The 125,541-nt window shown below is 46.7% G+C and overlaps 1 protein-coding gene and 1 pseudogene across 1 annotated transcript; both read left to right on the forward strand.

Annotated features, from left to right (window-relative positions):
- The first annotated feature begins 36,034 nt into the window (after positions 1–36,034).
- On the forward strand, positions 36,035–90,510 carry LOC123455975 (annotated as a pseudogene).
- A 17,793-nt stretch (positions 90,511–108,303) lies between these two features.
- Positions 108,304–109,650, forward strand: Gja8 (gap junction protein alpha 8). Its single transcript, XM_004659091.2, has one exon. It carries the CDS (start codon positions 108,304–108,306, stop codon positions 109,648–109,650), a length of 1,347 nt encoding a protein of 448 aa, XP_004659148.1.
- Positions 109,651–125,541: the final 15,891 nt, after the last annotated feature.

Below are 125,541 nucleotides of genomic sequence, written 5' to 3' on the forward strand. Positions count from 1 at the left end.
CCCTGGTGCACCCATTCCTTCCCCAACCTCAGCACCCCCTCTCTGTGTCTCTTACTTCTCTCTATTATACATTATTTCAAAAAGACATGAAAGCCGGGCGTGATGGCTCACACCTTTAATCCCAGCAGTAGGGAGGCAGAGGTAGAAGGATCACCATGAGTTTGAGGTCACACTGAGACTACATAGCAAATTGTAGGTCAGCCTGGGCTAGACTGAGACCTTACCTTGAAAAACCAAAAAAAAAAAAAAAAGAAAAAAGAAAAGAAAGGAGAGATGAGTGAAGAGGCCGTAGCAGACACCAGGCTTAGAAGAAATCCACGTGCATGAAGAGATCGAGGGTGCAGTATGTGCCCCTCAAACTAGATAAACATTGCATGCTTGTCCTGAAAATGTAGCCTAACCGTGTATCTCCTTCTCCTCCCAACCTTTCTAACAGAAATCACTTTTTCCTGCCCACTCTCCCTGTGACCTTTTGTTCAACTATTCCCCTCCTAGGAGGGTGCTTTTGACCACTTTGCTTAAAACTATGAAGCTCAAAAACCTTTCTCCCAGCTGCCACTAGTGGACATACCTTTGACCTATTGCGACCAATTTATTGTCATCTGTCTCTCCCCATGAGGAGGTAGACTCATAGGGCAAAGGGTGGTGGCACATGCCTTTAGTCCCAGCACTCTGAGGTGGCAGGATCACCATGAGTTTGAGGCCAGTCTGGGGCTATGGAGAGAGTTCTGGGTCAGCTTGGGCTACAGTGAGACCCTGCCTTGCAAAATCCCAAAAAAGAGGGGGTCTGGGGAGAGTTTTATGGTCTCTGTTCGCTGCTAGCTAAGAACAGCAGCTGGTATGTTCCAAGCATTTGAATACTCGCTGAATGGATTAATCGGCTTCCTTCTGTTTTCTGGAGTGAAATCTGTCAGCTCTGTTGCTTTTGGAAGCTTTTCTTTTTTCCTGACTTACTCTGGTTTGCCCAAGATCTTGCCCCCCCCCCCAATCCCCATCAGCATGTCTCTCCTGCAGGAAGATGTGGGCCGTTACAATGTCTTTGGAGGAGGACAGTATGTTTACGTCAAGTCCATTATCACTACCTTAGAGCCAAGGGCTCTGTAAGATTTCCATGGTGATATGATTTAGTGAGCACACATTATAATTCCTCATTACACAGAGGAGGGAAGATAAGTATCGCTCGGAAACATTAAGGCACATTCCCAAGGTTATAGAATCTGGAGTCAAGATTCAAATCCAAAACCATCCAAGCCCAAAGCTTACAGTCACTAGCCGGGTAGCTGTTGGCAACAGGCGCTGCCAACTGAGCGGTCCCTGGTTGCCCCACACCCATCCGCAGACAACATGAGCCAAGAGGGCCTGGGCTTTCTCTGTGTGTGCTACACAGTTTCAGTGACAACTCATTTTCATCAAGGCAGATGGCTTCCTCCTTGGAGAATCACAAACAGGGACACTGAAACAGAATCTGTCACTATTTAATCTGTCATTGAACTTGAGGGGAAACTGGCCAGAAGAAACTTCAGTCATTCAAAGGCTCCTTGGAGTAAGTCTGTTTTGCTCTCTTCAGGAAATGACTTCAGAGAGTGATTACAAATTGCATTTTCTTAATATTTAGTCATTTGTTAACTGTTCAAAAAAAAAAAAAAAAAACAGCCCAAGTGTGTTCATGGTAGAGGGCACTAGCTCTGAAGAGATGATCCTGCTGGGGCATCGTGCTCAGGGGCAGCACCGGACCCTCTGGGCCACTGAACAATGGCAGAATACCTAGACAGATCCAGGTTCAAGAAGAGTACCCACATGCAGGAAAACACCTCCGAAAGAACCAAGGCCTATGCAAACTCAACTCCAGAATCGGGACTGGAATCGCTGTAGGCTCCGTGGAATCCAGATGCAACGCCTGGAAAGTTAGGGAAACTGTTCTCGCTGGGAGAGAACCACGCGGGCCTTACCGCCCAGGAAGCTCCGCGCGTACTTAAGCGCACGCACAAGCGTCACGGTGATGACTCCCGAGCCCCCCGCAGAGAGGAGACCATGTCAGCTCTTGGTCATTAAGATCCAAAGGACCATCTCTGTCTCGGCGAATATAGACTCCCTTTTGATTTCCCTTCTCCATATTCTGCTGATCTTCCCTAGGTTTCATTCCATCTTTGTCTCAGTACTACTTTGGAGAGACGTCACTTCCTTGGTTCAGGGCTTCAATGCAAGTTTAACGAAAATCTCAACCCCTTTTATTTTTTTTCCCAGGGAGGGTCTCGTTGTCTAGCCCAGGCTGACCTGGAATTCACTATGGAGTCTCAGGGTGGCCTCGAACTCATGGTCAAGATCCCCCTACCTCTGCCTCCCGAACGTTGGGATTAAAAGCGTGCGCTACCACGCCGGGCTAAATCTCAGCATTTTTTCACCTACAGTTTGGTTTATTAGCAGCACCCTGAGTGCAAGAATAGATCATCATCAATGGTTTTGATTCCTTTCAATCCAAGTGGCAAGCCATTCTCCAGAACCTCCAGTCACCTCAGCTATCAACCATCTTCTCCCACGCCTTGCATTATCCTACCTGTAACACAGTGGGTAGGTAGGTTATAAGTCTATTATCTTAGAGGAAAAGGGGTAAGTGAAAGGCTGGAGATGTGAAAAAGAAAAAAAAATAAAGTCCCCTAGTTGTAACAGAAACGATGTGATCATTTCCGTTTGACTGAGGTCTCACGGAATTTTGCTTCTTTAACCACATGATGCCCGTTCTTGTGTAGCCCAAATGGACCTTGCACTGAACTCTCTGGAACAAAAACCAATAAGACCCGCGCTGACGCCTGAGGAGCCCACACTTTAGGTGGGGAAAGACGGAATCAGCAGCTGATGATAACCCAAGGTGATGCGTGCTGAGCTAGGGCCAGGGAGATGGCTTACTGCCTAGCTCAGATAACTAAGAAAGAAGAAATGCAGGGGGCAGGGGAGGCTCAGTGATGAAAGGCGCTGGCTTGCAAAGGCTGGAAGCCCGGGGTTCAAGTCCCCAGGACCCACATAAAGCCAGATGCACAAAATGGCACATGCGTCTGGAGTTCATTTGCAGTGGCAGGAGGCCCTGGCATGCCCATTCTCTCTCTCTCTCTCTCTCTCTCTCCTTTCTCTGCTTGCAAATAAATAACACATAAAAATATTTAGCCGGGCATGGCAGCGCAAGTCTTTAATCCCAGCACTTGGGAGGCAGAAGTAGGAGGATCGCTGTGAGTTCAAGGCCAGCCTGAGACTACAGAGTGAATTCCAGGTCGGCCTGGGCTAAAGAGAGACCCTACCTCGAAAAAAAAAAAAAAAAGAGTTTATAAAACAAAGAAGGGAGGGAAGAAAGGAGGGCAGGAAGGAAGAAAGACCTTTTAAAACTAGAAAGACATTTAAGATTAGCTTCCTGGAACGCTGCAGTTCTAAAACCTAGCTGGTCAGTTGCTGCATTTCCTGGGCAGTCCATTGGCTGTTTGTTGGGTTGGTCTTGAACTTATGGCCCTGCCTCAGGCTCCCTGTGATTATGATTGTAAGTCATGATAACTGGCGTTCCACTACTGTTTGAGCAATTTTAGCTTCATCTTCTCCAAGCTTTCCATGTTCCTAGCATTCAGGAACAACATAAACTCTGCCTGGGGCCCATCTCCTGATTCCCTGACACTCTCCTTCAGTGACTCTTGGCTGGTTAGATCAGGCAAAGCCAGGAACATGGGTGTATGAACAAACCAACTGAGCTTCCCAGGGTGGGAACGTCTCCATGGGCTGGGAAGTCAGGGGGATTGAGTGTCAGGGCAGCTTAGTTGCCCGTGCACACTTGGAAAGTTGGCAGAGGTGACTTTGATCCTCTGAGCACGGCTCGGACCAGGGTGAGGAGCAGCAGCGACTGCGCATGGCCACCCTCCACCCAAACTGTGTCATGAAACCGTGTGAAGCAGGGGCTTTACTTCTTTTTATCTTTTTATCATGATAGGGTTTCACTCTAACTCAGGCTGACCTGGAATTCACTATATAGTCTCAGGGTGGCCTCGAACTCTCAGCGATCCTCCTGCCTCTGCCTCCCGAGTGCTGGGATTACAGGTGTGCGCCACCATGCGGGGCAGGAGCTCGCCTTCTGACTTAACATTTTCTCTTTGAGAAGGTCAGCTGACCCACGAGATGCCCTTTCATCTGGAAGAGCGACGCTCTCTCTTGCCTCCCTCAGAGCATCTACGTGATGCTCCTCGACTATGCAGTGGTTGACATGAGCCGCTTCCAGACTAAGGCAGCGCGGTGGACATCTGCAGCTTGTCCCCCACCTCTGTCTACAGCGTGAGGGCTGGAGAACGAAGCAGCATGCTGAGATCAGATCTGTCACCATACCAGTGTGAGCAAGTCTCTTAACATCTTTGTCCCTCATTTTCCTCTGTAACTAGCAGTAACATTTATTATTTGCGGAGCAGTTGTTTTGGGAGTTTATTCATGTATTCATTCCATGAACATTCACTGTGCTCCTACTAAGTACCATGCAGTTAGAGACAGTTAGGATTTAAGTAAAAATGAACTCCAAGGTCAGAATACTTGGGTCCATGCCAGGCATGGTAGCACACATCTTTAATCCCAGCACTTGGGAGGCAGAGGTAGGAGGATCACCGTGAGTTCAAGGCCACCCTGAGGCTACATAGTGAGTTCTAGGTCAGCCTGGGCTACAGTGAGATTCTACCTTGAAAAATCAAAGAATCAAAATAAAAATAATATGGGCTGGGGAAATGGCTTAGCGGTTAAGGCATTTGCCTGCAAAGCATAAGGACCCCAGTTTGATTTCCCAGGACCCACGTAAGCCAGATGCACAAGGGGGCACATGCATCTGGAGTTTGTTTGCAGTGGCTGGAGGCCCTGACGAGCCCATTCTCTCTTCCTCTCTCAATCTCTGTCTCTCTCTCTCTCTCTCTCAAATAGATACATAAATAAATAATGAAGTCAGTCTATGTCACCACTACTTCCTTATAAAATAAAATAAAGAATACCTGGGTATGGGATTCACCTTTGCTAAACATGTGGCTCGGGTAATTCATGTCTACATTCTAGGGTTGAAGCCAGAATTGTTTATTAATATTACCTAGAACCCAGCAGTGCCTAAACATTGGCTATTTCTCTAGGCACTAAGCTGGTTGGAACTTATACTTTAGGGGAGTCACAAATCAGTCAGTCATTTAATATGTGAGAAGATGTAAATGCTACCAGAGGGAAGTAGACTACAGGAAGCACAGGTGAAGGTGTTGGGGACAAACGTCTTTGACATGGTGTTGGCGTAGAGCTCACTGAGAAGACATCAGAGCAGAGACAGGGATGTGAGGGCCTGAGTCAGGTTCTAGCTGAGGAAGGGCAAAGAAGGAAGTGGGACTGGTGCCTTCTAACAAAGAAGAGGAGGAGGAAGAGATGTGGTCAGGACATGGGCCCAACAGTGACCCACGGTGACCTGCCACTGTGAGGACCTCAGCTTTCGTGCTATGAGAAGTAGAGAGCTGTGACAGGTCTCTGTGCAGAAAAATGGCGCAGTTTGAATTTTTATTTTTATTTTTTTTATTATTTTTTTTTAATTTTTTATTTATTTATTTGAGAGCGACAGACAGAGAGAGAAAGACAGATAGAGGGAGAGAGAGAATGGGCGCGCCAGGGCTTCCAGCCTCTGCAAACGAACTCCAGACGCGTGCGCCCCCTTGTGCATCCGGCTAACGTGGGACCTGGGGAAACGAGCCTCGAACTGGGGTCCTTAGGCTTCACAGGCAAGCGCTTAACCGCTAAGCCATCTCTCCAGCCCCAGTTTGAATTTTTAGAGAAAAACTGTTTATTTGACAGAGAGAGAGGAAGAGAGGGAGAATAGGCACAACAGGGCCTCTAGCCACTGCAAACAAACTCTAGATGTATGGGCCACCTTGCGCATCTGGCTCACAGGGATACTGGGGAATCAAACCTGGGTCTTTAGGCTTCATAGGCAAATGCCTTAACCTTTGAGCCATCCCTCCAGCCCTTGACTGTTTTTTAACAACCAGTGTATCTGTTATAATAAAAAAGTTGAAGGGGGCAGGAGTGGAAGCAGAAAGAATTGTCAGATTCTAGATGAATGGTCAGATGCTAGATGAGTGCAGGATTAAAAGGAAGGTGTGTGGGTATATGACTCCTCACAGAGATTAGTTGCCATCACTTAAAATGGGGGTGTCCAGGGGCGGAGTAGGGTTACGATAAAGGACACACAACCAGTAACATCATTGGATGTGGATGTCCAATAGGTAGATGGATATGTAGGTTCAGGAGACAGGTTTGGAAGTCATGAGAGTGAATAAGAAATGAGTGTAAGGGCTAGAGAGATGGCTTAGGGGTTAAGACGCTTTCCTGTGAAGCCAAAAGACCCAGGTTTGATTCCCTAGTACCCACATAAGTCAGATGCACAAGGTGGCGCATGAGTCTGAAGTTTGTTTCCAGCAGCTGAAAGCCCTGGAGTACCCATTCCCTCTTTCTCTCCCCTCCCTCCCTCTCTCGTTATCTAGCTATCTCCCTCTTTCTCTGTCTCTAAAATAAAGAAATGAGTGTAAATAGAAAAGAGGATCAAGGATGGGCCTTCCCCCTTGTCCCAGACCACACTGATACTACAAGATCACACACACAGGAGAGAAGAGAGGTTTGAAAGTCAGGAGAGTGAATGACAAATGATTGCTCAGCCTGAGCTAGAGTGAGACCCTACTTTGAACCCCCCCCAAAAAAAGAAATGAATGTAAGCAGAAAAGAGGGAAAAGGATGGATCCCCCTCAGCCGAGATCACACTGATACTAAGGGATCAGGAGGTAGAAGAGGGCTTCTCAAGGGAACCTGGAGAGGAGAAAGACCCAGGGAGCATGGAAGGCACGTACAGAGTCACTCATGGCCTTGAGGTCATCTTTACTGAGGTGCCCACTGAAAACTAAGCAGGGGCTCAGCAATGTGGCAACCTTGTAGGTCAGTTATGACCTCATCAGCAGGCTCTACTGGATGGCCACCTGTGTCCTTATCCACACTCCCATCTCCCTGACCCCAGGCAGTGAGAAGTCTGCGTGTGCACCAGGTGGCTGGCCCCAGCAGGCATTCTGCACAGGGACACCAAGCTGAACTTGCCCGGGCCAAGGTGGAAGACTGAACCCAAAGAACCAGAGAGGAATCTCAGTAAGTCAAGTTCAGGGTCAGGGGAGATAGGGTCAGATCAAGGACAAGCTGGGATGTGAGCAACGGTGGCCCTGGATGACCTCGGTAAATGCCCAGTTTGGCTGTGTGGTCCTAAGTGGGCAGGGTTCCCAAAGGGCTGGGCAGCTGTAAAGGACCAGAAGTGGGCAGATGTTATCAACAGTTCTCCTTGTCTTAAGACGAAACAGAAGTCAATCTGAGTCCCATTAGATGTCTCATCGTGTACGACCTGGGTGTCATTGGCCAAATTATCTGCCTGAAAGTAACAATTACAAGCTGAAAGGCAACCAGCTCACAAGTCTCCTCTTAGTCTTTTTCCCTACACTGCAAACTGAAATCTTAAAAGGCTGCTAGCCTCGAGGACATACGTCAACAGTACGACGGCATGGCCCGGTGGCGCATCAGAACAAATCTTATGCTTCCTCATTGCAATTGTTTTCCTGCGCTTTTATCTAAAATTTGGCCCCCTCTTTGTGACAAGGAGCGGAACCCTAGCACCTTTCTTGAAGGGATCAGATGGCATAGCGTACACAAGTATGGTGCCAAGCATCATGCCTGGCAGACAAGAGTGGCAAGTAGAGGGCTGGAGAGATGGCTTAGTGGTTCAGGCACTTGCCAACAAAGCCAAAGGTCCCAGGTTCGATTCCCTGGGACCCATGTCAAGCTGGATGCACAAGGTGGAGCATGCATTTGCAGTGGCTGGAGGCCCTGGCGTGCCCACTTTCCATCTGTCTCTATCTCTCTCTCTTTCCAATAAATAAATAAAATATATTTTTTAAAGCTGGGTGTGGTGCCTCATAATCCCAGTATTTGGGAGGCAGAGGCAGGAAGATTGGCATGAGTTTGAGGCCACCCTGAGACTACATAGTGAATTCCAGGTCAGCCTGGGCTACAGTGAGAGCCTACCTTGAAAAAGAAGAAGAGGAGGATGAGGAAGAGGAGGAGGAAGAAGAATGGCAAGAAGTGGCTGGAGAGATGGCTTAGTGGTTAAGCACTTGCCTGTGAAGCCGAAGGACACCGGTTCAAGGCTCAATTTCCCCAGGACCCACGTTAGACAGATGCACAAGGGGGCGCACACATCTGGAGTTCGTTTGCAGTGGCTGGAGGCCCTGGCGCGCCCATTCTCTCCCTCTCTCTCTCTGTCTCTCTCTCTGCCTCTCTCTGTGTGTGTTCAAAATAAATAAAAATAAAAAAAATTTTAAAAATATAAGAATGGCAGGAAGCATCTGCTCGTGCTCCGTATTAACCTGTGAAGGTGCAGGGGTGCCTGGGAAGGTGATACACTTGTCCCCAGGTGAAGGCAGGTCAAGGCAGGAGTACACAGGAAACTGGGGTTCGAGGAAAGGGGGGACATAGACATGATAAGAAAGGGTGCCAAGGGACTTTCAAAGCAGTCACTGTGCCTTGGCCCAGGGTGGCCCAAGTGAAGCAGGGAGCGCTTGACCCTTTCATCTCCCGTGGTGGTTTGTCGTCACCATTGTCAACGTGACGGGGTGTGGTACCGACTGAGGGACGTCTCTGGGCGTGGCTGTGAGGGCATTTCCAGAGAGGTCCAGCTGAGGGAGAATACCTGCTGTCGATCTGCCACACCATCCCATGGCCTGGAGTCTGGCACTGAATTAAAAGCTCTTTCTTCTTCCTGACTGCAGAGGCCTCATGCCCCCACTGCCTCGCCTCTCCCCAGTACGACTGAGCCAAGGGCCGGAGAGGTGGCTTAGGGGTTAACTCCCCAGGACCCACATAAGGAGGATGCACGAGGTGGCACGTGAGTCTTGAGTTTGTTTGCAGTGCCCATTCTGTTTCTCTCTAATAAATAAATAACTTTTTTTCATTTTTTTTTTATTTGACAGATCGAGAGAGAGAAAATTGGTGCCCCAGGGCCTCAGCCACTGAAATCAAACTCCAGACGCTTGCGCCACCTAGTGGGCATGTGCAACCTTGCACTTGCCTCGCCTTTGTGTGTCTGGCTAACATGGGATCTGGAGAGTCGAATATGGATCCTGAGGCTTCCCAGGTAAGCACCTTAACGGCTATGCCATCTCTCTAGCCCAATAATTTTTTTTTTAATTTAAAGATAATTGTGAGCCAAAATAAACCCTTCTTTCTTCAAGTCATTTCCTCAAGGTATGTTGTCGCAGCAACAAGGAATTCCCTTAGCTCTAACTGCGTTGACACCAGGCCCTCAGGTATCATGGCTGTTCCGTCTGTCCAGACTGTCTCCAGCTATTACCCTCCACCTGACCAAACCCCATTGACAATTCAACTCAAACCAGCTGCCTATGGCTCTGGGGGAAAGCCTTGCAACTCCTACCTCCACGATACGGCTCAGTCACTCCTTCCTTGATTTTTCATTGGCTGGTCCCGCTGTCTTTCAAGACTCAGCACATACATCTAAAAACCATCTTTTTTAAATATATATATATATATATATATATATTTTTTTTTTTTTTTTTTTTTTATTTATGAGAGAGAATGAGAATGGGCGCTCCAGGGCCTCCAGCCACTGCAAATGAACTCCAGATGTATGCACAACCATGTGCATGTTACGTGGGCACTGGGGAATTGAACCTGGCTTCTTAGGCTTCACAGGCAAGCGCCTTAACCGCTAAGCCATCTCTCCAGGCCTGGAAACCTTCTTAATTGTTCCTCCCAGTCTGACCATTGAGCTCTCCTCTGTGCAACCACAGCCCTGCATTCACATATTTTCTGGCACTTAGTGTTTTCACTAACATGATCTGCTCTCATGCTTCTTCCGCTGGATGGCAAGGGCCTCTAGCAATGCATTTACCCATCACTCCTTAGCCTGGTACAGCAGCTGGCATGCAGCAGACATTCATAACTGTGGCAGTGTATACATATATAGTGTAAAGGTAAACATTAATGCCCTTTTTTCTTTGGTTTTTCGAGGTAGGGTCTCACTCTAGCCCAGGCTGACCTGGAATTTACTATGGAGTCTCAGGGTGGCCTCAAACTCATGGCAATCCTCCTACCTCTGCCTCCCAAGTGCTGGGATTAAAGGTGTGCACCACTAAATTTTTTCTGTTTTTATTTACTTATTTGAGAGAGAGAAAGAGGCAGAGAGAGAGAGAGAATGGGCACACCAGGGCCTCCAGCCACTGCAAACTAACTCCAGATGTGTGCGCCCCCTTATGCATCTGGTTTACGTGGGTCCTGGGGAATCGAACTGAGGTCCTTTGACTTTGCAGGCAAATGCTTTAACCGATAAGCCATCCCTCCAACCCCATTAGTTCCCTTTGAATGAAGATGAGGGGGAAAAAACAGCCAAGAGATTTTCTTACATGTTTGGAAACAGCAAAGACAAGGGAAGACTAACCTCCTCCTCCTATTTTATTGTGGAAACATTTCACCAAAATGGTAATTTAAAAATCTAGGGGCTGTAGGGATGGCTTAGCAATTAAGGCATTTGCCTGCAAAGCCTAAGGACCCAGGTTCGATTCCCCAGGACCCAAATGAGCCAGATGCACAAAGGGGCACAAACATTTGGAGTTCATCTGCAGTGGCTGGAGGCCCTAGTGCACCCATTCTCTCTCTCTCTCTCTCTCTCTCTCTCTCTCTCTCTCTCTCTCAAATAAATAAATAAATAAAAATATTTTTTTTTTAATTGGGGGACTGGAGATGTGGCTCAGCAATTAAGGAGCTTGCCTGGGAAGCCTAAGGACACAGGTTCGATTCCCCAGTATCCACGTAAGCCATATGCACATGGTGGCACATACAACTGGAGTTGGTTTGCAGTGGCTGGAAGCCCTGGCACCACCATCTCTATCTCTCTAGCTGCCTCTCTCTCTCTCTCTCTCTTTCAAAAAAAAATAGGTGTGTTTTTTTTTTTATATTTGAGAGAAAATGAGAGAGTAGTTTCTGCATTGGAGTTGCGCTGGAGGAAGAACGAAGCAAAGCCGTTGACTGGCTTACGGGGCCTCGGCGGAAGACCCTTCCGTTGTTGCACGCGGGCATCTGGCTCCTCACGGGGCCCCGGGTACCCACTGCTCTTCGCCCGGGGCCCCTGCAGAAGACGCGGCCCACGGCCCGCTAGTTAGGCAGTTGCATGGATCCACGTTTTTTTCCGTGGGGGGGTTCATGATGAACAGCTCCCTCGCTTCTCGCTTTTCTTCCTATCGCTCCACGTTAGCCATCCAGCTGACTCCGAGGGTCTTTGGACCCCTAAGCATCTTGCCCCCTGAGAACACACGCACTTCTGTCCTGTCTGCTGGAAGAGCCTCCCCGGCAACTTGGGCCCCTGCGCCTTAGGTCCTCTGGCAACTGCCGCCTTGTCCGCTCCGTGACCAGTAAATCAACCTGGAAGACAAGTCCCCGCCCAATATCCTCTGTCGCCTGCAACCTCACGCACTGTTCTCCGTACCGCGTATCACAGTGTGCTGTGCTCTGTGTCCGCCTGTGTTTCGTTGTTATTTATGATCTACTTCTCTCATTTTTTTAAATTAATTTTTATTTTTATTTATTTGAGAGTGACAGACACAGACACATAGAGGGAGAGAGAGAGGATGGGCGCGCCTCCAGCCTCTGCAAACGAACTCCAGATGCGTGCGCCCCCTTGTGCATCTGGCTAACGTGGGACCTGGGGAACCGAGCCTCGAACCGGGGTCCTTAGGCTTCACAGGCAAGCGCTTAACCGCTAAGCCATCTCTCCAGCCCAATGATCTACTTCCCATCTAGGATACAAACTCATGACAGCAGGGACTTGTGCCCCCCTGAGGACCCCTCCTCCCCACTGCCTCCCACCTGCAAGGTGAGTGCTAGAAGTCACTGAATATTTGTTGAACGAATTTAGCTCCCAGGAACTGTGCTACGTCTATCCTATGGTATTTTCAAGTCCCGTGTAATGAATGGGAGGACTTAACGTGAGAATCTGAAGGTGACTCACTCAGGGTTGAGCAGCTCAGGGCTGCCCACGCTGGTGCAGAGTCCAGGAAGAGCTGGCCAGGCTGGCCCTCTAGCTTCAGAATGTGGGTGAGACAGGGCGCTCACGCCAGCGGCTTCCCAGCATAGGGGCAACAGCATAAGAAGACGCCTTGTGCCCTGCAGGGCCGGCAAGGCCTCACGACCTGACCACTTGGCTATGCCGGTTGGAAAACAGGAGCTTGGCGTGGTGGCGTACGCCTTTAATCCCAACACTCGGGAGGCAGAGGGAGGAGGATCGTCGTGAGTCGGAGGCCACCCTGAGACGACAGAGTGAATTTCAGGTCAGCCTGGGCTAGAGTGAGACCCTATTTCAAAAAAAAAATAAAAAGAAAACAGGAGATCTTCCACCTGGGTGTGGGGAGGCTGGAGTTGGGAGAGGGTTAAAGGAGCAATGCTGGTCTGTTCCCCTGGATGGGCGAGAAGAGAATGAGCCAAGCCAAGACACATCAACAGCCTCTTATTGACTTTTTAAAGACTATATTTATTTATTTAAGAGCCAGAGAGGGAGAGGAAGAGGCAGATAGAGAGGGAGAAAGAATGAGTGTGCCAGGGCCTCCAGCCTCTGCAAATGAACTCCAGACACATGCACCACCTTGTGCATCTTGGCTTATGTGGGTTCTGGGGAATCAAACCTGAGTCCTTTGGCTTTGCAGGCAAACACCATAACCGCTAAGCCATCTCTCCAGCCCCCTTATTGACTTTTAACACTTCCTGGTCACCTCTGCTCTGTACAGGTTCTCTGATAAAATGTCTCAGCCAGGGCTGGAGAGATGGCTTAGCGGTTAAGCGCTTGCCTGTGAAGCCTAAGGACCCCGGTTCGAGGCTCGGTTCCCCAGGTCCCACGTTAGCCAGATGCACAAGGGGGCGCACGCGTCTGGAGTTCGTTTGCAATGGCTGGAGGCCCTGGCACACCCATTCTCTTTCTCTCTCTCTCTGTCTGCCTCTTTATCTCTCTCAAATAAATAAAGCATATTTTTAAACATCCATACAAGCCAGGTGTGGTGGCAGGCACACGCCTTTAATCCCAGCATTCAGTAGACAGAGAGGTAGGAGGATTGCTGTGAATTCAAGGCCACCCTGAGAATACAAAGTGAATTCTAGGCCTGGGCTAGAAAAGTAATACCCGACCTCAGAAAATAAAATGAAATAAAAGAATCACTACAGAAACAGGAGGCCACCACTCAACACATACCACCATGATAATGACCGCTGGGCAATGGGTCACCCAGTGTCGTCTCCCTAGAGAAGCCCAGGCCCTGCCTCAGCTCGGGGCCAGGGACAGAGGCGAGCCAAGCGTAAATGGAAGATCATTTGACTTTTTCTCGTGGCAACAGCTTGTGTTTTGTTTTGAACACAGTAGCCCAGGCTGGCCTCAAACTCGCCATCCTCCTGCCTCCACCTCACCCACTTGAATGGTGAGCATTCATGATCGACTGGGGTCAGCCTGGTGTGGTGACACACTCCTATGATCCCATCAGCTGAGGCAGGAAAATCACGAGTTCAAAGCCAGCCGAGGCTACGTAGCAAGACCACGTTTCTCCCCTTCTCCCATAACGACCAAGTCTAATGACATCAAGGCTGGGGCTGGAGGCATTGACTAGAATCTACTGACGTGAGTCCAGCTGAAGGGGAGGGACTTTGCGTGGACCCTGGCTTCCCAAGGTGAAGGCAGGAGTGTGGAGGGTCAAGGAAAGGGGTTTTGATACTATAAATAAAATAAGTTCTGACATAACCCCAAAGGTCAGCGGGCAGAGACCCTGCTACTTGAGATTCAGATTAGATTGGTTTGAATCTCCAGCCCACATCCTGTGGAAAGTTCGGTGCCCTCTGCAGGCTGTCTGCCCTTTCTCAGAGCAGTCACTTGTTTATGCTCCCCGGTTTTGGAATTAGTACAGTGCAGCAGCATCTCACCTTTCGGGGTACAGGGCCCCTTTTGCTTACCCCGGGCTCTTGGGTTAAGAAAGCCCATGAAAATTCAGTTCTCTGCCCCCCCTCACCCCTACCCCTGTGCGCACCCACTCACAGACCTTACAAGGCTTTCGCTGACATTTTGAGGAAAATGCAAAGAGGATTTATCTTGCACCAATGGAGTCAAGTGAATTGAATACTAGTCTGTGCTTTGGGGCCGGAGAGGTGGCTCAATGGTTCAAGGCACTTTCATGCAAAAGCCTGATCATAAGAGGAGGAAAAGATCATGACATCAAAATAAAAGAGAGACTGATTGCGATGGGGAGGGGATATGATGGAGAATGGAATTTCAAAGGGGAAAGTGGGAGGGGGCGAGGGAATTACCATGGGATATTTTTTATAACCATGGAAAATGTTAAAAATTGAGAAAAAGGGCTGGAGAGATGGCTTAGCGGTTAAGCGCTTGCCTGTGAAGCCTAAGGACCCCGGTTCTGGAGTTCGTTTGCAGAGGCTGGAAGCCCTGGCGTGCCCATTCTCTCTCTCTCCCTCTATCTGTCTTTCTATCTGTGTCTGTCACTCTCAAATAAATAAATAAATAAAATTTAAAAAAAATTGAGAAAAAAATAACAAAAAAAATTTTTTTAAGATTCCAAAAAAAATTATTTATTAAGCCAGGGGTGGTGGTGCACACCTTTAATCCCAGCACTCGGGAGGCAGAGGTAGGAGGATTGCTGTGAGTTTGAGGCCACCCCGAGACTACGTAGTGAATTCCAGGTCATCCTGAGCTAGAGTGAGACCCTGCCTCAAAAAACAGGGGGGGGGGGGCTGAAGAGATGGGCTAGCAGTTAAGGCACTTGCCTGCAAAGACTAAGGACCCAGTTTCAACTACCCAGAACCCACCTAAGCCAGATGTACAAGGTGGCTTATGCATCTGGAGGAAGTTCTTTTGCAGTGGCTGGAGGCCCTGGCATGCCCATTCTCTCTCTCATAAAGAAAAGAAAGAGGGCTGGAGAGATGGCTTAGCGGTTAAGCGCTTGCCTGTGAAGCCTAAGGACCCCGGTTCGAGGCTCGGTTCCCCAGGTCCCACGTTAGCCAGATGCACAAGGGGGCGCACACGTCTGGAGTTCGTTTGCAGAGGCTGGAAGCCCTGGCGCGCCCATTCTCTCTCTCTCCCTCTATCTGTCTTTCTCTCTGTCTGTCACTCTCAAAATAAATAAAAAATGAACAAAATATTTAAAAAAAAAAAGAAAAGAAAAGAAAGAAAAAGAGAGAGAGAGGAAGAAAGAAAGAAAGAAAGAAGGGAAGGAGGGAGGGAGAAGAGAGAGGGAGGGAAGAAGAAAGATTGCAAGAAAGAAAGAAAGAAGGAAGGAAGGAAGGAAGAAAGAAAGAAAGAAAGAAAGGAAGGAAGGAAGGAAGGAAGGAAGAAAGGAAAGAAGGAAGGAAGAGGGCTGAAGGGATAGTTTAGTGGCTAAAGCACTTGCCTGCAAAGCCAAAGGACCCAGGTTCAATTCCTCAGGACCCACAAGGGGGTGCAGATATCTGGAGTTCGTATGCAGTGGCTAGAGGCCCTGGGGCACCTATTCTCTCTTTCTCTCAAATAAATAAAGAAAAAGAAAAAATAAAGAAGGAAGGAAGGAGGGAGAGAAAGATCTTTAAAAATTACTGAGACACTTGCCTGCGAAGCCTAAGGATCCAGGTTCAACTCCCCAGAACCCACGTAAGCCGGATGCACAAGATGACAAAGGAGCACAAAGCACGCGTCTGGAGCTCTCCCGCAGTGGCAGGAAGCCCTGGAGGGCCAATCAGCTCCCTCCCCTCCCCTCTCTCTCTCATAAAGAAAGTTACTAAGAGCCAGGCAGGTGACACACACGTTTAATCCCAGCACTTTGGGAGGCAGAGGTAGGGAAATTACCACGAGTGTGAGGTCACCCTGAGACTATAGGTCAGCCTGGGCTAGTGTGAGACCCTATCTCAAAAAAAAAAAAGGGGCTGGAGAGATGGCTTAGTGGTTAAGCACTTGCCTGTGAAGCCTAAGGACCCCGGTTCGAGGCTCGGTTCCCCAGGTCCCACGTTAGCCAGATGCACAAGGGGGCGCACGCATCTGGAGTTCGTTTGCAGAGGCTGGAAGCCCTGGCGCGCCCATTCTCTCTCTCTCCCTCTATCTTTCTCCCTGTGTCTGTCGCTCTCAAATAAATAAATAAAAAATGAACAAAAAATATTTAAAAAAAAAAAAAGCTTAAGACTGCCAAGATGGTAGCCAAAGGTGCAATTCATAACATATAATACTACAGCCAGGGCTCCTCTGCACTCAGGCCCTAGGAGGCTGCACAGGGTTTGGGATGCCCATGAAGCCGAGCCGGGCAGGGAGCCCCTTGGGAAAAGCTTAGTGCCTCTGTAAAAGCATCTCTGTGCTATGTCTGGAAGGCATGGCATCCATCTTTTTTCTGTGTGTGTGTGGTTTTCTTCTGTGTGTGTCTCACTCTAGCCCAGGCTGACCTAGAATTCACTATGGAGTCTCAGGGTGGCCTTGAACTCACAGCAATCCTCCCACCTCTGCCTCCCAAGTGCTGGGATTAAAGGCATGCGCCACCACACCCAGCTCATGGCATCCATCTTCCAACATGAGGGGAGCAATCTTGAGGACAAGGTGGCATAAGAGAAGAAAACTAAGTTAAAAAAAAATTTTTTTTTTAAAGTAAACTCTTGGAAGAGGTCATTGAGTCTCTGGTAACTGATGGATTCATGGCCATGTGGAGTGGGGTTCTCTGTTATTTATAGGTGAGTGCAACCTCACTTGGCCCAAACTCGGGAGTATATTTAGGTTTTTCAAGGTGGGGTCTCACTCTAGCCCAGGCTGACCTGGAATTCACTATGTAGTCTCAGGGTGGCCTCAAACTCATGGTGATCCTCCTACCTCCGCCTCCCAAGTGCTGGGATTAAAGGCATGTGCCACCACACCCAGCTCATGGGAGTCTATATTTTTGTCTAGTTCCAAGATGACACTAATGTAGTTGGTCTAAGAACCGTGTTTTCAGAAAACCAGTCCTGAACTAATGACGAACATCCTAGCTATGCCAGGAAGACTGTGCTTCTATGAAATGGACCGCCGTCGCTGATTCAGGTGCGTGGTTCTGCAGGTGTGGCCTTCTTATTGCTTGCTTTGCCTGTCAGTACTGCCGTCCTACGAAGTTTAACATTATACTCTGCAGCTAATGTCTCCTTAAAGGGTCTTTGTGATTGCTTAGTATCCTGGGAACTGAGTAGCTAGAAATCCTGGTTGCATACATTCTGATTCACAGGTTGTTTTTGTTTTTGTTGTTTTGTTTTGTTTTTTGAGGTAGGTTCTACTCTGGCCCAGGCTGACCTGGAATTCACTATGGAGTCTCAGGGTGGCCTCGAACTCACGGCGATCCTCCTACCTCTGCCTCCCGAGTGCTGGGATTAAAGGCGTGCGCCACCACGCCCAACAGTTGCATACGCTCTGGTTTTCATTTTCTCCCTGCCAGACCACGTGGGAGCGTGCCTTTGCTTCAGTATTACTAAAAGAGAAACTACCCAGTTTGGAAGGTTTTGGCTCCCAGGACCTCAGGGCGGCGGGGGGCGGTGGGAGGGGAGGCTCCCACTCACTCCGCGTCCATCAGTTTATCTAAATGACCTCAGGAGGTGGCGGTTACAGCTGCTGCTGTTCTTGCAGGTGGGGTTACAGCGCCTCACCTGCTCCCCTGAGACAGTGAGGTCCCTGTGTTCTGACTGCACTGGGGTGCCAAGGCACAGAGCAGGTGCAGCTGCGGGTTATGGGATTATGGAGTAAATGGGGAAGGGAAATTATCATTCAGAGGGCAAAGGAGGGCCTAAATCGCATAAAAGTGTCTAATCCAAGCCGGGCGTGGTGGCGCACGCCTTTAAACCCCAGCACTCGGGAGGCAGAGGTAGGAGGATCGCCGTGAGTTCGAGGCCACCTTGAGACGACATAGTGAATTCCAGGTCAGCCTCGTCGTCGGCTAGAGTGAGACCCTACCTCAAAAAATAAATAAATAAATAAAAATAAAAACAAAAAAAAAAAGTGTCTAATCCACTTCTACTAGACCAGGCTATAATCTGAGTCAGTAGAAGAGAGAAGAGGAAGAGGAGGAGGAGGAGGAGGAGGAGAGGAGTGAGATGAAGTAGAAGTAGAAGGAAACACAGCCAGGTTGCTCTCTGAGGGAGTCCTGTGGAGGAAGATTACGATTCGACATTCCGATGACTAATCTCAGGTGTCAGTGGGACAGGATTTAGATAGAATCGTCATGGAAACAAATCTCTGGGCATGTCTATATGGGATTTTCTAGATTAGGTTAATTGGGGTGTGAAGACGTACCCTAACTGTGGGTGACACCATTTCAGAGGCTGGGGTCCCGGGTGGCACAGGAAGGAGAGAACTAGCTGAGCGCCAGGATTCACCCCTTTCTGGGTTCTTACAGCACATGCAACAGGACCAGCGGCCTTGAGCCCTGCTGCCCTGACTTCACGACAGGGATGGACTGGGCCCGCGCACTGGGAGCCAGAATAAACCCTTCTCTCTTTAATAAAAAATTATTATTATTATGTGCAAGCAGAGAAAGACCCGGAGAAGAGAGACAGGGAGAGAGAACGGGCACTCCAGGTCATTGCAAACAAACTCCACATGCGTGCCCGCCTTTGTGTGTCTGGCTTTGCGTGGGTACCGGGGGATGGAACCCAGGTCACTGGGCATTGCAGGCAAGCGCCTTAACTGCCAAGCCATCTCTCCAGCCCCCGACCTTTCCTTCTTTAAGTCGCTTTTAATCAGGGAGTTGTCATAGCAACAAGCATAACTGATACAGCTGGTTCTAACAAAGGAAGGGGCGCTACAAAGTCATAGTAAATGGCGCTCATCTCCCAAGTGCTCCAGATGGCACATCTGAGGTGAGGGGTGCAACTTGTCCCCTCTCCCACCGTGCCCCCTCTCTCAGATCCTCAGCGGAGGAGGGTCATCTCCGCCTCCCAGAGGGGTTCGTCTCCCTGAAAGCAATGACCACATTTGAACTCCTCTGCGGCGCCTCGTCATTGCGCATCTCCATCCTCACCAGTTGAAGTGACGTCTTTCAACCACACGCATGGTGTAGAGGAATGGGAAGGTAATCTCTCCCTACCCAGATGCCCTATCTGAGACCTTTAACAGAGGGAAGTCAGCAAGGGGGGCTTGATGTCCGCCCTCTTACCCACTTAGTGCCCCCTCCTACGACCTCGTGAAATGCTTCCATAAGGCTCGCAATTCCACCACAGGAGGCCCGTTCCTTCCGGATTAAATGTTGCCCTCTCTGGACCAAAGCTTCAAAATGTAAATACCTCGGGGAGAAATAACACATCACGTCTCTATTAGTTTTGTGTGCAAATGCATCTAACCCAGGCTTCCCTCCTTGCAGAGGGGATGAGGCTCCTCCAGGAGGTGAAATTATGAAAAGGAAAGAAACAAAAACCAGAGAAGAATGCATGGGGCAGGGAAGAATGGAGTTAAAATAAAAACTGGCCTCCGTCCCAATCTCACTGAGGTCTGGCCTGAATAAAAGCAACAATAGTCATTGTAACGGCTTTTATTGCTTATTATGTAAAACTCATTTCTTCATGGTAAAACTCCTTTATTTTAGGCTATTATCCTTGTGTAATTAAAACAATAGATTGCGTCCTCCACTTGGGATTCTTCCGAAGCGGCGTAGGTAATATCCACTGATACTCTGAAAGCTTTCATTTCGTTTCTCTTGAGTCAAAGCAGAAGCTTCTAGAAAAGCTTTCACATACTGACTCCAGAGAGTTAACTGAATAACTCACATGCCAGATACAGAGGGACCCAAGGCTCACTTTCTGGTGGGTGAAAAAGGTGCAGATAAAAGCTCACCTCTAAAGCTATCATCAAGCCCAATGACACATTCCCTGTGGGCTTACTGAGAGTGAGGGCTATGACACACACAGAGAAGGAGGGCTCCTCCCTTCTAGCCCAAATTCACATTTCCCTCACTTTCTCCTTCAACTAAAATGTAGTTCTAGGCTGGAGAGCTGGCTCCGCAGTTAAAGGCTCTTGCTTGCAAAAGCCTGATGACTCAGGTTCAATTCCCAGTAACCACATAAAGTCAGACGCACAAAGTGGTGCATTAATCTGGAGTTCAGTTGTAATGGTGGGAGGCCCTTGCCCACCCAATGCCCCCCCCCCGCTTACAAATAAATAAATATTTGAAAAGACAAACCATTAAAAATATTAAAAAGTGCCGGGCATGGTAGCACACACCTTTAATCCCAGCACTCGGGAGGCAGGGGTAGGAAGATCACCATGAGTTCGAGGCCACCCTGAGACTACATAGTGAATTCCAGGTCAGCCTGGGCTACTGCGTGAGACTCTACCTCAAAAAAAAAAAAAAAAAAAATAGGGCTGGAGAGATGGCTTAGCGGTTAAGCGCTTGCCTGTGAAGCCTAAGGACCTCAGTTCAAGGTTCAGTTCCCCAGGACCCACATTAGCCAGATGCACAAGGGGCGCACCCGTCTGGAGTTGGTTTGCAGTGGCTGGAGGCCCTGGCACGCCCATTCTCTCTCTCTCCCTCTGTCTTTCTCTCTGTGTCTGTTGCTCTCAAATAAATAAATAATTTTAAAAAAAAATTGGATTCTTACAAAAAAAAAAAAATAGGGCTGGAGAGATGGCTTAGCAGTTAAGCGCTTGCCTATGAAGCCTAAGGACCTCAGTTCAAGGTTCAATTCCCCAGGACCCACGTTAGCCAGATGCACAAGGGGGCGCACGCATCTGGAGTTGGTTTGCAGTGGCTGGAGGCCCTGGCACGCCCATTCTCCCTCTCTCTCTCTCTCTCTCTCTGCCTCTTTCTCTGTCTCTTTCAAATAAACAAATAAAAATAGACAAAAACTAAAAAAATTTTAAAATAAATATATATATGAAAAATATATAGTTCCTGTGTAAGTGTGCCTTATAAAATATTTTTGAACTTAAGGAGGTCACTATTTCGTGTTTTCAAGAGCGCATGCAGCAGCCCTCAGCATCCTGATCTATAAACTGGTGAACGAGGATTGAAGGAAATGTGTGCAGCACTGAGCCAGACACAAAGGGGAAGCTTCGTGCGTATCAGGTCCTCTCCCAAATCCTCTCAAGCTGCTGTAACTCTAAAGCTTACCCTTAGAGCTGGCATGCCCAGACTCCTTGGTGACATTTTGGCATCTCTAAGCCTGTTCTCAGCTGCATTCTGACAAGGTACTGCCTCTTATAGATGCAACATTCCTTGAAATTCCCTGTCTTATGACCATGTTTTCTAAAACCAAAAATGGGAATCCATGGCCTCACCACCTGGATGGTTGGTTGGATTTATTTCTTTTTGTTGCTGTGGGTTTTTTGTTGTTATGTTGTTGTTTTGCTTGGTTTTTGAGGGAGGGTTTCACTCTAGTCCAGAATAACCTAGAATTCACTCTGTAGCCCAGGCTGGCCTTGAACTCAGAGTGATCCTTCTACCTCAGCCTCCTTAGTGCTGGGATTAAAGGCAAGAGTCATCATGCCCAGTAGTTGGTTGAGTTTTTGTCACATATATTAATATATGTTGCAAATTATTTCAAAGGCCAACTAATTAAGCTATATTCATTTATACCAGAAAGAACCTCTTTTTAAATATTTTATTTTTTATTTATTTATTTATTTGAGAGAGAGAGAGAAAGAGGCAGATAGAAAACGGGTGTGTCAGGGCCTCCAGCCCCTACAAACAAACTTGACGGGTGTGCCACCTTGTATGTCTGGCTTACGTGGGTACTGAGGAATCGAACCTGCGTCCTCAGGCTCCGCAGGCAAGTGCCTTGACCACTAAGCCATCTCTCCAGTCCTAAAGAACTTTTTGAACAATGAAACTATGCCAAAAAGAGAGCAAGCTAGCCAAAAATAAAATAAAATAAAATCTTGATTACTTGACTTTGGGACTGTGGGAAACGGCACAGTCACGAGACGTTTTCTTCGCCAGTGCAGCACTGAGGGACGGGGAGGGCCACGGCCAGCAGGGCGTCCCGGTCAGCCGTGGACTGGCCATTATTTGCCACGCAAACTGGGACATTTTGGTCCTCTGACACGTGTGCTGCCGTTTCCTCGGCACCACAGATCTTGTGACATACGCTCCGGGTGTCGTTGAGCTGAAAGGCCTGGAAAATGGTCAGCGTGATCAAGTGATGGGAACGAAGGGGGATGATCCTCCAAAAATAGAAACACGAGCAGATGGTGAGGCTAAGAAACAAGTCAAACTGCTTATTTATTTATTTATTTATTTATGCGATGCTTGTAATGGTTTAATGCTGTGGCTCATTTTTCTCTCACTTCTTTTTTTTTTTAAATTTATTTATTTATTTATTTGAGAGCGACAGACACAGAGAGAAAGACAGATAGAGGGAGAGAGAGAGAATGGGCGCGCCAGGGCTTCCAGCCTCTGCAAACGAACTCCAGACGCGTGCGCCCCCTTGTGCATCTGGCTAACGTGGGACCTGGGGAACCGAGCCTCGAACCGGGGTCCTTAGGCTTCACAGGCAAGCGCTTAACCACTAAGCCATCTCTCCAGCCCTTCTCTCACTTCTTGCATCCCACTAGCCGAAGCAAAAAGGACTGGCTACTCCCGTTCTCCCCACCACCGCCCTCAACCATCTCAACACAGCTTGGGGGGGGGGGTCCTTATCCCCTCAGGTGTCAGTTCTTATCTTCCACCTTGTTTGAGGTGGGGTCTCTCACTGTTTGCCTCTGCATTAATCCTGGAGTCTCCTGTCTCTGCCTTCCTTCTCACCACAGTGCTGTCAGATTTACAGATTCTAAGACTGTTGCATCCGGCTTGATGTGAGTCCTGAGAGCCGTCTCCCCAGCCCTCCACACACAAGCTTCTTTTTTTGTGGGGGTGGGTTTCCAGATAGGGTCTCACTCTAGTCCAGGCTGACCTGGAATTCACTATGTAGTCTCAGGGTGGCCTCGAACTCACGGCGATCCTCCTACCTCTGCCTCCCGAGTGCTGGGATTAAAGGCGTGCGCCACCATGCCCGGCTCACACAAGCAAGGATTATGTCTTTTGTTGTTGTTCTTCCTTGTTTGGGACAAGGACTGTGTCTCTTAATAAGCATCTTAACTAAAAGAGGCTCACAGAGCCGGGCAGGGTGGCGTATGCCTTTAATCCCAGCACTCGGGAGGCAGAGGTAGGAGGATCGCCATGAGTTCGAGGCCACCCTGAGACTCCATAGTGAATTCCAGATCTGCCTGGGCTAGAGTGAGACCCTACCTCAGAAAAAAAAAAGAGGCTCACAGAACGAAAGACATAGGTATTTGACATTGAAATCCAGACTCAGTGACCCGTCATGGTTCCTTTCCTTTCATTAACACGGTCCTTCATAGAGTTGGTGCCACGATGCACGCTCAGTTGCTCTCACTCCCTTGGGTGGGAAGGACGCAGCTAGACTAAGCTGAGAAGCACGGCTATGCCGTCCCGGCCAGCTCCACTCACAAAGGCTCTCCTACTGCTGGATAAGCCAAGGCCAACCCTTGACAAAACAGTTGAGTTTAAATACAAGAGAGGCTGATTGAGATGGGGAGGGGATATGATGGAGAATGGAATTTCAAAGGGGAAAGTGGGGGGGGGGGGAGGGTATTACCATGAGATATTTTTTTATAATCATGGAAGATGATAATAAAAATTGAGAAAAAATAATTAAAAAAGCAAAAAAAAAAAAAAACCCTGAGTTTAACAAACTACGGCTCAAACTTATCTTTGTTTTTGCTTATATCTCCTCACCGTCACTGGCTGCTCTCCTCTCTCACTTCTTACCAGAGTACAGTGCCTAAGCTCTTGCCATTTTTATATTATAATTAACTCATGGAGTAAAAGAATTATATAAGAGAGCCGGGCGTGGTGGCTCACGCCTTTAATCCCAGCACTCAGGAGGCAGAAGTAGGAGGATCGTCGTGAGTTCAAGGCCACCCTGAGACTACATGGTGAATTCCAGGTCAGCCTGAGCTAGAGTGAGACCCTACCTCAGGGAGAAAAAAAAAAAAAAAAAACAAAGGATATAAAGCAGTTAGCTTCTGTGTAGTATACTCCAACCCTCAATTAGCCATGTTCTCTCCACTATCACCCTGCTCCATTTCTTAATTGACCCTGAGAGGCTAGAAGTAGGGTTATGTAAGCTTTTTCAGTTTAGCCAGGTGACCTTGAACAAGTCACATATATGGTCAATGAAATGAATTAATTAGTACCTACCTCTTGCGGTTATTGAAAGGAACGAGATAATATACACAAAGATTTAGTAAGTGTCCGGTAAACATGGTAACTATTGTTATTACCTCCTTTGGGGGCTGGAGAGTGCCTGAGTTGTTAAGGTACTTGCCCACAAAGCCAAAGGACCCAGGTTTGATTCCCCAGGACCCACGTGAGCCAGATGCACAAGGTGGCACATGCATCTGGAGTTTGTTTGCAGTGGCTGGAGGCCCTGGTGTGCCTATTCTGTCACACACACACACACATACTCTCTCTGTGTCTGTCTGTCTCTCTCTCCCTCTCTCTCTCTCTATCACACTCAAATAAATAAATAATAATAAAAACAAAGAAAAGGAGGCTGGAGAGATGACTTAGCGGTTAAGGCATCTGCTTGCAAAGCCAAAGGATCCTGGTTTGACTCTCCAGGACCCACATAAGCCAGATGCACAAGGGGGCAAATGCATCTAGAGTTCGTGGGCAGTGGCTGGATGCCCTGGAGCGCCCATACTCTTTCTCCTTCTCCCTCTCTCTCTCTCTCTCTCTCTCTCTGTGTGCCTCTTTCTTTCTCTCTCTCAAATAAATAAATAAAATATATTTTAAAAAATTGAAAAAAAATAAAGAATGAGATAGCATATACAGAGGGTTTAGTAAGTACCCAGTAAACAAGGTGATTATTATCATTACCTCCTTTGGGCAGTACCGGGAATTGAACCTATGTCCTTGCACATGCTAGCCAAGTGCTCTACGACTGCATTAAACCCCCAGCCCAACTCTTGATGAAAGCAATCTCGCCATCTTACCCGGCCCAGCCCAATTTGACACTCAGCCCTGATCACTGTCAACGGACGACTGCAGCTCTTTGAGGCCAGGATCCCGCTGGCTCCTTGTGCCCCTAGTAGGCCTGGCAATCGTCGTCCTAGATGCTCAGTAACCGCTGAGTGGAAGAGAGCAGTCAACACGGACAGGAGAGGGGTCGCGGGCGGATTCCTGGGCTCCCAACCTGCTCCTTGAATTTCAGCTCCTAGTGACCTGGGCTTCTCCGTGGGCTCCTTTCCGGGTCCCAAGGTCTCCAGAGAGCACCCAGCATGCTGTCTCTGGGAAGACACTGGGTCCCCGTGCTGGTGCTAGCTAGAGCTGGGGGGAAGGCCCAGGAATAACCTTTGGCATCAGTTCTGTGCCTCAAATTCTGCCTGGCTAAGGAGTGGCTCAAAGTTTTCTTTCATCTCCATCTATATACCTCTCTCATTGACATGGACAGCTGCCATTTCTAAATCTGATATAAAATGTAAATCAAATGTATTTTCTTTTGTTTTTAATACTTTTATTTATTATGAGAGAGAACGGGTACACACCAAGGCATCCAGCCACTGCCAATGAATTCCAGATGCATGCATCACCATGTGCATCTGGCTTACATGAGTCCTGGAGAATCACACCTGGGTCCTTAGCCAAGGCAAGTACCTTAACCCCTTAGCCATCTTTCCAGCCCCCAAATATATTTTATTTATTATTTCTTTTTTTTTTTTTTTTTTTGGAAGCAAGCCCAACAGACTGGCCTTTTTTTTATGCGAGAGAGCAAGAGTAAGAGAGAAAAAGAATTGATGCGCCAAGGCCTCCAGCCACTGCAACCAAACTCCAGATTCTTGGACCACCTTGTGCATTTGCGTGTCATTTTGTGCATCTGGCTTACATGGGTGCTGGGGAATTTAACCTGGGTCCTTAGGCTTTGTAGGCAAGCACCTTAACCACTAAGCCATCTCTCCAGCCCCGCAAATGCATTTTAAATGAATTGCTGTTCTTATTGATCTAGGCACTACAATCTGAGCAAAGCAACGCTCAACAGGCAAAAGTGGCTTTAAGACAAGCCTCCCAACAGCCCCTCGGTCTGCCTCCTTTTGGGCTGCTATAACAAAATGCCACGGTCTAGGCAGCTTGTAACAGGACATTTACTTCTCCAAATCTTAGAGCTGAAAAGTGCAGGGTCAAGGCAGTATGTGATTAAGGGTGCAGTGCAGGCTGCCTCGGGGCTGCATAGACGGAGCCTGTGTCTTCACACTTTGCAGCTCTCGGGTGCCTCTGTTGACGTGGGTTTATATCCCACTCGTGGGAGCTCCTCCGTCACGATTGAATCACTTCCCAGAGATCTCGGGTCCTACAGTCATCCCACTGGTGATTAGGTTTCAGCATTCCAATGCAGAGGGGCACACTCATTCAGACCACGGCGCCCTCTAACCAGATTCTTGTCTATAAATACATTCAACATGTAAATTCTGGGCCCACCAGTAACCTTACCCTTGGTCACTCGTAGGCAAGATGTGGCTCGGTTTAGGCTTAGAGCAGCTCCCCAAGTGTTGCCCTGCCCCGAGGTAATCTGGAACCGAACAGACTGGGATGAGTGAACGTGTGTATGTTTTCTCATCCATCCTTGGAAAAGAGCCCTGCAAGGCGTGGGTCTTCCTCCTTGGATGACTTGCCTTTTCACCTTCCCCACAACACCCCCGAACCCCCTCTAATCATTGTCAGCCTCTGTAGATGGACTGAGTGAAAACAGTCCAGGGTCTATGGTCACACCACCTTGAACATGCCTGATCTTGGGAAATACCCAGGCCTTGGGTGTCAATGAACTCCCCTCCTCGGACCCTTTCCAGCTAGTGGACTTAATCCAGCTACAAATGGGAAGCCCATAAACCCACTCCCATGGCGTAGGGAAGACCTGCTTCCTTGTGATCATAGACCTCCTGTGTCCCCAAGCCCTCACTGACCGACACCCTGTCCCTGCATCGTCCAGATCGCCTGCCTTAGCGCACACAGAGTAGGCATTTCATCACTTTGAATGCTGAACGACCAAATAAGCTTAGCAAGGGACCACGGCAGCAAGTCACGAAGAGTGTCCCCTGCAATTTCACACTGACACGCGTCTCAGCAGCAGCAACTACAACAGTGGAGGCGCCCGTAAGAGAAAGGGCAGAGTCAGCCCTGGGAAGATGTTCATTATCTCTGCTAATTACTTCTGCACCTCTGTTTAAGCCATTCCCCAGGCTGGAAGGCCTTGCCCTCACCCCACTCCCATCAATTAACGTCTCCCCTGTTCTTTAAGGCCCAGCTCAAATGCCACTTTCTCCAAAAGGCCTCTTGCAATCTTCCAGTTAGAAATGATTGTGCCTACTCAATATTCCCGGGGTATTATTCATTAGATAATAGTCTCATGCCAGGGCTGGAGAGATGGCTTAGCAGTTCAGGCATTTGCCTGCAAAGCCAAAGGATCCTGGTTCGATGCTCCAGGACCCACGTAAGCCAGATGCACAAGGGAGCGCACGCGTCTGGAGTTCATTTGCAGTGGCTGGAGACCCTGGCATGCCCATTCTCTCTCTCTCTTTCTCTCTCTGCCTCTTTCTCTCTCTCTCAAATAAATAAATAAAATATTTTAAAAATAGTCTCATGTCAATACATTAAAACATCATCTGATGCTTATTATATAATATTTCTGTCATGTTAACTTGTGCTCATAAAAATATGTGGATTACCTCATGTCCTGTCCTGGCCTAGAACCTAGGCTCAATAAGAAAAAACTATCTTTCCTTAAAATACTTATTTATGTATTTGAGAAATAGGCAGATAGAGACAGAATGGTCACATCTGAATATCTAGCCACTGCAAACACACTCCAGACACATGGGCCACCTTGTGCATCTGGCTTCACATGGGTTACTAGGGAATCGAATCTGGGTCCTTTTGGCTTCACAGGCAAGAGCCTTTAACCACTAAACCATCTCTCCAGCCCCGCCCCCCTCCGAGAAAACGATCACTAACCTTGTGGATTACTTCATATGTGGCCCACACGTCAAGCTCGTTTTCATTTGCTCAATTCTTGAACAGCTACAGCAACAACCGTTATAAAAATAGCTGTCACCTGTTGAGTCCTCATATGCAGCACACCCTAGGGGAGGTGCCTTAGTAGGGCAGGCTTCAGGCAAACGGAAAGACGTACCTACCCAAAGGTGCGGTTACTACGTGGTATTTGTGAGAATGGAACCAGCACCGAATTTCCAGGTCTACATTCTCACCACTGTGCATTTCTGCTCCCTTAGTCATCCGTTATGCACAACTTACGTGGAAGCTGCAACTGCCACCCAGCCATGGTTTTGAGCTTTACCCACTGAGGCCGTTATCTATTTCTAAATCACCTTTCACTCTATTAGCCTGGAAATCATAATAATTAAAAAAAAAAATAGCCTGACCTCAAGGCCTCTGGGCTCCAGGCTGGATATCTTTCTGCTGTTATTCTTTCTTTTTAAAATTTTTTTTATTTTAGTTTTGGTTTTTCCAGGTAGGGTCTCGCTCTAGCTCAGGCTGACCTGGAATTCACTATGTGGTCTCAAGGTGGCCTCGAACTCACGACAATCCTCCTACCTCTGCCTCCTAAGTGCCAGGATTAAAGGCGTGCGCCAACACGCCCAGCTATTTATTTATTTGAGAGAGAGAAGGATAGAAAGGAGGAAGGAAGAAGGAGAGGGATAGAGAGAAAGAGAGACAATGGGCACAACAGGGCCTCCAGCCACTGCAAACCAACTCCAGATGCGTGTGCCACCTTGTGCAGCTGGCTAACATGCATCCTGGGGAATTGAACCTGGGTCCTTTGGCTTCACAGGCAAGCGCCCTAGCTTCTAAGCCATTTCTCCTGCCCCAGCTGTTATTCTTTCTACTAAAAGGCTTCAGAGCACCCCACCCCATGGCCTGACCTGCACCACGAGCATGTTCTACTTTGTCCCCGGTGGGCTTTTCAGGGACAGAGCTGGGAGGAGCCCCCTCCGTAAGGTGTGGTCCTGGCCGCTGAGAGATCCACAGAGGTCCTGGGCTCACCCAGGCACAGCATGCCTCTGCCTCAGATTAAGTCTTTCTTGTGTATTCGTTCATGTGATGCCAAGCCACCTCCAGCCTCTGCACATACAGTTGGTGTTTTGGGGGCTACATACAAGACATCACATTTGTCCCTACTAAATACCATCTTGTTATATCTGGGACATCCCTTCTGTCTACTGAGATCTTGCTTAATTCTGGTCTTGCCACCCAGCATAGCCACTAGCCCTTTCAGCAAATTTGAGCAGCGGGCTTCATCCAAGTCATTAATAAAAACGTTGTCTGGGACCCACAGCAAATGCCGAGAGACCTCCCTTGGAGTTGACACAGATTCATTAATCATTAGTCCTTGCATGGGCTTGTTCAACCGATTACAAATCTGCTTAAGTGTACTGAGCTCAGGAGCCTATGCCCTGCGGACACCCTCCAGCCGAGTTACCTCGCCCACAAAGGGAATGAATTGAGTCTGTAACTGACTCTGAGTGACTCCTGTTGTTTTATGGAGATCAGTCCGGCAGGGTGGATCCTGAGCCCCCGCTGCTTCTCCTGACGGTGTCAGTGACATAAACAGAGTTGCAACAACAGGATAAATCACCTGTAATCACTCCCAGAGCCCTAAGAGGACAAGGGCTCCCAATCACCCACGCTAACAGAAAAACAAAAATACGAATTCAAAAAAAAAAAAAACAAAAAAAACACAGGGCTGAAGAGATGGGTTAGCAGTTAAGGTGCTTGCCTACAAAGCCAAAGGACCTAGGTTTGATTCCCCAAGACCCACATAAGCCAAATGTACAAGGTGGCACATGCATCTGGAGTTTGTTTGCAGTGGCTGTATGCCCTGATGTGCCCATTGTCTCTGTCTCTCTCTCTCTCTCTCTCTCTCTCTCTCTCTGCCTCTTTCTCTCTCTCAAATAAATAAATAAATACAAATTTTAAAAAATTTAAAATCTCAGAAAGATATAATGAAAAAAAGCAACTGGATTGAAATAATTCACAAAGAAGTATGAATAATTAATTGTCCTACAAGAATGGGGCCGGAGGGATGGCTTAGCGGTTAAGGCATTTGCCTGCGAAGCCAAAGGACCTAGGTTTGATTCCCCAGGACCCACGTAAGCCAGATGCACAAGGTGGCACATACGTATGGAGTCCATTTGCGGTGGCTAGATAGGCCTTGGGGTGCCCATTCTCTCTCTGTCTGTCTCTCTTCCTTTCCTCTGTTTGCAAATAAATAGAAATGTTCATAATAATATGTAAAAATATATTTTATTTTCACTTACTTATTTATGAGAGAGAGAATGGGCACAGCAGGGCCTCTAGCCACTGAAAACAAACTCCAGATGCATGCACCACCATGTACATGTGGTTTATGTGGGTTCTGGGGAGTTGAATCGGGGTCCTTAGGCTTTGCAGGCAAGTGCCTTAACTGCAAAGCCACCTCTCCAGCCCATATTCAAAGGCTTGAGGACCATCTAGTGTAATGCCTAGAACTCCCGAAGTTCTGCGTCCACTTGCGCTGACTGCCGGGTTCTAGACTTTTCTCCTGTGTGTAGCCGTTTGTTGGGACTACGAGGAACCTGTACCTTCAGTTACTGACATAGATACTTACCTCCACGTGGACCCAATTATGTGGGTTTAGTTCCTCTGCTCCCACATAAAGCCAGGTGTTCGAAGTGGCGCATGTGCCTGGAGTTTGTTCAGTGGCAAGAGAGCCTGGCACATCCACCACCTCTCTCCCTTATTTTTTCTTTCTCTCCACTTGCAAATAAATAAATAAAATGTTTTTTTTTTTTAATTTTTTTTTTGTTCATTATTTATTTATTTATTTGAGAGTGACAGACATAGAGAGAAAGACAGATAGAGGGAGAGAGAGAATGGGCGCGCCAGGGCTTCCAGCCTCTGCAAACGAACTCCAGACGCGTGCGCCCCCTTGTGCATCTGGCTAACGTGGGACCTGGGGAACCGAGCCTCGAACTGGGGTCCTTAGGCTTCACAGGCAAGCGCTTAACCGCTAAGCCATCTCTCCAGCCCAAAATGTTTTTTTTTAATTAAAAAAAAAAAGAGTTTAAAATGCTCTAAAAAGTATCCTATTTAGTCCTGAAAGTCTCATACCAGAAACAATTCATCTTCACTAGTAGTTAGAGAACTTTGTTGTTTAAGAGTATTGGAGGGCTTAGCAGTTAAAGCGTCTGCTTGCAAAGCCAAAGGACCCACCCAGGTTCTATTTCTCCAGGACCCACGTTAGCCAGATGCACAAGGGGGCGCATGCGTCTGGAGTTCATTTGCAGTGGCTGGAGGCCTTGGTGCACCCAGTCTCTCTCTCTCTCTCTCTCTCTCTCTCTCTCCCTCCCTCCCTCTTTCTCTGTCAAATAAATAAATAATAGTAAAAAAGAAAGAAAAGAGTATTGGAGTTGCAGGAACACTGGGTTTGTGATGGACAAGAACTGGATATGTACCTGCCACCCAGCTCTGTGCCAAGGGCTGGGGTTTCTAAACACAGAGATGGCTTGGGGTAAACTGAGCATGGGGAACCATGGTAACGAGAGGGGAAATTATGGTGTAACCAGAGGTAGCAACACAGATAGGTGAGCCAGGAGTGGTTAAAGTGCTGCAGCGGTTTCTGTGGGCATGTCGGTTGGTTTTGTTCGGTGGCCTTGTGTCTCCCGCTGAGCCACTTCCTGTCTCTGCGTCCGCACTATCAGGGGTGCGATGTTCTCACCTCGCGCCCCTCTGTATTGCAGCGGCCAGGATCTCCATAAAGCGCTGACGGTGAGTTGTGCTTGAATACAACACACGTGCAGAAAAGCACACAGGTCTTTGCGCAGCTCCACCGTGAGAATACGCTCGTGGGAGGAAAGCGCCCAGCGGCCCCCCGCCTCCTGTGTTGCTGACCATCTCTCCAAAGTGACCATCTCTCCAAAGTGACCATCTCTCCAAAGTGACCACTGCCCTGCCATCTAGCATACTGGATCTCTTTTCTTTGGTTTTTTTTTGTTGTTGTTGTTGTTCATTTTTTATTTATTTATTTGAGAGCGACAGACACAGGGAGAAAGACAGATAGAGGGAGAGAGAGAGAATGGGCGCGCCAGGGCTTCCAGCCACTGCAAATGAACTCCAGACGCGTGCGCCCCCTTGTGCATCTGGCTAACGTGGGACCTGGGGAATCGAGCCTCGAACCGGTGTCCTTAGGCTTCACAGGCAAGCGCTTAACTGCTAAGCCATCTCTCCAGCCCTTTTCTTTGGTTTTGAGTTTGCTTTTTTTTTTTTTTTTTTTTTGGTTTTTTGAGGAAGGGTTTCAGTCTGGCTCAGGCTGACCTGGGATTCACTCTGTCATCTCAGGGTGGCCTCCAACTCACGGCGATCCTCCTACGTCTGCCTCCCAAGTGCTGGGATTAAAGGCGTGCGCCACCATGCCCGGCTTGAGTTTTCTTTTCTTTTCTTTCTTTTTTTTTTTTCTTAAGATTAAAGAGGAATTCTATGATACCTTCTTTTAGGGCAATGTTTTTCTGTGAGGTTCCTCCACACTGGGAAGGGTGTGTTGTCTATGTTTGGAAGATTGCCATGACACTAGCTGGCTGTCCCCAGGGCCTTGAACGTAACTGAACTGTGCACTGAGGTCAGCTCAGAAAGCCTGACTTCTGGCCATTTTAAATTCACAAGAAATCTAAACCAGCCATGACTGGTTCTCAAGAATTGGAGTCCCACCCTTTCGTCAGGCTGGGCTAAAAACCTGGTTGATCTGGGTAATAACATGTTTGAGAAACATATAGAGCACACCTGAGAACTGGAGCAATGGCTTAGTGGTTAAGGCGCTTGCCTGTGAAGCCTAAGGACCCAGGTTCGATTCTCCAGGTCCCACGTAAGCCAAATGCACATGGTGGCACACACAATCTGGAGTTCATTTGCAGTGGCTGGAGGCCCTGGCGTGCCCATTTTCACTCACTCAATCTCTCTTCCTCTCTGTGTCTCTAAGAAATAAATAAAAAATTTAAAAATCTTAAAAAAACAAAGAACACCTGAAATTTACTAATGTAGCTAGTTGAGTTTAAAATGTTCAGGCTAGCTGGGTTGGGTAGTGTACACCTTTAATCCCAGGCAGAGGTAGGAGGAGCACTGTGAGTTCGAGGCCAGCCTGAGACTACGTAGTGAATTCCAGGTCAGCCTGGGCTAGAGTGAGAACCTACCTCAAAATAATAATAATGATGATGATTTAAAATGTTCAAGCTAGAGAGATAGCTCAGTGGTTAAAGGCATGTAAGCCCACCATCCTGAGTTCTATTCCCCAGGACCCACATAAACCAAATGTGCAAAGTGGCACATGTGCCAGGCATGGTGGCACACGCCTTTAATCTCAGCACTCGGGAGGCAGTGGTAGGAGGATCGTCGTGAGTTCAAGGCCAGCCTGAGACTACGTAGTGAATTCCAGGTCAGCCTGGGCTAGAACGAGACCCTACCTTGAAAAAAAGGGGGGGACACATGTGTCTGGAGTTTGTCTGCAGTGGCAAGAGAATATATCATATCCATTACTTCTCTCTCTCTCTCTCTCTCATTCTCTCCTTTTCTCTCTACTTGCAAATAAATAAATACAATGTTCAGAAAAATAAAAATGCTCTTTTAAAGTATCCTATTAAGTCCTGAAGATGCTCATACCAGAAACAATTTATCTTCACTAGTAGTTAGAGGACTTTGTTGTTTAAGAGTATTGGAGTTGCAGGAACACTGGGTTTGTGATGGACAAGAACTGGCTATGTACCTGCCACCCAGCTCTGTGCCAAGGGCTGGGGTTTCTAAACACAGAGATGGCTTGGGGTAAACTGAGCATGAGAAATCATGGTAATGAGAGAGAAAATTATGCTGTAACCAGAAGTAACAACAACAACAACAAAAAGATTTATAAACCAGGAGTGTTAGCACATGCCTTTAATCCCAGCAGTGGGATTAAAGGCTGAGGTGAGAGAATCACCATGAAGTCGAGGCCAGCCTGGGCTACAGAGTGAGTTCCAGGCCAGCCTCCCGGGAAAGAGCGAGACCCTTGCTTCCGAACACCAAAACCAGAAGCAAAGCAGCACAGATTTACGAAGAGACCGGAAGTGCCAAATACAAGGGGCTCCTGAGGGGCAGGACAAGGAACGCCGCGTGGGCAAACCTAAAACATTTACGCGCTCCCAAAAATGTGCTCGGGAAAAGCAATCTCTTCAGAGAAACAGGTTGCAGATATAAATCGCACCTCCCTAAGGGTGCCCACAGTCATATGATAGTGTGCTATCTGGTGCACTTGTGGGACAGAGAGATCTGGAGGTGAGAAGACAGAGTGGGGGAGGCAGAATTCCTGGCCCTCAGCTGTTGGTTCTGTAAGTGGAGAAAGAAGGCACTTGGCATTCCAGAAGTCTCTGTGGGTAAAGTCCCCATATGCATGAGACCAAGAGGGGTGACCACATACCTGTAAGCCGCTCAGAACCAGTGAGGAAGGCAATGGGATGGCAGCATGCTCAGAAGTCAGCAGCTTGGCCCCGCTGGGGGAAGAGGAAGCCATCAGGGGGTCCATGACTTGGCCCAGCTCTCTCCGCGGCCAGCCTGGCCCAGTGCTCTGCCTCCGAATGCTCCGCCCTGCCCCAAACTCAAAATCTTTTATAGCACTAGATGGTGATGGGGAGGGTTAGGCAAAGAGCAAAGGGGCAGATGGAAAAGAAGCAGAAAGAAGAATCTTAGCAGGAAAGAAAAGTTGAAAGATTGCCAGGACTGGGGAGAAAAAGGGACTGTGAAAAGGAGGGAGGGAGAGAGGAGAGAGGTCCCAAACCCACGAGCGGCCCTCAGCGTAGGGAGCAGGTGGGGAGAAACCATGAAAAGTGCCTGAGGCAGGGGCAAGCCAAGGGAGTCCTAGCAGACTGGGCGAGAAAGCTTTGCCTTCCGGCCGCACGGCAACCATGGCACATCCACGTTGCCCTGCCATGCCCAGCCTGTTGAGGTCGACTTCGCAAGAGAAACTCGCGCCAGGCGCACGCCTTTAATCCCAACATTCCGGAGGCAGAGGTAGGAGGATGGCCGTGAGTTCGAGGCCACCCTATGACTACATAGTTAATTCCAGCTCAGACTGAGCTAGAGTGAGACCCGACCTTGGAAAAACCAAAATGAAAAAGAAAGAAAGAAACTCGGTGTGCAAAACTTGAGTGCTCCAGAACAGGTTGACAGCCTGGACAATTACTCATACGTACATATGAAAATAAAACAAGAAGGGGTTGGAGAGATGGCTTAGTGGTTAAGCGCTTGCCTGTGAAGCCTAAGGACCCCGGTTCGAGGCTCGGTTCCCCAAGACCCACATTAGCCAGATGCACAAGGGGGCACACGAGTCTGGAATTCATCTACAGTGGCTGGAAGCCCTGGCACGCCCATTTTCTCACTCTGCCTCTTTCTCAGTCGCTCTCAAATAAATAAATAAATAAAAATAAACCAGAAAAAAAAAATTTTAAATAAATAAATAAAAATAAAACAAGAAGACTGCCTGTACTAAAGGATACAAGACAGCAGGGTTACAGGAAGAATGTCTGCTAAGTAAGACACTGGAGCCACTGGAAGGAGAGAACTCACCCTGCTAAAGGGCTCAGAGGAACCCTACCACGAGAGAAGCGCATTTAAGCAGAGCATTGAAATACAGTGAGTAAGATAACATATTTCAACGAGAAGGAAACACTTCAAACCAAGACCCACAAGCAAAAACACACTAGGCATGTTTGACACACGGTGAGGGTTGTCATAAACACCTTGACACACAGTGGGGGCTGTGTACAGTGAAAAACTTAAAAGGACTACAAGAACACCCAGCCAGTCCCCAGGAGCTGGGGTGATTTCTGTTGCTTCTCTTGTGAATTTCTAGCTTTAACAGATCGTGGTCTGACATGACGAAGGTATGTCAGTTCTCCTGAATTTATGGAGACATGCTTTATGCCCTAATATATGATCTATTTTGGAGAAGGTTCCGTGGGCGGCCGAGAAGAACGTGTATTCTGTAGAATTAGGTGGAATGTTCTGTAGATGTTCGTTAGGTCTAGTTGGTGCATGGTGTTGCTAAGCTCTATTATTTCCCTGTTGGTTTTCTGTTTGGGATGATCTATTCATGATAGCGGGGTACTGACGTCCCCTGCTATGATGATGTTGGGGTTTATTTCTGGCTTGTTATCAAGTAGGTTTTGTTTTATAAAATGTGGTGCATCTGTGTTTGGTGCGTATAGATTTATGATTGTGATATCCTCCTGTTGATCATTTGCTTGATGAGTAAAACATGACCTTATTGTCCTTTATGATTATTTTTGGTTTGAAGTTTTGTCAGATATCAGATAGCCACACCCACTTGTTTATTTCCATTCGCTTAGAAAATCATTTCCCATCCTTTTTCACCCTGGGCAGGTGTCTATCCTTAGTGGTGAGGTGGGTTTCTTGAAGACAGCAGATAGAGAGAGGCTGTCTTTTTTGTTCTGCTTTGTTTTTCAAGGTAGGGTCTCACTCTAGCTCAGGCTGACCAGGAATTCACTATGTAGTCTCAGGGTGGCCTCGTTCTCATGACAATCCTCCTACCTCCACCTCCTGAGTTCTGGGATTAAAGTTGTGCGCCACCACACCCAACTCTTCCTTACCTTTATAGATAGCATTTATTTCCTTACTTCCCACCTATGTTGTTTTCAAGATTAGATATAATAGTCATGTCACCTGTAAATGTCATGTGACATACAAGAAAATTCATTATAGCTATATAGAAACCAGATTATAATGGCTAATAGAATTTTTGTTTGTTTGCTTGTTTTTTAATATTTATTTATTTATTAGAGACAGAGGGGGAGAGAGAGAGAGAGAGAGAGAATGGGCACGCCAGGGTCTCCAGCCACTGCAAACGAACTCCAGATTCATGCGCCACCATATGCATCTGGCTTACGTGGGACCTGGAGAATTGAACGTGGGTCCTTAGGCTTCACAGGCATGAACCTTAACCACTAAGCCATCTCTCCAGCCCTGTTTGTTTGTTTTTTGAGATAGGGTCTCACTCTAGCCCAGGCTAACCTGGAATTCACTATGTAGTCTTACGGTGGCCTCAAGCTCACAACAATCCTCCTGCCTCTGCCTCCCAAGTGCTGGGATTAAAGGCGTCTTAAGAAAGACATTTGAGGGCCAGAGCATGGGCTGTGTGAGAAAATCCCATGGTCAGGTTGAAGCTTAAGAAGAATTTATTTGAGGCTGGAGAGTTGGCTTAGCAGGTAAGGCACTTTCCTGCAAAGCCAAAGGACCTTGGTTCGATTCCCCAGAACCCACATAAACCAAGGGGGCGCATGCATCTGGAGTTAGTTTACAGTGGCTGGAGGCCCTGGTGCGCCCATTCTCTCTCTCTCTTTCACTCACGTGCTTTCTATGTCTCTCTCTGTCTCTTTCTCTCATATAAATAAACAAAAAAATAAAACTATAAAAAAGAAGAATTTATTGGTAGCAGTGTGTGTGAGTAATCATCTTGGCAAGGGACAAGAGTCCAGTTAGAAAACTACTGGAAGAGTCTAGGGCAAAAGTAACTGCCTGAACTAGGCTTGCAACAATGGGAAGGGGAAGGAGAGATAAAGCAACATAACTTTTTAATATGTCATTGATTAAAAAGAAATTACAGGATTTAGCAATTCATTGGCTATATTACCTATGCTAAGGTAGTACATTCACTACTTCATCTAGTCCTGAAAATTAAATCCATAAGGCAGTATCTTAATTCCTTTTCTTTTTATTTATTTATTTATTTGAGAGCGACAGACACCGAGAGAAAGACAGAGAGAGAGAGAGAGAATGGGCGCGCCAGGGCTTCCAACCTCTGCAAACGAACTCCAGACGCGTGTGCCCCCTTGTACATCTGGCTAACGTGGGACCTGGGGAACTGAGCCTCGAACCGGGGTCCTTAGGCTTCACAGGCAAGCGCTTAACCGCTAAGCCATCTCTCCAGCCCAATTCCTTTTCTTTTTTTAATTTTTTTTTTCTTATTTATGTATTTGAGAGAGAAAGGGAGAGGCATATGAGAGAGAGAGAGAAATGGATGTGCCAGGGCCTCCAGTCACTGAAAATGAGATCCAGACACATGTGCCCCCTTGTGCATCTGGCTTACGTGGGTCCTAGGGAATGAAATCTGGGTCCTTAGGCTGTACAGGCAAACGCCTTAACCTCTAAGCCATCTCTCCAGCCCTTAATTCCTTTTATATTGGTTGAACTGAATAGGTGAGACCAAAAGAGTTTATAAAGAAGTTTGTTTGGCTCACAGTGCTGGAGGCTCAAAAGTCCAGGAACACGATGCCTGCATCAGCTCAGGATTTAGAGATACCAGGCGCACGCCTTTAATCCCAGCACTCAGGAGACAGAGGTAGGAAGATCACCATGAGTTCGAGGCCACCCTGAGACTACATAGTGAATTCTAGGTCAGCCTGGGCTAGAGGGAGACCTTACCTAGAAACACCAAAAAAAAAAAAAAAAAAAAAAAAGCAGAAACGGAAACACTGACTCAGAGGCACAAGGAGAAGGCCACGTGGATAGGAAGGCCTATACTATCTGCAAGCCATCTTGGTGGCTTGTGAGTCTGTTGTTCTCAAAACTCTGTCAGTCAGAGACCATGCCATTTTGTTTGTTTGTTTTTTCTGGGCCAGAGCGAAAACCTATCTCAGAAAAACCAAAAACCTCCTTACAACGTGCTCCCCACAGACACAAAATGGCCTGGATATCCATGACCTCACAGTGCCTGACACTACCTACACAAGACCATCATAAGAGGAGGAAAAGATCATGACATCAAAATAAAAGAGAGACTGATTGAGAGGGGGAGGGGATATGATGGAGAGTGGAGTTTCAAAGGGGAAAGTGGGGGAAGGGAGGGTATTACCATAGGATATTTTTTATAATCATGGAAATTATTAATAAAAATTTAATAAAAAAGAAAGAAAAACCAAAAACCAAGGAAAAAAAAATATATAGTGCCAGAGAGGTGGCTCAGTGGTTTAAGGTGCCTCTTGCAAGACGTGTCAGTGCAGGTTCAATACCCCAGCACCTACATAAAGCCAAAAGCCAAGCACACAAATGACACATGTGTCTGGAGTTTGTTTACCATGGCAGAAGGCCCTGACATGCCCATTGGTGTGTGTGTGTGTGTGTTTGTAATAAATAAATAATATCATATGTATAAATGAAATGCCCATTGGTGTGTGTGTGTGTGTATAATAAATAAATATATAAATGAAATGCCCACTGGTGTGTGTGTGTGTGTGTAATAAATAAGTAATATCATATGTATAAATGAAATGCCCATTGGTGTGTGTGTGTGTGTGTGTGTGTGTGTGTAATAAATAAATAATATATGTATAAATGAAATGCCCATTGGTGGGTGTGTGGGTGTGTGTGTGTGTGTAATAAATAAATAATATCATATGTATAAATGAAATGCCTTGGGAGGTACTACTCAACCAACCAGATTCATGGAAGAGAGGACACTGTCTAGGCCACTGTGAGGACCATTAACAGCCATGATACTTGAGGTACAACACTTTGCAAAGCACCTGTAGCAACCTAGAGAAGAGAACACTGACATTCAAACAGGGTGTGCAGTTAAGTCACCTGGCTGGCAAAGGGGCCTGGAGCCAGAGAGTAATTCCAGTCTAACCTGGGTCAGAGTGAGACCCTGTCTCAACCCCCAGCAAAAAAATATATAATTAATAATAACTATAATAGGGCTGGAGAGATGGCATAGCAGTTAAGGTGTTTGCCTGCGAGGCCTAAGGCCCCATGTTCGACTCTCCAGATCCCACGTAAGCCAAACACACAAAGGTAAGACAAGTGCAAGGTTACACACAGCCACTAGGTGGCGCAAGTGTCTGGAAGTTTGATTGCAGTGGCTGACGCCCTGGAGCGCCAATTCATTTTCTTTTTCTCTCTCTGTCTCTAAAATAAAAACAACTATAGTGAAGGACATGTTCTTCCTACCTTCCAGCTGCAGCACCTGGTGGTTGACCACCGTTTTGGGAATCAAACAGATCTAGCTTGCAACCATCGCTCCTTTACAGATTAACAAGCGACCTTGATCTATGAGCACAACTTCCATAACGTTGTGGGAATAACAGAGAGGGAAAGTGTGATTATGGTGACAATAAAATGACTAATGCCTCCAGTGTTTTAGCTTTTGAATATTCCCCATGGGAGAATGAAATCCATCTCCCACAGTCTACAGTACCCCCATGAGGGAGCCACTGTCTTGGTCCCTCATCAGAGGAGAAAACTGAGATCAGCCACCCCCGAGCCGCTATCCCAAGGTCAAGGCAAATCTGATGGTGGTCTGACTTCAATGTGCTGCGCACACACACATGGATTTCATTAATTTTTTTTTTTTTTGGTTCTTGAGGTAGGGTCTCACACTAGCTCAGGCTGACCTGGAATTCACTCTGTAGTATCAGGCTGGCTTTGAACTCATGGCAATCCTCCTACCTCTGCCTCCCGAGCACTGGGATTAAAGGCGTGCGCCACCACACCTGGCTAACCAGTGTGTTTTTTTTTGTAAATTTAGAAATGTATATATGGTTGCCATTATTGTGACAGGCTATTAATATTAATTTTATACTTATATATTTAATATTAACTATTTTATATATAAATTGGTGTATCAATATTTTATATTTTAATATTAAATATTTTCTACTTAATATTAATTTCTGAGCTAGAGAGATGACTCAGCCATTAAGGCGCTTACCTGCAAAGCCTAACAACTCTGCTTTGATTCCCCAGTACCCACATAATGCTAGATACACAATGTGCACAAATCTGGAGTTTGCTTGCAGCAGCTAGAGACCCTGGCATGCCCATTGTCTCTCTCTCTCTCTCTCTCTCTCTCTCTCTCTCTCTCTCTCCCCCTCTCTCTCTTCCACACACTCTCTCTCTGCTTGCAAATGAATAAATAAAAATATAAAAAAGAATATAATTTCTAAGTTTCTAAAAGTTACCTCCTATCAGTCACAAACATTTACTCAATAAATGTTCACTGATGTCTATGATGTTCCAGGAACTGTCCAGGTATTGGGAACACAATAGTGAACAAACTAATTCTCTTCCTTTTGTCTTATCACTTACTATGTTAAATACCAAAAAGAGTTGTAGAAAAGCATTATTATAAAAAATATAGGAAATAGTAATCATGCCTAGAAACTACTTTTAAACATAGAATAATAACCTAAAATGTAAGAAGGACTGGCAATAATAAGGCCAACTACAGGCAAAAATACTAAATATGAAATAAAACATAAGAACAAATGATGTTTCAAAAGATAAAAATCTCAAAATAGAAGAAAGCTCCTCCCATAAAAAGTTATTTAGAAGGCCGGGCGTGGTGGCTCACACCTTTAATCCCAGAACTTGGGAAGCAGAGGTAGGAGGATCTCTTGAGAGTTTGAGGGCCACCCTGAGATTACATAGTAAATTCCAGGTCAATCTGAGCTACAGTGAGACTCTACCTTGAAAAACCAAAATAAAGTTATTTAGAGCTGGGTGTAGTGACACACACCTTTAATTGACACAAAGTTAGGAGGATCAACATGAGTTTGAGGCCACCCTGAGACTACACAGTGAGTTCCAGGTCGGCCTGGGCTACAGCAAGACCCTACCTTGAAATAACAAAAATAAATAAAATTTTTTTAAAAAGTTGGGCTGGAAGGATGGTTTAGTGGTTAGGGTGTTTGCCTGCAAAGCCAAAGGACCCAGGTTTGATTCCCCAGGACCCACGTTAGCCATATGCACAAAGGGGCGCACACATCTAGAGTTCGTTTGCAGTGGCTGGAGGCCCTGGCGCGCCCATTCTCTCTCCCTCTCTCTCTCTCTCTCTCCTTTCCCTTTTTCTCTGTCAAATAAATAAATAAATTTTTTTAGTATTTGAAAAAACAAAATTATTTAGGTCCTTATACTGGTAAGATGGAAAAGATATATGATCAGTTTATTTTTTTTAGAGAGAGTGAGAGATGGAAAGAGAGACAGAGAGAGAGAGAGAAAATTGGCATGCCAGGGCCTCAGCCACTGCAATTGAACTCCAGATGCTTGTGCCACCTAGTGGGCATGTGCACCCTTGCACTTGCCTCACCTTTGTGTGTCTGGCTTATGTGGGATCTGGAGAGTCAAACATGGCTCCTTAGGCTTCACAGGCAAGTGCCTTGACTGCTAGGCCAGTCTTCATTTTATAATACTAAATTGAATGTTTTCTTTTCTTGGAGATTAATATTCAACAGACTAAGAAGTGGCATTAATAGCCTGACTTATTTGATTTATTTATTTGCGAGAGAAAGAGGTGCAGAAATAGGCAAGTAGAGAGAGAGAGAGTATGGGCACGCCAAGGCTTCCAGCCACTACAGATGAACTCCAGATGCATGTGCCCCCTGGTGCATCTGGCTTACGTGGGTCCCGGGGAGTCGAACCTGGGTCCTTTGACTTTGCAGGCAAGCACCTTAACCGCTAAGCCATCTCTCCAGCCCCACCTGACTTATTTTATTAGCTCATTTTTCTATCAATGTTTGTAGGAAATTATTTCTTATACACCTGCGTGTTGACTGGGAAATAATGCCGTATGTCCTAGTTTGGGGTGAAACTGACATTCCCCCCACTTCCCATCCTTAGCATCCTCCCTGACCATCTTTTTTTTTTTTTTTAATTTATTTGAGAGCAACAGACACAGAGAGAAAGACAGACAGAGGGAGAGAGAGAGAATGGGCGCACCAGGGCTTCCAGCCTCTGCAAACGAACTCCAGACGCGTGCGCCCCCTTGTGCATCTGGCTAACGTGGGACCTGGGGAACCGAGCCTCGAACCGGGGTTCTTAGGCTTCACAGGCAAGCGCTTAACCGCTAAGCCATCTCTCCAGCCCACTCCCTGACCATCTTGCAGAGAAACCAGAAAGGAGAGAAGGTGACAGAGAGAAGCCAGGCCAGTTGGGTCGGTGCTGACCTAACCAGCACCCTGGTAGGAGTCAGCTTGTATCTCAAGGGACGTTGTAGGTGGATGACAGGTATGACTCTGCAGAGGCTGGCACAGTCTAAGCCTATGCCAGGGCACTCTGTCCACCAAATCTCAGTCCTCCAAAGCCAGCCTACCCTGTGACTTCTTTCTTGAAAGCACAATAAGCTCCTACTTAGATGCAAATGTTCTCTGCATCAGCTAACACCTTTCTTATCAGCCCAGCACCTTTGTTATCCACAAACACCTTGGCTTAAACTATTTGACAACTTTATGAGTGGGGGGGGGGCGGGGGGGTGAAGAAACCCTGCTTTGCCCCTCGTAGAGGAAGGTGAAGGGTGTAGATAAGGGTTTGAGGAATGGAAGGTGGGAGGAGAGAAGTGTTAGGGGAGTCCAGTGGCAAGTCTCCCCTAACCTGATAACCCTTTACTCTCTCTCGCTCCCTCTCTTTTTCGCTGTGTAAACCATGTGACACTCCTAGGAAGTGGCCAGCAAGTTCTGAAGGCTGCAGGTTCAGGGTAGTTTGCATGGCCTGAATAGAAAGGAGAGGTCCTCCGGCTGGAGAAATGGCTCAGCGGTGAATGTGGCTTGCTTGCAAAGCCTGATGGCCCAGGTTCGATTCCCCAGTACCCACATAAAGCCAGATGTGCAAAGTAGAGGATGCATCTGGAATTTTGTTGCTGTGGCAAGAGGCCCTGGCATGCCCATTCATTCTCTCTTCTCTCTCCTTGCAAATAAATAGTACATCATTTTTTTAAGTATAGGTACTCAAGAAATGTTATGTTATCTTAATAAAAATCTTTTTTTTTTGGTTTTTCAAGGTAAGGTCTCATTCTAGCTCAAGCTGACCTGTAATTCACTATGTAGTCTCAAAGTGGCCTCAAACTCATAGCAATCCTCCTACCTCTGCCTCCCAAGTGCCTAACTAATAAAATCATGTGGTTTTTTTTTTTAAGTACTTACCAACTTTGTCTGTTTCACATTAGTTGTTTGTTTTTTTTTCCTAGTTTTTCAAGGTAGGGTCTCTCTGTAGCCCAGGCTGACCTGGAATTCACTATGTAGTCTCAGGGTGGCCTCGAACTCATGGCGATCCTCCTACCTCTGCCTCCCGAGTGCTGGGATTAAAGGCGTGCACCACCATGCCCGGCCTTTTTGTTTTTTTATTGACAGCTTCTATAATTTCCACCCCACCTCATTTTCCCCTTTATAACTCCACTGTCCATCGTATCCCCTGCCCCCTCTCAATCAGTCTCTCTTTTTTTATTTTTATTATTATTATTATTTTGGTTTTTCAAGGTAGGGTCTCACTCTGGTCCAGGCTAACCTGGAATTCACCATGTAGTCTCAGGGTGGCCTCGAACTCATGGAGATCCTCCTACCTCTGCCTGCCGAGTGCTGGGATTAAAGGCGTGCGCCACCATGCCCAGCTTGTCTCTCTTTTATTTTGATGTCATCATCTTTTCCTCCTACTAGGAGGGTCTTGTGTAGGTAGTGCCAGGCATGGATATATCCAGGCCATTTTGTGCCTGGAAGAGGGTACTGTTAAGGAGTCCTACCCTTCCCTTGGCTCTTACATTCTTTCCAAGTATTTTCTTTTTTTTTTTTTGGTTTTTCAAGATGGGGTCTCACTCTAGCCCAGGCTGACCTGGAATTCACTATGGAGTCTCAGGGTGGCCTCGAACTCATGGCAGCCTCCCGAGTGCTGGGATTAAAGACGTGCGCCACCACGCCCGGCTCCAAGTATTTTCTATTAATGTGTTCTTTTGAATCTTTGTGCGTGCGCTTGTGCGGGTGTGTGTGTGTTTGTGTGTGTGGTTAGAAGACAACCTCAAGAGTCACCTTCCACCTGCTCTGAGGTAGAGTTTCTTGGTTGCTGCTGGATACTCGCCAGGCGAACCGGCTGAGGGCCTCTCGGGAGTCCCCTGGGTCGTCTCACCACAGTGGCGCGCTGGCCACACAGACAGCCACGACCGTACTCAACTTCTTATGGATTCTGGGGATCTGAACTCAGGGACTCAGGCCTGCACAACAGGAACCTTCACCCACCGAGCTTTCTCCATAGGCTTTTTCAAGGTAGGGTCTCACTCCAGCCCTGGCTGACCTGGAATTCATTGCGTAGTCTCAGGGTGGCCTCGAACTCATGAAGATCCACCTACCTCTGCCTGCCGAGTGCGGGAATTAAGGCGTGCACCACCACACCCGACTCAAAACTGTAATTGTTTTTAAATTTTTCATTTATTTATGATGGGAGGAGAGTGGGCACGCCAGGGCCTCTAGCCACTGCAAATGAGCTCCAGATGCATGTGCCACCATGTGCATCTGGCTTATGTGGATTCTGGGAAATTGAACTTGGGTCCTTATGCCTCACAGGCAAACACCTTAACCACTAAACCATCTATATAGCCTAAAACTATATATAACTATATAACCATATATATATTTAAGAAAGAGAGTTTGAGCAGTATTCTGCTTGGGAATATAATGTTGCTCCCAGAAGCTATAGGTTGCTATGGGAAGTCCCAGTACTGGGAATGGGATACACCCCAGTGACTTGTTGGTCAAGGGTGTCTCAAAACAATTCAAGCTATGGCCAATACTCTTGGTTACCCACCAGAACTAGATAGTAAGACCCTTTTTCTAAAGATGAAGGACTCAGGAAGGAACCAGATGGACACCATGACAGGCTTCAGAGTCCTCAGTAAGCCTAAGTTTCTGTTTCCCCGGAAAGATCTAAGGGTGGGTTTAACAGTTACTGGAAACTGATTATGCCATAAGATAAGTTCAATTCCCCTAGCTCCAGCCCGCCGACCTTGCCGTAAGGGTAGGCTTAACAGTTAAACTGATTACCCCATACATTCCTGAAGTCACGAGACATTCCCGTAGTCATAGATGGGCTCAATTCCCCTAGCTCCAGCCCGCCAACTTTGCCCACCAAAATCCTAAACCAACCAGGAGAGTACAGTTTAAATCAACCAATCATGCACCCGTCCCCTTCTTCTATGTCCAGATCCCTACAAAAACCCTGCCCTCCTACTACTCGGGGCTCTTGCACGGATCCACTGCGTTGGTGAAGTCAAGAGACCGAGCTTAAGCCCGAACTAAAGCTCCTTGCCCTTGCATACAGGTTTGGTTCTCCTTGGTGGTCACTGGGGGCGCCGAGAACTGGGCACAACAAAAGACTCCCCACGCTTCAGTTGCAGGACACTGAGAAATTAAGCTGGAATTGAGCTGTTAGCAGTCATAGTACTAGAAAGTGCACTGCAGACTGTTGGGGAAGAAAGATCACCAATGGTCTTACCCAGCAATGGACGCTGCAAGCTCTACAGCCAACCAGGCAGGCACGATGTGCCCACTAATGCAATAGTGGCACATCTGATATGGGAAGTAACCAACTGTTCTTTGACTGGATTTGAGAAGTGTTCCATATGAGGGAATTCATACCAGGTTCTGAAAACCTAGTCAAAAGCTTGTGACTACAGCTGGGCGTGGTGGCACATGCCTTTAATCCCAGCACTCTGGAGACAGAGGTAGGAGGATCGCCATGAGTTCGAGGCCACCCTGAGACGACATAGTGAATTCCAGGTCAGCCTGAGCTAGAGTGAGACCCTGCCTTGAAAAAAGCAAACAAACAAAAAAGCCTGCGGCTACAAAGATCACAGGCCTTAGGAGGGAAGTAGCCACTGTTATTTGGGTAAATGGACACATTATACCCCTCAAAGTGTTATGTGAATTTTGGAGAGTTGTTGAGAGCATCAGAACCTTTCTTAGATCTTGGGTGAACGACAACACAGGAGTTATGGTGCCAGATACTCAATGGTCACATAAAGTTTCCCCTGATTCGGTGGTCTTCCAGGTTCTTGCTTTATGATTTTTTTTTTTTTTTTTTGAGGTAGGGTTTCAATCTAGCCCAGGCTGACCTGGAATTCACTTGTAGTCTCAGGCTGGCCTTGAACTCACAGCAATCCTCTTACCTGTGCCTCCCGAGTGGTGGTATTAAAGGCGTGCGCCACCACACCCAGTTTGTCTTAGGAATTTTGATGAATGAAACCCACAGACCAGAGTATAAATCTGAGAGAGATTTTATTACAGAGCTCAGCATATATAATGCTTTTGTGATCCGAAGTGGAGAGAATACAGAGCTCCTGTACAACAGCAGTTCCCAGAAATGGGAAAGTCCGTGTAGAAAACTAGATTGGGATCTTTTCAGGAAGTTTACTACTAGATGGATGACTGAACCAGTCAGTTCAGTCCTTAAGCCAGGTGTCTGGGTGGCTCCATATCCTCAGGAAGGGAGTAATCTCCTTACATTCCTTTCTCCTCTAAGAAGGAAGAGATAAGATCAGAGGTGTTTATTGACCTGTCTTGTGAGGTTTTAGGGGAAAAAAGATAAGAAAAAAAAAAGCCAGGTGTAGTAACAAATGCCTTTGATCCCAGCACTCTGGGAGGCAGAGATATGAGCATCACCATGAGTTCAAGGCAAGCCTGAGACTACATAGTGAATTTCGGGTCAGCCTGAGCTAGAAAGCAAGACCCTACCCCTCAAAAAAAAAAAAATCATAAAAGTACTGAGTATAAGTGACTCTGGCATGCTCAGCACTAAATGAGGTATTTATACCACATCCTCCAAGGCTCAGAAAACATTACCAAAAAGGGGCAGAAAGAATATAAGAGGGCTGGAGAGATGGCTCGGCAGTTAAGGCACTTGCTTGCGAAGTCTAAGAACCCATGTTCGATCACTCTCCAGATCCCACATAAGCCAGACACACAAAGGTGAGGCAAGTGCAAGGTCGTACATGCACACTAGATGGCGCAAGTGTCTGGAGTTCAAGTGCAGTGGCTGAGGCCCTGGCACACCAATTCCAATTCGCTCTCACACTTGCTCGCTCCCTCACTTTTTCTAAAAAATAATAACAATAATTTTTTTTAAAAGAACATAAGATCCGGGGGATGGGGAGGAATGCAACAGAACACTGTCTTCTAGGTATGAAATGGCCATCGCACTCATGACCTCACAGCAATTGTCATTACCGGCGCAATACTGGGCCCATCAACATTCCCTTGAGGATGGTGTTGCAGTCAGGTTCACATTGCTGTCAGAAAACACCACCTGGGAGAAAAAGGTTTATTTTGGCTTACAGACTCAAGAGGAATCTCCATGGTGGCAGGGGGAAGCGATGGTATGAGCAGAGTGTGGACATCTCCTCCTGACCAACATGGGATGGTCAACAGCAACAGGAGAGTAATCCCGCCTCCAAACACTGCCTCCAGGAGGCTTCAATTTTCCAAATTGCCACCAGCTGGGGACCTAAGCATGCAGACCGCCTAAGTTTATGGGAGACACCTGAATCAAACTACCACAGATGGTGAAGGAGGACATCAAAGTAGGAGAGGGACTTAGTTGGAAAAGAAGGGGTTCAGAGAAAGGGGTGTGGAGGAAGGCTCACAAAAGAAAGTCAAAGAGGTTAGGGAGATGGCTCAGTTAACAATTAAATGGTTAAAAGTACTTGCTTGCACCGGGCGTGGTGGGGCACGCCTTTAATCCCAGCACTTGGGAGGCAGAGGTAGGAGGATCGCCGTGAGTTCGAGGCCACCCTGGGACCCCATAGTGAATTCCAGGTCAGACTGGGCTAGAGTGAGAGACACACCGTGGTGCACACCTCTGTAATTCCAATGTGTCTATAGCAATGGGAGGTGGGGCTAGGAATAACCCCAAACCTTGTGGGCCAACTAGACTGACCTATTCAGTGGCATAAACAATCAGGAAAGCCATGTGGCACAAAAAATACCAGTCCTCATACATGTGCCATGGCATGCACACACCCATTCACGTATGCACATACATACGTACACACGCATATACAAAAACAAATTAAAAATAAAAAAGAAAGTAACAGGAGGGGTTTGTGATCAAGATACACTATGTGCAAGTATAAAGCTTCTCAATAAGATTTTTTTTTTTTTTTTAAGGCAATCAGGGCTGGACTGGTGGTTCAGAGGTTAGAGGCACTTGCCTGAAAAGCCTGTCTGCCTGGCTTCAATTCCCCAGCACTCGGGTGAAGCTGGCCCAGATTGACACCTGCATTTTCCGTCATCCCAATGTTCCCATAGCAATGGAAGATGGAGCCAGGAGAATGGGAAGCTCACGGGCTGGTTAGTCTCACACTTGCAGTCTGCTGTTTTTCTGCAACAGCAAGAAACCCTGTCTCAAAGAAGGTGGAGTAAAGACACTTAGAAGTTGTCCTCTGAGGGCTGCAGAGATGGCTTATTGGTTAAGGCATTTGCCTGTGAAGCTAAGGACCCAGGTTTGATTCCCCAGGACCCATGAAAGCCTGATGCGTATGGTGGCGCGTGAGTCTGGAGTTCGTTTGCAGTGGCTAGAAGCCCTGGTGCACCCATTCTCTCTCTCTCTCAAATAAATAAATAAATAACATATAAAAATAATTTAGCTGGGCGTGGTGGCGCACGCCTTTAATCCCAGCACTCGGGAGGCAGAGGTGGGAGGATCGCTGTGAGTTCGAGGCCACCCTGAGACTCCGTAGTGAATTCCAGGTCAGCCTGGACCAGAGTGAGACCCTACCTTGAAAAACAAAACAAAACAAAATAATAATAATAATAACTATTATTATTATTATTATTATTATTATTTAAACAATACTGAAAACAAAAAAGTGAAGTTGTCTTCTGAACTCCACGTGTGTGCTGTGGCATGTGCACCCATACACACACAAAGAAATAAATAATATATTTTTTAATTTTTTTGTTCATTTATTATTTATTTATTTGAGAGTGACAGACACAGAGAGAAAGACAGATAGAGGGAGAGAGAGAGAATGGGTGCACCAGGGCCTCCAGCCACTGCAAACGAACTCCAGACACGTGCGCCCCTTTGTGCATCTGGCTAACGTGGGTCCTGGGGAATTGAGCCTTGAACCGGGGTCCTTAGGCTTCACAGGCAAGCGCTTAACCGCTAAGCCATCTCTGCAGCCCTAAGTAAATAATATTTTTAAGAGGCAATGACTTGTTCAAAAAATATTGTTTTAAGTGATAGTTAATACTTCAGACAGTTGATCACACAAAAAAAAATAAGGTAACTAAAGGTCAACATACAAAATTAAAAACAAAGAGAAAATAGAGATAGTCTAGAAGGCCCAGGGGAAAGGACTACGGGCAGAGGCTCAGTTAATTTAATAGCTTCACCCCTGGGGGACAATGTGTTTCCCCAGACAGCTAACAGCCTGCTGTCTCAGCCACAGACCCCAGGCTTGAAGAGAGGGTGATACAGGAGGCACTGCTATGGAGAACCAGGACACTGAAAAAGAACTGCCCTTGGTGAGGTTCTAAGAAACAAAGCTTTTGCCACTTGGGGTGGTTTGATTCAGGGGCCCCCCATAAACTTATGTGTTCTGAATGCTAAGTCCCCAGCCGGCGGTGATTTGGAAATTGGAGCCTCCTGGATGTGATGTATTGTTGGGGGTGGGCTTATGGGTGTTATAGCCAGCTTCCCCTTGCCAGTGTTTGGCACACTCTCCTGTTGCTGTGGTCCACCTTATGTAGGCCAGGGAGTGATGTCCACCCTCTGCTCATGTCGTCATTTTCCCTGCTGTCTTGGAGCTTCCCCTCAGGTTTGTAAGCCAAAATAAACCCTTATATATATATATATATATATATATATATTTTTTAATTTTATTTATTTATTTATTTATTTGAGAGTGACAGACACAGAGAGAAAGACAGATAGAGGGAGAGAGAGGGAATGGGTGCACCAGGGCTTCCAGCCTCTGCAAACGAACTCCAGACGCGTGCGCCCCCTTGTGCATCTGGCTAACGTGGGACCTGGGGAACCGAGCCTCGAACCGGGGGTCCTTAGGCTTCACAGGCAAGCGCTTAACTGCTAAGCCATCTCTCCAGCCCAACCCTTTTTTTTTTAAACACACACACACACACAGGACCTTCAACTATGGGGGTGCTGGAACATCACTGGGACTGATGAAATCTATGGGGACTTCTCAAGTTGGACTTAATGCATTCCATTTTACCTCATGCCTGGTTATCAGTTTATGGGGGCCAGGGATGGAATGTGGTGGTTTGATTCAGGGGTCCCCCATAAACTTATGTGTTCTGAATGCTAGGTCCCCAGCTAGTGGTAATTTGGGAATCAGAGCCTCCTGGCAGTGATGTATTGTTGGGGGCGGCCTCATGGGCATTGTAACCAGCTTCCCCTTGCCAGTGTTTGGCACGCTCTCCTGCTGCTGCTGTCCACCGGAAGTTGGCCAGGAGGTCATGTCCACCCTATGATCGTGCCATCATTTCTCCATGCCATCATGAGCTTCCCCTCGAGTCTGTACAATAAACCTTTTCCTCCCACAAGCTGCTCTTGGCCAGGTGCTTTTTACCAGCAATGAGAAGGTGACCGCAGCATCCCTTCTACAGGAAACGATGTCCTGCCTTCCAAAAGGAGGGTGGGCCTGCAGTTTCAATGATGAATGATGGTTGCCTTAAAGATGCTACCCAAAGGCCGGAGAGATGGGTCCACAATTAAAATGCTTACCTGCAAAGCCTAAGGACCCAGGTTTGATTCCCCAGTACCCATGTGAAACCAGATGCACAGGGTGGCACATGCGTCTGGAGTTCATTGCAGTGGCTAGAAGCTCTGGCGTGCCCAATCTCTCTCAATCTGCACCCCCCCCCCTTTCTCTCTCTCACAACTAAATAAATAAAATGTGTTTGTTTTTTAAGATGTTGCCCAAGGGGCCCTGAGGAAAACCCTACTGGAGCCGTGAGTTCGAGATAACTGGCAGATGCCTTAGGTAATTCTGACATGACAGGCGAAAATGTTGCCTTTTCAATACCAAGCCTTTGCGCTCTTACCTTAGTTAAGAGAGCCCAAAAGCCAAAATAATAATATAGTAATAACATCATCTGAACGCTGTAAAAGTACACTATGGCATATATACAGGAGGTGAATGCACCATTAGCCTGTGGATGCCCCCACATTTCCTGCGCCTCAGGAATGGAGATCACACTTGCTTGTTGATCCCGGGCAAGGGGGAAAAATTGACATCACACAGCAGCAGTCTCCTGAGTATGACTCGAGGCTTCCTGACTGTCCAAACTTGTTCAGATGCATTGACAACTCATTCCACGGTTGCTGTTGGCCATCCATCTGTCACATCTGTAACACAGCCACCAATCAAAGACCCAGGATGGGCTCTAAAACCTCTCACTTTTTTTTTTTTTTTTTTGAGGTGGGGTCACTCTAGCCCAGGCTGACCTGGAATTCACTAGGGAGTCTCAGGGTGGCCTCGAACTCACGGCGATCCTCCTACCTCTGCCTCCCGAGTGCTGGGATTAAAGGCATGCGCCACCACGCCTGGTTCCTCTCACATTTCTTGAGGACACATCTCTGTCTCCCCGATGAATCTTCCTAAACAACCAGGCTCCTGGGTGTCCCCAGGACAGATCAACTTGCTCTTATGTATGGAGAATGCAGCTGGATTTTGTGAGAGATTTCCTACCTCCTTTGAGCAAGTGACTAAACTGGCTACAGCTAATTCTGTTGGGAAGTACCCAGCTGCTTTTGCACAATCCTGCAGCCATTTCTATGAATTAATTTGGAAGCATTGTAGACCCTTGAAAAGCAGCATAAGGCTCTGGTGCCTGATAGCTTTAGTGGGATTTAGCACCTCAGCAATGGACTGAATATAAAGAAACAAAATCTATTAACAGCTGCTCCCAAAAATGCCTGTGCAGTCTTGGATGAGATAAGAAATCCCTCTATCCTCGTGGGTGATAAGATAACACCGTCAAGCCATGCCTATTGTCAAGGTACATATGAGGATAAACAGGGGGTGATTAGCGTCCTCAGTTCTGTGTTAAGAGAATACAGCATATGTACCTAATTGTTGTGTTTATTCAGTGGTTAGTGGCAGGGAGCAATGTAATACCCTAGCCTGGTTAAAAAAAAAAGTAGGAATTATTGCTATCAACAACTGCATCTAGGTCATAGCTCATACTTAGCCATTTGTTTATTTACTTACTTGGCACATGTCCATTGAGCAGAGTTTTTTTTAATTATTTTTTACTGATTTGTGTATTTATTTATTAGTTTCCCAAGGTAGGGTCTTGGCACTAGCCCAGGCTGACCTGGAATTCACTATGTGGTCTCAGGGTGGTCTCGAACTCCAGCGATCCGCCTGCCTCTGCCTCCCGAGCGCTAGGATTAAAGGCGCGTACGCACCCGGCCTGGTTGAGCAGATACCGATACCGCACTCGGTATAGACACGAAGTTCACATCTGTGATCGGACCAGCACTCGGCCAGCTCTTATCAAGATTGAGCATATTGGAGAAATATCTAAGCAAGCAGTCCTCATGAGCATACAGAATGACAAAAAAAGAAAACTTCAGTTTCCCTTGAAACTGGCGATCATTATTGAGCAAGTAAAACAAACGCAGGTCCGGAAGTCAGCAGATGACCTGAGGCCCAGCTCCCCTGCTTCCTGTCATGCAAGCCTCCCGAAGCTACTTGATTTCTGACATCTCTGATTACATCCGCATTTTCTGAGAGCCAAAATAGTGATAGCTCTCCCATATTGGTGGTGAACCCCTCACGGGGGCAATCGGCGTAAGCAAAACTCGAAAATGTAAGCCGGGCGTGGTGGCGCACGCCTTTAATCCCAGCACTCGGGAGGCAGAGGTAGGAGGATCGCCATGAGTTCGAGGCCACCCTGAGAGTCCACAGTGAATTCCAGGTCAGCCTGGACCAGAGTGAGACCTTACAAAAAAAAAAAAAAACTCGTAGATGTGACTCTTGATTGTAGCAGCGTTGGTTTGCCCCGACCACAATCGATACAAGACAAACGCATCCCATGTCTGTCACTGTGTGTTGTACTTCCGTCTTGCAGGGCAGCTTCATCATGGCAGAGAACAGATGGCAGAGGCTGGGCATCGCATCTTGCTACAGCAACTTGGCGTAAACCGCAAGCATGAGCTAACTGGCTCTGACACTCCTGAGCCTGCCCCCAGCAACACCCCTCCTCCAGCAAGGCTCCTCAGTATGCCACCAGCTGCGAACCAAAGCATTCAGATCACCTGAGGACCTGAGGCGACTGGGGGGGGGGCACATTGATTCACACCACTGCACTGTGCTCCCCAGAGGTGTTCCCACCAAGCTCGACTGAGCACGGTGAGATGTTTCTGTCCCCCATGTCACTATCTGTCACTGTGTGCCTCTGCTTGTAGGCCTCAGGCTGATCCTATTATGTGTGTGTGCGTGTGTGTGTGTGTATGTGTGTGTGTGTATATATATATATATATATATATATACATATATATATATACATATATATATATAAATGTATATATATGCACATTACTATATTAATATAATATATACTATATTATAATATATTAATATAATATATATTACTATATTAATATAATATATTATATTATAATATATTAATATTATATATATACATGTATATATATATATATATATATATATATATATATATGACAGAGAGAGAGAGAGAGAATTGGTGCACCAGGGCCTGTAGCCACTACAATGAACTCCAGACATGTGCACCACCTTGAGTGCATTAGTCACCTTGTGCATCTGGCTTATGTGGGTTCCACGGAGTCAAATCTGGGTTTTTGGCCTTTGCAGGCAAGCACTTTAACCACTAAGCCGTCTCTCCGGCCCCCTAGTCTATATATTTTTTGGCAATAAATCCTGGGAAAACACAGAAGATGCTTATCAGTGCACAGCACAAGTGAAGGTAAAAATAGAAAACACCCAGAATGACAGAGTCTAACAATCGCCCCAAATAGAAACTGAGTCATATGCAAGATAAACGGAAGTCCCTGCATTCACTGTCGCAAAATTAACTTTGTGGCCGCGCAGGGACAGACTGGTTCTTTGGTGCTTCACATCTGAATTGCATTTTGTTCCCGCAGTCCTGGCACCCACCTCATTTACTCACTTTGGAAGTAGGCTTTGGTGAAGCCAATTGGTTAGATAAAAATTTACTATTATGGCTGGAAGGATGGCCTAACAGTTAAGGTGTTTGTCTGCAAAGCCAAAGGACCCAGAATCAATTCCCCAGGACCCACGTAAGCCAGATGCACAAGGGGGCGCATGCGTCTGGAGTTCGTTTGTAGTGGCTGGAGGCCTTGCTGTGCCCATTCTCTCTCTCCCTCCCTCTCTTTCTTCCTCTTTCTCTCTGTCAAATAAATAAATATAATTTAAAAATAAATAAATTTACTGTTACTTATTCTCTTAGATGCAAATCTAGTATTTCCTGATTGAGGGACATGCCCATTACAAAGCATTGCTGTGTTCTAACCCTTGTCATATCTAGTATCAGAAGCATCTATCTTGGGCTGGAGAGATGGCTTAGTGGTTAAGGAGCTTGTCTGCAAAGCCAAAGGACCCAAGATCGATTCCCCAGGACATACGTTCGCCAGATGCACAAGGTGATACATGTGTCTGGAGTTCATTTGCAGAGGTCGGAGGCCCTGAAATGCCCATTCTCTCTCTGTCTTGCTTTCTCAGCCTCTCTCTCTCTCAAAAATAAATAAATAAATGAATGAATTAAAAAAACATTTTTAAGACTTTTTGGGGGGCAGGGGATTTCGAGGTAGGGTCTCACTCTAGCCCAGGCTGACCTGGAACTCACTAGGTAGTCTCAGGATGGCCTCAAACTCACGGTGATCCTCCTCCTCTGCCTCCCGAGTGCTGGGATGAAAGGCGTGCGCCACCACACCCAGCCTTAAAAACATTTTTTTTTTTAAAAAAGAATTAGACAATGAGACATGGGTGAGTTAGGAAGAGGCACATATCCTCATAAACGCAAAGTCCTAACTTCCCTTAATCTCTCTCTTCACTGTTCCCACTTGCAATTAATCGGTTCACTAAATTTCCACACACAGACGGGCGTGTGGGAATCTGCAGACGACTGTGGTCACTGGGCTGCCCTGGGTTCAGTGACCCTGAACCAAAGTCACTCCAAACTCAACTCAGGAACAGCGTCTTCGGGAAGGTGGCATTTGTGCCTTCTACAACGTGAAGGAATTCAGTGCGCTGGCAGAGAGGAGATTACACAGACCAAATGCCCAGTGTGCACTAGCAGCATCGAGGGGCTCGAACAGAACACGCTCTGCAGTAAATCTGAATCACAGCTGAGTCAAGCAGGTGACATTTCCTTCTGAATTTATTGGGGGATTTACTATTATTTTTTCTTGTTTATTTTTATTTATTTATTTGAGAGCGACAGACAGAGCGAGAAAGAGGCAGTTAGAGAGAGAGAGGGAATGGGCATACCAGGGCCTCCAGCCACTGCAAAAAACTCCAGACACGTGCGCCCCCTTTGTGCATCTGGCGTACATGGGTCTTGGGGAATCGAGCCTCGAACTGGGGTCCTTAGGCTTCTCAGGCAAGTGCTAAGCTAAGCCATCTCTTCAGCCTTCTATTGGGGCACTTTGTATCTTTAAAACATGAATAATAGGGTCGGAGAGATGGCTTAGCACTTGCCTGAGAAGCCTAAGGACCCCAGTTCGAGGCTCGATTCCCCAAGACCCATGTACGCCAGATGCACAAGGTGGCGCATGCGTCTGGAGTTCGTTTGCAGTGGCTGGAGGCCCTGGCGTGTCCATTCTCTCTCTGCCTCTTTCTGTATGTCACTGTCAAATAAATAAATAAAAATAAACAAAAAATTTTTAATGCATAATAATACCCACTTCATAAAGAACTATCTGAAATCCCAGTACTCAAGAGGCAGAGGTAGGAGGATCGCTGTGAGTTCGAGGCCACCCTGAGACTCCATAGTGAATTCCAGGTCAGCCTGGGCTAGAGTGAGGCCCTACCTTGGAAAAAACAAACAAATAAACAAACAAAACAGAATTATCTGAGTATTAAATACCTGTATTTGGCTTCATAGAGTCATAAGGAGTGTTTTGTTTTGTTTTGTTTTTTATTTTTTATGTTTTTTTTTTAAATTTTTTATTTATTTATTTGAGAGCGATAGACACAGAGAGAAAGACAGATAGAGGGAGAGAGAGAGAATGGGCACGCCAGGGCTTCCAGCCTCTGCAAACGAACTCCAGACGCGTGCGCCCCCTTGTGCATCTGGCTAACGTGGGACCCGGGGAACCGAGCCTCGAACCGGGGTCCTTAGGCTTCACAGGCAAGCGCTTACCCGCTAAGCCATCTCTCCAGCCCTTGTTTTGTTTTTTAATGGAACCATAAGAAAAAGATACCTTCACACACATACAAACCTCTCCCTCACTCTCTCTCTCCCTCCCTCTCTCTCTCTCTCTCTCTCTCTCTCTCTCTCTCTCTCTCTCTCTCTCTCTCTCTCACACACACACACACACACACACACACACACCTCTTCCCAAAATCCCATGCAGAGCTCAGATATCAGTGGCTTCTGGTCCCCAGCTTCCTGCAGATTCCCCGGCCCTCTCCCTAATCCCTGGAGTCAGAGTGGGGCAAGCTGTGCTGAATTAACTCCTGCCTAAGAAGCATGGGGTTTCTTTTCTCTGCACTCTGCCCTCAGCCACGTTCCATCCAGGGAGGACTTGGGCTGTCAAGCCTCATAACTGTATGAAATGCGACAAGTGTTTGACAGCTCACTGTGTTCCACAAACTACTATGGTCAAAAGAGATGAAAGTGTTGACGAAGGCGTAATTCTACCCTCCAGGAACAGCAATCTGCCCGAGAGTTGGGGCTCACACTTAAACTAGCTTGCCACAGAGCAGAATGTGATAACCACCAATATCAGTCAGGGGGCTCCCCAGGACTCCAGAGTGGGAGATCAACCCTACATCTGGTCAGAAGTGGCTCTGCGGGAATGGTGCTTGCCTTAAATATCCATCCTATTAGGGTTACAGCTAGGAGCCGGGCGTGGTGGCGCACGCCTTCAGACCCAGCATTCAGGAGGCAAAGGTAGGAGGATCGCCAGGAATTCGGGGCCAGCCTGAGACTAAATAGTGAATTCCAGGTCAGCCTGGGCTAGAACAAGACCTTACCTCAAGAATCAAACAACAAAAACCAGAGTTCTAGCTATGGCGCTGGAGAGGGTGCTCAGATAGAAGAAATCGGTTAGGTAAAGCACACAGGTAGAAAGAATGGGGGGTGGTCTCTGGAGGGTACACATGCAGAAATCTGTTTTTCTTTCTCAGAAGGTAGCGAGACCCCCCCGAGGAGATAAACCACTCCTTGCATTGCAACCAAAGCCCAGGTGAAACCACACAGGAAGTGGGGAGACTGCAAAAGAGTGCTTCCGTGGAGAGCCTGACAATCAGGGTGAAGGAGACAGACCCTGAGGACACTCAACACCTACCAAAGCCGAGAACCAAAGGATCTTGAGAGCTCATCGCCAAAGTAGACTTAAAACTCACCCACCAAGGCTCAGGGAACTTCGCAGAAGAGAGGGTGGAAAGATTGTAAGAGCCAAGGGCTGGGATGTCACACCCAGAGTCACTGCCTCCCTCCCCCGCAACCCCCCCCTCGCCCGCCAATACCTGACCGCTGCTCCCACAACACATAACCCACAACCCCATGGGGAGCTCCAGTCACCCCACTGAGGAGGGCCCCCTGTGGAATGGTGGCAGGGAAGAGGGAAAAGATGGTACCAACACATGATGTATCCATACAAAGTATGTTCTTAATTGAAAAGAAATAAGTAAATAAAAGTAATCTTTTTTTTAAATTTTTATTTATTTATTTGAGAGCGACAGACACAGAGAGAAAGACAGATAGAGGAAGAGAGAGAGAGAATGGGCGCGCCAGGGCTTCCAGCCTCTGCAAACGAACTCCAGACGCGTGCGCCCCCTTGTGCATCTGGCTAACGTGAGCCTGGGGAACCGAGCCTCAAACCGGGGTCCTTAGGCTTCACAGGCAAGCGCTTAACCGCTAAGCCATCTCTCCAGCCCAGAAATAAGTAAATAAGAAAGAAAGAAAGAACGTGGTGCACAAAAAGATAAATAATGTGTGATTCCTCTTGTGTGAGGTAGGTAGAGTGTGGAAATTCACTGAGGCAGGAAACAGAACAGAGATTTCCAGAGCTGGAGCAGGTGTCTAACGGGTAGGATTTTAGTTTGGGAAGATGGAGTTGGCGGATGCTTGATGGTGAGAGCTGCACAACACGGTGAAGGTGCTTAATTCCCTATTAATTAAGATGGTAAGTTTATGTTACATGTATTATACTGTCATTTTGAGATAGGGTCTCACTCTGTAGCCCAGGTTGTCCTGAACTCACTCTGTAGACTTGAACTCATGACAATAGACAGTCTATTGTCCCTCAGTCTCCTGTTTGCTAGAATTTGTAACAGATGTGAGCTATTGTGTCCAGCTGTATACTACAAGTTATTTAAATAAAGTATAGAAAGCTGTGAAAAAAAAAAAGAAAGAAAGAAAGAACGTGGTGGAGTGGGGGGGATACTCAATCTGGTCAACACATGATTAAGGCCAGAAACTAGCAAATAAACTATGGAGCCATGGTCAAGAAACCTGGTATAGGCAATATTTGTTAAGGTTCTGAAAATAATGACTGTTGAGTGCTCAGTGCTAAATAAGACCTCTCTCTCACCTCCTCCAAGGCTGGGGGACATTGCACAGGAAGGACAGAAGGAATGTAAGAGTCAGAAGATGAGGTGGGGGGATGGTTTGGAGCTCTTGTCTTCTGGGCAAACCTGTCACATTCACGACCTCTCACCAAGTGTCGTTACCTGCACAGCCTTGGGCCCATCCACATTCTGCATGGATGGTGGAGGAAGGAGAAAAAAGACATCAAATCTAAGAGAGGGAAGAAAAGTAGACAAGGGACTGTTGAGAAGTAGAAGATAAACAGGGAAGGGGGGGGGGACAAGAGAAAGTGACAGGTTATGATCAAAATGCATCCTATACATGTATGAAAGCTGTCAACAAAACAAGTTTTTAGGGCTGGAGAGATGGCTCAGCAGTTAAGGCGCTTGCCTGCAAAGCCAAAGGACCCAGGTTTGATTCCCCAGGACCCACGTAAGCCAGATGCACAAGGGGAAGCATGCGTCTGGAGTTTGCAGCAGCTGGGGCCCCTGGTGCACCCATGCTCTCTCTATTATAAAGAAAAACAAAATATTTTTTAAATAATGAGGTCAGACGTGGTGGGACACGCCTCTAATCCCAGCACTGTGGAGGCAGAGGTAGGAGGATTGCCGTGAGTTCGAGGCCACCCTGAGACTCCATAGTGAATTCCAGGTCAGCCTGAGCTAGAGTGAGACCCTACCTTGAAAAAACAAACAAAAAAATAAATAAAAACAAAATAAAATAATAATGATGATGATGATAATGAACAGGCCAAATGAGTCAACAGGTACAATAGTGGCATGTTTCCTGTGGGGGAAACTAACCGCTCTCTAGTTGGACTGGAGGCTCACTACATGGGAGGGAATACATCCCTGATACTGAAAACCTATGACAGGGGAAGTCATGAGCCCTAGGGGTGTAATGTCCATTGGTGTCCAGCTAAATGTATATATTATGCTTACCAAACTTCTCTTAATGTTCATACCAATATATTAATGTTACTTTTACTTAGACAAGTTTCTCTTTTCAGATGGCGGTGACCTTGGGATGACTCAGAAGGCATCATGGTGCTGAGAAGTGACAGAGGAGTGCTCAGCTCTGCAATATCTCGATCACACCTTCCAAGGCTCAGGGTCCATTGCAGAAGAGGTGACAGAAAGAATGTAAGAGCCAAAGGAAGGGTAGGACTGCTTACACAGACATAAAATGGCCTGGATATCCATGACCTCACAGTGCCTGACACTACCTACACAAGACCATCATAATAGGAAGAAAAGATGATGACATCAAAATAAAAGAGAGACTGTTTGAGATGGGGAGAATATGATGGAGAGTGGATTTGTGAAAGGGAAAGTATGGAAGGAGAGGGAATTACCATGGTTTATTGTCTATAATTAAAGAAGTTGTCAATAATAAAAATAAAAATAAAAAATAATGAAAACAGAGTTTGACAGATAGAAACATCATTTACAGAGAAGATCACAGAATGAAAAGAAGGTTCCCGGGGAAAAAAGCCTTGAGTTCAAGTTGGAATTTGTTGAATTTAAAGCTCGAGAAGCATCTGGACAGATATGATACTCAAGGCTGAAGGCGAGGGCTGGAGAGATGGCTTAGCAGTTAAGGCGCTTGCCTGTGAAAACCAAGGACCCAGGTTCAATTCCCCAGTAACCACGTAAAGCCAGATATACAAGGTGGTGCGTGCCCCTGGAGTTCATTTGCAGTGGCTGGAGGCTCTGACATGCCCCTTCTCTCTCTCTCTATCTACCTCTCTCTCAAATAAATATATTTTTTTTAATTTCTAAAAAAGACTGAAGTCAAATCCAAAAGTTTGGATATCACCTACAGATCAGGATCCATGCTTAACAAGGCCAGGGTTCCAAGTCAGAACTCAGGGGACCCAGCATGAAAAGGTGAGGCTCCTCCAAAGTGGGGTTTGGGGATTAGAGTTCCTCACTTTACTCTTGGATTCGTGGAAAGCCCAGGTTAGAGAAAAACCACTATTTTATCATCACTGATACCCGAGAGCCTGGGGGCCTTGCTGCAAGAACCCAGGGCTACAAGTCTTGCCCAAGCAGTGATGGGAAGCCTTCAGGTCTCATTCCAGATAAAATTTCATATTTGTATCGTGAAAAAAAAAAAAAGCCATCCGTAAACACATGAAGTCCATAAGCCATTTTCCAAGTCCTCAGGGAAAGGAGGGAAAAAGTCACCATTATGCAAGAGGGAAAAAGCCTGAAAACAGGTTGCACAACCATATAGATTCATTTACTATGGAACTAGATGTATAAACATGATTAAGATGGAAACTTTAATGTTATGTGTAGTCCCCATTAAAATTTTTTTATTTGAGAGAGAGAAAGAGAAGATAGATAGATAAGCAGAGAGAATCGGTGCACCAGGGCCTCCAGCCACTGCAAATGAAGTCCAGACACATGTGCCCCTTGTGCATCTGGCTTACGTGGGTCCTGGGGAATCGAAACTGGGTCCTTAAGTTTCACAGGCAAGCACCTTAACCACTCAGCCATCTCTCCAGCCCCTTTTAAAAAATATTTTATGTATTTATTTCAGAGAAAGAGAGAGAGAGAAAGAAGGAGATAGAGATAGAGAACCATTTAAGAAAAAAGATTATTTGGCTATCTCTGGCACCTCATCAAGTGACTTCTGTTATTATCAGGGAAAACAATTAAAATAGCTATAATTTACTAACTACTTCCTGCATACCATGGGTTGTAAACACAGAGAATTCAATGAGGGATCTACCTCTTTCTGTCTCTGGCTCTCAAATAAATAAATAAAAATGAATTTTTCTAAAATAAATTCTTTAAAAAAATATATTTTTTTTTGGAAGGAGTGGTAGTATTAGGTTACCAACACCTTTCTGAGTTTTATCTCCGGCCCCGCCAGGCGCTTTCCTCCTCCGGCCCCTTGTCAGTCTTCCTGAGTCTTGGGTAGTAACCCAGCTGCCCTTGAATTTGTTTAAATAGTGAAGGCTGACCCTACCCAGCTTAAAATACGTTTCTCATCATCCAACAAGAATTACTCTGGAATTACTTGTTGAGCACCCACCATGTCTCAGGGAATTTTGTGGGAAAAGGGGCGAAAAGATTGTAAGAGCCACAGAGTGGAGAGAAATGTCTAGAGGCACTGCGACCTCCCCTTAACAGTGGCTGACTGCTTGTCTCACATCTCCTAATTTATAACCCCAGAGGGAATCCCAGCAATCCCACCGAGGAAGACCCCCAGCAGAATAGGGGCCGGGAGGAGGGAAATGATCATACCAACACATGATGTGTTCATACAAAGTTTCCACTTAAAAAAAAAAAAAAAAAGAATTACTTGTTGAGCAAGTGGATAAAATAACGAGTTAGTGAAGTAATATTTCAAGGCAGGTGAGAACGGAGAGAGGACAGGAAAGATGGTGAGAATAAAGCTTTTCATGTTCCAAACTCCCCAGAGGGAAAAGTGTATAAATATAGCAGTTAGAGGGCTGGAGGAATGGCTTAGCGGTTGAGGGGCTTGCCTGCAAAGCCGAAGGACCCAGGTTCGATTCCCCAGGACCTGTGTAAGGCAGGTGCACAAGGTAGTCCATATGCCTGGAGTTTGTTTGTAGTGGCTGAAGGCTTTGGCATGCCCATTCTCTCTCCCTCCTCTCTCTCTCCCCCACCCTCCTCTTTCTCTCTGTCAAATAAATAAATAAAATATTAAATATATATATTATATATATATATATATATATATATATAGCAGTTAGAGAGAAACAGCGAATTTAGGGCTGTCATCACTGCTCAGCTGATGGATGGAAGTCAGCACGTTCCCACGTTGGAGATGTCTGTCCCACAGGGCTGACAAGTAGCTGCTATGCCACGACCCCACTCATGCACCAGAAAGAGACCTTAGTCCAGAGTTCCCAAGTTCAACAGTCTTTTCTTTTTGCCTTAAAAAAAAAAAAAAAAAATTGCTGAGGCATGAGAGACTTCCGTTCTCCCTTGGCATCTTTGCACTGTGCCCTGAGAAACAATCGTATCACATCCAGGAAGGCAGGGGCCTGAAATGGCCAAGGAAACAGGAACCGTTGCCGCGGATGTCCTCCTGGGGGGCCGCGGGGGGACACAGCCAGGGACTGGGAACAAATACTGTGAGAAAAGAAAAGCCACCTTCGGCAGAGGCTCTGGGTTCAGGGGCCTGGGCCTTCCCGGCACTCAGCCCGAGCTCGGGCTGCAAAGTCTGGGAACATCACGTTATTCTTAAACACATTCTTACACACACGTTTTGTGTTTTCTGTTTTGTTTTGTTTTTTTCTTTTTTGGTTTTTCGAGCTAGGGTCTCTCTCTAGTTCAGGCTGACCTGGAATTCACTCTGTACTCTCAGGGTGGCCTCGAACTCACAGGGATCCTCCCACCTCTGCCTACTGAGTGCTGGGATTAAAGGCATGAGCCACCACACCTGGCCACACACACATTTATTTTTTCCTTACCTACCCGCAACCCTCTGCACACATACTCCCCGATTCCTGTGAAAATTTGGGCCAGGGGACTTTATATTGCAGAACACATTCCAACTCCTTAGTGCGCAGTGAAGCCTTCAAGTAGAAAAGCGTCTATTTCCCTCTAGAATGATCTCCATAATGCCAGCTGTAGCCTGGGACTCAGCCCATTGCCCCCCACCCCCCCCGACCCCAGCATCCACCAAATACACCAAGTCCAACGTAACCTCGATCAGTCCTCTCCTTCCCTTCCACAAATTCCCTTCCTTCCTGTCTGATTAACGAGGTCTTCCCTAGAGAGAGGCTGAACCTCTGCAATCTTCCAAATCCTAGGAGCCTTCTGTTGAGGGTCAGGTTATGTCTTACTCTAAGGTACTCCATACGGTATAAAACAATGTGGTTTGGGGTGTTTTGTCTTGTTTTGTTTTCCTTTAAGACTGCGCCTTGCCCTGAGAGAGTCCATTTTACAAGCAGCTCTTGCCTCCACGTTGAGGGTAGAGAAAGACTCTGTGCCTACATGGACACGTGGGCCACACCATCCATCTGGTACCACAGATACAGCACAGCCTGGTGAATGACTTCTTCCCCGGGGGTAGAAAGGGTGTCACCTATACATTCGTCAAAATGAACCAGGCCTGGGCCCGAGAGACGGCTTGGCGGTCGAGGCGCATGGCTGTGAAGCCTAAGGACCCGGGTGCGATTCTCCAGGTCCTACGTCTGCCGGATGCATGTAGTGGCACATGCATCTGGAGTTCATTTGCAGAGGCCAGAGTCCCTGGCGCACCCATTCTCTCTCTCTCTCTCAATCTCTCTCTCTCTCTAATAAATAAATAAATAAAAAATCTTAAAAAAAAAAAAAAAAAAAGAACCAGGACTACAAAAGCACATGGGCCTAGTAGAATCATATCAGGAAAGCCAAGCCAAGAACTTACAGACACACCAGAGGAGGATAGGGTGCAAATTCCTCTCCTGGACCCTACAAAGAAGTGACAACATGGCCTAGAGAGATGGCTTAGCGGTTAAGGTGCTTGCCTACAAAGCCAAAGGATCCAGGTTCTATTCTCCAGGACCCATGTAAGCCAGATGAACAAGGTGGCATGTGGCAGTCAGGTTGGCGTTGCTGGCAGAAATCACCCGACCAAGAGCAGCTTGTGGGAAAAAGGGTTTATTTTGGCTTATAGACTCCAGGGGAAGCTCCATGACGGCAGCGGAAACGATGGCATGAGCAGAGGGTGGACATCACCCCCTGGCCAACATCAGGTGGACAACAGCAACAGGAGACTTGTTGCCAAACACTGGCAAGGGGAAACTGGCTATAACACCCATAAGCCCACCCCCAACAATACACCACCTCCAGGAGGCTTTAATTCCCAAGTCTCCATCAGCTGGGAACCCAGCATTCAGAACACCTAAGTTTATGGGGGACACCTGAGTCAAACCACCACATGGCACATGCATCTGGAAATCATTTGCACTGGCTGGAGGACCTGGCACGCCCATTGTCTCCTCTCTCTCTTTCCCTCTCTCCCTCCCTCTCTCCCTCCCCCCCCCTGCTTCTTTCCCTCCCCCACCAATCAATAAATGAAAAATTTAAAAAGAGGTGGTGACAGCCCCACCAGCCTATCATCTGACCACCCGGTGTGCGCATCTAGGAGTGACTGGCAGAGAACTCCCCACTGTCCCTGGGCCCTCAGTGACTCTGTCCCCACTGCCCGTGCAGCCTAATAGAATTTCCTGCCCAGACTCCCGTTCACCCATCTGGACCTGCCATCCATTCATTTGTCCATTCGCTTCACCTCTCTCCTTCTGAAGCTTCACCCTGACCCCAGCCTGACGCTGTGGCTAGTGTTCCATCCTCATCTTATAAAGCAGAGACTCTTATGTCCCTGTTGCTTCCCAGCCAGGCCTCTTGGAAACCTCTTGCATTTTTAACCCTTTGCATCCATTCCGTAACCTACGTATAGCAATACATTTACTGTGCGATATGCAAAATGTGGTCTTTCAGCATTAGTAATTAAGATTGGAATAAAGGGCAGGAGAGGTGGCTCAGCTGTTAAGGCGCTTACCTGCAAAGCCTAACGACCTGGGTTCAATTCCCCAGTACCCACGTAAAGCCAAATGCCAGAGTGGCACATGCATCTGGAGTTCATTTACAGCCTAAGACTACATAGTGAATTCCGGCTCAGCCTGGGCTAGAGAGAACCTATCTCAGAAAACAAAACAAAGAGGATTGAGGAAGAGCATTGTGGATCACACAACATAGCCATTGCACTCATGAACTCAGAATCTACACAGAATTGGAGCTAGCGACACTTTGTCTCGGATGGAGAGGAGCTCGTGAAACCTCACACCTCCCTGAAAAGCTCTTGACAGTTAAAGGGAGTGTGGGGGCTGGGGCTAGTGTGTAACCACTGATAACTTGCCCATGCTCTGCTGCATTAACCCCCGCCCCCCGCAACACTTATACCAGCCAGCAACCCTAATTAAAGTTATTGAATCAGCTGGGCGTGGTGGCACACGCCTTTAATCCTAGCACTTGGGAGGTACAGGTAGGAGGATGGCTGTGAGTTTGAGGCCACCCTGAGACTACATAGTGAGTTCCACGTGAATCTGGGCTAGAATGAGACCCTACCTCAAAAAAAATCAAAAAAATGGGGCTGGAGAGATGGCTTAGCGGTTAAGCGCTTGCCTGTGAAGCCTAAGGGCCCCGGTTCGAGGCTTGGTTCCCCAGGTCCCACGTTAGCCAGATGCACAAGGGGGCGCACGCGTCTGGAGTTCGTTTGCAGAGGCTGGAAGCCCTGGCGCGCCCATTCTCTCTCTCTCCCTCTATCTGTCTTTCTCTCTATGTCTGTCGCTCTCAAATAAATAAAAAATGAACAAAAAAAATTTAAAAAAAAATCAAAAAAATGAAATGAAATAAAATAAAATAAGTTAAGACACCAAAGTGGAGGGGCTCATAGGAAAGAGGAAGGGGTTCAGTGGGAGTGGAAAGGAAACAAGAAAGGGCCATATACATGAATAAATTGCCAAAACAGTTAGGATGTAGACATAAATCTTGGGATTGTATTGTGTTAGGATGCTTCGGTTTAAAAATCACTGCTTGAGTTGCTGACTTTAGATTTTTTAAATATTTATTTATTTATTTAGAGAGAGAGAGAGAAACAAATAGAGAGGGAGGATGGGCGCACCAGGGCCTCCAGCCACTGCAGACACACTCCAGACACATGTGCCACCTTGTGCTTCTGGCTTATGTAGGTACTGGGAAATCACACCTGGGTCCTTAGGCTTCTCAGGCAAGTGCCTTAAGTGCTAAGCTAAAGTCGGGGTGGGGAGAGGGGTGGCTGGAGAAATGGCTTAGCAGTTAAGGTGCTGGCCTGCGAAACCTAAGGATTCAGGTACAACTCTCCAGGTCCCACATAAGCCAGATGCACAAAGTGACCCAGTCATGTAAGGTCGCACATGTACGCAAGGGGGCGCACATGAGCACAAGGGGGCGCACATGCCTGGAGTTCAATTGCAGTGGCTGGAGGCCCTCGCACCAATTCACCCATTCTCTCTCTCTCTCTCTCTCTCTCTCTCACACACACACACACACACACACACACACACACACACTTAAAAAAAAAAAAAAGAGCCAGTATGTTGGGCTTGCCTCAAAAGAAAAAAATCCTTAAATGAATTTTGGCTTTGGATTAGGACAGCATTTTCCAACCATTTCTGAAATGGTCCTAAACATGTTTCTTCCATTTTGTACTCTGTATTTCTGCAATGCAGCATTCTCAGCATTGACGATCATGAAATGAAAATATTAATAACTCTGAAAAAACTCGAGCATGTTCTCATCTTACTCTGGGACGTCCGTTTTCCCCTGCTCTCAGCCAACAAAGTTCCTTTTCCCGACCCCACACCAACCCTGTTCTCAATTTCAAATATCCAGCCATGGTTGATTCTTTATACAAAAATAAACAAGCACAAATGTCTCATTGGTATGCAGAGTTCCTTTGTCTTTAATAGATGGTAAAGTCATGTGTATACCAAAGACTTGTCTTAAAACAAATTACTTTATGATATATTATCAGTAAGTGATTTGTATACCTATTTTATATGTCCGTATATCCAGAATCACATAGAAACACCTCAGGTGGAAGAGACTAAGGGTAGAAAATGTTTCAGAAGCCCTGTTCTAGATACCCAAGGCTTAGTGACGCCAAATGTTGATGTCTTTCATGGGTTTATTTATACATTTGTTGGGTTAACCTTCTAAGGAGTTCAAGTCATTGCTTAGTGATGCTGAGTGAGACAAATTATATTTATTCATTCATTGAACAAACAGCTTTTGAGTACCTAATACAGTAAAATTCCCAAAGAAGCAATGTGATGGGTGGAATATAAGTGGGCTCCTTTCATTCACCTCACCCCCGTTTTCAAATGTAGCAGATTACATTTCTTATTATTTGAGGGAAGAGAGGCAGCTTAGCAAGAAAGAGAAGGGAGGATGAGAAAAATATAGGACATAGTAGATGTTTGCCTCTAAAAGTGGAAGGGTAATTTCCAGTATCCCTAGTTTTTGTTTGGGGAGTTTTTTTGTTTTGTTTTGTTGTGTTGTGTTTTGTTTTGTTGTTGCTTTTTCAAGGTAGGGCCTCACTGTAGCTCAAGCTAACCTGGGATTCACTATATCATCTCAGGGTGGCCTCGAACTCATGTCGATCCTCCTACCTCGGCCTCCCAAGTACAGGAATTAAAGGCGTACGCCACCACGCCCCCTAGCATTTTCTTTGATATTTTACTTGAGTAATATCAACAAATGATTACTCTAAGCAAAAGAATTCTAGAATCACTGCTTCCAGTAGGACATGAGTTCAGGCATAAAGGAACATTCCTGTTGATATTGGAGCTGTAATAGACGATGTCACCAGAAAGCACCAAACTAGTCAGATGGTGATGCGTATCCATGGCAGTGCCCCCACGGCTAGCCGGGCTGGCTGAATTTTTCATTGATCTAAGTAATTTGACCCCTCATTTTTAATGATTGAATTTCTGTACTCTACTTAATCAAGAATCAGCAAAAATTTAGTAATATTCATTTAAATAACATTCCCTCAAGGAACTTACATTTTATTGGAGGCACCTGTCAAATTAGCCAATAATTATTGTGAAGTCCATAATAAAGATTTAGACAGAATGGATGGGACCATCCCAACTAAACAAAGGGATAATTGGGTTACATTTCTTATGCATGTTTTAGGAAACTAGAATGTTCGTATTCAGTGCAAATACCTGATCAACTTGTCAAGGATAATGCAACTTATATCTTTATTGGACTAACAAGTGAATATATTAAGCACTACCAATTCAGTAAACCTCCTTCTCCTATGGCAATACAATTTTCTTTTCTTGATAATATTCAACATTATAGTTATTGTTATTGGGCTTACCATTTTGGTTTTTCTTGAATTAATGTTTGAGCCACAGAAAGTCTATTTTTAAAATATTTTATTTATTTATTTATCTGAGACAGAGAGAGAAAGAGAATGGGCCTCTAGCCACTGTAAATGAACTCCAGATGTATGCACCACTATGTGCATCTGGCTTACATGGGCTCTAGGGAGTTTAACCTGGGTCCTTAGGCTTTGCAGGCAAGCGCCTTAAATGATAAGCCATCTCTCCAGCCCAGAAAGCCTATTCTTTTTTTCCCCCGCTGAGGTAGGGTCTTACTCTAGCCCAGGCTAACCTGGAATTCACTATGTAGTCTCAGGGTGGCCTTGAACTCAAGGCGATCCTCCTACCTCTGCCTCTCAAGTGCTGGGATTACAGGTGTGCGCCACCACACCCAGCTCTATTCTTAAACTAAGATGATTATTTTAGAAGCAGGTATAAGCAGGAACTCCATTCATCTATGCCAGTGGGTAAAAGCCCAGTTAGTTTAAGGACATTATGAAAATCATTAAGCTTAAAACTAACATGAGGGAGAAGAAAGTTCCTTTGGGGACCAAAGCTTTTTTGTTTCCATAAGTTGAGGAAATACCAACAACTCCTCAGGACCTACGTCAGCCAGATGCACAAGGGGGCACATGTGTCTGGAGTTCCTTTGCCGTGGCTGGAGGCCCTGGCACTCCCATTCTCTCTCTCTCTCTCTCTCTCTCTCTCTCTCTCTCCCTCTTTCTCCCTCTGTCTGTCACTCTTAAATAAATAAATAAAAATAAATAAATTTTTTTAAAACTTAAAAATTTTTTTAAGTCTGTAGTGTTAAAAAAAAAAAAAAAAACAGAAGCCGGGTGCGCACCTTTAATCCCAGCACTTGGGAGGCAGAGGTAGGAGGATCGCCATGAGTTCAAGGCCACCCCGAGACTGCATAGTGAATTCCAGGTCAGCCTGGGCAAGAGTGAGACCCTACCTTGAAAAACCACAAAAAAGAAAAAAACAAAGTAGGGCTGGAGAGATGGCTTAGCAGTTAAGGCACATGCCTGCAAAGCCAAAGGATCCCGGTTCGATTCTTCAGGTCCCACGTGAGCCAGATGCCCAAGGGGCACATGCATCTGGAGTTCATTTGCAGTGGCTGGAGGCCCTGGCACGCCCATTCTCTCTCTTTCTCCCTCTCTCTCTCTCATAAATAAATAAAGTATATTAAAAATTAAGTAGAAAGGGTGAATTCTTCCTCTCTTCTTTTACTAGGACACCCATCTTCTCCTGCTCTGGGACATCAGAGCCACTAGTTCTCAGGCCTACAGACTTAAACCCCACATGGCACAGAGGATTGGCCACGTGTCTTTCAGATGGGGATGGGGAGGCGTCCCGTAGCTCCCTGGTTCGCAGATCTTTAAAACTTGAACCAAAAGTCCACTACCAGCTTTTCGGCACATCATGGTCTCTACAATCGCCAGTTCCTATGCAAACCTTCCCATATGCACCCATCCTACTTGCTCTGCTTCTCTGGGGAGCTCTGCCCAGTACAATTTCTCATGGCTAGTACGAGATCAAAGAAGAGTGGAGTCCAAAAGTGGCAAGATATTAATATCCTCAAAGTCCTTACCTTGCTCTGTCTGCCCAGTTCTTCCCCTCCTCCCTCCCCAAATTACTTCAGCAGTCAGCAAAACAGCAGCCAACTGACTTTGCTATAAAGAAATCTCCCAACCCCAGGAATGGTTACAATAGGGTCTCAAAAAAAAAAAAAAAAATGCAATTTAAAGGCATAAAATTTATAGCAGGAAACATGAAAGGAACCAAGTTATGCATAAACCATGAGACATATCTGCCAGGGCCCACTTTCTTAAAAGGTTATATCTAATTATACAGGATCCATAAAGGGACAGAGTGGTAGGCATGACCTGCAGAATTTCACACTGCCAAGTCTAAGGGGGCAGGGGCGGACTTCAGTGTTTCTCCAAACAGAAACAACTCCATCTTAGCAATGAGACACATCTTAGTTCTCTGTGACCCTCTGGGTCTTGGTCCCTTTTACATTCTTCTATATTTGCCCACGTGTGTGTGTGTGCGCGCGCACATGCATGTGCCCTCTGTTATCCAGGCCCTGTTAATAATCCCCAACTGTAATGGGCTTGTGAGCATGCAGCTCTTTCACCCTTTCATCCAGAGCAGACATATTTTTATCTTATTTCCTAGCCTTTCATTTCAAGGCCCACTCTCCCCCCCCCTCAAAAAAAAATGTTGAGTTTAAAATGATGTATTCCCAAACCGGGCGTGGTGGCCCACGCCTTTAATCCCAGCACTCGGGAAGCAGAGGTAGGAGGATTTCCGTGAGTTCAAGGCCAGCCTGAGACTCCATAGTGAATTCCAGGTCAGCCTGGGCTAAAATGAGACCCCACCTCAAAAAAACAAAAAAAAAAGATGTATTCCCACTACTCTCTGGTTTACACCTCCATGTTAAACGTCCCCCTCTTCCTTGTTTCAGAATCTGCACAAAATTGAAGCTAGAACCCATTCTCTCTCTCTCTCTCTCAAATAAATAAAAAAAAAAATTTTTAAATATCAATCAACGGGGCTGGAGAGATGGCTTAGCGGTTAAGGCACTTGCCTGCGAAGCCAAAGGACCATGGTTCAATTTCTCAGGACCCATGTAAGCCAGGTGCCCAAGGTAGCTCATGCATCTGGAGTTCATTTGCAGTGGCTAGAAGCCCTGGCATGCCCATCCTCTCTCCATATCTCTCTCTCTCTCTCTCTCCCCCCTCTTTCCCTTTCTCAGATAAATAAATATTTTAAAAAATAAAAATAAATATCAATCAACCCAGCCAAAAGATGGGGCAGGGGGGCTGGAGAGATGGCTTAGCAGTTAGGTGCTTGCCTGTTGAAGCCTAAGGACCCCGGTTCGAGGCTCGGTTCCCCAAGACCTACGTTAGCCAGATGCACAAGGGGTCACACACGTCTAGAGTTCGTTTGCAGTGGCTGGAGGCCGTGGCGTGCCCATTCTCTCTCTCTCTCTCTCTCTCTTCTCTCTCTCTCCCTCTTTCTCTGTCTGTCACTTTCAAATAAATAATTAAACATAAAAAAGAACAAAAAATTTTTTTAAAAAAGATGGGGCAGGGAACTGAACAAAGTTCTTAAAGGAAGAAATACAAATGGCCAACAAACAACTTTTTTAAATGTTCAGTAACTTGAGCAATGAGGGAAATGCATATTGAAACTGTTTTGGAGATTTCATCTCACTCAGGTCAGAATGGCTATCACCAAAAAATGTAATGTGATGAAAACGCCAGCACTGGGAAGACACAGACAAGAGAATCCCTAGGGCTCACTGACCAGACAGGCTTGCCTAACTGCTGAGTTCCCAGCCATTGAGAAACTGTCTCAAAAGAGGAAACAAGGATAGACAGTTACCTGAGGATTGCACCAAGCATGTACCGCGTCCTTAAAACAACCTCCTCCTAAAAGACAGGGCTATCCTGGGTTGGGGACTGGCTCATCAAACCGGCACAGAACCTAGAATGCATAGCATGTACCTCGAGTTACATTCCAGATATTTCTAGATTACTCTTCCTGACTGCTACCCACAACATTTTCTCTCTCTCTCTCTCTTTCTTTCTTTCTTTTTTTCCTTAAAGTTTTCTTGGCAGAGACTCTACAAATAGTCAGTACTGACTCTGATAGGAGCTCTATTCCTGGCCTTACCCCAGATCCTGTGCAGCTGTGACCAAGGCTTCCCACATGGTCAAATGGCACGTCAAACACACTATGACCTGCCACGCCAGGCAATACCAAAAGCCACTTTGGATTAACTTTGACTTTTAAGTGAAATTGTTATTCGAGACTGCCTTTGCAGCCTTGGAGAAGGGCACGTAATCTGTCTCTTTCTATACTTGAAAATAATAATAATAATAATAATAGATGTGACAATAAAATCTCTCTAAGTTGATTCATAGAAAAAAGATAAAGCCATACAGACCATACAGGGCCACTGCTGGAACCATGCCACACAAGCGCCTCGAGATGGTTTTTGCCTTGGAGTGTACACACACCTCGTATCTCTAGCACGTCTCCTTCGGCTGGGTTTCGAGCCTCTGCGCCCGGGATCTACCAGTTTTTACAAACGACAACTATGGATCTGTCTTGGAGCAAACTTGAGTCAAATGAGAAAATGACTCACTCGCTGAAGCACACATATCTCAGCGTCCCAGCGCCAAATGCAGCTTGCGTCTGGATAATCCGGGCCACAGCCCCGCAGACAGTGACGGCTGGTTCTCCTTGCTACTTACTCTGTGCCAGGAGCTGTTGTCACTGTTTGCCGTGTGACAGCTCTGCAGTCCTAACAAGCAGCCCGGGGTGTAGATGTTCATAACTCAACTGTTTTGTTCAGTTGGTTGGTTGGCTGTTTGAATGAGACCCTGTGGATCAAACCAAGGCTTTGCGCATGCTGAGCACAGGCTATGACCCCAGCCATAAACTATTTTTTATTTTATTTTTATTTTTCAAGATTTAGCCAGGCGTGGTGGCGCATGCCTTTATTAATCCCAGGACTCGGGAGGCAGAGGTAGGAGGTATCGCCGTGAGTTCGAGGCCACCCTGAGACTCCATAGTGAATTCCAGGTCAGCCTGGGCTACAGTGAGACCCTCCCTCGAAAAACCAAAAAAAGAAAAAAACAGATTTTTATTGCTATTATTTACTTATTTGAGAGAGAGAGAGAGAGAGAGAATGGGGATGCCAGGGCCTCCAGTCTCTGCACACGAACTCCAGAAGCATGTGCCACCTTGTACAACTGGCTTACATGGGTTCTGGAGAATCAAATCTGGGTCCTTTGGCTTTGCAGGCAAACACCTTAACTGCTAAGCCATCTCTACATCCCTAAACTGTGTGTTGTTTTTTTTTAAAAAAAAAAAAAAAAAACTTTAAAAAATTTTTTTTGTTCATTTTTATTTATTTATTTGAGAGTGACAGAGAGAGAAAGTGGCAGATAGAGAGAGGGAGAGAGAGAGAATGGGCGCGCCAGGGCTTCCAGCCACTGCAAACGAACTCCAGACGCATGCACCCACTTGTGCATCTGGCTAACGTGAATCCTGGAGAATCAAGCCTCGAACCAGGGTCCTTAGGCTTCATAGGCAAGCACTTAACCGCTAAGCTATCTCTCCAGCCCCTAAATTGTGTTTTAATATAAGGCAACTAAGGTACAGATGGTGCGATTTGTCTTCCGGAGAACACTCAGCCGTGCTGTATAGTGATGTCCAAAGGAGCATCCGCTGGCTTAGCCTTTACACCTTACTGCATTTGAAAATAATAGCAGCAGCCACGTGCATACCAACCATCACACCAATACTGTATGGAGATTATCTCGTTAAATCCCCATGGCAGACATCTCCATCTCCATGATGAAAGTGAGATTTAAAGAGTTAATTTAGGCTGGAGAGGTGGCTTAGCGGTTAAGATATTATATATATAACATTATAATATATATTATATATATAACATAATCATGCTCCCAGCATGATTATAGAACCTGAGGTGAAAGAAAATACTAAGCTACACTGCTCAGTCAACCACAGGCTCTACCTACAGCCTTCCACCAAGATCCTCTCGTCCACTGGAAGGATATGAAAATGTGCCTGTTGGATGTAAGGAAGATAGGAACTCCTCTGGGGTGTCCACTCTGTGGAGTTGCAGACAGGCCAAGACAGCAGAGTCCTGGGAGGAACATCGGCTGGTGACCCTTAATCAGTAAGGAGGCTCCTGCAGGGCAGGCCCAGCCTAGGTGGCTCAGGGCAGAGGAAACCTCCCGCCCCCAGCTTCCTCCCTCCAGCGATCCCAAGACTCTGCCAGCACTGCCCCCAGCAACAGAGGCTTCCTGAAGCAAGACTGGTCTCTGATCTGCAGGTTTGGGACCTAACTTCACACAACCTGGGCCATAGCTCTTGGAGTCTCTGTGACCTTAGCCACAGGGCTCCAGAATGTTCCTGTCTCGCGTCCTCTAATCCCAGCAGGCAGGGGTCAGCCACCTGAAGTCTGTCATGGACCTGCACTCGCGACCATTTTCTTCTGCCCTTCTGCGGTCAAATTGCCCTTGGTACAGTCAGGGCACCTCAAAGTTGTGCCGGGCCTGAGAAAGAATCTCGAGACTCCACGGTTTGATGATTTGGAACTTGGGGGCTGTGGGAGAGAGGATAAATATTTCAGTGGTAAGGACTTTTGAGTAAGCAGGAAAGGAAGAGAAGAAAATGGAGGTTCTCTTTGGGGCAATTAACCCCACCAGTGTAGGGATCATTGAACCAGGTGAGAAAAAGAAGGGCAACTGAAGGCCAGTCCAGAAAATGGGAGTAGAAAATGAAAAGATAGCTCACACTGAAGCCTAGCTCTTCAGGCTTGTATCTGCTGTCCTCTCAGACCCTCCCAGGAGGTCACGCCCATCTGCTCTGGTGTGCTAAAAAGAACCCATCAAAGGCTGGCTTAGAGGTTAAGGTACTTGCCTGCAAAGCCTAAGGACCTATGTTTGACTCTCTAGATCCCACGTAGGCCAGACACACAAGGTGATACAAGTACACAAGACTGCACATGTGGTACACACGTCTGGAGTTCCATTACAGTGGTTGGAGGCCCTGGCATGCCAATTCTCTCTCTCTCTCTTTTCTCTCTCTCTCTCTCTCTCTCTCGCTCTTTCATTAAAAAAAAAAAAAAAAAAAGCCAGTCTGTTGGATTTGCCTCCAAAAAAAAGAAATCCTCCTGGAACTGAGCTGATAACCTCCTCCATGTAGACCAGCTGACAGAAAGCTGGAAGAAGCCATTCTGCATGCAGTTCAATGGGAGAGAGAAAAATCACCAGTGAAGACACTCAACAGTGGACACGGCAAGCCTTATATTTGGCCAGCCAGCCAAATGAGCCAGCGGGTGCAATAGTGGCACGTCTGTCATGGTGGAAACCAACTGCCCTCTAATTGGACTGGAGGCCTGCTCCATGGGAGGGAATACATCCCTGATACTGAAAAGCTAGAACAGGCATAGTCATGAGCCCTAGGGGTATAACTTCTGCTGCTGTCTGGCTAAATGTATATACTATGCTCACCAAACTGCCCAGTAAGCACTTCTCTTAAGGTTCATACACATATGTTAATACTACTCTCACTTTTGGTAGAGAATCTTCTCTTTTCAGAGGGCAGTGACCTTGGGATGACTCAGAAGACATCATGGTGCTAGAAAGAAGTGACCGGAGTGCTCAGTACTGCAATATCTCTATCACACCTTCCAAGGCTCAGGGTCTAATGCGGAAGAGGTGGCGGAAAGAATGTAAGGGCTAAAGGAAGGGTAGGACTCCTTACAACGTGCTCCCCCCAGACACAAAATGCCCTGGATATCCATGACCTCACAGGGCCTGACACTACCTACTCAAGACCATCATAATAGGAGGAAAAGATGATGACATCAAAATAAAAGAGAGACTGATTGAGAGGCGGAGGGGATAGGATGGAGAATGGAGTTTCAAAGGGAAAAGTGGGGGAGGGGAGGGAGGTTATTACCATGGGATATTTATTATAAACATGGAAGTTGTTAATAAAAAAAATTGAGAAGAGAAAAAAAAAATCACGACTCCCATCATGCTTTGGACACGCCCCTTTCTTAGCCCCCAGGCCCTGAAGGTGTCCTGTTGATGCTCAGGGACAACAGACAGACAGCATTGCCCCCTTGTGGCCGAAAGGTCATCTCTGTGATGTGCTGGGAGCTTTCCGAGACCGCCCAGGCGGGCACACACTGTGGGAAGTTGAAATGGTTTCTTCCTCGGACTTTCTGGCTGTTAAATGGCCTATGTTTTGTCAGAAAGGTAAGGTCCCAAATGACATGGCCCTGCTCCGTGTACTGTCTTAGCCAATTTTCCACACAGGTAAGTAGAGCTGCCTGCTGTGCCGGGTGGGTGGAAGGAAAGGCAGAAAGAGAGAGAGGGAAGGGACAAAGGAGGGAGAGGGAAGGAGGATGGAGCTCCAGCAAATCAGGGGTGAAGAGGAGAAGGGATAGTTGTCTCTGTTCCCCTGCTGGTTCATTCTGTCAAATTGTAGCAAGCTGATTTTCACTCATCTTAAAACTAAATAAACAAGTAAAACTCTTAAATCAAGACCCATCCTATATGTACCCCTGATGAATAATGAATCTGCCACAGGAAATTTAAAAAAAAAACAAAACAGGGCTGGAGAGATGGCTTAGCAGTTAAGCGCTTGCCTGTGAAGCCTAAGGACCCCAGTTCGAGGCTCAGTTCCCCAGGTCCCACGTTAGCCAGATGCACAAGGGGGCGCACGCGTCTGGAGTTCGTTTGCAGAGGCTGGAAGCCCTGGCGCGCCCATTCTCTCTCTCTCCCTCTATCTGTCTTTCTCTCTGTGTCTGTCACTCTCAAATAAATAAATAATTAATTAAAAAAAAAAAAAACAAGCAGGGAGTGATGGTACATGCCTTTAGTCCCAGCACTCAGGAGGCGGAGGTAGGAGGATCGCCGTGAGTTCAAGGCCAGCCTGAGACTACACAGTGAATTCCAGGTCAGCCTGGGCTAGAGTAAGACCCTGCTTAAAAAACAAAAACAGAGGTGTGGAGAGACAGCTTAATGATTAAGGTACCTGCCTGCAAAGCCGAAGGACCCAGGTTCAATTCCCTAGGACCCACATAAGCCAGATGCACAAGGTGGCACATGCATCTGGAGTTCGTTTGCAGTGACTGGAGGCCCTGGTGTGCCCATTCCTTCTCCCTCCCTCTCTCTCTCTCTCTCTCTCTCTCTCTCTCTCTCTCCTTCTCCCTCTTTCCCTCTCAAATAAATATAAATAAAATATTTCTTTTTAATCAGGCGCTTGCTTGCAAAGCTAAAGAACCTCAGTTCAATACCCCAGAACCCACATTAGCCAGATGCACAAGGTGGCGCATGTGTCTGGAGTTCGTCTGCAGTGGCTGGAAGCCCTGGTGCGCCCATTCTCTCTCTCTCCGTCCTTCCCTCTCTCAAATAAATAAATAAAAATATTTTTTAAAAAACACAGAGAATCATAACCAAACCTAAGGTGGGTAGAGGAGTCATGGAATTAATGGCACTGACAGGGTACAGGTCTGGGCCAGGGGTTCAAAAGCCGTGATACGAGAAAGGAGCTGTGGTACCCAGGTCACAGTCGTCCCCCCCGAAGCCCCCACTTGCTTCTCCCGCACCTAAGCAGGGACTCTTCATCCTTCTTAACTGTCTGTGGTCTGTCTGACCCCCTAAGCTCACCCTCCCCCCAGTACCTCTCCTGCCTCTGTTAAGAGGGGGTGAGAGGCAGGTGGACAGGGAAGAGTGGTCAGAGCGCAGCCGCCGCACCAAGGCAGGGAGTGAGGGAGGCAAGAGGGAGACTTCGCCAGCCTGTTTCCATAGATACCGATTTCAGTTGCATTTTATGACAGCCATGCCTGGAGCGGCATTGTTTGGATGCCTGGGGACAGGCTCCTAAGGAAAATGTGGTAAGTAATTAAAAAAAAAAAAAAATTCTATGCCAGGCATGGTGACACACACCTTTAATCCCAGCACTCAGGAAGCCAAGGTAGGAGGATCGCCATGAGTTCGAGGCCACCTTGAGACATTAGTGAATTCCAGGTCAGCCTGGGCTACAGCGAGACCCTATCTCGAAAAAAAAAAAAAAAATCTGTGTGCTTTCCCTCTCAGTTTTGGGCCAAGAGTCCCCTTGACCTCTGACCCCCTGGCAAGGGTCATCCCTCTCTATCTGCCCCTCTCTGTCTCTCTTAAATAAATAAACACCCATGGGGTTCTCTACTTTGCCAGGTCTCCTTAAGACAGGTGGGACTGGAGAAATGGTTCAGCAATTAAGGCACGTGCCTGCGAAGCCTAAGGACTCAGGTTCGATTCCCCAGGACCCACATAAGCCAGATGTACAAGGTGGCGCATGCATCTGGTGTTTGTTTGCAGCTGGAGGCCCTGGAGTGCCGATTTTTCTCCCGCTGTCTATCTGCCTTTCTCTCTCTCACTCTCAAATAAATAAAATACTTTTAAAAAAATAAAAGACAGACATAATCAGCACCCTCTCAACTCAGCAATCTCAGACAAGTCAAGAAGACAGACACATAAATGAAATGTGTTTAAAAAAAAAAAAAAACTAGTGGAGGCACACGCCTTTAATCCCAGCACTCAGGAGGCAGAGGTTAGGATGGCCACTGTGAGTTCGAGGCCACCCTGAGACTACACAGTGAATTCCAGGTCAGCTTGGGCTAGAGTGAGACCCTACCTCGAGAGAAACAAACAAACAAACAAAAAAACAAACAAACCTAGAGTCAGAGAAGAATTTCTGGAGAGTAAAATCTGAGCTAGGAACTGGGAGAAGCGATTCCAAGTAGAGGCGCTGCCCAGGCAGAGGCTGTGGGAGAAGGATGGTGAGAAAAAAGGTCTCAGTACCTGTGTAGGCGCCAAGAGTCAAATGCAAAGCTGTCAGTAGCAAGAGACAGGGAGGAACACTGGACTGGCATCGGGCAGCAGAGGCCCCTGTGCTGCCCTAAGGCGCCCAGCTGCACGTCCTCTGTGCCCTGCTGAAGGCCCCAACGTCTCACTCGCTGTTTCGGGGAGCTCCGGGCCGCCAGTCTGGTACCTCGGGTGACTTATCTATGCTACTATAGGCAATAACAAGCCACAGAGAATTTAAGCACGGGGAAGACTTGGTCAATGTTTGCGTTTCAAAAAGAATATTCTAGGGCTGGAGAGATGGCTTAGCGGTTAAGGCATATGCCTCTGAAGCCTAAGGACCCAGGTTCGATTCTCCAGGTCCCACATAAGCCAGATGCACATGGTGGTGCATGCATCTGGAGTTTGCTTGCAATAGCTAGAGGCCCAGGCACACCCATTCTCATTCTGTCTCTAATAAAAAGATAAATAAAATAAATCTTTTTTTAAAAAAAAAAAAGAATATTCTAGGGCTGAGGAAATGGCTTAGCGGTTAAGGCATTTGCCTGCAAAGCCATAGGACCCAGGTTTGATTCCCCAGGACCCATGTTAGCCACATGCACAAGGAGGCGCATGCGTCTGGAGTTGGTTTGTAGTGGCTGGAGGCCCTGGTGTGCCTTTTCTCTCTACCTGCCTCTTCATCTCTCTCTCTCTCAAATAAATAAATAAATAAAACATTTTTTTTTTTTAGAAAAAGAATATCCTAGGCCTGGCGTGCTAGGGCACACCTTTAAGCCCGACATTTGGGAGGCAGAGGAAGGAGGATCTCCCTGAGTTCGAGGCTAGCCTGAAATTACAGAGTTGAGTTTCAGGTCAGCCTGAGCTAGAGTGAGACACTACTTTGTGGGAAAAAACAAGAAAGAAAACAGAAGAGAAGAGAGGAGAAAAAGAAAAAGAAATAAGAATATTGTTACTTCCAAGCCCCACTTCCCTATCATGCCTCAGAGAGAGCAGTGAGAACAGCTGACGGAAGTGGTTGACAGTCAAAAAACGAGGACATCCAGTGCCTACCTATCATGTGTCGCGCCCTGTGTTTGATCCTCAACACCACAAAGAAAGGAAACTTCCGTGATGCCTTTGTGGCCATTGATAAATTGAGTTCGCCCTTTCCCAGCTTGTGGTCAAGCATGTTTAGTCGCTGGCTGTGTTGATGGTGCCATCTAGTGGTCGAAGTGTGCCACAACCCCCTAAAGGAACCAAGCAGCGGCTAAAGAATAGTCTTTCTGCCGCGTTTATTTATTTTTTTTTATTTATTGAGATACATTAGATAGGAGACAGACAGACAGACAGACAGACAGACAGACAGACAGACAGACAGACAGACAGACAGATAGATAGATAGATAGATAGATAGATAGATAGATAGATAGATAGATGGGGCTAGAGAGATGGCTTAGCAGTTAAGGCATTTGCCTGCAAAGCCAAAGGACCCAGGTTCGACTCCCCAGGACCTACGTAAGGCAGCTGTACCCGGGTCACATGCATCTGGAGTTCGTTTGCAGTGGCTGGAGGCCCTGGCACACCCATTCTCTTTCTCTTTCTCTCTCTGCCTCTTTCTTTCTCTCTCTCCCTGCCTATTTCTGTATATCTCTCTCAAATAAATAAATAAATAAGATAGATACATAGATGCGATAGATAGATAGATAGATAGATAGATAGATAGATAGATAGATAGATAGATAGATAGATAGATAGATAGATAGAAAGTAGGAATGGGTCAGGGCCTCTAGCTACTGCAAACAAACTTCAGATACATGCACCACCATGTGCACCTGGTTTATGTAGGATCTGGGGAATCGAATCGTGGACTGCAGGCTTTGCAGACAAGTGCCTGCCACCTCTGCCTCCCAAGTGCTGGGATGAAAGACATGTGCCACCACATTGAGCTCTTCTCTGGTTTGTTTTTGTTTGTTTGTTTGTTTGTTTTTGAGGTAGTGCCTCACTCTAGCTCAGGCTGACCTGCAACTCACTTGGAAGCTCCATACTGGCCTTGAACTCATAGCAATCCTAATTCTGCCTCCCAAATGCTAGGATTAAAGGCATACATTGGAGCTGATTTTTTTTTAATTTATTTATTTGAGAGTGACAGACACAGAGAGAAAGACAGATAGAGGGAGAGAGAGAGAATGAGCGCGCCAGGGCTTCCAGCCTCTGCAAACGAACTCCAGACGCGTGCGCCCCCTTGTGCATCTGGCTAACGTGGGACCTGGGGAACCGAGCCTCGAACTGAGGTCCTTAGGCTTCACAAGCAAGTGCTTAACCACTAAGCCATCTCTCCAGCCCTGATTTTTTTTTTTTTTAAGAGAGAGAGCAAGAGTGAGCGAGCGAGAGAATTGGCTCACCAGGGCCTCAGCCATTGCAATCAAACTCCAGACACTTGTCCACCTTTGCAGGTCTGGGTTACGTGAGATCTGGAGAGAGATCAACCATGGGTCCTTAGGCTGCCCAGGCAAGCACCTTAACCACTAAGCCCTCTCTTCAGCTCCAGAGCTCTTTTTTTTTCCCCCCCCTTGAGAGCTCTTTTTTTTCTTCAAGGTAGGTTGTTACTTTAGCCCAGGCTGACCTGGAATTCACTCTGTAGTCACAGGGTGGCCTCAAACTCACAGCGACCCTCCTACCTCTGCCTCCTGAGTGCTGGGATTAAAGACGTGTGCTACCCGGCTTCTTATTCTGTTTTCTAAAAGTTTCTAAAAGTTCAGGGCAACTTCCTCAGACTACAGCCATCTTCTTTATTGTGAACGATAGCTAAGCAGAGTGTAGATTAGAGTTAAGTGTAATTACAGGGAGAATAATTACAACCAGAACATGCAAGGTATAGGAACCTGTGAGCCCAGGCTGATCAGATGTCCAACACCGTTATGTTTCTTAAGAGTGGGTGGCCTGGCATGATGCCTTTAGTCCCAGCACTTGGGAGGCAGAGGTAGGAGGATTGCAGTGAGTTCAAGGCCAGCCTGAAACTACATAATGAATTCCAGGTCAGCCTGAGCTAGAATGAGACTTTACCTCAAAAAAAAAAAAAAAGGTGGGGGGAGGGAGGGAATTACCATGGGATATTTATTTATAATCATGGAAAATGCTAATAAAAATTAAAAGAATAAAAGCATGGGTGGCTGCTTTCTGCAGAACAAAATGTCTCAGAGTCAGGAAAAAAAAAATCTGAGAATTGTAGTTTGAGACTCATGAGTTACGTGATTATATTTGCTACACACTCAGTTATAAAGCTCCTTGCGAACTACTCCCAATTGTTGCCATAACAAATTGCCATTAATTAAGCAGCCTAAGACACTACAGCGGCTGGAGAGATGGGTTAGTGGTTAAGGCACTTGCCTGCAAAGACTCAGGACCCAGGTTCAAATCCCCAGGACCCATGTAAGCCAGATGCAGAAGGTGGCACATGCACCTAGAATTTGTTTGCAGTGGCTGGAGGCCCGGGAGTGCCCATTCTCTTTCTCTCTCTCTCCCCACTTCTTGCCTCTTTCTCTCCTTCTTAAATAAATATTTTTAAAACACTACAAATTTATTCTTTAACTGTTACTCAGGTTATAAGCCTGAAGTCCGTCTCGCTGAGCTAAAACCACGGCAGGCTCCAGGGTATTCCCCTGCCTTCCTGGAGTCCAAAAGCCATTTCCCTTCTTTGACCTGGGCCTCAACCCACCTTCACAGTCAGCAATAGTCTCTCAAGTCTTTCTCCTCTCCATTCTCCCTTTTCTGACCCCTAAAATGATTCTGGACCCATTTGGCTTAAAAGAGTAGCATTTTAGGTCTGGAGACATGACTTGGTGGTTAAGGCCAAAGGATCCAGGCTCAAGTCCCCAGGACCCACATAAAGCCAGATGCACAAGGTGGTGTATGCATCTGGATTTCGTTTGCAGTGACTGGGGGCCCTGGTGCACCCATTCTCTCTCTCTCTCTCTCACTATCTACCTCTATCTCAAATAAATAAGTAAGATTAAAAATAAAATAAAAAGAGTAGCATCCTCATGTTAATCAGCTGGTTAGCAACCTTCACACCATTAGAAACCTTAAGTCTTCTTTGCCACATAAAAGCATAGTCAGAGGCTGGGGTTCATTTTTCTGCCATCCAGGTACATGGGGACAGAGAGATCAAGTACCTATACCAAGTAACATCAGGTCAATCCAATCTACATAGTGCACACCAGTAATCGCAGCATGTGGGAAATAGAGACAGGAAGAGCAGTAGTTCAAGGCCATTGTGACCTATATAACACGTTCAAGGTCAGTTGGGGCCATATGACACCCTTTCTGAGAGAGAGGAGGGAAGGAGAGAGAAGGAGAGGGAATAATGCTGTTTCTGAACGAGAAGTTCTTGGCCCAAGAAAGAGTAATAGCAGCTGTTTAGTAATCCACAGAAATCCATTTCGGGTGGATCTCTGAGGTTGCTTCCAGGAAGGATTAACTGAAGGAGGAAGTCCTTCCCCCAGAGTGAGCCCTTCCCCCAGAGCGGGCGCCCCTCTCAGAGGGGGACTTCGTATAAGGAAGAGCTCCTTCCTTTCTTCCTTCCTTCTCCCCTTCCTTCCTTCCTTCCTTCCTTCCTTCCTTCCTTCCTTCCTTCCTTCCTTCCTTCCTTCCTTCCTTCTTTTCTTCCCTTCCCTATCCCTTGGCTGCCCGAGCTGCTCACTGCCTTCCACCGTGGATTGAAGACCAGCATGGACTAAAGACCCACTGAATCAACTGAAGACCCACATGGATCAAAACCCAGCGGCTCCTCAGGAAGCCTCCAGGCCTTCAGTGCTGGATCGATTGGGACTGCTGAGCATCTTGCCGTGATGGACTGAGCAGCTACTATGTTCCTTGATTCTCGGGCCTGCAACTGCTATTGGACTGCCGTAAACTAATCCAATAAATTCCCTTTTTAATATAATTCATTCTAGCGGCTGTGTTCCTCTAGAGAACCCTGACTAATACAAGAGCCTTAATGATACAAGAAACAAGCGTTGGGCTGGAAAGATGGCTTAGTGGCTAAAACACTTGCCTGTGAAGTCTAAGGACCCAGGTTCAATTCCCCGGTACACATGTAAGCCAGATGCACAAGGTGGCGCACACATCTGGAGTTCCTTTGCAGTGGATGGAGACCCTAGCACTCTGATTCTCTCTATCTGCCCCTTCCTCTCCCACTCATAAATAAATAAATAATTTTTAAAAAAGAAAAGAAACAAGCAAATTTTAAAAAGGCAAAGCAAAAAAAAAAAAATGTATAGCTTCCTCTTCATAAAAAGAAAACAATCTCCTTTTGGCTCCCTAAGAAGCCCATGGCAGTAGGCAAGAGGAGCCGAGAAAAAAGTGGCAGATCCATTTTCTAAGAAAGATTGAGATGATGTGAAGGCACCAGCTACATTCAATATTCCAGATATTGGAAAGACACTAGTAACCAGGACTCAAGGAACCAAAATTGCCTCTGATGGCCTCAAGGGTCGTGTGTGTTTACAGTGAGCCTTGCTGACCTGCACAATGCCTTCAGGAAGTTCAAGCTCATCACTGGAGAGGCAAAACCTGTCTGCCTAACCGCCATGGTGTGGATCTCACTGGAACGAAATGTGCTCCATGGTCAAAAAGTGGCAGACAGAGCTGGAGAGATGGCCTAGCGGTTAAGGCGTCTGCCTGCAAAGCCACAGGACCCAGATTCAATTCTCCAGGACCCACATAAGCCAGATGCACAAGGGACACATGTGTCTGGAGTTTGTTTACAGTGGCTGAAGGCTCTGGTGCACCCATATTCTCTCTCTCTCTCTCGTAAATAAATACATATTTTTTTAATTTTTTTTGTTTTTATTTATTTATTTGAGAGTGACAGACAGAGAGAGGAAGAGGCAGATAGAGAGACCGAGAGAGAGGGAACGGGCACACCAGGGCCTCCAGCCACTGCAAACGAACTCCAGACGTGTGCGCCCCTTGTGCATCTGGCTAACGTGGGTCCTGGAGAATCAAGCCTTGAACTGGGGTCCTTAGGCTTCACAGGCAAGCGCTTAACCGCTAAGCCAATCTCTCCAGCCCAATAAATATTTTTTTAAAAAGTGGCAGGCCATGATTGAAGCTCACCTTGATGTCAAGACAACCAATAGCTATTTGCTTCGTCTGTTCTGTGTGGTTTTTACTTAAAAACAAAACAAAACACAACCACCAGATCCTCAAGACATCCTGGGCAGCACCAACAGGTCCGCCAGATCCGGAAGACGATGATGGAAATCATGACCCCGGGGGTGCAGACAAATGACCTGAAAGGAGTGGTTAATAAATTGATTCCAGCCGGGCGTGGTGGCGTACGCCTTTAATCCCAGCACTCGGGAGGCAGAGGTAGGAGGATCACCATGAGTTTGAGACCACCCTGAGACGACATAGTGAATTCCAGGTCAGGCTGGATCAGAGTGAGACCCTACCTCGAAAAACTAAATAAATAAATAAATAAATGAACAAATTTATTCCAGATAGCATTGGGAGAGCATAGGAAAGGCTCACCAGTTTGCTCATCCTCCTCATGATGTCGTTAGAAAAGTAAAAATGCTGAAGAAGCCCACATGTGACCTGGGAAAATTCACGGCACTTCGTGGGGAAGGTGGTAGTTCTGGAAAAGCTCCCGGAGATGAGATAGGTACTAAGGTTGAGAGAGCTAATGGAGATGAGCCACCAGTCCAACCAAGAGTCTATTTAAAATTCAGATTTTTTTTTTTTTTTTTTTTTTTGGTTTTTCCAGGTAGGGTCTCTTACTCCGGTCCAGGCTGACCTGGAATTCACTATGTAGTCTCAGGGTAGCCTTGAACTCAAGGGGATCCTCCTACCTCTGCTTCCCAAGTGCTGGGATTAAAGGTGTGTGCCACCATGCCCAGTTTATCAGATTTTTTTAAAAATAAATATTCTGCCAGGCCACTGCAAATGAACTCCAGACACATGTGCCCCCTTGTGCATCTGGCTAACGTGGGTGCTGGGGAATCGAGTCTCAAACCAGGGTCCTCAGGCTTCACAGGCAAGCGCTTAACTGCTAAGCCATCTCTCCAGCCCTCAGATTTTTAATAGTGACAAATAAAAGAAAGAGAGAAAAGAAAAAAGAAAAAAACTGCGACATTCCTGCTTGATTACTCTTGCCTACCCATGATACCCGAATATATGTTTGGCACAGAAGCTGCAGCCTTAAAGAGACAGACCAGAAATACTGACACCTCCTCCCTGCAGAAAGACGCAGACAAGCCCCAAGCAGAAAGAGAGACATGGTCCCGGCTTCATCGGGTTTGCTAGTCAGAACAAGCCCTTACAAATGGTGGTGTGACGAAACCGGTGGCCCAAATGTACCAAGATGATCAAACAAAATATGTGCCCCTTTACTATTTTTTAAAAGCCTGTTGGAAAAGACTAAAATATAGAAATACTTACTCACATAGCTCTAGCGATTCAGTTTTTGTTTGTTTGCTTCCTTTTCAAAATCCAGGCTGAAATGTTAAAAAAGAATCTACTCTGACAATTTTTTTTTTCTAACGGATTTCCTGAATTTTAGTGAAACATAGAAACCTTTTTAAGTCAAGCAAAGTCAAGAAGCCACTCCACAGGGACCCTCCTTGTTGGGGCATATGGATCGTGCATTGTGGGATTAGCCTTTAGTTTTGGGTAGGAGGAAATGTCTCTGCTTGTCATGACCCAACATGTGGCTCTGACATTCTTTCCACCCCCCTCCCACAAATTTCCCTGAGCCATGTTGTGTTCATATTAGGTTTGAAGAAGCCATAATTTTTTAAATGACAGATTCAATTGGGCTGGAGAAATGGTTTCGCTGTTAAGGCGCTTGCCTGCAAAGCCAAAAGACCACGGTTCTATTCCCCAGGACCCACATAAGCCAGATGCACAAAGTGGCACATACATCTGGAGTTCGTTTGCAGCAGTTGGAGCTCTGGCATACCCATTCTCTCTCTCTCTTAAATAAATAATTTTTTAAAAAAATATAAATTATCTGTAGAGCAAAACACACTAAAAACAAAGTTCGGAGATACATAGTCAGTTGGAAGTTTTTGCAACATGTGTAACAGGAGAAAGAGCCATAGTCTTAAAAAAGATCTCAGAAATCAACAAGGAAAAGACAGGTAATCCACAACACGCATGCCCAAGAATGATAATGACCATGAGCCCAGAGGGAAAAGATGCAAATAGCTAGTAAACATATGAGAAATCACTCCATCTCTCTGGTGATCAGGAAAATGTAAGTTAAATGTTTATTTGCAAGCAGAGAGAATGGACGCACCAGGACCTCCAGCCTCTGCAAATGAACTCCAGACACACGTACCACTTTGCGCATACAGATGTATGTGGGTACCGGGGAGTCAAACCCGGATGGTCAGACTTTGCAGGCAAAGTCCTTAACCACTGAGCCATCTCTCCAGTCCAGGAAAATGTAAATTATTAAAACATCAGGACAAGGCAGGTGTGGTGGCAGAGTACGCCTTTTATCCTAGCACTCAGGAGGCAAAGGTAGAAGGATCGCTGGGAGTTCAAGACCAGCATGGGACTACAGAGTGAGTTCCAGGTCAGTCTGAGGTGGAGTTAGACCCTACCTGGAAAACAACAACAAAGAGAGCAAGACATTTTTTCACCCATTTCTAGCTGGTACCCACCAACTTTTCAATTTCATCTCGTCTGAAAAAATAATTCCTCCTCTAGAAATGCATCCTCCAGAAATTTCCCTCCACTTCCTCAAAATACATGTGTGAAAATGTTATTCATTTTAAAGTTTGTGATGGAGGAGGGGGGAAGCATTAAAAAGAACCTAAGTGTCCCTCAATGCAGAACAAACTGAGTGAGAATTCTCAAGAGTGGCTTACTAAGGCACTGCAGACGGCAAAAGAATGGGGCTGGCCGGGCCTTTAATCCCAGCACTCGGGAGGCAGAGGTAGGAGGATCGCCGTGAGTTCGAGGCCAGCCTGAGACTCCATAGTGAATTTCAGGTCAGCCTGGGCTAGAGCGAGATCCTACCTTAGGAAAAAAAAAAAGGGGGAGGGAAGGGGGTTGACTTATATGTACTGTAAGGATCCCCAGGAGATAAGTGAAAATAGCAAGTCATGCAGTAATATGAGAGCAGGTCTCATGCACGGTGTATGCAGAGGCCTAGAGAAAGGTCGCAGGAGCAGCAAACAGCATAGGAAGGAGGGGCGAGAGGAGTGGCTTTACACGTTGCCCTGCAAGCTTTTGTGCTGCTGGATTTTTGTTTCAGTGTATAAAGGCTTTGTGCCTTGCAGCCGCCCCCTCCCCCCTTTTTTTTTCAAGCATGGGTATGTGCACAGTGAATTTTAATCTACAGTATTTAGAAAATGTTCATTGTCTCCGGCCATACCCTCTCCCCAGCTCCCCCCCCACCACCAACATCAGAAAATGTCCAAACTATGTTGGGTTTTTAGAACAACACCGTTAAGTTAAGCCCTTCAAATGTTACCCAAGAATCACAAAGACCAGGGATGCCAGATGCACTCAAAGGTCAGCGCCGCAGAGTCGGAATCTCATAATAATTAAAGGAGACGGCGCGGGCAGCGCCGAGCAAACAGGGCTTTTGGAGTCCAGCAGATCGGATTCCTGTCTCGGCCCTGCCCCCTTTCTCTCTTTCTTTCTTGCTGTGACTGGGACTTAAACCTTGCTGAGTCCTGATAAAACGGAGATGAAAGTGCCCAGGCCCCAGTCCCTGAGGCACGCTGTCTTCTCCCCCCTGGAGCCGGGTGTGCGTGTGTAGGGTGGACCGATGCTGCGGCCGGCCAGCTCTAGGAAACTTCGCTCAGGACCTCCATCCACCACCATGGACCAAACTAAAATGTTTCTAGGGCCCCAGCTTGGTGGCCGCATGTTCAAAAACATACCTACGTAGGAAGGCTTGAGTGAACAAAACTCCCTATCTGGGATGGACTTTGAGAGTTTAATCTCTGACAAGCCTCAGGTGATGGGGTTGATCTGGGGACCATACTCTGAGGCCCACTGACCTGAGTATGGACAAGGCGACGCCACCTCTTCCCCTGGCCTTGTAGGAGGAGCTGCCCCCCGGTCTGATTCCCTCTATCCCTTCCCGGGCATCAAAACTCCAAGGCACCCTCTGGTCTGACACCGACCGACCGAAGGCCAGTTTCTGCCACCTGTACTGCATCCGCCCAAGACCGAGTTGGAGGGTGAGGCTAAGAGCTTGACCCAGCTCTGGCCCGGGGCCTGCCCGGGCTGCATGCTCAGCACAAGGACAGGAAGTGTGCCCCCCTTCTGCCTAAGCAGATTGGGAAAGATAACTTTGTTAGCAGGAGAAGGCTGAGCCGAGGGGTCGCGCTCCATAGAATTGGTGCAGTCTGCTCTCATGCATGAACTGCTCCATTCAATAGAGGGCCCTGCCTTGCCCTGACAACTTGTCTGCGCTAGAAATCCTCTCTCGAGTGAAAGTGGCCCCAACTCACCCTCTGACCCTCGGGGCAGGGAGCCCTTGAACCTCGGCCAAATGGTCATGGTGAAGAAAACTGCCTCCCAACCAGGGGAGAAGGACACAGGAGAGTGCAACTTGCCATCTGGTCCTCCCCAGGTAGCACAGGCTCTGGAAATGCAAGATCTGCTCATGAAGGAAAGGACCCCTTGCTATCTCCAGAGAGACCTGGGCTTTCTTCCTCACAACCGTCAGGAAGCAATTGCTGTTTATCACGTTATCACGTTGACTCTCGGCCAAGTATAGACGTCGGTGTAGCAGTTGATTTTGAGTCGATTGAGCTGCGAAAGATGCAACCTGGGCAGCCGATGGTGACGTTGAGACCACTGACTGCAAAGCTTCACATTAACCCATTTAGATATATATATAGAGAGAGAGAGAGACATATACATCTGGCTTTATGTAGGTACTGGGGAATCGAACCCAGGCTGTTAGGCTTTGCAGGCACATGCCTTGACTGCTGAGCCATCTCTCTAGCCCTTATTTATTTGGAAGAGACATAAAGACAGAGAAAGAGGCAGAGGGAGAAAGAATGGGTGCACCAGGGCCCGTAGCCAAGTCAGATGCACTCCAGATGCATGAGCCACTTTGTGCATCTGACTTTATGTGTGTACTGGCAAATCAAACCTGGGTCCTTAGGCTTCTCAGGCAAGCACCTTAACCACTGAGCCATCTCTCCTGCCCAACATGAACCCGTTTGCTGCTCTGTCTCCTGCGAGAAGACACAGTCCTGGATCCAGGATTGAGCATGTTCTCCACCTCTGCTCCTGCCCTGCCTCACCTCAGAGCAGATGCATGCACAGTTCTCTGCATATCCATATACCAAGCATTGCGTCAGGCCCACGCCTTAGCCACCTGTGTTCCCAGCACTGGGGCTGCTTAACAAAAGGCTGTAGTAGAAAGGAAAGGCCAAGTTATACATTGGATGTTGGCTAGAATCTCATTTCTATAGCGGCAAACAAAGCACACACAGATAAACAATCAGAAAATAGGAAAAATTCAAGCCATCCTGGGGTTACTGCAAGAGTGGCTGGGAGCAGGGTTGCATCACATGCCGTTAAAGCAGTGAGAACCGAGGACAACCATAATCGATCAATGAAACAAGAACAGGTAGCTAGCTCCCTGACAGGAGAGGAACCACCCCTCACACGTCAGCCAGGACCCCGGTGAAACCACGGAGGAACTGGTTAGATGAACAAGGGTGCTGCTTCCACGGCGATGCAGACAGACACTGAGGAGACTCAAAATGCACCAAAGCCAAAATCCAGGAGCTGCCGAGAACTCAACACTTACGTAGACTTAAAACACACCCCACCGAGGCTCAGGGAAGCTTGCCGAACAGGGGGCGGGAAGAATGTAAAGCCGCGGGGTGGGAGGGAATATCAGGAGACCTAGCCCTCCCCACAATGACAGACCGCTGCTCTCCCAGCTCCCAGCCCACAACTCCATGGTGGACACCAGCAATCCCACGAAGGAGGGCCCTCAGTGGAGTGGGGGCCAGGAGGAGGAAAATAATAATACAAACATATGATGTGTCCATACAAAGCTTCTACCTAACTTGAAAAGAAAAGGTGGGGAGCTGGAGTGATGGCTTAGCAGTTAAGGTGCTTGCCTGCAAAGCCAAAGGACCCAGGTTCAATTCCCCAGGACCCACATTAGCCAGATGCACAAGGGGGTGCACACCTCTGGAGTTCATTTGCTGGAGGCCCTGGCACACTCATTTTCTCTCTCTCTCTCTCTCTCTCTCTCTCTCTCTCTCTCTGCTGCTTTCTTTTGCAAATAAATAAATAAATAAAAATAGGGCTGGAGAGATGGCTTAGTGGTTAAGCACTTGCCTGTGAAGCCTAAGTTCACAAGTTCAAGGCTCGATTCTCCAGGACCCACATTAGCCAGATGCACAAGGGGGCGCACGCATCTGGAGTTCATTTGCAGTGGCTGGAAGCCCTGGCACACCCATTCTCTCTCTCTGCCTCTTTCTGTCTCTGTCACTCCCAAATAAATAAAAATGAATAAAAATTTAAAAAAATATATAAATATAAATAAATAAATAAAAATAGAAAAAAAGAAGAAAATTTCATCTGCTAACATCTTTGCTCTTGCCCACTCTGTCCGGGTTCCTCCAAGCTCTTCGCTGCTCAAAGCCTTCACCCTGCCCCGCCCCCGACGCTCCCTCCCTCTCAGAGCTGAGGTCTGTTTAAATCTCACTTGTCAGCGACGTCTTTCTGAACTTAACCTTCCACAGCATTCCCCAAACCCCCAACCCTGCCCCACTTGTTTTTAGAACAAAGCAGCAAAATAAAATTCCTGTTCACTGTTGGACAATGTTTCACACATACATCAAATGGGCCAAAATAAATAATAAACAGGGCTGAAGAGATGGCTTAGTGGTTAAAGTGCTTGCCTGTGAAGTCTAAGGACCCAGGTTTGATTCCCCAGTACCCATGTAAGACAGATGCACAAAGTAGTACGTGTGCCTGGAGTTCATTTGCAGTGTCTAGGGGCCCTAGCATGCCCATTTTCTCTTTCTAGCTTTCTATCTATCTATCTATCTATCTATCTATCTATCTATCTATCTATCTGCCTCTTCTTCTCTCTTTCCCTCACTAAAATAAATAAAATAAAATAAAAACCAGCAACCTTATAGACAGCTATCTCACACAAACCAACTGCTTATATTACAGCTAGGTATACATACAAAAAAAAAAAAAAATTACTGGAATGGGGCTGGAGAGATGGCTTGGCAGTTTAGGCATTTGTCTGCAAAGCCAAAGGACCCAGGTTTGATTCCCCAGGACCCACATAAGCCAGATGCACAAGGGGACACACGTGTCTGGAGTTGGTTTGCAGTGGCTGGAGCCCTGGCGTGCCCATTCTCTCTCTCCTTCTCCCTCTTTCTATCAAATAAATAAATAAAAATAAAATATTTTTTAAAGTTACTGGAATACTCAGAATAAGATATTTTTTAATTAATTTATTTATTTGAGAGAGAGAGAGATTATGACAACTCAGAGCCTCTTGCCACTGCAAATGAACTCCACGTGTGTAACTTTGTACATCTGGCTGACATGGGTACTGGGAAGTTGAACCTCGGCTGGCAGGCTTGGCAAGCAAGCCACTTTAACCCCTGAGCTATCTCCCCAGCCCAGAATAAAATTTTTGTCCTTGTTGTTTTTGCTTTTGTTTTATTTATTGATTGCTTGATTGGGGAGGGAGGGATGAAGCAGGTCCTCTAGCCACTGCAAACGAACTCTAGCTGCATATGCCACCTTGTACATCTGGCTTAAGTGGGTCCTGAGGAATCAAACCTGGGTCCTCAAGCTTCACAGGCAAGCACCTTAGCAAATTAACCATCTCTCCAGCCCTGTTTTATTGTTGTTATTTTTTTTCAAGATAAGGTCTTACTCTAGCCTAGGCTGACCTGGAATTTGCTATGTAGTCTCTGAATGGCCTTCAACTCTCCATGATCCTCCTGCCTGTGCCTCCCAAGTGCTGAGATTAAAGGAGTGTGCCATGACACCCACGCGTGTTTTTGCTTTTCCTTTTTCTTTTTTCTTTTTTCTTTCTTTCTTTTTTTTTTTTGTTTTTTCTTTTTGTTTTTCGAGGTAGGGTCTCACTCTGGTCCAGGCTGACCTGGAATTCACTGTGTAGTCTCAGGGTGGCCTCAAACTCACGGTGATCTTCCTACCTCTACTGGGATTAAAGGCATGTACCACCAAGCCTGGCTTGCTTTTTAAAACAAAAAACAAACAAAAAAAAAAAAAACAAGGCTTTTCCCTCCTTTGAGATTATAATGACCATGGACACAACCACAAGTAAAGTCAGGAGGAAATAGAAAACTGGGAAGTCTGATTTGATCATCCATAAGCATTTAAAAATGGCATTTAAAAACCATGTGCCAAAATATAAAGTGTAAATAAAAAGTACAAGTTTTTCTTGTAAAGTTCTTTGAAGGGGTCCTGCAGGTTTTGGTTGTTATTTCTTCCTGCTGGAAATTCTCCCTGTGGTTTTGGTGGGGTGCTAAATTACAGGCATCACTGCCCACGCGGACAGCGGGCCTGCCTTAGGCTCCCACACAGAGATTCCGGGGACCTTTGAAAATACCTTTTCCAGGGCTGGAGAGATGGCTTAGCGGTTAAGCGCTTGCCTGTGAAGCCTAAGGACCCCGGTTCGAGGCTCGGTTCCCCAGGCCCCACGTTAGCCAGATGCACAAGGGGGCGCACGCGTCTGGAGTTCGTTTGCAGAGGCTGGAAGCCCTGGCGCGCCCATTCTCTCTCTCTCCCTCTACCTGTCTTTCTCTCTGTGTCTGTCGCTCTCAAATAAATAAATAAATAATTTTTAAAAAAAGTTTAAAAAAAAGAAAATACCTTTTCCAGCCGGGCGTGGTGGCACACGCCTTTAATCCCAGCACTCCAGAGGCAGAGGTAGGAGGCTCACTGTGAGTTCAAAGCCACCCTGAGACTACCTAGTGAATGTCAGGTCAGCCTGGGCTACAGCGGGACCCTACCTCAAAAAAACAAAATAATAATACCCTTTCCTATTTTGCTGCCTAGTGTCCTCATCATTCTGCTTCTATGTCAACATCATCATCATCTTCATCTTCACCTTATCCTCTTCCTCACATAACTGCCCTCATCTTCCCACCTTCTTCTTCATCTATCTCATTGTCAGCCTCCTGTTCCCCATTTTCCTCGTTAGCATTCCCATGGGTAGGGGCTTTTCTTCCGTTTTCTGCCTCAAGCCCCATGTGGTGGCACACATCTTTAATCTTAATCCCAGCACTGAGGCAGGAGGATCACCATGAGTTTGAGGCTACCCTGAGACTACATAGTGAATTCCAGGTCAGCCTGAGCTACAGTGAGACCCTACCTGGGGGGGGGGAAAAATTCGCTGCCTTCTCCACAACTTCCTTCTTGTCCTTCAAATCCTTGGTGTCCACACAGAGTCTGACATTGTGGGGCACCAAGGTGGAGCCATGATGCGATGCAGGGAGTGAAAAAGAAAGCGAAAGCTCAAGGACTGTGGCCAAAAAGCTGCCAAAGTCCCCACGCAGCAGAAGGTGGCCACAGACAGCAAGCTGGGAGACAGATGCCAGAACAAAGATGTGAGAACCTTTGATCCCGGCACTCAGGAAGCCAGGGTAGGAGGATCCACTGTGAATCTGAGGCCAGCCTGAGACGACATAGTGAATACACAGAGCAGCCTGTGTACTCGTTAGCTTTTTGTAACACTTAGAACTTTCTAGCACACTGGATAATTCACTCACTTATTTGTTCAACGTGCATTAACGGTCTCACCTCTAAATCATAAGTTCCACTATGGTGGGGATTTTTTGTTTTATTCAGTATTTGAAACAGCTGAGTCTCCAAACACTGTCCATTAAAAAAATCAGAGCTGGGCCTGAGATACTCAGAAAAGTGATCCACCATACACACACACACAGAGAGAAAGAGAGAGAGAGAAAGAGAGAGAGAGAGAGACACCCAGGCTCAGGGTTCTCATGAATTCTTTTTGTTTGTTTGTTTGTTTGTTTATTCATTTAAGTAAAGGAGAGAAAGAATGGGCATGCCAGGACTTTTAGCTACTACAAACAAACTCCAGACGCATGTGCCACCTTGGCCACTAGGGAATAGAACCTTGGTCTTTAGACTTCCCAGACAAGCGCCTGAACGGCTAAGTCATCTCTCCAGCCCTTACGGATTCTTTCTCTCTTGCATACACCAGAAGCTGAGAGCTGATGCCTCCCCAGATTCCTCTCACCAAAGGGACTGACTGGGGATGGCTTTCTCAGACCCCGTTAAGTCCTTCTGCCTTCTGCTCAATCAGAACTTGCTGGTTCTGCCTTGGCAGTTTGCTGCTTAAGTGGCTCTGGCCCACACGCAGAGCCACCAGAGCCACCCGAAGCGTATGGGCCTCAGAGTGTCATTTCCACTCTGAGCATCTACAAAATGAGAAGCTGAGGTCAATGACGTTCTCCAGGTTTTCCCAGTTCGGGCATTAGTGCACGGGAGCGGGAACGGGTGCGACCTGCAACAAGACAGACTTGGAAACAAACCAGCTTTGGGACACAGGAAAGACCAGCTTTGGGGCACAGGGCAGACCATATCCAGAGAGGAAGAGATGGCAGCAAATATAACCGAGTGATGAGGGTGTCCCCTCCGCAATCAGCAGCCACCATCCTGTTTTTACAAGACAGCAAAGGCGACGGTCACCGGTTCTGCTTCACAGATGTGGGGCCAGCACACAGGAAGCCGGGTTTCCCAGCTGCCACTTCCAGCCCTGCCACACGTGATTGCTTCGGTATTTCCCAAGTGCATGGGAGAACACTCTCAGCGTTGGGTTATCTCAAATGTCCATGATCCATTAACCTATTCTAGGCGCTGGTAGAACACAAAGTTGGAATTTGTTTGCTAATGTCTCAAATACATCTAGAGATGCATTTATTTACATCAAACAAAGCACTACGCTGTCTGTGAGAAGATGTCTCACTGAAAGCCCTGTGAAACTGCCTCTGATTCTTGGCAGGAATAGGTGACTCATTTCTCAGGGTCAGCTAAGGTGGGCTTCCTCCTCATCTTGTTCCAAACGTCCCCCACGAACTACAAGACGGAGTAATAGACTTTTTGTTTGGTTGGTTGGTTGGTTTTTTGTTAGGGCCTCACTCTAGCCCAGCCTGAACTGGAGTCCACTCTGTAGTCTCGGACTGGCCTCGAACTTAGAGCGATCCACCTACCTCTACCTCCCAACTGCTGGGATCAAAGGTGTGCGCCACCACGCCTGGTTTTGTTCTTTTTTTTTTTTTTTTTTTTTTTGAGGTAGGGTCTCCCTCTAGCCCAGGCTGACCTGGAATTCACTATGTAGTCTCAGGGTGGCCTTGAACTCACAGGGATCCTCCTACCTCTGCCTACTGAGTAAATAAGATTGTGGACTAGTACATATTTTACTGAAAACAGAACTTGAGACTCACAACATTGATAGCGTCCTCCTGCAAACTGTTACCACTGAAAATGTAACACCAGAAAGAAATGAGACACCATGCCGGGGCGTGGTGACGCATGCCTTTAATCCCAGCACTCAGGAGGCAGAGGTGGGAGGATCACCATGAGCTCAAGGCTAACCTGAGTCTACATAGTGAATTCCAGGTCAGCCGGGACTAGAGGGAGACCCTACCTCAAAAAAAAAAAAAAAAGAAGAAGAAGAAGAAGAAGAAAAATAGGAAAAAGAAAAATAAGTGAGCCGGGCATGGTGGCGCACGCCTTTAATCCCAGCACTTGGGAGGCAGAGGTAGGAGGATCACTGAGAGTTCGAGGCCACCCTGAGACCCCATAGTGAATTCCAGGTCAGCCTGGGCTAGAGTGAGACCCTACCTCGAAAAACCAAAAAAAAAAAAAAAGAAAGAAAGAAAGAAAGAGAAGTGAGACACCAGAAAGACATAGCAGATGAGGGGAGGCGGTGAACAAGCACTGAGGTGAGGGGATCTAATTTACTCTCCAAGTTGTATCCAATTTAGGAACTGTGTATTGTATGTTTCCCAAAACAATACAAATACAATTATTTTTGCTATATCGTTCCCATGAATACATTTGTAGAGTAAAAATATCCCAATACATATATATATATATATATATATATATTTTTTTTTTTTTTTTTTTTCCCCAGAAACAGTGGTGCATGCCTATAATCACAGCTACTTGGAAGGCTAAGGCAGGAAAATTGCAAGCTTGAGGCCAGCCTGGGCAACTTAGGTAGACTATGTCTCAGATTAAAAAAAAAAAAAAAAAAAAACAGCCAGGCATGGTGACACGCACCTTTGATCCCAGCACTTGGGAGGCAGAGGTTGACTTGAGTTTGAGGCCACCCTGAGACTACATAGTGAATTCCAGGTCAGCCTAAGCTAGAGCAAGACCCTACCTTGGGGGAAAAAAAAAAAAAAAACTTTTATTTGGGAAATATAGTCAAAATGGCCTTTTAAAATATTATATTTAGGGCTTGAGGGATGACTTAGTGGTTAAGCACTTGCCTGTGAAGCCTAAGGACCCCGGTTGGAGGCTCAGTTCCCCAGGACCCATGTTAGCCAGATGCACAAAGAGGTGCATGTGTCTGGAATTCGTTTGCAGTGGCTGGAAGCCCTGGCATGTCTATTTTCTCTCTCTCTCTCTCTCTCTCTCTCTCTCTCTCTCTCTGCCTCTTTCTCTCTCTCTCAAATAAATAACAAAAATGAACAAAAAGTTGTTTAAAAATATTTTATTTATTTATTTGAGAGAGAGAAAGAGACAGATAGAGAGAAAATTGGCACACCACGGCCTCCAGCCACTGCAAATGAACTCCAGACACTTGTGCCACCTTGTGCATCTGGATTTACGTGGGGACTGGGGAATTGAACCCAGGTCCTTTGGCTCTGTAGGCCAGTGTCTTAAACACTAAGCCATCTTTTCCAGCCCCCGAGTGGCCATTTTTATACCAGCGCAGCAGAGTCCCAGACAGCGAGAAGGGGGTAGGTCACAGAGGCCATTACGCGTGTGCCCTGCAAGTTGGGCCCCCGAATAGTGTCATAGAGGTATGTCATCCAAGAACCTCTTGGTGAGCAAAACCATCACACTCTCATTTACAGAAAGATATTCTAATACTTCATTATCCCCTCCATTCAAGCGCAGCTTGTAATTAAGACAGAAATATGGCAGGAAACGTTATTAATTTAGTAGATGGTGCCAAAACCCTTCCTTCATAGTATGAAGACTCCCTTACAAAGAGAGAAACTGCACTGCTCAATGTCTGGAGACCCAAGCGGGTGAAATACCATGCTACCAAAAGGCCTAACCGCTCACACAGGTCACCTCTTCCTGTCCCTACGTGACCAAGAGTCTCCAAAACGGTGTAAGGTCTTGCAAAATACCGCTTCAGCTCCCCGGAGAGAAGCTGAAAGTGTCTCATTGCCGGGCTGGTTTGTGGCTAAGAGAACCTTTTGGAGGCCGTGGAAGCCTTAGCTAAGCTTTCCCAGATCAGCTTCCCCCCATCCTCCTCCCCTCAATGGCCAACACAGCTCTCCCATTCTCTCTCTCTCTCCCATTGTTTCCCAGATATCCCTCCCTTCATAAAAGCTGTCTGGCTGGGAGCTTAAAATATTGCTGGACAGTAAAACCTTCCCATCAGGACCAATCCAGTCATATCTGCTCAGTCGTGCACACATTAGGGGCGGGGAAGAGAACTGGGAGGTGGGCTTTTAGGTGGCAAAGGAAAGTCGCCCATGTTGCCATTTTGCTGCTGAGCGCCAAGAGAGAAAGACAACGTCTATTTCTCCGCGGGACCTTACACACACGGGCAAGTTTCCTTTGGATAGTGGGAGCTGCCAGCTTCTGTCCCCTGCTTTCCTAATTAGGCTTCATACTCAGGTCTCTCCAAAAGGAGAAGGTCATCCAGTGAAGTCCACTCTTGGGCTGGGATGGTGGAACTCCAAGTCCAATCCCGAAAACTCTCTTGGAGTCGTTAGGCGTTGGTGGCAGTCTGGAAGGGAGAGGCAGACTGAGATACGGTGATGCAGTGGCAAAGATGTTCAAACTCCAGCTAACGTGACTTCTTTTTTTTTTTTTCGTTTTGTCTTTTTTGTGGTTGTTGTTGAGGTAGGGTTACCCTAGCCCGGGCTGACCTGGAACTCACTATGTAGTCTCAGGGTGGCCTCGAACTCACGGCAATCCTCCTACCTCTGCGTCCCAAGTGCTGGGATCATAGGTGTGCTCCATTCCACCCCACTAACTCAATTTCTTAAGGTCTTTTCATTTTGGGATTGAATTTGCATGCCTCCGGGAATCCATGGGGACACAATCCAAGCATTCCACTTATGAAAGTGATCTTCACTCTTTTCACTCAGACCTCCGTGGCAGGGTGGGGTCGGGGGGGCTCATAGCTGTTGAGTGCTGTGAATGTAGGGAAGGGCTTCCTGCTAGGCATTTACATTTAACAGAGCACAGAAACAGACCTGGTAAAGCACCCCAAAACTTACGGGGAGCAGTTTCTGTGATCTGTTTTCAGGAGCTCCCGGTTAGAGGCTCTCTACCTAAGAATGGAGGCCCTGTTATGCTCCCCCCCCCAAAGCAGTGAGTGGCCCACTAATGCGTTGGGAAATTTGTTAGCCTGGATTAATATGTGTTTGGAGGGTGGGGCTTTGAAAAATATTTATTTACTGACTTATTTATTTATTTATGTGAAAGAAATGGGCACGCTCCAGGGTCTCTAACCACTGCAAACAAACTCCAGCCGCGTGTGCCACCTTGTGTATCTGGCTTACTTGGGTACTGGGGATTTGAACCTGGGTCCTTAGACTTTGTAGGCAAGCGTTTTAACTGCTAAGCCATCTCCTTGACCCAAATATGTGGCTTGGTGCCTCTTCAAAACCAGGACAAGGTTACATTCTCCTTAACAGCCCTCTCCGCTTGGAGTAGACAACAGGACTCACACCTGGGTTTGGCCCTCACAGCTTTGCTGCCTTGGGAACCATTTAGCCCTCCAGGCTTGTCACGCCCTGGTCATGGACATTGGTAATGAATGTCTGGTCCCCTGGGTCTCACATACCCAGCTGTGGCTCTGTCCATTCTCGCTCAAGACAAAAATTTTCAGCATCCGGTGACAAAAATGTGATAATGATGAAATAAACAACGTTGTCACTTTTTCACCAGGTTAAAAGTTCAATTTGAAGGCTTATCTTTTATTTTGAAATCATTTCCTTCTTGAGTTTTGTCCCCCTTTATGAAATTATGGCAAAACAGACGATAGACATTTATTTGATGACTTAATGTGTCTTATTTTTATAACCTTGTTTAGCAAAATAAGGAGTTGACAGCCTTACATCAGTCACCTTATTTTGTGCTTATTATGCTAGTTTTTAAGTCCAAAATTTGATAATCATTTGCCTAGTTCACAGCTAGTTGTCAGGACTAAAATAAGATAAATTAAAATGGATCACTATAAAGAAAAAGGAAAAACCCCAACACAAGGTGTTAATTTAAAAGGCTTTTTGCCTTGTTTTATTTTTTTGAGGTAGGGTCTCTATCCCAGGCTGACCTGGAATTCACTATGTAGCCTCAGGGTGGCCTTGAACTCTTAGCAATCCTCCTACCTCTGCCTCCCAAATGCTGGGATTAAAGACATGCACCACCACACCTAAAAGGTTGTTTTTTGGTTTTTTTTAATCTTTTATTTATTTGCAAGGAGAGAGGGGCAGGGGGGAAGAGTGCCCAGGGCCTCTACCCACTGTAAACAAACTCCAGATGCATGCACCACCACTTTGTGCATCTGGCTTTATGTGGGTACTGGGAAGTTTAACCCAAGTCACTAGGAATTACAGGCAAGTGTCTTTTTTTTTTTTTTTTCAAGGTAGAGTTTCACTCTAGCCCAGGCTGACCTGGAATTTCCTCTGTAGTCTCAGGATGGCCTCAAACTCACGGCAATCCTCCCACCTCTGCCTCCCGAGTGCTGGGATTAAAGGTATGTGCCACCACGCCCAGCCAAGCAAGTGTCTTAACCACTGAACCATCTCTTCAGTTCCACAAGGTGTTATTTTAATCATCACCTCTACCCATAATTCTCTGGCAAGATATTCTCAGGAATATATGGCGGCCTTGGGGTTGGAAACTTGAACTTTACCAGTTTATTTTCCATCTGTACTAGATCTGTTCACTAAAATTTTACAAGTTAAATAAAATGGAATTGTCTCTTTAAGGAAGAGAAGAGAGGATTATTCCTCTGTACTCCAGTGGAACAGCTTGCTACTCTGATTTAATCTTCTTTAAGTTTTCATTGCTAGAAGTCAAGAACAAGGGCTGAAGAGATTGCTTAGTGGTTAAGGCACTTGCTTGCAAAACCTAAGGACTCATGTTCGACTCTCCAGATCCCACGTAAGCAAGACGCACAAAGGTGAAGCAAGTGCAAGATCACACATGTCCACTAGGTGGCGCAGGCCTCTGGAGTTAGATTTCACTGGCTGAGGCCTTGGTGCACCAATTTTCTCCTGTCTCTCTTTAAAATAAAATTTAAATTTAAAAAATGTTAAAAAAAAAAAAAAAAAAAGGAAAGTCAAGGGGCTGGAGAGATGGCTTAGCAGTTAAGTCGCTGGCCTGCAAAGCCAAAGGACTCAGGTTCAATTCCTCAGGACCCACGTAAGCCAGATGCATGAGGTGGCGCATGTGTCTGGAGTTCATTTGCAGTGGCTGGAGGCCCTGGCACGCCCATTCTCTCTGTCTCTCTGTCTCTCCCTCTTCCTCTCTCAAATTAATAAATAAAAAGAAAACAAATTTATTTGAAAAAGAGAAGTCCAAAACAGGGTTGGGGATGTAGCTCAGAGGTACAGCAGTTTGCTGGGATGTAGATGAAGGTCGTTAGTTCAGTCTTTAGCACTAGAAGCAAAACAAGTCAAGAACCCAAGACATTTGCCCTTAGCACATATAAATCCTTTCCCTCCCAGCTGTCAATCACCATACCGTGAGAGAGAGTGTGCCCTGAGTGGCAGTTTCCTTTGATTGTCACAAGAAAAATCTTATAATTAGTCCTGAGGAAAAAAAATCAAGCAGTCAAAACTCAAAACAACCCTAGCAGGTCGGCTGGGTTGTGAAGGACACAGCTTTACTGGGGCTTTAGTTTGGAAATCACTCACGTGGCAGATAGGAAGGCCTGTGTCGTGAGAACGTGTCTTGATGCTCAATGACAAGAGTCTTCGGATTGATGTTTTGGATCTTATACGAAATAAGCAGCACCTGTCTCTGCTCTGTGTGTGTGCACGCGCGCGCGTGTGGATGCGTGCGCTATATAGTGTTTCTGGGTTTTGTCTCAGAACAGCTGCCTTGGAATCAATCAGCTTACTTTTCTTTTAGGTATTTAGTATTTCAAGTCTGGACTCTTCTTGTTGTTGCTACAGGTAGACAGGGGTTCCCTGAATGTAGGTAACCCTCGTCTTGCAGGCACTCTGCAGATGCAATGTTCTGTTCCTAAAGTGATTACTATCCATCCCGTTTCCTGACGTCTGTGGAGGTCCCACGGTAGGAAGTGCTTCGTTCTTTGTTGATGAAGGATGAAGCCAAAATTGATTCCTTCTCTCCAAGAACTTTTGGTTCTAAAACAATGGGATTAAGCACATACTAATAGTAAGATATGAGATTTGGGCCAGGAGTGGTGGTGCACGTCTTTGATCCCAGCACTCAGGAGGCAGAGGTAGGAGGATCGCCATGAGCTCAAGGCCACCCTGAGACTACAGAGTGAATTCCAGGTCAGCCTGGACTAGAGTGAAACCCTACTCAAAAAACCAAAGGGGAAAAAAATAAGGAAAGCAATGAGATTTGGAATGGATTAAAACTAGATTTTAGGGGCTGGAGAGATGGCTCAGTGGTTAGAGGTACTTGCTTGCAAAACATGACCGCCTGGGTTCCATTCCCCAGTATCTACGTAAAGCACAAAGTGACGCATGTATCTGGAGTTAATTTACAGTGGCAATAGCCCCCCAGTGTGTCCTTATGCATGCTCATTCTCTCTCTCTTGCAAGTAAATAACAAAAATAACATTTTAAAAATAGACTTTTCCAGGCGTGATGGCACACTTCTTTAATCCCAGCATTCGGGAGGCAGAGGTAGGAGGATCACTGAGAGTTCAAGGCCACCCTGAGACTCCATAGTGAATTCCAGGTCAGCCTGGGCTAGAGCAAGACCCTACCTTAAAAAATCAAAACCAAACCAACAAACCAACAAATGAAAAGATTTTGACGGGATTTTCTCCTGGATCTGTCCCAAGGGAATTGGATGCTTGGATGGCTTGCCTAATCGTGGTGTTTCGGGTTTGGGAAATGGCTCAGCGGTTACAGGTGCTTGCTTCCTTCCAACAGTGATGTCTCCCATCTGTTTTCAGAAAGACGGCTGCCACTCTTAACCAGGTTGAAGTGTGATCTGATAACTACAGCCAGGATTCTGAGCTACCAGTTCTGCGTAAAGGGTCTTCTAGTCTCCATCCTTCCCAGTGCAGATCAGGACAGTGAGCTGCCCTCACCTTTCCAGTAGAAAAAGAAAAAAAAAAAAATGCTACTCCAGAATACTTTTAACCTCACTAGGAGTTTCTGGGGCTGCAAGAGGAAGAACACATTCAGCTGTCTAAGGAAAGAGCTGGTGTGCAGAGCCCAACAGCATGGGCTGGACCCTGCAAGTGGGTACTATCTATCCAGGCTCCGGTCACAGAACGGGAGGGGCTTTAATATGTGATTTTGGCGGGGCGTGTTGGCGTGCGCCTTTCATCCCAGCACTTGGGAGGAAGAGGTAGGAGGATCGCTGTGAGTTCGAGGCCACCCTGAGGCTACATAGTGAAGTCCAGGTCCGCCTGGGCTACAGCAAAACCCTACCTTGGGCCAGGGGCAGGAGTGTAGAAAGCAACCATCATATTGCCTTGACTGCCTGGACTCCTGAATGGAACGTGACTGGAAGAAATCCAGGGTCCTCGAATACAGGCTGTTGCCCTGATGTAAGGGAGGTGAAACATGAATTCCTTAACTCTAGAGATGTTCAGGAGGGAGGAACAACGCACCTCAGGGGCAGTAAGAATATTTACCACAGTCCTTCTTAGGCCACAGGTTTGCACTGGATGAGCAACCCAGTTTGCACACACCCTTCCTGTCAGCTCAATCCTGTCACCATTAGCCACTGCTATGCTGAGGACATGATATGTTATCACGTTCAGTGGCTTTTTTTTTTCCCCACTAACCAATTTTCAGCTCTATTTAAACAGCCACATAGGGCTTGAAGGATGGCTTCATGGTTAAGGCATTTGCCTGCAAAGCCAAAGGACCCAAGTTTGATTCCACAGGATCCACGTTAGCCAGATGGACAAGGGGGCACACGTGTCTGGAGTTCCTTTGCAGTGGCTGGAGGCCTTGGTGTGCCCATTCATTCTCTCTCTTTCTTTCTCTCTCTCTCTCTGTCTGTCAAATAAGTAAATAATAATAAATTTTAAAGTGTTTAAGGGCCGGGAGTGCTGGCACACGCCTTTAGTCTCAGCACTCAGGAGGCAGAGGGAGAAGGGTCATCATGAGTTCGAGGCCACCCTGAGACTCCATAGTGAATTCCAGGTCAGCCTGAGCTAGAGTGAAACCCTACCTCGAAAGACCAAAACAAAAAAAAGCACATATAACAGACCCCAAAGCCTTTCCATTCTGTGGACTGGACCTTCCTCATCCTGGAACAGTGGTAGTCTTCCTTCCTAAAGCATTCTCTGTGCACTTTGGATTTAAAAGACTAATAATAAAGAACATACTGCTCTCAATCTGTAAAACGATTAAGAAAGGTTTCCAGCTTTCAACCTCAAGGAAAGAAAACGTAAGTTAGGAGTACAGAAGTCAGAGGAGAATTGTGTAGCTCCGGCTGCCGGCAGTATTTCTTAATGGTGGAGCAGAGACAGCCAAACCTTTGGGATCAGGCAAAAAGGAAAACACGACTGCTGCTGTTTAGCGGAGTGATCTCAAACTATCTTCTCAACCCCTCAGAGCCTCCGTTTCCTCGGGAGTTGAAAGCAGGTTGGTGGGCTGGGCGGCATGTACAGGCATTAACCACACAGTAGTAAGCAGTACGGGCATGTGGTCCCTCCCAACACAGTCCAGCAGGGTTAAGAGAAATGAAATAATCTGTCAAACGTCTGTCCCACAAAAGGTGTTCAGTAAGGTCCACTTCCCTTCAAACATATAATCATTTTACATGCAAAAACAAAATGAGGGGGCTGGAGAAGATGGCATAGCAGTTAAGGTGTTTACCTGCAAAGCCAAAGGACCCTGCTTTGATTCCCTAGGACCCACATAAGCCAGATGCACAAGGAGGCGCATGCATCTGGAGTCTGTCTGCAGTGGCTGGAGGCCCTGGTGTGCCCATTCTCTCTCCCTCCCTCTCTCTTTCTCTCTCTGTCTCTCTCTCTCTCACACACACACACACTATCTCTTTCTCACTCTCAAATGAATAAATAAATAAAACATATTTTTTAAAAAAAACAAGATGAGGGACTGGAATAGAGAGATGGCTTAGCAGTTAATGCACTTGCCTGCAAAGCCAGAGGACCCAGGTTCAATTCCCAAGGACACATGTAAGCCAGATACACAAGGTAATAGTGAATGCATCTGGAGGGTTTTTTTTGGTGGGGGGGATTCGAGATAGGGTCTCACTCTAGTCCAGGCTGACCTGGAATTCACTATGTAGTCTCAGGGTGGTCTCGAACTCACGGCAATCCTCCTACCACTGCCTCCGAGTGCTGGGATTAAAGGCGAGCGCCACCACGCCAGGCGCATCTGGAGTTTGTTTGCAGTGTGTAGAAGCCCTGGTGTGCCCATTCCCAACCCCCTCTCTCAAATAAAAAAAAAAAGATTTAAAGATTAATACAAAGTTCCACACATGTAAGAATTGTATTAGGGGCCCAGACACTCATAGTATAGGACTTTTTTTTATTCAGTTTTATGTCTCATGAATCTTTCATCAATGTATGGTCTTGATTTAAATTCATGCAACCACAGATTTATATTTATGGTCCACAATAAATTATTATTTTTTCCATGCAACGTATTAACTTTTCCAGGTTTTGTCAAGCTTAGAACAAGTTACAGTAAAATTTTAATTAAGTCTTATGAAAACACTTCAACATTATGATATTGTAGCCATTTTCAGGGACCGTAATGACCTTGTTGTCCTTAAGGCTCCTAAGATGACATCACTATTGCCAATGCTTTCTAAAGAAACCATTGTTAAGCCAGGAGTGGTGACACACGCCTTTAATTCTACAGGCAGAAGTAGGAGGATTGCCCATGAGTTCAAGGCCACCCTAAGACTACATAGTGAATTTCAGGTCAGCCTGGGCTAGAGTGAGACCCTACTTCAAAAAAAAAAAAAGAAAAAAAAAGAAAAGAAAGAAAGAAATCATTGTTTTTTGGTGAGGTTCAAACCACTCGTGGGGTAAATGAGAAGCAGGTATTGTTAGTGAACCCATTTTACAGATTCCTATTAAACCCATTTGAAGACCCTAACGGGGGCTGGAGAGATGCCTTAGGGGTTACAGTGCTTGCCTGCAAAGTCAAAGGACCCAGGTTCGATTGCCCAGGACCCACATAAGCCAGATACACAAGATGGCACATGCGTCTGGAGTTCGTTTGCAGGGGCTAGACCGTCTGGCATGCCCATTCTCTCTGTCTCTGTCTCTATCTATCTATCTATCTATCTATCTATCTATCTATCTATCTCTATCTATGTATGTATCTATCTGTCTATCTATCTGTTTGCCTATCTATCTGCCTCTCTATCTCTTCTTTCTTTCTTTTTTTTTTTTTTTTTTTTTTTTTTTTTGAGGTAAGGTCTCAGTTTAGCTCAGGCCGACCTGGAATTAACTCTGCAGTCTCAGGGTGGCCTCGAACTCACAGCGATCCACCTACCTCTGCCTCCCGAGTGCTGGGATTAAAGGCGTGCGCCACCACGCCCGGGCCTTACCTCTCTATCTCAAATAAACGAAAATGAAACATTTTAAAATGAAGACCCTAACGGAAGCACATTCCTCGGGGCTTCTTCTGCCCCCTCAGCACCGGTCTGCGTAGAAGAGCCGCTCAAAAAGATGCCCGGCGCCTGTTCCCAGTGAGTCCAGAGAGGAGAAGTGGTGCCAGGAGGGTTGGCCAAGATCTTGGGGTCGGGGTGGAGGGGTGTATGTGGGGGGGGGTGTGCCTCTGAGGATGGACCGATGCGGGGGAAGTGTGGTGGTGGGGGGGGAGCTCGGGTGATCTAATGTGGCTTGTCCCTCGCAGGTGGTCGCGTGAGCCATGGGCGACTGGAGTTTCCTGGGCAACATCTTGGAGGAGGTGAACGAGCACTCCACGGTCATTGGGCGCGTGTGGCTCACGGTGCTGTTCATCTTCCGCATCCTCATCCTGGGCACGGCGGCCGAGTTCGTGTGGGGCGACGAGCAGTCGGACTTCGTGTGCAACACGCAGCAGCCCGGCTGCGAGAACGTGTGCTACGACGAGGCCTTCCCCATCTCGCACATCCGCCTGTGGGTGCTGCAGATCATCTTCGTGTCCACGCCGTCGCTCATGTACGTGGGCCACGCCGTGCACCACGTGCGCATGGAGGAGAAGCGCAAGGACCGCGAGGCCGAGGAGCTGTGCCAGCAAGCGCGCGCCGACGGCGGCGGCGGCGGGGCGGAGCGCGCGCCCCTGGCCCCGGACCAGGGCAGCATCCGCAAGAGCAACAGCAGCAGCAAGGGCACCAAGAAGTTCCGGCTGGAGGGCACGCTGCTCCGGACCTACGTGTGCCACATCATCTTCAAGACCCTCTTCGAGGTGGGCTTCATCGTCGGCCACTACTTCCTCTACGGCTTCCGCATCCTGCCCCTGTACCGCTGCAGCCGCTGGCCCTGCCCCAACGTGGTGGACTGCTTCGTGTCCCGGCCCACCGAGAAGACCATCTTCATCCTGTTCATGCTGTCCGTGGCCTTCGTCTCGCTCTTCCTCAACATCATGGAGATGAGTCACCTGGGTCTCAAGGGGATCCGGTCGGCCTTCAAGAGACCCGTGGAGCAGCCGCTGGGCGAGATCCCGGAGAAGTCCCTGCACTCCATCGCCGTCTCCTCCATCCAGAAAGCCAAGGGCTACCAGCTCCTGGAAGAAGAGAAGATCGTCTCCCACTATTTCCCGCTGACCGAGGTCGGCATGGTGGAGACCAGCCCGCTGTCCGCCAAGCCTTTCGGTCAGTTTGAGGAGAAGATGGGCGCAGGGCCCCTGACGGACATGTCTCGGGGTTACCAAGAGACCCTGCCTTCTTACGCTCAGGTGGGAGCCCCCGAAGTGGACGCGGAGGAGCCGCCCGCCGAGGAAGGTGCAGAAGCCGAAGCGGCAGGGGAGAAGAGGCGCGAAGCAGAGAAGGCCACCCCGGAAGGGCAGGAGATGGTCGCGGTGGTGCCCGAGGGCGAGAAAGCAGAGACCCCTGGAGTGGGCAAGGAAGGTGAGAAGGAAGAGGCGCCGGCTGAAAAGGTAACGGCCGCCAAGCAAGGGCTGTCATCCGAGAAGGCACCTGCTCTGTGTCCCGAGCTGACGGCCGACGACACCAGGCCCCTGAGCAGGCTGAGCAAAGCCAGCAGCCGAGCCAGGTCAGATGACCTCACCATATGAAGCGCTGCCAAAGAAAAACACCCCACCTCCAGCTAACAGGGGGGGCAAGATGAAAAGGTGTCAACATGTTTTTTGAGTCTTCTGTGTCCCCTTGGGTCGCCATTTCCGCCCCCCCCCCATCCCTGGTTGACCAGACGCTGCCCCAGACAATGTACAACTAAAGTGTCTCTCCCATCCCTAAGGGCTCCAGAGGCAAACTGAGCGTCACACCAAAGTCCCCTGGTTCGCATGACTGCCCTGTTCCTTCCCCTCACCCACCCCCCAGTCAGCTCTAGGGTGGGGAGGGTGCTTTGCTTTCATCCCCATTTCTCTGTGGCCGTCCTTCAGGTCAGGCTCATGGTTACCGCTTAATCACTCAATAGCCTTGATTCGGGGCTTGCTAGCTCAGCCAGATTGTCCACACAGCACTGCCCTGGCAGTTAGCATGTAATGCTGTATCGGGGTCTTAAATTCAAAACCCTAAAGCGTCCATGAAGGTCACTTAGATTGCTGAATGGGCCCTTCTCTAATGCAGCGCAGAGAGGTAGGGCTACGGGAATTGGACAGCAGGGCCAGCTGCTGACCACTTCCAGGCCATAGTTAACCTTGAAGTGTTAACTGGCCACCTGATTTTTTTTTTTTTCCCCAAGAGAATCCCAGAAAGTCACCCTTTAATTGAAACTTTTAAGAGTTTTAATTTTGGCAACTTAAATTTTAAATACAGTATGTGGGCCAAATGAAATGTATCCAGTCTAACCTGTGGGGTACCAATTTGCAATGTTTGTTGACATTAATGAGCCCAACTTTACTATGGAATTGGTCTTTTTTTTTTTTTTTTTTAATGGTCTCAACCTGTTTTTGTGCTTCCAAACTTCATTTCACCACTTTGGAATGTTATGTTTTTTTTTTAAATATTTTGTTTTTTATTTATTTATCAGAAAGAGAAAGAATGGGTGCTCCAGGGCCTCCAGCCACTGCAGATGAACTCCAGATACACGCCCCAACTTGTGCATCTGGCATACGTGGGTCCTGGAGACTCGAACAGAGGTCCTTTGGCTTTGCAGGCAAACACCTAAACCACTAAGCCATCTCTCCAGTCCTGGGATGCTATGTTTAAGTCCAGGAAATGCTCAGAGTTTTAACTGACCGTTCTGTTAGATCACTGAAGGCCCTGGGTTCGAAAGCAAGGTAGCCTTAGTGTGGGGAAGGGTTCAACCCTGAGCACCATCAGAGAAAGAGGGACGGGGTCGGGGTCTCTGCCTGTGAACTGACAGGGCTTCAGCTTTCAAGCCTGCTGTGGTTTTCTTCCCTGATGTAAGGTCTCTCCAGCATCACTGCTCAGGAACGCTACATCTCCTTTCACCAGGGACGGGAGCAGGGCCAGTTCCAAGCTGGAGGGCCTCTGCTCACAGGCCTGTTCAGAGGAGAGTCAGCTCTTGGGCTTTGCCCAGGCCCAAGTGGAGTACTAAAAAGAAAAAAAAACAAAAATCAGAGAGAACCAAGATGGCAGGGGAGGGGTGCATTCTTTCTTCCCCTAGAGCCCACAAAGTTGATGCTCACTCAGGGGCCAGTCAGTCCCAGGCTAAGCTCTATCGCTGAAAGAGACGTAGAGGTTAAAAGGAATCTTATAGGTCTTTTGCCTTATATCCCCTCAGCCAACCCACCTTGAACAGAGTCCATTCAAGGGAAGCTTTCCAGAAAAGAGAGAGAGAGAGAGAACTCAGGACTCATCTGAACCAAAGCCATGTCTCATGGACTATGTCAAGGGCAGAGCAGCAGAGGTAGAAACAAGCTGATAAGGCAGGGACCTGCACAGAGGGCCAGGAGACCCAGAAAAGCTGCCTTTGTTTCATCTTCTCTACCAACACAGTCCCAAAGCATGACAGTCTCTCTTACAGCATCTCTGGTTACCACCTTCCTCAGAACATAATCATTCTAGATAGGCCTCTCCAAAAGCCAGCTTTCTCCAAAACCATTCCTCCCAGTGAAAATCAGTACGGACATTCCTTAGTGCCCTATTTTAAAGCAATGTGGTTTAAAAAATAATAATAAAATCACCCTAAGAGATGATTATTTGGTAATTAATCCTGGGAAATTTGCATTTGAAAGCAAGTTTAACAAACCGGGCGTGGTGGCGCACGCCTTTAATCCCAGCACTCTGGAGGCAGAGGTAGGAGGATCGCCGTGAGTTCCAGGCCACCCTGAGACTACATCGTGAATTCCAGGCCAGCCTGGGCTAGAGCAAGACCCTACCTTGAAAAACCAAAAAGTAATAAATAACTAAAAATAAAAGCAAGTTTAAAATAGTAGCAACACATCTTTAATCCCAGCACTGGGGAGGCAGAAGTAGGAGGATGGTTGTGAGGCCAGCCTGAGACTAACAGAGACTGTTCCAGGACGGCCTGGATTAGAAAGAGTGAAGGAATGTCCCAGGCAAGGGACAGTTGAATAGAAGGAGAACACTTTCCTCTTAGACATGTGACTCACTGGCTACCGCGTGCTTCTTCCCCCTGGCAGATGGGTGGCATTCCAGCACAGACCTTGTGTCTGATAAGAGCAGGAACAAAAATAACAAGCTCGTGAGCCCACATGAGTATCCTTGACCCCATCCACTGTGCTATTATTGCTTCAGCAGTTTTGTTTCTATTTTAGGAAAAGCCTTATTTTTTTTAAAATTTGTTTGAGAGAGGGAGAGAGAGAGAGAGAGAGAATGGGCACACCAGAGCCTCTAGCCACTGCAAACAAACTTCAGACGCGTGCGCCCCCTTGTGCATCTTGTTTATGTGGGTGCTGGGGAATCATATCTGGGTCCTTTGGCTTTGCAGGCAAGTGCCTTAACCACTAAGCCGTCCCTCCAGCTCCCTGCCCCTTTTTATCAGTACTGGAGGTGGGAGGAGAGTTTCTATCTCAACAAGGACCTAATACAGAGAGAGAAAGGAAGGAAGGAAAGAAGAAAGGAAGGACGGACTAAACTGTAGTCTGGCACTGGCACTGTTCGGAACCAGGGCACAGCAATTGCAGAGGGCTGTTGGTCGCCTTGTCTTGGCTTGGTGTAATTGTTTGAGTGAGGGTTCTTCTGCCAATGAGGCTTGCTTCGACACTCATACCTGCTCAGTCCCCAGAAAACATGCCATTTTCCTTCTTAGTCGTTCCAGTAAAAAGAGAGAGCCTTGTTTGGGGGGGGGGGGAAGACACAGGAATCATGCATGCAACAGTGATTTTCTTTCTATTTCTGCCATCTAGTAACTGTGTTATCATTGTCCCTTAACCTCTCTATACCTCAGTCTTCTGGCCACAGGCTAGCCATGGCACTTACCACCTACCTACCTCCAGGAGTATCATAAGAACTGATAAGTTGGCTGCCACGCCTGGAGCCTGCCACGTGGTGCAACCCCCTGAGAGATTCCTCCAACAGCAGTAAGATGGGGAGGGAGGGCAGGGAGGTTTCCATCTGCCTTACCTACCTGGTGAGGGATTTTCAATGTGGAGTAGACATTCTGGAGATAAGTTTTCTCAGAGAAAACACCACAAGATCTTCATTCCATATGCTAAATAGGAACCTGAGACTTCTTTCACTTTACTAAATGACTGGGGACAGATTGGTAATTATTTTCATCTCTGGAATAAGGTGCCTATTTTTTTTTTAATTTATTTGAGAGACAGAGAGAGAGATAATGGGCATGCCAGGACCTCCAGCCACTGCAAACGAACTCCAGAAGCACGTGCCCCCTTGCGCATCTGGCTTATGTGGGTCCTGGAGAGTCGAACCAGGATCCTTTAGCTTTGCAGGCAAATACCCTAACCGCTAAGCCATCTCTCCAGCCCAAGGTGCCACTTTTTAAAAACTGTGTGATTATTTATTTTCAAGCAAAGACAGAGAGAGAGATAGAGAGGAAATGGGCACGCCAGGGCTTCCAGCCACTGCAAACGAACTCCAGATGCGTGCGCCACTTTGTACATCTGGCTTTGTGTGGGTCCTGGGGAGTCGAACCTGGATCGTTAGGCTCTGTAGGCGAGCGCCTTAACTGCTGAGCAATTTCTCCAGCCCATAAGGTGCCTCCTGTTAAGCTGCCGGGTCACTCCTGCCAGGTCCTGCTCAGAGGCACCTGTGCGCCTGTACTCTACACGCTGCACCCCCGGCCTCTGTTGTGAGGGAAGCTGTCGTGACTGATTTGGGATTATGATCTCCCTGGGCTCCGCTGGGTCCAGTTTAAGTGCTCCCTTCCAGCCAGTCCCTCATCAAATCAATCCGTAGACCATATGGACCCGCTCATAAAAAGACACCGAACAGCAATATGCCAGAAGTGTGGCTTCTTCAAAAAGGGGCTGGTGACTCCATGATGGTCACATCACCATCAGGAGAGATCTGTGACCCAAGAAGGCGAGAGTCGCTGGAAGCTCAATTAGAACATTTCAAGTTTGGCTGGGTAGTCCCGAGACTGGCATTTAAGACACCAAAAACAAAGGCCAATTTGCCATGACTTTGCCCCTTCATACACAGGTGAAGCAGCCAACAGAGCATTGGCCAAATATTCTTGAAAATCAGGACGACCTTGGGACCCACAAAAAAAGTGCTGACATCTGAGTTGGAAGTGGTGGCTGTTCCTTAGGAACATCGAAGAAGCTAAGACAACACTTAGCACCTCTGTATGAAAATGGTCTCTAGGTTAATTGGGAAGCATAAATCAGCCTCTTCTTCATAAGAATGTGATAGTTCTTTTCAAAAACCCACTAATTTGGGCCAGGCATGGTGGTGCACGCCTTTAATCCCAGCACTCAGGAGGCACAAGTAGGTGGATCACTGTGAGTTCAAGGCCAGCCTGAGAGTATATAGTGAATTCTAGGTCAACCTGGGTTAGATCGAGACCCTACCTTGGAAAAGAAAAAAAAAAAAAAAAAGATGCACTAATTTTGAAATAAAAGGAAAAGAAAGGTGTTGTTTAAATTCATACTGTAAAATACACATTAAAGCAATAACAGTCATCACTGTCAAATATGCACATCATTAACGAAGATGCTGATAAAACCTGAGATCATGAGTAAAATGAGGGATGGTCCTCAGTCCCTAAGAAGTACACCACAAAGAACATCTCTAATCATGTGGAAAGTAAGCCTTGTGCGGTGGCTCACACCTACAATGCCAGCACTATGAGTTCGAGGCTGGCCTGGACTATACAGTAAGTTCCAGTCAAACTGGGTTACAGTGAGGCCCTGCTTCAAAAAAAGAAAAAAAAAAAAAACAATTCAAGCATCAAAATTAGTTGCTGAATGTAGTGCTTACGAGGGCCCATGTATAGAGCTGCCTCAACCCCTGAGCCTGTCTCCGATTTGCAGCTGGAAAGAATACAGAACTCTTCAGCCCAAGCCATGTGGAAGGCCAAGGGCAGGACTGGCGCAGACCACCGCTCTACTTCAGTTCATGAGGGGGAGGGTTTAACTATACATGGGATACGGAGCCCAGGACTCCAACAGCATCTCCCATGCCACTCCCCCAACCTCCTCATTTCCTCCCCTGACCTTGAGCAACTCTCTATGCATATCATGTACAAATGATTGCGCAACCATAGTTAGCAAAATCTACATGAAAAAAAAATACAGGGAAAGGTTGGATGGAGTGTAAATACAACGTGTAAAATGTGGTGCCTAGAAGTGATAGTGATACAGAGGGAGGGTTTCCCTTTTTGCAGTTAACTGTATTTGAAATAAATATGTGCTGGGGGAGGGGAGGAGATAACGTAATTGGAATTCTAGATTCAGCAGTTGAGTAAGAAGAAAGAAAAAAAAAATGTCAATGAAAGACAATTCGCTTTCCACAGCCTTCGGCACTGCAGCTCCCATAGTCAGAGAGAGGGCTGTACTCTGCCCTGACCGTGCCACATAGGAGCAGTGGACGTGCTGTGATCTCCAACTTCACCACCTTCTGGAAGTTTCCCAGGACAGATATTCTGGAAGAATCTATAAATTTTCCTGGAGAGAAAAAGTAAATGGCTCCGTTGTCTTTTTTAAAAAAATACTTATAAAAAGAGAGAGAGAATGGGTGCACCACGGCCTCTTGCCATTGCAAACACATGCACCGTCATTTTGCATCTGCCTTTACGGAACTGGGGAAGGAAACCCAGGCCACCAGGCTTTGCAGGCACACGATTTTGCTCCATTGCCTTTTTACTTTTTTTCCCATCAATGAAAGAAGAGTGAAAAATAAGCAAAGAAAGGCATCTGAAATGAACTTCAGGAGCTCCAGTGGCACCGCTGCTTGGCACGGGTACTTACAGGGCAGTGCAGGGCAGAGCAATGCCAGGGTTGTGAGTCCACAACAGGCTTCACTTGGGAGCGCTTGGCCAGACAGGCATTACTAGGATGGCGTTCCTGCGTTCTCCACCCTCGCCCTCATCCGTGTCAGAGCTAACAACTTGATGTTAGACTGTTATCAAACAAATAAAGCTAACTTGACTTTTAACCATTTTCTTTTTTTTTTTTTTTTTTCTTGACCTCTGTCAGCTAAGCTAGACAGTTTCTAGTCACTCTTACTTTGGAGCTAGGGGTTGAGAAAAGGTATAGTGGTAAATATTTATCAGCTCTCTCCAATATAAAGAAATCCTGGTTTGTTAGCCCGGCGTGGTGGTGCACGCCTTTAATCCCAGCACTCGGGAGACAGAGGTAGGAGGATCACCGTGAGTTCAAGGCCAGCCTGAGACTACATAGTGAATTCCAGGTCAGCCTGGGCTAGAGTGAAGCCCTACCTTGAAAACCAAAAAAAAAAAAAGGAAAGAAAGAAAGAAAGAAATCCTGATTTGTACACCTGAAAGTTTTACTGGTTGTAAATTCGTCCACTATTAGCAATTTTGAACTACTCATATAATGTCACTGAAGACCAGCTCACTAGCACATTACTTACTATAAAGCTTGTCTGCTCTACAGTGGATACACAGCACAGAGCAGATGTAAGTAATCTCAACTGTACAGTATGCATCCCCCATCAATCCACATGATGCCGTTGAAGGCTTGGTCCCCAGGGTGGTGATGTTGAAAAGTGGTAGAATCCTTAAAGGTGGGCCTAACAGGAGGGCCTTATGGTGTTTGGTGACATGAAGGCATTGGGAGGGGCAGTTCTTTCTGTTTTGTTTTCTGAGGCAAGGTCTCACTCTAGCCCAGGCTGACCTGGGATTCACTGTGGAGTCTCAGGTTGGCCTCGAACTCACAGCGATCCTCCTACCTCTGCCTCCCGAGTGCTGGGATTAAAGGCACGCGGCACCACACCCAGCTCTGCTTTGGTTTTGTTTTGTTTTTCAGGGATTTTTTTTATTTTTATTTTTAACTTGTTTATTTGAGAGAGAGAGGGAATGGGCAAGCCAGGGCTTCAGCCATGCAAACAAACTCCAGATGCATGTGCCACCTTGTGCATCTGGCTTACTTGGGTCCTGGGGAATTGAACGGGGGTCCTTTGGCTTTGCAGGCAGATGCCTTAACTGCTAAGCCATCTTCTCTAGCCTTTGTCTTTTTGTTTTTTGAGGTAGGATCTCACTGTAGCCTTGACCTGGAATTCACTATGTAGTCTTAAGCTGTCCTTGAACTCACGGCGTGCCCCCTACTACTGCCTCCTGTGTGTTGGGACTAAAGGCTGTGCTACCATACCTAGCTATAAACACATTCTTTTTTTAAATATTTGATTTCTTTATTAATTTGAGAGAGAGAAAGGAGAGAGGGAGAGGGAGAGGGCATACTAGGGCCTCCAGGTGCTGCAAACAAACTCCAGGCACATGTATCACCTTGTGCATCTGGCTTATATAGGTCTTGGGGAATCAACCTTGAGTACTTTGTCTTTTCAGGCAAGTGCCTTAACTGCTAAGCCATCTCTTGAATGACTCTTTGATCCTTCATAGTCCTAGGATGACCTCTTGGTAGATCTCACAAAATGTAACAAGAAGCCAGGTGTGGTAGCGCAAGCCTTTAACCCCAGCACTCAGGAGGCAGAGGTAGGAGGATCGCCATGAGTTCGAGGCCATCCTGAGACTACATAGTGAATTCCAGGTCAGCCTGGGCTAGGGTGAGACCCTATTTCAAAAAAAAAAATAGTAATAATGCTGGGGCTGGAGGGATGGCTTAGAGGTGTTTGTCTGCAAAGCCAAAGGACTTAGGTTCGATTCCCCAGGTCCCACATTAGCCAGATACACAAAGGGAAGCACGCGTCTAGAGTTCATTTGTAGTGGCTGGAGGCCCTGGCATGTCCATTCTCTCTCTCTCTCCCTCTTTCGCTGTGAAATGAATAAATAAATAAAATAAAATATATTTTTTAAAACATGCAACAAGAAGCTAGGCGTGGCCACATGCCTATAACCCCCATCCCATGGTGAACAGAGAAGAGAGGATCGCTGGGGCTTGTGAAAACTGCAGCTCTGGATTCCAAGAACAGACCCTCAAACAAATACACAGATGAGTAGTGGGGGGGGGGGGCATCCAGTTTTCTCCTCTGGCCTCATACACCACACACACCACCCCACATGCACCATACCATGTGAACATGCACATGGGGGGGGGGCAAAGAACAAGGGCCTGGGGGTAGGTGGCTCAGTGGATACTGTGCTTGCTTGAACTGAAATCCCCCAGAGCCCATATCAAGCCGAATGCCATGGCGCTAGTTAGTATCTGGAGCCCTAGCATGCCTGGGGCAGGAAGGGAGGTGGAGGTAAGAGCTGCCCAGAAATTCACAAGGGGATGACGCCTCAAACAAGGTGGAAGACGAGACCAACACCTGAAAGAGGCCCTGTACACATGCACCATGTCACACACACACTTGAACATGTGTGCACGTGTACACACACACACACACACACACACACACACACACACACAGATGCTGCCTCCAACAACCACCTCGCAGCTTCATCCCCCACCTCTGTGTAGAGGTTCGTTTGCCTTACAGCATTCTGAAGAGATGACAAGTCAGGACGGCCTGGCCGTCTAGGACGCCACATTCAGACCAGACGACCCCAGCACACACCGACGTACCAGGACCGTGCACGGACCTCTCTGCTCTGGCCTTCTCCCTGAGGGTCCGCTCCCTTCTCAGACCCCGAGACTCAGCTCCAAGGTTTCCTCCTTTATGAAACTCCCCCTGAAGGGGATATGATGGAGAAAGGAATTTCAAAGGGGAAAGTGGGAGTGAGGGGAGAGGGAGGGTATTACCATGGGATACTTTTTATAATCATGGAAAATGTTAATAAAAATTGACAAAAAGAAAAAAGAAAGAAATTCCCCTGCTGACTCTCAGCACTTGCGAGCCTGATGGAGTTTGCACCCATCAAAGCATCTTGTTCACTGGCTTCTCACACCACTGACTGAAAGCAACTTTTGTTGTTCGTTTGTATTTATTTATTTGAGAGTGACAGACACAGAGAGAAAGGAGCAGTTAGAGAATGGGCGCGCCAGGGCCTCCAGCCCCCTTGTGCATGTGGCTTACGTGGGTCCTGGGGAATCGAGCCTCCAACCAGGGTCCTTAAGCTTCACAGGCAAGCACGTAACCACTAAGCCATCTCTCCAGGCCCTGAAAGCAACTTTGAGGCAGAGATGTCATTGTTTATATTACTGCATTTCAGCACTTGGCACAGTACTTGGGACATAGCAATGTTGGATGGATGGATGGATGGATGGATGGATGGATGGATGAAAGGAAGAGAGAGAGGGAGGAAGGAAGGAGGAGACAGGAGGAAGGTGGGAGGAAGGAAGGGTAGATGGGCTTCTGAGACATCTCCCAGGGTAGGAGGATTATTGGCCACACCATCCCCACTAACAGAGCAGGCTGCCACTACATAAGACTATATCTGAGCCGGGCATGGCGGCACACGCCTTTAATCCCAGCACTGGGGGGGGCAGAGATAGGAGGATCATTGTGAGTTTGAGGCCAGCCTGACCCTACAGAGTGACTCCCAGGTCAGCCTGAGCTAAAGTGAGACACTGCCTTGAAAAAAACCAAAGAAAAATAAAATAAAAAGAATGCATCTGAGGTGGGCCAGAGAGATGGCTCAGTAGATAAAGCACTAACATGAATCCCTAGGTCCAGACCCCCGAATCCACGGACACTGCAGCCCACCTACAGCAAGAAGGGAGGTGGAGGTGGGAGAATGGCCGGGAAGCTCGTGAGCCAGCCAGCCTGATAAAGGCATCACAAAGAACAACTCGAGACCTTGCCTCGAACAAGGGGGAAGGTGAGAACTGACACGCAAAGTTGTCCCCTGGTGTTCTCACACATATGCCCACATTCCCACATGAAACACACAAGAAATATACCGAAGTTCCCTAAAAGGTCCCGGGACTTCTGAGCTTGACAGCACACAAAGTCCTGGGTCATGAACGAAGGAAAGGAGCTTTACATGTGAGTTCCTTGGAAGCTATTGTGTTAAAGATGCAGTTGACAGAGACGTCACTTTTGAATAACTACATCAGAGGCTCTCCATCCCTGCCAGTCCCCACTCACTGGGCTTCTAAACTTTACGTGAAGTAGAAAACAGACCTCCTGTGTTAATCCACTGAAATGCCAAGATTGATGTTGCATGGGCTGGAGAGATGGCTTGGCAGTTAAGGCACTTGCCTGCAAAGCCTAAGCCATAGATTGTAACTCAAAAACTGTCAGTGCCAGGGATGGAATACCAGTGAATTGTTGGCCGGGGAGGTCCCTGATGCCCCCAAAACATTACAGGCCATTGTCAAGGTTCTTGGTTTCCCACCAGAACTAGAGGGTAAGACCCTACTGCTGAAGACTCCATATACTTGGGCAGCAAGGTCACTGAGAAATCTAGCTAGAGCTGAGCTGAAAACCTCCTCCATGTAGACCAGCTGACAGAAAGCTGGAAAAAGCTACACTGCATGCAGCCCTATGGAAGAGAGAAGTCATCAATGGTGGTAAACAACAGTGGACCCTCCAAACCTTAAGATTGGCCAGCTGTAGCAGACAGCTTCAGGTTCACTGAGATGAACTTCTAGACCAGGCACAGTTATGGAGGAAGGGATATTTATTGAAGCCTACAGATCCAGGGGAAGTTCCATAATGGCAGAAGAAGCTGGCCTGCCTTCACAGGAGCAAGCAGAGAGAGAAGAGCACCAGCCAAAAGGCCAAAAGCCACAGCACACTTCAGGAACTCCAGCTAGGCACACTTTGCATATCTTTAGATTGAAATCTAAAACCCACCACCACACTTTAAGATCACCCAGTGACATTGCCTCCAGCCAGGTATCTGCAGATGCAAACTACAAACAAACAACTGAATATATTGGGGGCCATCTATTCTATTCAAACCACCACACCAGCCAAGCCAAATGTGCCAACTATTACAATAACAGCATTTTTTTTTTTTTCAGTTTTTTGAGGTAGGGTCTTCCTCTAGACCAGGCTGACCTGAAATTCACTATGTAGTTTCAGGATGGCGTCAAACTCATAGCAATCCTCCTACCTCTGCCGCCCAAGTACTGAGATTAAAGGCATGCACCACCTTGCCAGGCGAATAGCACGTTTCTTATGGAGGAAACCAGCCACTCTCATTGGACTGGTGGCCCGCTCCATGGGAAAGAATACGTGCCTGGTACAGAGAAACCTAATCAAAAGCCTATGGCAGGGGAGGTCATGAGCCCTAGGGGAGTAACACCTGTTGTTGTATGGCTAAATGCATATATTTAACCCACCAAACTGCCCTGTAAGCACTTCTCTTAATGTCCATGTATTAATGTTACTCTCACTTTTGATTAGAGAAGCTTCTCTTTTCAGATGGCAATGACCACTGGGATGACTCAGAAGTCACCATAGTGCTGAGAAGTGACAGTGGAGTGTTCAGCACCGAGACATCTCTATCACACCTTCCAAGGCTCAGGGCCAATTGCGGAAGAGGTGGCGGGAAGAATGTAAGAACCAAAGGAAGGGTAGGACTGCTTACAGTGCCATCTTCCAGACACAAAATGGCCTGGACATCCACGACCTTGCCATGCCTGGCACTACCTACACAAGACCTTCATAACAGGAGGAAAAGACAATGACATCCAAATAAAGACTAATTGTGAGGGCAGATGTGGTGGAGGGTGAATTTGTGAGGGGAAGTCAGGGTGGGGAAGGAATTATCATAGCTTATTGTCTATAGTTATGGAAACTGTCAATTAAAGTTTAAAAATAAAAACAAAAACCGCTTGTACATCAAAGGAAACTGTCAGCTGAGTGAAGAGGCAGTCTACCAAATGGCAGAAAATTTTTGCTAGCTATGCATCTGACAGAGGATTATTATCTAGAGTATACAAAGAACTCAAAATAGTAGGCAATAAAAAATCAGAGCTGGAGAAATAACTTAGCAATTAAGACACTTGCCTGTGAAGCCTAAGGACCCAGTTTCAATTCCCCAGTACCCACATAAGCCAGATATACAAGGTGACACATGCATCTGGAGTTAATTTGCAGTGGCTGGAGGCTCTGACATGCCAATTCTCCCTCCCTCCCTCCCTCCTTCCCTCTCTCTCTCTTCCCCTTCTTCTCTCTATCAAATGAATTGATAAATTTTTCTTTTTTTTTTTTGGTTTTTCGAGGTAGGGTCTCACTCTGGTCCAGGCTGACCTGGAATCAACTCTGTCATCTCAGGGTGGCCTTGAACTCATGGCGGTCCTCCTACCTCTGCCTCCCGAGTGCTGGGATTAAAAGCGTGCACCACCATGTCCGGCTTGATAAAATTTTTTGTTGTTGTTGTTGTTGTTGTTTTTGGTTTTTTGAGGTAGGGTCTCGCTCTAGCCCAGGCTGACCTGGAATTCACTATGGGGTCTCAGGGTGGCCTCGAACTCACGGCGATCCTCCTACCTCTGCCTCCCGAGTGCTGGGATTAAAGGCGTGCGCCACCACGCCCGGCTTGATAAAATATTTTTAAAATAAATTTAAAAATTAGATGGGAATAGTGGTACACACCTTGAATCTCAAAACTTAGGAGACAGAGGTAGGAGGATTGACATGAGTTCAAGGCCACCATGAGACTACATAGTGAATTCCAAGTCAGTCTAGGCTAGAGCAAGCTCCTACCTCACAAAAACAAAATCAGCAGGACATGGTGGCTCATGCCTTTAATTCCAACACTAGAGAGACTAAGGTAGAAGGATCATTGTGAGTTTGAGGTCAACCTGGGACTAAAGAGTAAATTCCAGGTCAGCATGAGCTAGAGTGAGACTTTACCTTAAAAAAGGCAGGGGGTGGGGGCTGGAGAGATGGTTTGTCTGTTAAAAAAAAAGTGTTTGCCTGCAAAACTAGAGTTTGAGTCCCCAGTGCCCACATAGAGCCAGATACACAAAGTGGTGCATACATCTGAAGCTCAATTGCAGTGACTAGAGGCCTGGTATGCTCAAACTCACTCTCTCTCACACATCTCTCTGCTTGCAAATAAATAAACAAAATATATTTTTTTAAAAAATGAGCCAGGCATGGTAACGCATGCTTTTAATCCCAGCACTTGGGAGGCAGAGATAGAAGGATTGCTGTGAGTTTGAGGTCACCCTGAGACTACATAGTGAATTCCAGGTCAGCCTGGACTAGAGTGAGACCCTACCTCAAAAAAATAAAAAATAAAAAATAAAATAAATAAAAATAAATAAATAAAATAAACCAGCTTGGCATGGTAGCACATGCCTTTAATCCCAGCACTCAGGGGCCAGAGGTATGAATATCATTGTGAGTTTGAGACCAGCCTGGAACTACAGAGTGAGTTACAAGTCAGCCTGGGTAGAGTGAAACCTTATTTCAAAAGAAACAACAAACAAGAAAAACAAAACAAAACCATATATATCAACCCAGTCCAATAAAAAAAATAATGGGCTGGAGGAATGGCTTAGTGGTTAAAGTGTTTGCCTACAAAGCCAAAGGACCCAGGTTCAATTCCCCAGGACCCACGTTAGCCAGATGCACAAGGGGGCGCATGCATCTGGAGTTTGTTTGCAGTGGCTGGAGGCCCTGGCATGCCCATTTTCTCTCTCCCCCACATTTCTCTGTCAAGTAAATAAATAAAAATTTTTAAAAAATGAGGTGGGGAACTGAACAGAGTTCTCAATGGAAGAAATACAAACAGCCAAAAAGCATTCTTTCTTTCCTTTTTTATTTTATTTTATTTTAGATTGTGTGTGTGTGTGTGTGTTTTCCGCTTTTCCAGGTCGGGTCTTACTCTAGTCCAGGCTGACCTGGAATTCACGATGTAGTCTCAGGGTGGCCTCAAACTCATGGTGATCCTCCTACCTCTGCCTTCCGAGGGCTGGGATAAAAGGCATGAGCCACCACACCCGGCCAAAAAGCATTTTTAAAAAACGTATCCAGTATTTTTAGCCATCAGGGAAATGCAAATTAAAACTTTTGAGATTCCATCTCACTGTAGTCAAAACGGCTGTCATCAAGAAAACAAATGACAGCAAGAATGTGAGGGAAAAAAGAACCTTGTTTCAGTGCTGATGGGAGAATAAACTGGTGCAGACCTTATAGAAATCAGTGTGGTTGTTTGTCAAAAAACTAATAACAGGGCTGGAGAGATGGCTTAGCAGCTAAGGCATATGCCTGCAAAACCTAAGGTACCAGTTTGATTCTCCAGGTCTCACACAAGCCAGATGCACATGGTGGCACATGCGTCTGGAATTCATTTGCAGTGGCGGGAGGCCCGCCCATTCTCTCTCTCTCTCTGTCTCAAATAAATAAATATATAAATAAAATGTTTTTTTAAAAAAAAAACAAAAACTAAAACTAGATCTACCTATAACCCAGCTATACCACTCTTGGGCATGTGCCCAAAGGACTCTAAATTCTACCACAGAGATACCTACACATCCCTGTTCATTGTGGTTCTATTTGTAATACTTATACTTATTTATAATAGCCAGGAACTGGAATCAGCCTAGATGTCCATCAGCTATTGAATGGATAATGAAAATGCGATAAAAGAGCCAGGCGTGGTGGTGCAAGCCTTTAATCCCACCACTCAGGAGGCAGAGGTAAGAGGATGGCCATGAGTTCAAGGTTACCCGGAGACTATATAGTGAATTCCAGGTCAGCCTGGGCTGGAGTAAAACCCTGCCTTGAAAAACCAAAAAAAAAAAAAAAAAGAAAGAAAGAAAGAAAAAAAAAAAGGAAGGAGAAGAAGAGAAAATGTGATAAAAATACATAATTGACGGGCTGGATTGATAGCTTAGTGGTTAAGCGCTTGCCTGTGAAGCCTGAGGACCCCGGTTCAAGGCTTGATTCTCCAGGACCCACGTTAGCCAGATGCACAAGGGGGTGCACGCGTCTGGAGTTCGTTTGCAGTGGCTGGAAGCCCTGGCATGCCCATTCTCTCTCTCTCTTTCTCTCTTCCTCCTCCTCCTCTCTGTCACTCTCAAATAAATAAACAAAAAAAATTTTTTTTAAATACATAATTGGAGTTTTACTGTAGTTATAAAGAAAATTGAAGCCGGGCGTGGTGGTGCACACCTTTAATCCCAGCACTTGGGAGGCAGAGGTAGGAGGATCACCATGAGTTTGAGGCCACCCTGAGACTACATCGTGAATTCCAGGTCAGCCAGGGCTAGAATGAGACCCTACCTCAAAAAAACAAAATAAAATTAAAAAAAAAAAAAAGAAAATTGAAACTATGAAATTTGCAGGAAATAGAATGGAACTGGAAAATATACTGAGCGAGGAAACCCAGGCTTTGAAAGACAAATACTGTGTATTTTCTCATATATGGGTCCTGGCTTTGAATGAGGGAGGGAGGGAGGGAGGGAGAGAGAGAGAGAGAGAGAGAGAGAGAGAGAGAGAGAGAGAGAAAGAGAGAGAAAAAGAGAGAGAAAAAGAGAGAGAAAAAGAGAGAGAAAAAGAGAAAGAGAGGGGGCTGGAGAGATGGCTTAGCAGTTAAGGTGCTTGCCTATGAAACCTAAGGACTCAGG

Source organism: Jaculus jaculus, chromosome 19 (assembly GCF_020740685.1).
Source record: "Jaculus jaculus isolate mJacJac1 chromosome 19, mJacJac1.mat.Y.cur, whole genome shotgun sequence".
Classification (NCBI taxonomy): domain Eukaryota; kingdom Metazoa; phylum Chordata; class Mammalia; order Rodentia; family Dipodidae; genus Jaculus; species Jaculus jaculus.

What these genes read in the sequence shown, in the direction of transcription:
- Gja8 (XM_004659091.2), top strand. Translation starts at nt 108,304, where the DNA reads ATGGGCGACTGGAGTTTCCTGGGCAACATCTTGGAGGAGGTGAACGAG.